Below are 144,179 nucleotides of genomic sequence, written 5' to 3'. Positions count from 1 at the left end.
GAAACGTTTCTGCTACCTTCATTCTTCCGTTTTGTGTGTGAGTGTGTGTCTGTGTGTGTCTGTGTGTCTGTGTGTGTGTGTGTGTGTGTGAGTGACCTTTTACACAATATTTCAGGCAGTAGGGTGAACGCCCTGTCTCTTTTTCCTGCTGTGTGAAGGGAAAGCTTGGCCTTCATCCTCGTGTGTTATGTCACCCCCTTGCACTGTGTCAATCAAACCTTCACAGTGTTTATAATCCTCCAAAACACACACACACACACACTAGATTACAATCAGTGCTACAACTCCAGCTCTAGTTCTTCTCTTTCAAAACATTCAAAATCAGACTGTAAACATACTGAAAGGCCTGAAGCTAGCCAAACATTCAAACAGTACCGTGGGTACCATGTGTCACCGAAAGTACACTTGAAAGCGTCTGTCAACAGCCATTTTTATTTCCCAGACACAGAGCTACTTAAGCACAGACGAAAGGAAATTGAGCCATTAGTACAAAAAAAAGCAAAAGTGACCCAGTTGTGTTGGTGTGTCCCTAGATTAAAGGAACCGTTCTTTAGTTTGTCCCTCTGAAGGAACTCTTTAATCTTACAGTACATGGTTTCTCTATTCCAAGCAGAACTCCTCTAGGAGTTAACAAATCCTTATTTGTCCAAAGAACACACAACAGAAGGATTAATCGAATGAAATTTATATATAGAATGACAATACATACTGTACTGTATGTACAAGGGGGCACGGTGGCTTCGCACCTCCAGGGTTGGGGGTTCAAATCCCGCCTCTACTCTGTGTGCGTGGCATGTTCTCCCCGTACTTTGGGGGTTTCCTCCATGTACTCCAGTTTCTTCCCAGTTCAAAGACATGTGCTGTAGGCTGATTGGCATCACTAAATTGTCTGTAGTGTGTAAGTGTGGGTGCGATTGTGCCCTGCAGTGGATTGGCACCGCATCCAGGTTGTCCCTCGGCTTGTGCCCCAAGTTTCCTGGGATAGGCTCCAAGCTCCCCCGTGCCCCCTGTGTAGTATAAACGGTACAGAAAATGGATGGACGTTTCCATTCAAATATTATCAACAGTATGCTACTGTATATACTAACATTATAGTAATGCATAATTGTTAACTGAATACCTTACAGGAGCTGTTCTATTTCAGCCCAATATTTCTTGTGGTAGATGGTTTTTAGAGTTGGGAGTCGAGAACCTAAGAAGAATCGATTCCTCGATTCTTGGCATTTGGGAATTGAGAGTCGACTCCAAAGCTTTGGATTCCACACAGTGAAGTTGTAGTTTGCCTGCACCTGCATGCACATGGATTCCACACAGTACTGTACTGTGGAGAAAAAAAAAACAAAAAAACAATAATAATAAATAAAAATCAAATACAAGTAATAAATAACTGATCCTGCTTTCAAGCAATTCCAAGTTTTGTTTTTTTTTTAACTTTATTGCACTACTTATTTTACTCAATGTCATCCCTATGCCTTGGTTTTTGGAATTGAGATTTGAGAAATTTGGATGTGGAACTGACTCTCGACTCCATCGATTTCCATCACTTGTTGGAATCAGAATCAGACTTGACTCAGCAGCCATAATGATGTTGAATGTAGCAACAGAACATCCCACACATTGAAAGAAGTTCTCAGATCTCAGACTCAGAATGAAAACTTTTTGCTTTCAAGTGTTTCCCCACATGTCTGGTGATTCAGTTAAGGTTTCCACCCTTGCAAATCCAGTTAACTGTAAGACAAACCTATTAAATGAAATCCAATCTGGTGTTCTTCAACCTGCAGTACCAAGCATGGTCCTTAATGCACATATGGAGAGCAATGGGAGTCAGACAAGCCTCCAGGTCTCTTGGGATCAAGCTCCTGGTGATATGGACAGTTACCTGGTCCAGCTACTGTCTTCTGATTCAGCTGTGCAGGAGCAAACCCTGTTCCCAAACACCACACGAGCTCAGTTTGACCAGCTGACACCTGGCAGCTCCTACCAGGCCTTGATCTACACCAGGAGTGGTGATCTCAGCAACCAGGTCAATGTGACTGCTACAACCGGTATGTAAAACTGAAACTGATAAGACAAGCTAAGTTCAGCTCTTCTATGAATAAGAACTTCCTGCCTTCATATTTTACCATTTTGACACAAATAAAAATTCTCAAACATCTAGCACATGACTGGACAAAGGTTTGTCATTTCTGTAAAGCTTCACCTGACTAGGTTTAATCAGTCTTGTGCTCAAACGCACCATTGTAGAACCATTTTGTTAACTTTGAAATACCATTGCATGAGATGTTATATTTTCAATGTATTTTTTTAAGTTCTAGATAAATAGTTCTAATTGAGAAAATATCGGTGGTGTCAAATAAAGATCTTTAATAGTGAAAAAGAAAATTTTAAGTACTCATGAAATCAAAATTTTTTGTGGCTTTTAGTAGGAATATGTTAGCCTTAAGGTTATCTATAAGCTAGCGTGCTCTAAAACAATGACAATGTATATTTAGAAGATATAAATTTACAGTCTCTCTCTACCACCAACACGGGTCAACAATTTTGATGACATCATTCTGCACTTCAGCTTCTCATCAGCTTTTCTGTCCAATCAAATACTCTCCAGAATCTGAAGTGTCCTGCCCCCAACATTATAAAAATCACCTTGCCGAAGCTGCTGTTGAGAGATTGGCTATTCCAAAAAGGGGAGGAACCACTCGATATGTCCTGCCCTGACTTCCTGTGTCAGTGGATATTAAGTCAACGCATTGACCAATGCTACTTGTTTTACTTTTTAGACTTTTTGAGATGCATTTTTCCCCCAATTTTTGTTGTTTTTATGTTTGTGTAAGATCATACATATTTGTTTATCTCTTTACTGTATACCATAAAGTTTTATCCTTACGCTTTCCATTAATTTTCACTCAAATTACTTTTAAATTTCCTGTCTACTGGCCATCTCTTCCATATCACATGAAAGCTGCCAGCTGAGAAGGTGTTATGCATCATAACGTGCTTCCATCAGCTTCCATAGCAGACTGCTACTCACTCAATGTCATAGAGTTTCTACACACTTGGAGGAGAGCACTAACTGTTCTCTGCTGTATATATAAAATAACAACATTCTGTTATTGCATAACTGTCAGTGTGTTTCCCAACATTCGGTCACTTCGCCCCGAATCATGTCTTAGAGGTGTGAAAGGGAAGTGACACATTAACAGGGGGAGAAAAGCATGCTTTGTACACGTCATGTCATCAGCTTTAATCACCTCACAAAAAAAACTGGAGGCCATTCACTTCCACTCATGTACCGAAGTGTTTTATGCATTGCTTAATGAGGGCAGTTTCACTCTGAAGCACTGGTTTGCATGTTTCACTGTGTGTCTCTCTCTGTGTTAATGGCAGCTCCAGGCAAAGTCTCTCAGCTGAAGATGGAGAAACCTGCTAAGTATGGTGAAGTGAAGATTAGCTGGCTGCCCCCTATAGGACACTGGGAACACTACAGCGTGATGCTCTTTAATGGCAGCGAGACGCTGTTTAACAAAACCCTACATAAAGCTGCGACAGACTTCAGGTTTTCTCCATTGAATCTTCAACCTGGCAGAGTTTATACAGCAGCAGTGAGTGTAGAGAGCAGGGGGCAGAGCAGTATTGTCTACTGCCGCACAGAAATAGGTACTTAATATTCTGTTATTATTAGTGCAATTATTTAATAAAGTAATGCAACCTAATCTACCACCATGAACATGATACAGCACCAAGAACTGTTTTATTCCATCACCTACTTCAAATAATTAATAGACAAGATTAGATTACTACTTTTCATATTTCACTGCAAATGTTGATGTATTTCTGATTTCTATTAATTAGCTTAAATTTTTTGAGTTGTTTATCTTATAATTCTGTTCTTATCCTATATTTTATTTTTTCCGTTTTTGCTACCATTTTAATCTTTCACAGTTTAAATATTGTGATGGAATGTATAATTTTTTTCTAATCTCTTTCATTCTGAAGCACATTAAGCTACCTTTAATAATAATAATAATAATAATAATAATAATAATAATAATAATAATAATAATAATAATAATAATAATAATAAGTCAATACAAAAAAGTGTACAGAAGTTTATTACTGGAAAATAACAAAATAACCCAGTGTTTTAGGAGCATACAAATTTGATTGAATTGGTTGAAAGTTTTATTTGTTGAGTTTTATTTATTGATTGAAAGGCATTTTATTCATATGTAAAATCATTTATTTCACATTTCTTGGCAAGGATCTCACAAACAGCTAGAAATTTAATCGGACTCTATTGTAAATGTGAAGAAAAATGATTTGATATCACACTAGACAAAGTGGAATGAATGAAAATTAAATTATTTTGTATTTTTCACACTTTTCAAAGTGTGACCTAGGTACAATCCTGTAATGAGTTACAATCTGGAAATGATAAAGATCTTCCTCCCTTCCCTCTCTCTCAGGCCCATCACCTGTGTCGCAGCTACATATCCGTCATGCAGACGAGACGTCCCTCAGTGCCTTATGGGACCACAGTTTTGGCTCAGGGACTCGTGACGGCTACACCGTGGAGCTTTACAATGCCACAGGTTCCACTGCCATTCAAATACGAAGGCTGAGCCGGGACATGAGAGAGTGCACGTTTAACGTGCTGGTGCCTGGCCATCTGTATAAAATTGTCGTCACGACCACCAGTGGAGCTCTCCACAGTTCTGCTACAGTGACAGGAAGGACATGTAAGTCTTTACATATAACAGACGCTCTAAGTCTAGATAAAAACATCTCACATTAATGCAAATAGATCAGGATCTAAGAATAGCATACAGCACAGAAGACAGTACAGGATTTAATAATAATAATAATAATAATAACAATAATAATAATAATAATAATAATAATAATAATAATAATAATAATAATATAATTGGGTCGAGTCGAGCCGTGCTTGTGGCTCGTGGAATGTTGTATTTGCAGCTAAGTGGACGATGGTGCATTTCTGCCTTTGTAGACGAGCATCAGTGTTTTAAAACTGATACACAGAGTCAGTGAAGGGAATGTAGTAACTGTGTGACATGGGAGAGCCATGAGCTCTCTATATCTCAGACAGGGAGTAACTGAAAGGAGTTATGGAGTAACTGAAATAGTTAAAAGTCCGTATCTTTCTATCCCCAGTGCCTCATGAAGTGACCACCCTGAGGCTAAACAATATGGGAACCACAGACTCTCTCAATGCCTCCTGGGACAGGCCTCATGGAGATCTGGACTCCTATCAAGTGCTGCTGCTACACAACAAAGAGACTGTGTATAACCTCACTGTCCCGGCTAACACCACCATTATCTACCTCCCGCATCTCAATGCTGGAGCATACTATAAGCTGCTGATTATCACAGTCAGTGGAGAACAACGATCCAAGCAGGCTGAGGCCACCTGCCACACAGGTACCTGGTTTAGATTTTTTTTTTAAATGTGTGTGTTTTGTTTGCAATTATGTATATAAAGAACAAGAAGCATCAATAATGTGTTACTATAAAGTCCACAAATAAGAATATATTGATACTTAACACTTCCTTAATGATGAATTAGTACATGCGCTAAATCTTGTTAAATAATGAATGATCCTGGTCTTGAGTCCAATTATGAACAAACTCGGACTTGTCACGCACTCGGGTAAATTTGTACTCGAACTTGACACAGACGTTGACATTTTGGACTCTGTAATTTTTCTGAGTACAGTCGAGTCCGTGTCATCTGTAACATGAAAAGAAAGATAAAAAAATAAATAACATCATAAACAAACACCCCACCTCTCCCGGAAGTTCCGGGAGTCTCCGTTATACTCATAGAGGCTCCCTGACAGCCACAAATTATATACAATATCCCAGCATTTTTTTTTTTAGTACGAGCGAGAGACCAGTAGGAGTAGAGAGCACGTGACGAGAGCGAGAGCGTATCCTGGTTGGTCTCTCTTTCTGCTAGCTAGGCGTATCAGTTTTCTCTGTGGGCGGGCTTTAAAGTCGATCTCTCTCTCTCTCTCTCTCTCTCTCTCTCTTCAGTTCATAGTTCAGTATCATGCAGCATCACAAATGAAAGAAAATACAAAACGCATTTCAACCCAGACTACACTAAATTGTACCCCTGCTTCACAGGGGTCAACACCAATAACAGTTTTGAGTGAGGTGATTTTTAATAGGTGTCATTTGTTCATTAGCATAGCTAATGTTATTTAAAGTCGCTGGTTAGCTGCTAGGAGCTAATCTATTGATGTCCTACATGAGGAGGCCAAACTCCCTGTAGACTTGCTTAAAGTTGTAATAGAATTAAAACACGACTAAATGAGTCAAATATAATATAATAGTATATATTAAGTACATATTTTAATGTCACATTTAGCCATTGACATTGAGACTGCCAACAAAATACTTAAAAATGTGTGTGTGTGTGTGTGTGTGTGTGTGTGTGTGTGTGTGTGTGTGTGTGTGTGTGCGTGTGTGTGCGTGTGCTTGTGTATGTATGTATGTACATACACACACGCACACACACACACACACACATATCACTGTATGTGTCAATAGTATATTAGATCTGTGCATTAGGTCTTAAAGTGACAGCAGTCTAATAAACCTGCTGCTCTCTATGTCATTAATGTTCATCAAACAACAAAAGACAAAGAGAAAATCACTCACTCATTTAACTGAATAACTTCAGTAAATTTTATAAGAATCATTGTATGTGTCACACAGTGGTCTATTTTATTTTACATTTAATTTTACTTGAATACTACTGATAGACCTGAGAAAACGTATCGTTATCATGAAATAAGACTGTAGTCATATCGCCCGCCCCTAAACGTTTGTTGATTCCGGTCATGAATTTCACGTAAAATGTGAAATGTTCTTCTTAATATAGTAAATATCATAAACCCTGCTAATCGGGATTTACTTTTCTTTTTAGGAATTAAAATGAAAACAAAAAAGGTTACAAGATCAGAGCTGTGTTCAGAAATGAGTTTGTTATCATTCATAGAGAGATTAAAAGCAGTAATAAAGCATGAAGCTTGTTGTTATGACAGACTCAAACTCGGCCATTAAGGACTCAGATTTAACTCCAACTTGGCCCCTTTTAGACTTGGACTTGGACTCAATTGGTTAAAGACCCGGTCGTGACTCGAACTCGACAAAGGTGGACTCAGACCCAACAGTAATAGCAGCCCAAGAGTTACTTATGAATAACGACTTATAATACTAATAGCTAAGTATTAACATTTTGTTATAACTTCCATGACTTGCATAATTAATAAAGACTATTTACATTGTTAACATTATTTATTATTGCTATTTTTTAGTACTGATTAAGTTTAACCCATGCCGTTATTATGCATTAATTATATATTCATGTGTCAGTATGTAAGCATTAGTTAAGCATAGATTATTTGTAGGTCTTATAGTGAAGTGTTACCAAAACATCCAGCTAAATTTTTTCAGAATTGCTAGTTAGGGTGAAATGTATCCCAAAGTCACTGTAATCTGTATCATGATCAGCATAAACACCTTCTAACATCTAATATCTATCTTCAGTTTATCATATTTAAAACTAGTGAAGGTGAATACTGGGTTGTTTTTGTTATTATTATTAACTGGATGTGCCACTATCTGAATTCTTGAACAATTAGGCATTTTCAGGCATCATTTATAATATAAGGACTGATGTAAATAATTTTACAACATATACAACAGTAGTACATCAAATGCCTTATCATGTGAATGTAAGGAAGTCTGTTTTTTTTTTTTTTTCCTCTTTAGATTGAAGCCTCTGTTTTGTCTCTGTGCAAACTCTTTATGTAAGGCTGCCCTTATAAGAACTTAAACAAAATAATGGCTGGCCTGAACAAAATTAATCATGTGATAACATCTCTGTAAAACAATAGTGCTACAATACAAAGGGGAATCTGAGGAATTTCAGGAAGTTCTGCATAGAGGAAGAAGGCAAAGAGCTTATCAAAGTCTTACTGGCCAGATCCAACTGTTTTCCCATGGAACAGAGAGGCTATTTTAAGCTATAGACTTCCAGCGTTAATGAACTCAAGAAGGAGTGCTCGAACAATGGGGCACACCACTGAAACTTTCAGACAACTTTCCACTCAATGCAGCAGATTAAGCTAAATTCAGTCTAGGGATGGAGCAGTAGTTTACAGTCTGTTAGAGTATTTGTTTACGTATTTAAAGGATACAATGAAATTCTAAAAATGTGCATCTTCTGAATATATATATATATATATATATATATATATATATATATATATATATATATGTGTGTGTGTGTGTGTGTGTGTGTGTGTGTGTGTGTGTGTGTGTGTGTGTGTGTGTGCAATGAAATTATTAAATAAATTACTAGAAAAGTTTTAAAAAATTATAAAATATTTAAAAAAAAAAAAAAAAAAAAAAACCTTCTCTGATTTTCAGAGTCAGGTGAGACAAACTAACTGGGAAATATATTCAATGCTGTACTTGTCTATTCAGACATTTACTGTATCAAAAGATTATGGCATGACAATAGATCCGCATGTCTGTTTTTAAGTGCCAGCAGCTGTGGCTGAAGTGACAGTCACGAACGAAGGACGTCCAGATTTCCTCAATGTCTCATGGAGAGCTGCACCAGGAGAAGTGGACAGTTATGAGGTCAACCTGAAAGATCATGAGCGGATTGTGTACACGCTCACCGTAACCAAACTGAGCTCTGAATTCAGCAGTCTTGTGCCTGGACGACTGTATACCATCTCCATTAGCACCTGCAGTGGGGTTTACAAAAACACCACTGTGGTCAAAGGAAGAACACGTGAGTTTACTTGGACACACTTTCAGCCATGCACTCATAAAATTTATGTATGTTTTTTTTTTTTTTTTTTTTTTTTTTTTTTTTAACAAGGGAAAAAAGGGAAAGAGGGAAAGAGGGAAAGATAAATATATTTGACACAATGCAAAAACAATATCTTAGCAAGTGAAAAAATATCTTAAAAACAAATCTTCTTCTTCGTATTATTATTATTATTTTAGTAAGCCTATTTCTAAACATTTTTTCCTAATTTTAAGCTTTAATCTTTAGACAGATGTCTTTGCTTGTTTACAGAAATAATCATTTAAAATAAGCAAAACTATCTGTAGAACTATAAAACTATATGCTTGTTGACATTTCTAGAATTTGGCTTGATAATCTTAGATTTGTATTTGCTAACAAGTTAAATTGTATTTGCTGTGACAAGTTAAATAAAGGTTTTAAATAAAGATGCATACACTTTAGGCCAAAAATCTGCCATAATTTTGTCTGTAACTGATAACAAATGATCCAAATAAAACAAATAAAAAATATTTTTGCCATATTTTCACTGATAAAGATCCACTGATTGAAATAAGCAATAATAATAATTAAAAAATCAGATAATTTATTGGTGCTTTAAACTTGTAATCAATATCCTTTATAATTTGAATCCATTTTAATCAATCTCCTCCTCCCATCCAGAACCGTCTGCAGTGCAGAACCCCAATGCGATCCACTTAGCCCAAGAAAATGTCCTGAAGGTGTACTGGAACCACGCAGCTGGAGATTATGACCATTACAACATAACAATCATGCACAACAACACAATCCTTCAGAACCAGAAAGTGGAGAAGAGCCGGAACGAGTGTGTGTTTAGTGATCTGGTACCTGGTCGACTCTACATGCTCACTTTGAGCACCTGGAGTGGAGAATACGAGTCCAAGACTTCCACTGAAGGACGTACATGTGAGTGGCACATCTATCCATCTGTTCATCTATCCATCCATTCTTCCATTCATCAATTCATTCAGACAGCCATATATCCATCCATACATCCATCTGACCATCCATCCATTCATCCATGCAGCCTTCCATCCATCCATTCATCCATACAGCCTTCCATCCATCCATTCAGCCATCTATCCACCCATCTATTCATCTGTCCATCCATCCATCCATCCATCCATTCTTCCATCCATCCATCCATCCATCCATCTGACCATCCATCTATTCATCCATACAGCCTTCCATCCATCCATTCAGCCATCTATCCACCAATCTATTCATCTGTACATCCATCTATCCATCCATTCTTCCATCCATCAATCCATTCAGACATCCATATATCCATCCATCCATTCATCTGGTCAGCCATCCACTCATCCATCCATCCATTCTTCCATCCATTCAACAATCCATCCATCAATACTTCCATCCATCAATCCATTCAGCCATCCATCTATTCATCTGGCTGTCCATTCTTCCATCCATCCATCTTTCCATCTTTCCAGGCCATTTATCCATCAATGTGTCCATTCATCCATCCATCTGGCCAGTCATCCATCCATCCAGCCATCAATCTGTCCATCCATCAATCTATCCATACATCCATCCATTAATCCATCCATTTGTTCATCTCTCCATCCATCAATCCATTTATCCAGCATTCCTTCTATCCATTCAACCGCTGTCCATCTGTCCATCCGTCTATCTATTGAGTTGTCCGTCTGTGCATCTAGCATATTCATTCATCTATTCATCAATCCCTCCATCTAAACAGCCACCTATCCATCCGTCCTGCTGTCTGTCCATCGCTTGTTAATGTAAACTGCATAACAATGCCCCCTTGTGGTAAGCATGTAATGTTTCTGCTAGGACATGTATTTATGTGTCTCTATTAGGTGCCTCATAAATAAGAAGCAGAGAAAACTTTTTTTTAAAGACATTAATTAAAATTTATGGCACATTATAAAGAACTGGGTTGAGCTGTTGAGCTGCATCTCTTAGCCAGGAACAAAAGTGTACAAAATGATTAATTTTAAAGGAACTGTGGGGAATCTGGGGGGTTTCCATGTTTTATTTACAATGCCATTCCTGAGCATAACTCATAATTATGAATGAAGAGTCAGTGTCTGAATATCGTTATATGCATTCATCGAGTAAAAAAAAAATGCTAGAGGTAAGTTTAATAGTCATCATGCCTGGAAAGTTTGTTTTTAACATTGCTCTTATCTTGCCATTGAGCTTTGTAGTCTTATATACTCTAGCCCATATGTTGTATGTTGTTTCATCCCACTGCACTCACCGCACACACACACACACACACACACACACACACATATATATATATATATATATATATATATATATATATATATATATGTGTGTGTGTGTGTGTGTGTGTGTGTGTGTGTATGTGTGTGTGTGTGTGTGTATATATATATATATATATATATATATATATATATATATATATATATATATATATATATATATATATAGAGAGAGAGAGAGAGAGAGAGAGAGAGAGAGATACTGTATTTAGGTAAATAAAACCTGACTAAAACTGTATGCTATGCAGTTCCCGCAGCAGTACGCTCGTTGGCTCTGGCCGAGAAAGGAACCAATCATTTGTGTGTGAGCTGGAAGTCTGCACCAGGGGATGTGGATCACTACGAGCTCCAAATCCTCTTCAACGACACAATAGTTTTCCCAGCCATGAGACTTAACAACACAGCACGAGAGCACTGCTTCTCTCCGCTCAGCGCCGGCTTTCTCTACAAGATAGTGGTCTCCACCTTCAGCGGGTTGTACCAACAGGCCCAGCGCATAGAGGGCCGCACCGGTAAGAGACATGTCAGTGTACAGTATGATATAGAGAGACCTTGGAGTTGTAAATTATTGCTGTAAATTAAACTGTATATTTTAAATTAATATAAAATTATTGCTGAAGTTGTAAATTATTATTTCCCAGATGAACCAACATTTGTTGACAGCTATCACTTTTATTCTGCATCAAAACATGTTGTGCGAGATTTCAGAATCAGAAGCTCTCCATTGACGAAATTCAGTGCAAGAATATTTCAAATATGTGCAAAATCATATACATCATATCAGATGTATTAATATGTATACAGTGGTGTCCAAAAGTCTGAGAGCACTAGTGAAAATGCTTCTATTTTGCCTTTTTATCTAATTTATTACAACAAATTTCTTAAAACAAATTATATTATATTAATGATGTCCGGAAAATACAATCTTTGAAATATTCACATGAATTTCCGAGTTTCTTAGTATTTGGTTCCTCCCCTTTTTTGTCTTAATGACAGCATGCACTCGAGCTGGCCTGGACTCCACACATTTATATAAAACCTAATGATCCATTTTTAGATCGAATCCATTGGAGTGCCATCTGATCACATGCTTCAATACTAGAGATTATACATGATGAAAATCTGAGTTTGTGTACAAAGCATTTGCTTACATTTAAATATGGACCTAGAAATAGTGCAGACTCTTGAATAGTACATTTTCATTATATTAAACATTTACTTTCTTTGTTTTAAATATTTCAAAATTCTAAAACCTTCTGTTTAATTACAATAAAAAAAAACATCACATGGGATATTAATTAATAACTATACGAATCATATCATTATTAAACTTTTTTCTAGACATTTTGCTCATTTTCAGCATTTATGTCTAGAAAGAAGCAAAATTATCTGCCGGACTTTGTCATGAACAGTGTGGTTGCATTTTAGGCAAAACTTTATGTATATTCTTTTCTCCAACCTCCCCTACAGCACCCACTCAGGTGAAGAACCTCCAGCTCCTCCCTGGGACACTCAGTGGCAGTCTCAGGGCTTCCTGGAGCGCTGGTGCAGGAGATGTGGACTTCTACACGGTCTACCTGCTCCAGAACGTAAATGTCGAGCTCACCCGACGTGTCCCTAAGCAGGACAACAGGACAGACTTTGAAGAGCTCATCCCCGGGCAGTTGTACACTGTTAGAGTAGAGACAGTGAGTGGAGCATTGACTAATGACAGCAGCGTCAGCGGACGTACAGGTGAGATGTAATAAATCCTGGGACTATAAGGGACAGTGTGTGGAATGGGGTTATGCTTGCTTGAGGTGGATAAAAAGATGATAGCGTGGTGAAAGTAGATTTATAATAATAAATACAAAAAAAGTCTAATACTGTTCCTCAGGGTACAGTGCACACATGTAGATGTATCCTCAAAGTGGGTTTCTTAGTCCAATTCTGTACTTTAAATGCTATATTCTCTAGATCAGGGGATTCAATTCCAGTCCTCGAGGGCATGAATTCTTTACAGTTTGGTGCTTTTTCTTGTTAAACACATTAATTAATGTGTTCTACTTTCTGGCGCTTGCTCTAGTGTTGTTGTTTTTTTTGTTGTTGTTTTTTTGTTTTTTTTTCTGAGATCATTTATCATGTTTTGCTGGTACTTTTCTGATTATATGTGCCATGTCAAGTTTTGCAACATTTGTTTTATGTGAGAGGTTTTATGTCAGAGATTGACAGATCACATCATCGTTGTTTATCAAAAATTTCCACCTTGAGGAATAAATTGTATATTGAATTGTTATAATATTGTTGCACAGAAAAAGATACTCACACTATTACATACCTCGGGTCAGCAGCGACCCTATAATCTTTTTACAGTAAATTCATTAGAAAACAGATACTATTTTACAATTTTCTATTTTTCCTTGTTATATTGTTGATAACAGTATAGATTGACAAGGTAGAGGTCTAATTAAAAAAATAATAATAATGAGGGGAGGGTGTTGGATGATGTCCAGTGTCGCTTACAACCCAAGGTATGTGTTTAAGGGTTAAATCAGCTTAACGTTTGTGAAGTATACAATACAATACATGAAAAAAACAAACAAACAAAAAAAACTTTCTATTGATGAATTTTAACTATTTTGTTGATGCCACAGAGGACAAAACTGTCTGATCATGAATGTTATCGTCATTTGGAAAGTGATTATTCAGAGTTGATTATGGAGATTTGTTTTTAATGCTTAAGGAATAACAGACTGAATGGCTCTTTATGGAACTAGAATGTGTTTTGTTTTTTTTGTTTTTTTTTCCATAGCATTGCTCTGAATAACCCTTTTTAGCACCACATTTTTTATTGTTTAAATTGGATGTTGGATGTTAATGTGGGTAATGAAGTTTTGGCAAGGTTGAGTGCCATGTCTTTATCTCAACATATTTTCCACAGTAGGCAAATTTAAAATCACATCACCCAAGAAGTTACTAAAAGAAGATTGATCTAAACACCAGGTCTAAGTCTTTTTTTAATACAGTGCTGTAATAATAATAATGTAAAACAAAGGCTTAGGAAAATATATTTAAAAAAATCTAAATTAGATGTTAACACGCCTTTTTTACAGAGCCGATTGTTAATCCAGACGAGTGTTTATCTCTTGCACTTGTGTGTGGTTTTTCAGTTCCTTCGCCGGTGAAGAGCCTCCGGGCCGACAGTGAACACACCACACACAGTCTGTCTGTTAGCTGGGAAGCGCCGGTGGGTGTGTATGATGGCTACAGTGGTCGGCTGTTGGACGAGGACGAAGCCATGGTAGCCAATGTTTCAGTGCCTGCAGGCATCACACGTTACCGCTTTGAGGGTTTGGTCCCAGGAAGATTGTACACTGTGCATCTTAAGACCTTCAGCAACACTTCTCACAGCAAGGACATTGTAACAACAGGGAAAACACGTAAGATGCCTATAACACGGGTAGATATTTAACCTTCAGGTTGTGTTTACCACTTAGCAGTAGATGTCCCAGCTCTTTTCTTCTGACTTATGACAGTAGAGAATAGGCTTCTACATAAGCATGTTACTGTTACTAAACAGATACTTGTGTATTGTTCTTCAATAGGCCCAGCAGCTGTGAAAGGTCTCCATCAGCTTTTCAACAGCACCGCTGAGCTGGCGTTCGGCTGGAATGCATCAGAAGGCTGGGTGGAAAGTTACGACCTCCACCTGTACAACCAGGACAATATTCTCCAAGACCACAAGAAAGTGGGACCAAAAAACAGAAGCTGCATTTTCCCTCACCTGCTTCCTGGGACACTTTACAAACTAGTGGTGATAAGCAGGAGCAGAGGACTGAGCAGTGAGTCTTCTCTGTTTGCGCGCACAGGTGAGAGGCTTTAAGTCTACAGAGATGAATAAAATAATTCAGAAACAGTTCAAAGGGGGGGCACGGTGGCTTAGTATTTGGCATGTTTGCCTCGCTCCTCTGGGGCTGTGGGTTCGATTCCTGCTTCTGCCCCATTTGTGTGGAGTTTGCATGTCCTCCCTGTGCTTCAGGGTTTTCCTCTGGGTACTCTGGTTTCCTCCCCCACACCAAAGACATGCCATTGTAGGCTGATTAGCACTTCTAAATTGTCTGTAGTGTGTGAATGGGATTTTGTCCTGTGATGGGTTGGCACCCCGCCCTTGTGCCCTGAGTTCACTTGGATAGACTCCAGGCTCCCATGGACCCTGTGTAGGATATCTGGTACAGAAAATGGATGGAGAAACAGTTAAAGAGCTTTGGTTAATGTTCACATCATACATCATAATAAAGGAAACATTTTTGGTGCCTTCTGACCTCCTAGGATTTTATACAAAATGGTCTCTGTAGTTTACACAGAATGGTGAGAAGAAGAAGAAAAAAAACATATCCAGTTCTATGGAAAGAAATATCTTGTTTATCACAGCCTTCCTGACAGCTCGACCCAAACTGGTTTGAGCTGACAGAAAGGCTATGATAACTCAAATAATCACTCTTTATAACAGTGGAGAGCAGAAAAGCATCTCAGAATGCACGCCACATCATTGAACCTTGAACTGGATTTAAAAAAAAAAAAAAGACCGGCGATCTTTTTCCACTTTTTTTGCAACTATCCAGAGCCATTCTGTCCATTCTCCTCTGACCTTTCTCATCAATAAGGAGTTTGTGCTACCTGAGTTGATGTTGAAATCAATTCTGAAACTTACTCGAAACCGGTGTAAGGACTGGAGTGTAATTTAGGTCAATTTGATGAGCCTGTGTGACAGATTAGTCTGGCACTTCTCCTCTGCTATACTGTAGTCCTGGAGTCAGGACATTACACATTTTTAATTTCATAGCTCAGTAAACACTATCTAAATGCAAATGAACAGCACGACTAAACTATCACCCCTAAATTATTGACTATTTCCAGTATTTTCTTTCAACATCGTCTTTTGTGTAGTGTCTTTGATAATTATTTGAAAATGCATTTTGATTTACGATCACCCTACAGGAACAATTTCCGACTTTGCTTCGGATAGTGAAGTGAAAAACCAAAGCATGCAGGTTAACGACAGGTTAATTCGAGACAAGATTAATGCTATGTGGATGTGACTTCATATAAATCCTGTTCACAGCAATACCTTCTCTAGAAGCAGCATTTTATTTACTAGGTATTTTCATCCATCCATCCATCTTTTATATCACTTATCCTTCCTTCAGGGTCACGGGGAACCTGGGGTCTATCCCAGGAGCATGGGGCACAAGGTGGGGTACACCCTGGACAGGGTGCCAATCCATCGCAGGGCACAACTAGGTGTTTTATCTGGAATAGAATTAAGTGGTTTGGGTTTAACAGAACATCAGTCTCTTGGGTCAGGCAACAATGTTGATTTTCTTTCTCTGTTTCTCTGTGTAAATGCTACAGAGAGATATAGGTAATGGAAAAAGGACAAAAATACTCTCTCTCTCTCTCTCTCTCTCTCTCTCTCTCAGTGCCTGCCCCAGCTCGAGACTTGCAGATTGATCATAACGGCCACACCGACAGTGTGTTGCTGAGCTGGAGACATTCTCCTGGGAGTCTAGACGGATATATCGTTTCTCTGGAGGGCTCGGATCAGCCAGAACAGAGACTGGGACCCGAACACACTCGCACAATCTTCACAAACCTTCTGCCTGGTCGCTTATACACTGCTGTGATGCGCAGCTGGAGTGGAGAACTTACAAACACTGTCTCTGTAGTAGGGCGCACAGGTTTGTATAACCAACCCTAATTTAAACACAACATGCAATACACATATAGAACCTAGAATACCCATAGGCCTGATATCCGAAAGTTTACATCATGATGCATTTGTGTTCACTAACATATCATAACATCAGAGAAAGAAACTAGGATTTATTTTTTTCTGGATCTCAGGAAGTAAACATACACAGTTGCCCAGACCTGTTTTACTGTAACCGGTGTGCTCTAACTCAGTTTGTGTAACTGTGAATATTTAATGCTGTACAATTTAATTCACTTCCTCCCCCCCTTAAAAAAATAAATAAATTAAAAATCACTTAAACAAATGAGGCACTCTGGGAAGTAAGTGGTGTAAGTAATTTAAAGATATTATTCACACAAACTACACACTGCACATCTCTGAAGGTTTATGTTGATAAATTGCACACACGGAAATAACATTTAAAATTTTCATTTCACAGACACTTCAAAATGAGCTCAGTGTAATGAGCCTTGATTTAGCTCATAAAAATATAACTAGTAGTAGAAAGTCTGACAAACTTCTGATAAAATCCCTCTGATTAGATGCAAGAATAAACCACATGTTTAGCTGGCTAAGTGAAATTATTTTTTAGAATTTATTTATTTCATTTCAAAATAACATAGTAATCTGCTTATAGAATAAAAATGAGTGAACCCTCCACTCTTCTGGGAAAGCTTTCCACTAGATTTTGGAGCGTGACTGTGGGGATTTGTGATCATTCAGCTACAAGAACATTAGTGAGATCAGGTACTGAGGAGGTCTGGGGTGCAGTCGGTGTTCCAGTTCATCCCAAAGGGGTTCAGTGGGGTTGAGGTTAGGGCTCTGTTCAGGAAACTCGAGTTCTTCCACTCCAACCTTAACATGGAGCTCACTTTGTGCACAGGGGCATAGTTATGCTGGACCAGGTTTGGGCCTCTTAGTTCCAGTGAAGAGAAATTATAATACTATGGTGTACAAAGACATTCTATACAATTGTCTGCTTCCAACTTTGTTTGGGGAAGAACTACATACAGGTGTCTACAGCTGTGAATATTTGTTTAGTGCTTTCAGTTTTAAAAATTCTCTTTATCTTTTTTCAGTTCCTGAGCCACCCACATCACTGACCATTAAAGATGTTGGCCCCGTTGGCACGGTAGAGGTGATATGGCACGCTCCTGCTAATGGGGACTATGATGACTTTGAAGTAAAATGGCTGCCTCAAGATGTGCTGCAGATGTCCAAACCAAACGCAATGCGACGCATCATCTCTGGTCTGTACCCTGGCCGGCTGTATAACATCAGCCTGTCCACTGTGAGCGGGGGAACACCAGGGCCTGTTACCTACAGCTCAACTATTTACCACTCCATCCGCACAGGTGAGTGCACATTCAGCCACATACACACTGAACTGGGAGATAATTATACAGCTTTTATGATTTTTTTTTTCTTTTCCTGAGGCTGATTTCTTACACATAGTTGCAGCCACAAGAGGGCATGTTTAACTGGGAAAATGTAGAGTTGTGTGGAGTCAGTGTAGAGTTGGCAGTCACTGACAAATGGTGAAGACCTTTTAAATTTAGGTCAGTTTAAAAAAGATGTTTTGAGGAATCTTGTTTGTGGTTCATTCTAAAGCAGAAAAAGTCTAAAGTGGGTTCTTAGGCTTTACAGTGCACAAGTTTATGGTTTCCAACACAGCTGACCCAAATTATGTAGAACTTTATATTTATAAATCAGCATTTACAGCTTAGTGGGGCCAAAACAAGGATCAAAGAACAAACAATATCCCCACAAGGATACTGACTGCTCTGACCTTGTGGGGACATTTGGCTGGTCCCCACAAGACAAACTCCTTTTTTTAAGAGCCATAACATTTTGATTAGTGAGGTTAAGGTTAGGGTTAAATTTAGTGGTGCTACAGCATTACTTAGCTGCAGTATGCCAATGGAGGGTCCTCATGAAGATTGTAAGACAAACATGTGTGTGTGTGTGTGTGTGTGTGTGTGTGTGTGTGTGTGTGTGTGTGTGTGTGTGTGTGTGTGTGTGTGTGTGTGATTGAGTGAGATTTTTGTGATGTTCTTAATAAACTCTGTCCAGCTCTGGAGAATTGCAGTTGGAACACGATAAGTTCAAGCCCAAGAAACAGAATAAGTGATCAGGGTCCAGAAGTACTGTCCTAGTTTTCTGAAAGATGTTACGCATTTCATACTTGCTGAGAAGTTTTGTTTAAGGACCAGAAATCAGGCTGCCGTCTGTGGAGAGCAGCTGGTGCTGGATAGCACCTCGTTTGTGCGTTGGCCCAAAATGAAGGAGCATACTGTTGTCAGAATTGTTCATGTTTTATTCAGTGCAGCAGATCCTCAGTGGTTCAGCTTTGCAGAGAAAACAGCACACGCAGAGTCCATTTTTAGATTGTAGACTAATAGGTTGAATTAGAAACATAGCGTTGGTGACATGCTTCGCTGGTAAATTACCTGCTGAATGTATTGATTTAGAGTGATTTAGAGTATTAAAGTTATGAGCTTTGACGAGACACAGATTGTCTCTTGTCATATCTGGACATGCACATGTTTGATGTATAGACATTAGACTGCATTGTGAAAGCCATTTGTTCAAAAAGTTCCTTCCTTCTTTATTCACAGTGATGCATGATTTTTGAATTATTCATTACAGTGTTGTAAAAGGACAATTACTGTCATTTGCTGATGAAGAGTCATGGAGAGTCTTTTGGTTCTGCTCTTGTTGTTTGGCGCCGCACTCAAAGCATATCGCTCCTGCTGACTGAACTGATTTGACTGATGAGTTGATAGCAGGCAGCTATTATGGGACTCTGGTCTTCAGTCTCTTGAGAGACTGAAGCATGTATTCACAAGAGACCGCTGTGCTTCCACTAGTCTGAGCCATTATCAATCGCCTGCCTCCCCTGGGCCATGAAACGGACCATTGATCCAAAGTCCTCCCCGAATCAATGTTTTTATTCAGGCAATTTTGCTTCAGAGTTTCAAATGGACTCAACTCGACAGTTTTCACCCATTTGTCTTTTTCTTTTTTTATTCTTCCTGGTTTTGGTCCGTGCCTACTCATTCCCTGTTCTTTTTCTTCTTTTTTCTGTAATGTTCTTCTTTGGAAAGGAGCACAAAGAACTCTTGAGGTTAATGAAGTGTTTTAAGTAGATGATTGAGCAACGTTGGCTCACTCTGTGTGAGAACAAATGCCACTCCTTAATTATTCCCTTCTTTACACTCCTTACCTCAGCAAGGTGCTGAGGATAGATGGGTAAGAGCAGGTCATATTAATCAAGAGCTTGGAGAGAGTCCATGTCTGTTCTTGAAGCAAAATGCTTGCACGCTGAGCTTGCTAATTCGCCATTGGTTATTATGTGGCCCACATGTAATATGAAAAATCCTGAATTTGCTGGAACAAATTGACAGAGTAAAATAATTGGCTAATTACTTTTATCATCTTTTAATTTGGCACATGCTTTGGATTTTTCAGTGTTTCACTGTTTCATGTTTGAGAGGACATCAGATGAGAACAAACTTTAACTTCAATTTAAAGGTGAAGTAGGTAAGATTAACGACTGATGGTTGAGTAGATGGGTTCGATGGATGCAGGTGCAGAATTTCAAACATTTACTAAAGAAACAAACTAAATGCAAAAGACACTGTGACATAGAGGCAAAACACTGTGGCAAAGATTAAACATAAACCACGGAGACAAAAGCAATGAAAGACAAACGCAAGACAAGGAACACAGTGCAAACTGTGGCTATATGCAAATAAGTGCTCGTTAACAAGAACGTGATTCAGGTGGAGGTGGTCATGTGACTGATGTAGTGAGGTGCAGTTGCTGCTGGGAACTGAAGTCCAGATACATGACACACTTCACCATTCCCACCCACCTTCACGAAGCCCCACCCCCTATTTATCTACAGGGACTCATAGAGTCTAGTCTATGTAAAATGACAAAAATGTGGCTATAAAAAAAGTTATAAAAATCCCTATATCAGCCTCCATTGTGTACAACGTCCAGCATGAAGTCTGTGTTCATTTCAGACCTGCCTTGTTGTGAACATCAATAATGACAAACAATAATACACTGATATATATATATATATATATATATATATATATATATATATATATATATATATATATATATATATATATTTATATATATATATATATACATATATGTATATATATATACATATATGTATATATATATAATATATATATATATATATATATTTTTTACCTTCAAAGGTGCCTTTATTTTATTTTTATTTTTTTCAAAATAAGGTCTCTAACGGTGTAATAGGTGGGTTAAAGATTTTTTTTTTCTCCTTGAGCCCATCCCCACCACCAATTCCACACCCATATTTGCAAGCTCCTCCCTCAGCATGTACATCGGCCCATGGAAAAGAGCATCTATAAAATGATTGACAAAAGGAGCATCCAAACACAAAAAAATAATCCAGACTAGTTTTCCAAACAGGTTTTCTCACCCACTTGATACATGCGTACTGAGGGCATGAATTAAATCATTGTTTTTTTATCATGTTGTACATATGTTCCATGTTATTTATACAAATAAGAAGATGAAATTGACTATTTCACCTTTAACTGAATGTATTTGAGATGTGAAGTAAAAAGGTTAAACAGTTTCCTCAATCTGCTGCAAAGTATCACAATCACAAATCATAAACACTCTGGCTAAATACACTCATTAAATATTTTTTTAACACTGAATAATAAATTAAGTGTTGGACAACTCATAACTAACCCCCTCCTCCACCCCTTCAGCTCCAGGACCAGTCCAGACCTTCCACTGTCATCCCATGAGCTCTAAGTCTCTCTCGTGCTCCTGGAAGCCTCCAGCATCTGATTACAGCGCTTACTTTGTGGAATGCAGGAGGCAAGGCTCCAAAGTGCCTGTGTACAATTACACACTGAGTGCTAATACCCAGTTTCAGCACTTCGAAAACTTAGAGCCTTTCAGGAACTACACAATCTCGGTTACAGTGATCTCTGGAAACAAGAAAGGTGCAGCCGTCCAGAACAGCACCTTCACCATGATCGACCGTAAGTTACATCTCTCTCATTGTTTACGAAATCACTAAAGACAAGACTTATCACAAGATTTATCAAGCCTTAATCCTGTGATGATACAGCACTCCAAGGATGCTTGGGTAAAAAGCATCTGATCTCTTAAAACTACCTTGATTATCTGTATAAGAGATTCATGCTGAATGATGACCTTCCTCTGAGAAGCTGGGAGGTGCTGGATTGTGTGGTTATGGAGTTACAGTGTCAACACTTATTTTTTAGCTACCTATTAAAGAAAGAGTGAGAGAAATATGTTTCTGACAAATTCTGGACTTCCCTCTAATCTGCTTGATTAAACCAAAAACATTTTTGGAATTGTTCTTTTTTTTTTTTTTTTTTTTTTTTAAAATACCTGACACAATGCAAACAAAATCATCAGTTGCTTCAACAACACGTGGTACACCATACTTCTGTAGTACAGTGATATATAGATGAAAAATAAGAGCGAGATCCCGCACTAGTGAGCATTAAGTATAGATTTTTGCATTGTCATTCTTAATAGTAAATGCATGTTAGGCCTACTAGCATATTTTTTTTATTATTATTTTGCCTCCGCCCCCCACCCCCCTAGTGTTCCTCAACCTTTTTTTTTTGCATTTAACAACGTACCAGTACAACAACAACAATAAAAACACATTACATTTAAATTATTCTGTTAGAAAAGTGGTTTAAAATGCAACAAAAATACAATGGGGTCCAAAAGTCTGAGACCAAATTATTTAAATTTGGAAATAAACGGAAGGTTTTAGAATTTTGATATATTTCAAACAATTATGAACCCCTCCAACACTGTTGTTCCTCCGGGTACTCCAGTTTTCTCCCCGAGTCCAAAGACATGCTTTGTAGGCTGATTGGCATATCTAATTGTCCATAGTGTGTGCATGGTTCTGTGAGTGTGTGTGATTGTGCCCTGCGATGGGCTGGCACCCAGTCCAAGGTGTCCCCCACCTTGTAACCCGAGTTCTCCTAGATAAGTTCCAGGCTCCCTGCGACCCTGTGTAGGATAAGCTCTAAAGAAAATGGATGGATGGATGTACGGATGAATTCTGCACTATTTCTAGGTCCCTAAGGTTTTGCACAAACTTGTGGAGTCCATGTCAGCTCGAGTGCACACTGTCATTAAAGCAAAAAAGGGGATGAACTAAATACCAAGAAACTCTGAAATTCATGTAAATATTTCAAAGATTCTACTTTTTAGTCAAGTTGTTAATAATATAATTTGTAATGGAAATTGTATTCAATTAGAATAGAAAATGAGCAAATTGATCAAAAATCATCTTGAAATGAGAAAAATGTCTAGAAATAGGTTTACTAAATTTATATTTGATTTATCTTGTAATAGGAAATACTGGATACATTTGAATGTATGAATGAATTGTTATACGGTTTAAATGAAGATGAATCCAAGTTTCCTAATACGTGCCCCACCCCCCACCCCCAAGTTATTCATAAAAGGTTTGGATGCTCAGGGAAAGGATTCTAGTTACATTTTTGTAACATCAACTATAAGACATATGATCTCTCTCTATAGCACAACAGTTTAGTGGACTTAAAAAAAAGTACTTTTTGTCTACATTCTCTGTTTTATTCACCATTATAATGCCCATTAACAGAACATTTAATCTGCTTGAGTACAGCATGTAATTATCTGTAATTAATTCAGTCCTCAGTTGCAGACAACAGTTTCTAGACTCATGGTGTTGAAAGATGTTACCTTTAAAAAGTTCCTCTAAAGTTTAGCATTCTAAATCTGTCAACATGATTTATATGAAGACTTCAGAGTAAATAAAATAAATAAATAAATAAATAAAGTAAGAAGCTGGGAGATGCTGGACTGTGTGTTTGCGGAGTTAACAGTTTAGAGCTTTTAAGCCAAATAATAAAGGCAGGGAACAGGAGAAATGTAACTGACGCAGATTCTAGACTTCCTTCCAACTGGGGTGATTAAAAACAAAAAGCATGTTTTTGTTCTTTTCCTAAAATAGCTAACAAGTAATCAAATGCAAAAATAATCAGTTTCCTCACCGACATGTGGGACAAAGCACTGTTATTGTACAGTGAAATAAAATAAAATAATAATAATAATAATAATAATAATAATAATAATAATAATAATAATAATAATAATAAAAAGGTTGACTAGGAAAAGACCTTTGAGATGTATTCTTAATCTCATTCTTAATTCATAATACTAACCCTGCAATCCACTGTACTCAGAACTAAAAATAAAATAATAACAATAAATAAATAAATAAAATACCCAACAGTAGAACAGTCATTTAACTCAGAATTCCAAGAGTCAGGATCCTGGGTAACTCAGGGAAGCTTTCTTAGGTAATATTTCTCTTTAATAAACAATGTTTCAACACCGTGAGTCTTCTAAGTAGATACTGTTGTGTGCGACAACAATAAAATAAGTATAAGATCATTAAACCTATTTAAATCTATTTTTAGTCATTCTAATCATTTCTATACAGAAACAAAAGGCTGAATAATCTTATGTTTGATGTATAGTAATCTATATTTACTTTAATATTATTTAATCATTTATTATAAAGAAAAATAAGATCAATTTGCTCATATAGAAGACATTTTCACCTGTTAAGATATCATTTTATTGGCATTTTTACTGGCATATTGTTGCTGGATGAGTAGAAAGATCGGGTAGGCTCATGGCTAGGTTTGGTTTAATTATTGTTTGTTACCTATCCAATTTTAAATGTACAGTACATATTAGTCCTATTTTGAAATAGTACTAAAGATATTTCACTTCTCATCCAACTAGCGAACGGCACTGAAAAAAAAATATTAAATCTATTTCAATACATTTTTACTGATTTCAAGCTTTGAAATTTCTAATTCTACTGGCAGACAATTTTGCTTCTTTCTAGAAATTATAGACTGCCAATAGAAGAAGACTATTTCAAGCTTTAAATCAGTACAAAATGTGTAGAAATAGGTTTAATAATCTTGTAATGTGTTTATTCTAATCTTATAATAGTAAATACTAACTCAGTCGTAACATAGTTTCACTAAGTAAGATGTAATTTTTTGCAGAAGAAATTAGTACAGTACACACACACACACACACACACACACACACACACACACACACACACACACACACAAACACACACACACACGCACACACACACACACACACATATACACAAAGATCTGGATGACATAACTGGATTACCAGTCCAATTAAGATCGTTTAATGAGTAAAGAAAGGTGGAAAGCTGACGTTAAGGACCAGTGCAGAAGGACAGTATAGTCTACATCAGCTCACCTGAGCTGCTGGAGCAGACGTCTCCTGTGAGCAGCTCCACAAGCAGACTTGAATAAAGATTCACTCAAATAGCTCAGGCCACCCGGGAGAAGGAGTGAGCGAGTGAAGTGCAGAGAAGTGAGGGAGCGGACAATGACAGAAGGAGGGGAAGATGACTGCTGGTAGTCAGGGTGTTTAAGCTCATCTGCTTGGAGAGGAATGGCAGGGGAGAAGCGTGAGGTCACAGCTAACAGAATTAGACCAGTTCAGATGGAGCCGCATTAGACCACAAATCCTCCAGATGGCTACGACAGATCCGCGCAAGTGGAGCAGATTTATGGCTGTGGCATTGTGTTTTCTTTCTTCCTTTAAACAAGAATTAAGTAACCAGATGCATATATTTCATATTTAAATGTCCATAACACTATCATAAAAAAACAGATATATTCTCCATTTCATTTCTAATCTAACACAGATTGTGCTAAAAACGACCGATGTGTTGAGCTCCACATGCTGACGTTTCTGTACAAGTGTTTAAAGTTAAAAGTGAGGAGATGGGTTATCACCTGTCTGAAATAAAACAATATAAAATAAAATAGAAAAATTATCTGCCAATAGAACAAGGCTCATTTACAGAGATGCTGAGTGGATCTTTGCAATCAATCAATTAATCAACAAACAAATAGCTAAATGAATAATAACCAATTAAACAAACAAACAAATAAATAAAATATATATACAAAAATGTCTCTGAAAAAGATTTTTTTCTGAAAGAAAATGGCGGTTTAATGTTTTTGTTGTTGTTGTTGTTGTTATTTGTAATAATCCTAAAGCTAAGAAGAGAGTAGAATTGATGAAGGCTATTAAATGAAAAAGATGTTCAGCATTACAGTGGAAATGTCCTGGATGTCTTCTAATCTTTACAGAGTTTTTCCCTGATCTGTCCCCTCTCTACTTCAACAAGTCTCATGAAGGTAAACAAAGAGGTTGCTCACTGACATAGGTCACTTCATGAAGGTGTTTATGTTTGCAGGGCCGCCGGTGCCTCACCCCACAGTACGCATCAGTGAGAGAGCAGCCCACATAACCAAGTCCACCATTTTCTTCAAGTTCAACTGTAGCTGGTTCAGCGACACCAACGGGGCCATTCGTTACTTTGCCATTGTTGTAGCCGAGGCTGACGGTACGTCTACTCTGAAAACCCATACATGAGCTACTCTAATGAACATGAAAAAGCGTTTGTGTTTTAACTCGCATGAATGTTACAACAATGAACTTTGTGAAATACAAGTGTTACAGATTACACAACTGTGTTATTGTATTTCCTATCACACCCATCATCGAACAGATGTGTGTGTCAGTCAACATATTGATGAGATCTTTTTTTGGCTTTTTTTAAAATACATTTTACCATAATAGTGGTACAGTATTTTAAAAAAACATCTTGGATCAGTGGGTTACTACTAATGGTTGTATATATGAGTGGACATCGTAACAGGGATTTAAAAGTGAAGCCAAAATGCCTCTGAGGTCCTCTAGTGGCTGGCTGCAGTACAATTTTTAACTCCGCCCATTCCCATGTTAGTGAACAGAAGAACGAGGCAAACATATATTTTAAGTTATATCTCCACAAATAATTTTCAGGAATAGTGTTCCTTACAATAAATGCATTTTACAGAAGTGATATTTTTATATATGATAAATAAAAGCTCACGGTTGATGATATTGACAGTTAAGTCTAATGAACGCACACATACTCTCCATCACACACCTGAAGCTCTGTAACAAAGCCATGTCCTGTTATGCTGTAAGTTATTTGGCGTTTTTCAGTTACGTTGTTCATTTTGATGTAAGCTGCAGCTCAAACCATCATGAGTGAACAAAGTGATGACATGCACCAAGCCAGCTAACACTAGCTCAATTTCATGATTTATTGAGACCTTAGCGAACACTGAGAGTAGATGGGTAAGGTTAGCCAGTCTCTCTTTTTCAAACACACTGCACTGACAGGATGAGGAGAAAAGAGCTCAAATAATAGTTTGAGTTGAGTGTAAATGTTGACTGTTCTTTACCAGTATATTATCAGATGGTACATTACATTAGCTATTTATACTTACATTGCTTGGATTTGCATGATGGATTTGTCAGTGTCGGCTAGCAAATGGTAGCTCGGTCAGTTATGAATTAAAGTTTTGAATTCTTTTCCTGACAATGGTGAAATCAATTCATTTGTGGAAATTATACGACTACAGTTTTGAATTTTACATATTAATGAATAATTCTGTTCTTACCACTTTGAGTTAGTGTTTGATGTACCATCTTAAGTTGCACTTCTGGTAATAACTCTCAATGTGCATGATCCTGGGAATAAACAGGGGCGTGTCCATGACTAATATGGGCAGGTGGAAAGCCGACGCACTGTCTGACCATCTGTATCTGCTGGCAGACTTTGGCTTTAACTTTGACCCACTGCACAGATTCTGTTTAGATGCAGACTCAACAGCAATTTAACCAAAAAAAGGCTTCAAGACCACACAATTGGAGTAAATGTTGCCACTCGTATATACAGTCATTGGTTATTCAGTCTGTACAGGATTTCACTAAGTTCTTTTTTTTGATTGTTGTGGCCAAAAATGCTTGATTCCACTCTGGCTTTTTTGCGATGCAACTTGCTGAGTTTTTTTAAAATGTAAAAGTAATTGAATTCGTGAAATTGCAATTGCACATAATTGTGTTCGTAGTGATGTTTGTTGGTAAATGAGACCTTTTTGCTGTACTCATGTTTGACGCATGTGAGTCGAAGATGACTTTGACTGAATGCGTGTTATGAGGATGTTCCATGACATGTCTTGGCCCAAATCTGTGGAAAATCTGTGGTAATTTAGATAAATTGCAAGCTAATCAGAATATCGCAGAGTTTGCTTGATTTTGCGTTAATTTCTGAGATCGCAAAATTGCAAAATCCTGAAGGGACTGGTTACTACTAAGAGAAGATGGAATTTAGGATATAAAAATGTGCAAACCACATACAGTATTGTCTATAAACTCAAACACATGGTAATTCACAGGTGCGGAGCCTGTGTTGCCAGAACACAGGCATCCTCTGCCCTCTTACCTGGACTACAAGCACAACAGCTCAGTATTGGCTTACCAGACCAACTACTTTCAGAGTCTGTGTGGAGATGAGACGGATTTGGCCAACCGGGTGTTTGAGATCAACCTCGGGGCCGAGATGGACCGTCTGGGAGGAGCTTGTGAGCAAGACATGGAGCACAAACAGCAGGGGAGCTATTTCTGTGATGGACCCTTAAAATCCAGAACAGCCTATAGGTAATGTGAATTTCAGTTAATGCAGGAAGAATTAGTCATAGTAAGTGCCTTAAACATCAGCGCCATTATTCAAAGTAAATACTTTAATAAAATATTGAACAACAAGGAGGAGGTTTTGACATCCATCACAACTTTATTTCCGGAATAACTGAATGTACACTTTTTAACCCATTTGGTAAAACTGAAATGATGTTCTTACTGTCTTTAAAAAAAAAATAAAAAAAAAGTTTATTTCTGCAGTATTTAGACTATCATTACTTGATTAGACCAAGAAAGTTTAGTCAGAAATGCTCGAGACCATGCTGCATCAGTCAGCATCACCATGTTAGATAGGAAGAGCAACACTTAATGGAAATCCTCACTAAAAATCTGGGTAATAGTGTAGAGTGGTTTTAAGTTTTTTAAATTGTAAATATTTCTCAAAACAGCCACCGTACAGTATACGAGCATATACACCATACAGGAATGAGTTAAAAGTGTTAAAATGAGCGGCATGGTTTGTTCCAGGCTCAGTGTTCGAGCCTTCACTCAGCTCTTTGATGATGACAAGAGGGAGATGTCTCATCCTTTGTTCAGTGACACATACCTCTCACTCCCGATCTGGACACAAGCAGGTGAGGCACGAATACACGCCACTGCTTCCTGTACTCATGTCATTGCTGCAGAACTATAAGGAATGCTTTTGGTCTTCCAATCAGAGCCGCTGGGAGGACTCGTCGAGGGCATCAGCGCTGGCCTGTTTCTCATTGGGATGATGATCGTTGTAACTGCCTTACTGATCTACAGGCAGAGGATCCGCAAAGTGTGAGTGTGTGCACTCAAACACCCCCCCCCCCCCCCCCCCCCCCCCCAAACACACACACACATCCATTTCTTGCTTAAAGGCAGTCCATTAGTGGTGGTTAATGAGGGGACTAATGTTAAAGGGGAACAGGAAAGCTGGGCATCTGGAACACACAGCTAATTAAATGAAGAAGTGATGAAGAACGAGAGATCCATCTCCTGCTCCCTAATTTAATTTGCCTAATAGGTTGCTCTAACATGATAATTATTCAGCAAGTACCCACTGGACAGGTTTTCAGCTGTGCTGACATACAGTCAAGTTCAAAAGTTTGCATCGCCTTGATTTCTGAGTATAAAAAATCAATACATATATTTACTACAATTTTACAGATGCAAGATTCTACAGAACGTTATGGTTTTCCAGTACAGCATTACGGCAATTCAGTCAGCAGTTATGTTTAATAGCAAGCTCAACCTTTTGGCTTCACGTTGGTGTGCTCTAGTTTATTCATTTTTATGGATGTGAATTGTGTCTAACGCTGCACTGAAAGCCTGTTTACTGAGTAAAGTTTTATTTAAGGTCGTGAATTTGGAATTTCAAAACATGAAACTTGGCAACCCTCTCCATAAACTTCCAACAAGGTGTTCTCCATCCATCCATCTATCCATCCATCCATTTTCCATACCGCTTATCCTACACAGAGTCGTGGGGAACCTGGAGCCTATCCCAGGGGACTCGGGGTACAAGGCAGGGGACACGCTGGACAAGGTGCCAACTCATTGTCGGGCAAAATCACACACACACATTCACACATTACGTACAATATGGAAATGCCAGTCAGCCTTCAACGCATGTCTTTGGGCTTGGGGAGGAAACCAGAGTATCCGGAGGAAACCCTTGAAGCACGGGGAGAACATGCAAACTCTGTGCTCATCCTGGCAGGATTCGAACCCTTAACACTTTGTAAAACAAAACTAAACAACAACAACGACAAAAACAAATACTCGGTCTGTTTTTCATCTCCATATTCATTTAGAAAGCATCGTACACCTGTACATCATTATAAATATATTTACAGTATATACTGTATATTGATACAGTATCTTAACTTTTTTGTTACTTTTGCAATAAACATTGCTTCATTAGTGAAAGGATTTTGCTGTATTTTTTTTTACATTTCTGTGTGTGTGTGTGTGTGTGTGTGTGTGTGTGTGTGTGTGTGTGTGTGTGTGTGTGTGTGTGTGTGTGTGTGTAGAGCGGTGCAGGAAAGCCCTCTGGTGAGGATGAATATGTGGAAGGAGGTGCCCACCTCAGGGATGTACACAGGGGTCAGGAGGTATGAGGGTTTTTTTGTTTGTTTGTTTTGTTTTCTTTCACTTTTTTTATGAAACTAATGCCTTATAGATGTTAATAAGTAGCTCTATACAGTCATTATCATTTTAATATTTTCTCATAAATACAGCAACGTCTTGTTATAAATGAAGAGGATACAGTTATATGCTGAATCATGCGTCAGTAATTCAGAAGTCTTAGGGAGCAAATCTAATGTCTTTATTACTGGCAGCCTCTGAAGTTAACTTGATATATTGACCTCTGAGGCAAGGTAAAAAAAAAAAAAAAAAAAAAAAAAAAAAAACTCTTCAGCTTTCTGGCCAGCATTTAATTTGATCAGGGAATGGATGATTTGACAGTTACGACTGACCTGGGGTTCTAAATACTGTGTTCTTTAAGAAAATACTTCCCCTCAGCATGAGGAGAAATATTGATATGTGAGTGGGGCCAAAAGTGCACTTCTGAAGTGGTGACTGTGCAAAGAGTGTGGTATCACAGTGAACATCACCCTGTTTGAATGCTGTATTTCCACACCTAACTTTATTGTTTCAAATGCATCAATAGATACAAGGCACTCTGGAAAAACAAAACAAAAAAACAAAAAAAACACTGTAAATGTGAATGTGTTTATGTACATGGTTCAGTTAACCAATCAACATGTAAGGTGTCTGCTTTCTAATAGTCAAAATGTTCGCCACAAGTTTATCCACACATTTATGTAAAAAATAAATAAATAATAAATGGCTGACATTATCTATATGCCATGATGGATCAATGAAATCATGGTGTTCAAGCCATTTCAGCTTATTATTGTGAAAAATCGTAGATTGATCTGATTCCTTGTACACTTTAGGCTCAGGGGGAAAAAAGAGTGCAAGTGAGACAGAAAGAGTATGAGAGAGATTGAGAGAGAGAGAGAGAGAGAGAGAGAGAGAGAGAGAGAGAGAGAGAGGGAGATGCATCACCTGTCCAAGTCAAACTCAGGCTATGTTTACACACAGGTCATCCCTGTCAGTGCGAGCGCTTACTGCTGGGCCTGATATAAATAAATTATTGAAAGTGCTTACACTGGGGTTTGAGTCGATGTCTGATGAACACAGACAGCTTGTGAGATTAATTTGGGCAGTAGAGTGAAAGAAGCTGGAATAAGCGAGCAATTTAATCACACTTTCTTCTCCTCCTTTATTGCAGCAACCGCCGCCTATCCAGGTAAGCATTTTCCTCCTCATTAATATGCAAGAACATCTGAAAATGTAGATGATTTTTTTTTTTAAAACAGATCGTGTCTGCGTGTGTTTTATTAGCCCCATCAAAGCAGCTCACTTTGAAGCTCATCTCAGTAAACTTCAAGCAGACTCCAATTACCTCCTCTCGGAGGAGTTCGAGGTAAGACAGACTTGAATTGGTTTTAGTGTCTACTGACACTGACAATAGCTGCACCTTTGAGCACAAAAACATTATGGTCTGTTTACTCGTAGCTTTGCACAGATGCCACTTTGTCTCTCGTTCTTTCCAACAGGATCTCAAGGATGTGGGACGGAATCAGGCTTTGGATGCTGCGCGTTTACCCGAGAACCGATGCAAGAACCGATACAACAATATACTGCCATGTAAGTCGCCACCGTAAACAGAACCATACAGTGTCTTATCAAAATTAGGGTGTGAACATGTTAGGGTGTTATGTACAGGTATGTCCATATGTCCACAACTGATACTCACCTTCCTAGACTGACTAAGAGTCACATTTTCCTTTGTAGATGACGCGACCCGTGTGAAGCTCTCATGCTTAGAGGACGACCTATGCTCTGACTACATCAATGCCAGCTTCATCCCCGTGAGTCAGCTCACCTTTACAAAACACCACTATAGCTGTTGATAGGTTTTCAGGTATCAAGGCTTTCTATTCACACTTTGTGCTCACTACATAGGGTGTAACATAACGGTGTTCTAGTGCACTATATGCCCAAGGGAATGCTTTTTGAGATTCACAGAAAAAGAGTGATTCCAATAAATGCCTGTTGGACAGTGTTAACGACTTATGTGTAATATCAGGGCTTGTCATTGTTATAAATAAAGTATGCCATGACTCACGTGCATTCCTTGCAAACTTTGCACCAGGAATAATCAGTAACCAAAACAAAACTTCTGTCCAATTGAGTTCAATTTAATTTAACGGTGGACATTTTCACAGATCAGCTTTACATGAATCTGGATATGGATTTAGATTTAGATCCCTAATGAGCAAGCCAGAGGTGATGATGGCACGGAAAAACTTCCTGAGACAGCAAAAGGAAGAAACCTCGACAGGAGCCAGGGTTGAAAGGAAACCCATCCCCTTCTGGGTGACACCGGATAGTGCGATTATACTGTAAATCATTACTCTTCCACAACTCTATACTATAAAGATGAACAGTACTAAGTGTGTGGGTTGAAAGAATCCTCAATAAGAGGAGTTTTTAAGCTTTGATATATTATCCAAATTAAGTTAAGCACTGAATAATGACTGAGACTTGAACGTAGACTGTTTTCAGTAAAAGTGCAATCTTTAGGCTATTCAATTCGATCTGTCCGCAGCAGTCTTAAGAGTAGGGTTTTATACGCAAACAGCACTCTCAAGGAAAAACCGATTGTATTATTAGTCTGTGTGGTAGGTTACTTATGTTGCGTTATGGTACGACTTGTAATTCCTCAGCTACAACCGGTAAACACCACCAAAAGCTCCCCCTTCAACTTGAAATTTCAACAAATCTTATCGACTACCAGTTCCTTCCCCGTTTACAGAGTGACATCAAATCAACATGGCTGCTCACACTGTGAACAGTGTGAAGTTCCCCTTCTCTATTCTAACTAATGTAAATGAGTTTATAGGAATACTCCCTACTGAAAAAAAAAATAAACTATAGAAACGCTCACAGAATTTGTAATGTTTTTAATGGTTAGCTGATGGTTTGTAATGGTATTTGTAATGGAAACCATTCTTCTGTGATGGTTTCTATTATGTTTTTTTTTTTTTTTTTTTGCCCAGCAGGGTTAGCTTTAGATCAGTTAATATAGACAAAGTGCTAGGTTAAATGTATAACATTGACCATATCATGGTTTTGAGAAGGTAATCATCAACATTAGCGTTATCACGAACGTTAGCGGGCTAGCTTGTTGCTAAGCAACTCGATATTGTCTGCTGTTGTTTCTGTGCTGCAATTTCAGTCCATAATGTTGCTTGAATGTTTGATGTCCACTATAATAGAACAGAACCTATAGACACTCAGGCCTGTAACTGTAAAAGTGTGGTTAAAGGAGCTTTTTACGAGCTTTATACGCTCTGACAGAACAAACAAAAGACACATTTACATGCACCGAGTTGAGAAACTATGTGATTACAAATTGCATGGCACACTCATGGCATTAAAAGAACACAACAGCATGATTAATAAGGTTAAAATCTGTATGCAAACCTGGCTGGTTGTCATGGATATCCCACATTATTTAAATATGTCATTCCATTGTATATAGTACTGAACTTGTCCATATTACAGACATCTGACCCACATGTGAACAACAGAACATGCATTACACTTAATGTAGCCTATTCTAGACCCAGTTTATTCTCTGATAACTTGTATATTATTATTATTACTATTTATTTATTGAACATCAGTAATGATGTGAAACCGATCTTTTGGTCTGTTTACCAGGGCAATAATTTCAGGCGAGAGTACATCGCCACGCAGGGGCCACTCCCAGGCACCAAGGATGATTTCTGGCGCATGGTGTGGGAGCAAAATGTGCACAACGTCGTCATGGTGACGCAGTGCGTTGAGAAGGGCAGGGTGAGTAGCAGAGAGAAAGGCATCACTGGTGCCATAGAAACATATCAACACACACACACACACACACACACACACACACACACACACACACACACACACACACAAAATAAATAGAAAAAAATCCCACAGGAAAGCAGAGTGGGGGAGACAGCCAGGGGATATTAGTGACTGATCATTATCATGAGCAGTTAGGGAAAATAGAGCTGGTGATTATGGAGTCAGATGGATTATTTGGAAAGATACAGAACAGATGCATGTTTCTGACGTGTGTGTGTGTGTGTGTGTGTGTGTGTGTGTGTGTGTGTGTGTGTGTGTGTGTGTGTGTGATTCAGGTGAAGTGTGATCAGTACTGGCCTTTGGACAGGGAGCCGTTGTACTACGGTGACCTCGTGGTCCACATGCTCTCCGAGTCCGTCCTAGCAGAATGGACAATCCGCGAGTTCAAGATATTCTGCGTGAGTGCAAGACTGACTGGCACTGGATTGTCTATGCATATACGATTTACACACATTTTATTTCCCTCACAATATTTACAAATGACCATGGATAGATTTATAAAATGCAGAACAACATGAACCAAGCCATTGATGTTTGAATATTCAGTTATGCATCTTAAAACCTATTATTCAGTAAATACAATATTTATATGAGAATATTTATAATTCAGAATATGCAGTTATGTTACTATCCCTTGGCCACTTTAACAGAAACACCTGGACACCTGCTCATTTATACAATTATCCAGTCAGCCAGTCATGTGACAGCAGCGCAAGGCTGTGCAGTCTGAGATGCTTTTCTGCTCACCACTGATGTAAAGAGTCGTTATTTGGGTTACCTGTCAGCTCAAAACAGTTTGGCCATTCTCCGCTGACCTCTCTCATGAGCAAGGCATTCCCACCCACACGCAGTCCCGTACAGGATTTCGCACAGGTTTAAAAAAATTAATTAATTTAAAAAATATGATTATTGTCGCAAAAAAATGCTTGATTTTGCATTTGATGTTTGTTGGTAAATTAAACCTTTTAGCTGTACTCATATTCGACACACATGAATTGAAGAGAGCTTTGGCTGAATGTGTGTTATGATTATGTCACATGACGTGTCTTCGCCCAAATCTGTGGAACATCTGCAACGCTTCCTTGATTTCGTGTTCAATTCTGCGATCGCAAAATCCTGGAGTGACTCCACAGAACTTCTGCTCACCGGATGATTTTTGGGTTTTTTTTGCATCGTTCTGTGTAAAATCGACAGACTTTTAGTAAAGTAAAGTTCTCTTAATAAAGTTTCTGAAACACTCAAACCAGCCACCACCATCTGACTCCAACAACCATGTCACGGTCAAAGTCACAGAGATAACAACTGTACCTTAGCTGTAAGGTTTTCTGTATGTTTTAGGAACTGTTACCATGGTACCTCGTATGTTCAGGTATCTGTCAGGTTTTCTGTGTGTTTGAAAAATGTTTCTGAACAATGTCTCTGCAACATTTTAAGAGCATTAACTCAAACGTTTGCATAATGTACGTTTTTGTGTAAGCAATGCTTTAAGAACAAGTAAACCATGATTACATCACATATACTGTAGGAAGATTGTAACCTTTGTACAACCTGTAGAATGCATTACTGAATGCTCTGATAACATTAGCTGGATAGGTCACCAGTTATTTCTCTAGAATTGCTACTGTAATAAATTCAATTAGATCTTTTTTTTTAGGTTATCATTAATCCTACTGAGTGTGTGTGTGTGTGTGTGTGTTTGTGTGTGTGTGTGTGGATAGATAACCTTAATGTGTCATTTGATTAAGAAGTTCTGGCCTGTCCACATCAGTGCATGATTCTTTGTGTTATTTTTAGGAAGGCCAGTTGAGTTATCCGAGAATTGTACGTCACTTCCATTACACGGTGTGGCCGGATCACGGCGTGCCTGAGACCACCCAGTCGCTCGTTCAGTTCGTGAGAACTGTGAGAGATTACATCGACAGGGCGTCAGGCTCGGGCCCTACAGTGGTCCACTGCAGGTACAGGGAAACCTCACTAATTCATTTCATACACACCTTATTACTACTAAATATCTGTGTGACGGACCTCATATGGTAATTTTCATTTTGACATGTTCCGTGTTTTTCTGAACTGAAATAGCTTTCTCTTAGTAAAGTTATGCAAGGAATAACACATGAAAATATTTTTTATACAAAAATAAGCCACTTTGGATGGTTTATGTATAAACACACGGTCTGGAGTGTGTTATTCCGCTTATACCTCAGCGATTTGCCAGCAATTACAGTGTTTAATTTATTAAGAAATGACACATCACACATTTTAACGCTTACAGTTAAGATTCAATGTTGTAGACAGTCCGAGAGACAAGTGAGTTCTTTATAGCTGTGAAAAACAGTTGTTGTCGTACCCCCGCATCTTAAAAAAATGCAGATTATCACTTTTACCTCTGTCCTGAAGACTGTGCAAAGCACCATGGCTGTTGCAAAGAGCTGACACCTTAGACTCCTTCCATAAATATTAAATAAACGTCTCCTAAAAATGAATAAATTCACCAACATCAATGTTTTTCTTTATCAAACAACGCTTTTTTTTTTTTTGTAACGAAATCCATTTATTTTCAATCTTAGATGATGTGGAGCGCCTGTTGTAGATATCCTTGTGTACGACCCGTTACTATAGAAACAATTGTGATTTAGAACGAGTCCACTTGTTAAAAGAGAGAGAGAGAGAGAGAGAGAGAGAAATCGAGGGAGAGACAATAATAGAGAATATTACATTTAAAGATCCATTGAAAGATGATTGCTTACCACTACATTTGTAACCTAAACTAATAACGGAAAAACAACATTACTGCCCAATTGTAAAGACGTTTATAATGAGAAATGAGTTCTCATTTTAATTATCAGCATCATCCACATTAGTCTCTCACATTTAAATGACTTATCTCTGTCCACTTTTATTGAATTTCCTCTTATTAATGTGCTTTCTTATAGGTCGTTTAAACATTTTAAATCTTCGTTACAGTGTGTATCACTGTTTTGGTGATGATGATGTGAGAGTAGTGTGTGTGTGTGTGTGTGTGTGTGTGTGTGTGTGTGTGTGGAAATCACACTTAGCTAGAAGATTTCTAGCTTTGGCAGAAGATAAGGTTAGACAGTATAGTAACACGACCAAAAATATTTCCATGTCGTTTTTATTTAAATACTGTATAATGACACTTTTTCCCCTAACATTTTATTGAAGTAGAGATGTCCGTGCAGATTAATGGCAGAAAAACTCGACCTGATTTTGCTTAGTCACTCTGAATTACAGTCAATGAACATACACGTGCACTTCCAAAAAGGGTCAACTATAACAATTATATTAATATCTAATAAGCTGTTGTATTAAGAAACTCAAGTAGTGCAATAGTGTATGCGCTATGTGCGTACGTATGTGTAAGAGGCAGAAGAAAATGAGTGAGAGACAGATAGAGAGAGAGAGAGAGAGAGAGAGAGAGAGAGAGAGAGAGAGAGAGAGAGAGAGAGAGAGTGGAATTCGCATTGAAACACCTCCACACTTTCATATCCAGAGGTCATGACACAGGGGGGAGTGTGCTTCTGTGTCTTCCTCTGCAATGGGAGCTAATGTTATTGGATTTTGATCTTGGTGCGATTTACTTCATTACATTCTTCCCCTTTTATTAGTTTTCCTCTCTGCCCACGTTGCACGCAGCTCCTCCTTCTGTGCTACGCTAATGAAAATTGACACATGGCCACGGACGACAGATTAACCTGCTACACAGCACAAATCACTTTTGCATTTGAAAACCGTTGGTATTATTGGTGTATATGTTGATTATTATATTTATATGATTAATATAATTATATGTTGATTAGCCATCAGTCAGTCACTGAGTACCAGATGACCGCAAATCATGTTCAGTACCTATGAAGTGAAAGAGGGACCAACGCATTGGTCTCAATTAGTGAAGATAGATACCAAGATGGATTCTTTGACAAAGCTACTGTAGTCATATGCATATTTTACACTTATTCCCAACTTTAAACTGTCAGAAGTGGGAAAAGGTAATCTATCAAATTTTGCACATTGACCGTTAGGGGTTACGGCAAGCTCTTCAATCACGCTGCTCTAATTGCATTAGTTCCCTCAGTTACGCGAGGCCTGGTGCCGTATCTGCAGAAGATGATGGATCGTTGATGGCAGCGGGATTCGGATGGCTCGGTATATAAATCAATTTCTTAGCAATTGAGCATTATTTGAATTAGATTAAAATGGGAGTGAAATAAGGACCGGGATGAAGGAATAAAGTTCGGGAGCTAGAGTGTGAAATAACTCTAATAAATGGGTTAAGCTTTCGTTCTATGACGCTCTACGTCCCAACGATGCCACAAACATCCGTGGCTAAGTGGGAAGGATGGTGTATTCTTTCTCTCCCTATCAATCATGGTGACACTAGCCAATCGTGGTAGAGCACCATGAGAAAAAAAAAATATTTCAATGTCATTGTTATTTAAATATGCTGAGACTTTTTCCTTAAAGTTGGTGTCTGTGAGCTCATGTATGCAGAAGAGGGCGGATAGCCCTTTTCTCTGAGTGTGTTACGCTGCCCTGTGATGCAGCATGAGCAGCAGTTTGAAAGGATGTGTTTGTCTGACGTCATGTGTCTTGGAGGAAACATCACCTTCCTCGACAGATAGTTGTTGTATGATGTGGACAGCTGGCTAGTGGGTGGGAATTGGCAGGTGACCAAATTAGGAAGAAAATCCACAAAAATAATCAAAGTCACGTTGTTGGCCTTGTGCGTTTAATTAATCCAAAAAAGCAGCTTGTTCCGAACTTTTTTGGGGGGACAGGAAAGGGAAACCCTTTGTTGTAGGGTTCAGCATAGAACTTTTAAGTGGACAAACCAAAGAAACCTTTAACTGTGTGACTTGAAACCCTATGCTGCATTCGACTAAAGGTTGCAACTCATAATTTCTGACCACCAATTAGGAAAAACCAAAGATAACGCCCCATTAACTCTCATTAACTAAACAAGTTATACTGTATATACAAGTATTTGCTTTAGATCAGTCAACACACAGACATATTCTCTTGTTAAATCTATAACACTGACTATACAGTTATTCTTCATAACTACATATCTTTTCTGTTTGTTTGACTGTATTTACTGAATAATATGATTTGTGCTTATAGATAATGAAAACTCACTGTTCCTGTTCCTCCTCAGTGCTGGTGTGGGCCGTACAGGCACTTTCATCGTGCTCGATCGTGCTTTACAGCAGCTGGACAACCGCAGCACAGTCGATATTTACGGCTGTGTGTTCGACCTGCGGCTGCACCGCTCGCACATGGTTCAAACCGAGGTGAGTCTCCTGAGAGCTTTAGCCATCACTTAAACCAATGACCTGGCAGCACATGCCCCCCAAACCAGCAATGTAAAATCAGTGCTCATAAAAATGTCTTGTCCCTGCAGAGCCAGTATGTGTACCTCCATCAGTGTGTGCGTGATGTTCTGAGAGCCAGGAAGCTTCACTGTGAACAGGAGAACCCACTTTACCCCATTTATGAAAACTTTAACCCTGGCTACTATAGAGGTGAGTTACTTTGTGCTGAGTTTTGTCTCTTTCAGATCTCAAATTTGACTAAACCCAGAGTAGTTTGAACAGTTAGACCATTGGAGCAGATTTATATTTATATAATCAAACTCTCAGTTTAAGTCTATTATACAGTTTATTTTAGACAAACAAATTTACACCAAACAAGAAGTCAGCCATTTTGGATTTTGTGCATTTTTAAATACTCATCCTATGAGATTCATCAGATTAAAACCAAATTTAGTCAGCATTATGTCACAATGTCCTGGATGATAAATTGCAAAGGGATTTCTCATATCTTAAATAGTGTTCCCATGGAGAGGCAAGTGATTAACATATTGGGTTGAAACGATTCGTACCAAATTTGGTCAGCATGATTTCAAAATATCCGTGATGCAAGATTTTGAGGGAACTTTTGATATCTTAAATGACCTTGCGATGGCAGGGTGGCAAATTCCTTTGTGATGCCGTTCAAACGGGAAGTGTGGCATAATTTCACTGTAGATCATGCAGTGAAATGTTTTCAGCAATCAGATTGTTGTCTACATCCAACAGATACTTAACACCTTCAACCAATTCTATTGTACGCCATGTCATGTGGCTCAAAGGTGACATGTACAGTATGTTCAGTGACATTATATAAGAACATCTACATGCACTTGTTCATAAAACTGGCATTGCTGCACCCTTGGTGCTTGGGCCCATCACTCGCTATTATTATTATTATTATTATTATTATTATTATTATTATTATTATTATTATTATTATTATTAATTACACCACTAGCGTCAAAGATGGTCATCATTATTTGAGTAGAAAGCAATATATATTAGGATAATAGGATCTACATTCAAATAAATACTCAAAGGAGGTCTTACAGCTATTTCTTTGTATATTTTTGCACATCAGAAAACTTCAGCACCGAAACTTGATTAAGGGAAGAGATTACATGATCGAAACGAGTGTCAGAAATGAATGATGTGATGTAGTGTGATTTATTTATTTTTTAAAATGTCTGTCCTGCACTTTTATCTTATATTGCATTTATTGATTAATCTGCTCAGAGAAGTCATGTATATCGTAATAATCATGTTACATTCATTTCCTCAGATTTTGTGTACACTGGACATTGAGGACTGCGGACCTCTTGACAAATCACAGGAGAAGGAATTGCTTCTCGACATTACGTCTAACTTTAATAACTGGTGCACTTCACTGCAAAAAAATGATAGCAAGTGAAAATATCTTTAATATAGGCACATGCTTTTAGATGTGTTCACTCATTTTAAGCTTTGAATTTTCTTATTCGATTGGCAGACATTTCTGATACAGTACTTTCTAGAAATAAATGCTTAAATTAGAAAAAAAAATCTGCAAATATCTTGATGCTTGAAATTGGGAAAATACGTTTAGAAACAAGTTTAATAATCTTACATTTGTTTTTTTTGTCATCTTAATAACAAATACTAGATACATTTGACTGTATTCAAGATATTTTACTAAGATGCCATTTTTTGCAGTGCACAGGGATATAGCATTTATTTTTATACAACCTCTTCAAGACATATTTAAAATGTTAACATTGGCTGTTTATGGATATTTATGTATTTTATCAATTTTATCCTTTTGTTAATATAAGCACTGAGTCTTCCTATAATTATTTTTCATATTATTATCTATTATTTTTACAGTCAAATTGTTTTATTGGAAATTGAATTTGCCTTAATGCTTTAATGTGAAGCAGACTGAACTGAATTTCACAGTTGATCTGATTGGTGATTGGGAATCAGTAAATGACCAAATTGGGAGAAAATGGGGTGAAAATGTTTAAAACGCAAAATAGTAATCTTTCTCAATAAGGCTACACATGTATAGCCTTAGCCCTGCCCCTAACAACCACATATGAACAGCACTGGTGAGAAAAGCACTGCTTGCTGTCACACTGCCTCCAAAAAGGTTAAAGGTCTGTGTGAGTGAGATTATGACAGCTGAATCCAGAAAGCCATCAAATCTGCTGTGGATTTACAGGGAAAGACCCTGAAGCCGTGCGGGTTTCAGAACACGTAGCTCCATCCAGCTTTTCTGTGTGTATTCTCTCACACACCTTTGCATATTGCTATATTTTCTTCCAATCCGTGGAATTATAACTAGAACGGATGTTATAAATGCTATAAAATGGCTTCCTCCCATTTCTCTCACCAACGTTGCATTTATCATGGCACATTTTATCAGACAAAAACACGTATGAGAACTTACTTTGAGCACAGTTTCATGCATATTCATTATATTTTGGTATAAACACTATTTAGTTAGCAAGGAAATTGTGTTCACTCGTGACCTCTAAAAGAGCTGGCTTGAGTTTATGTTGATTCGAGTGCTTTTATTTTTCTGACTCATCAGAGGCACCAATACAGAAAACGCAATGAGTTCAAATAGACAAGAAGTTTCTGCCCCAATCTAACATATCCCGTCAAACATCAGCCTAATCTAACCTGACCCTGATTTTCTGACATTGATTTAGATCTGTATGGTAAAGTCTAAGCTCAAGATGAAAGCACTTAGATTAAGTGATTGATTAGATTTGAATAAGTCTAAATAAGCACTTTTTTCCCTGTGGACCTCAAAACTGTGACATGAAATAATGTGTTCAAAATCACTGCATTGCCAAAGAACCATTATCTTAGCAAGTAAAAATATCTTAAATATAGTCCAATCTATCTAGTTTTTAGTATGATAAGATTAGAACAAATCAAACATAAGATCATTGAACATATTTCTAGATATTTGTTGCTGATTTCAAGCTCGATATGAGTAATAATGACTTGAAATAGGTTTAATGAGCTTATACTTGATTTATTATATGTTTATTTATGTTATGATTCAAAATATTACAGCATATTCAAAATATTCAAGACATTTCTGTGTATTTACTGTTCACTGGCTACTTTACTATTAACATAAAGTTCAAACTCCATTTTAAATGCTGTTGGGTTGCAACTACCTCACAGAGCAGACAGGTATTTTGTCATTTTAAAAACAAATGAGATTAAATAACTAATAATTATTGCTAATTAAATGGTATTTGAGTGGTATTTTTTTTGTTAAAAACCCAAACAAACATGCATCACACCGCTAAGTTGTTATTTTCCAATAACAGCACATCCTGATATGTTTTATTTCTGTATTTCAATTTGCTAGCAATTATTAAAACATTGTATTCATCCAAAAAAACAAAAAAACAAAAAAAAAAAACATATTTTATATCCGTTTAAAGTTACCTTTAATGTTGTGGACCATCCATGGAGCAAGTTCTCTTTTTAAAAAATTCAGATTGGATTATGATATGAAAGTTTTTACTTTTCCCATAGTTACAGGGATAAAACTAAAGGTTTGAGTGTTGAAGAAGCAAGCAGTGTGAATCATGCTGTTTATAAACGTGGTCCATCTGAAATGTCAGTTTCTGTCATAGAGGAGGAGATTTATTGCTGTTTTTAGAAATCCTTTCAATGTAGCCTCTTTAACAAACCATGTATAAGCTGTGTATGTTGAACTACCTTCTTTAGTGTATGCAATAATACTGAGGATATATTATATTATTTTTATTACTCAGATTTTGATGATCTGGGAAAAAGTATTTGCCCCATGTTGATTTCTTCTGTTTTTGTGTATATCTCATAATAAAAAATATTAAGTTTCAAACGAAATACATCATAAAACCAGCAACCTGAGTAAACACACAATACAGTTTTTTTGTTTGTTTTTTTTAAGCAAAAAAAGTTGTCCAACCATTGTGAAAAACTAATTGCGCCGTTAAGCACAAAATCTGGTTGTGCCACCTTTAGCAGCAATAAATGAAACCAAACGCTTCTGATAACTGGAGATCAGTCTTTCACTTTCTTCTAGGACTAGGATTTGCTCCTATGCTTTGAATCATTGTGGCTTAGTGGTTAGCACGTTCGCCTCCCACCTCCAGGGTCGGGGGTTCAATTCCCACCATGGCCCTGTGTGTGCGGAGTTTGCATGTTCACCCCGTGCTGCGGGGGTTTCCTCCGGGTACTCCGGTTTCCTCTCCCAGTCCAAAGACATGCATGGTAGGCTGATTGCGTGTCTAAAGTGTCAGTAGTGTGTGAATTGTATCTGATTGTGCCCTGCGATGGATTGGCACCCTGTCCAGGGTGTATCCCGCCTTGTGCCCGATGCTCCCTGGGATAGGCTCCAGGTTCCCCGTGACCCTGAGAATAAGTGGATAAGCGGTATAGAAGATGGATAGATGGATGGATGTTCAGGCCCTGAAGCAGCGAAGGATCTCCACACCATCACACTTCCACCACCATGCTTGACTATGATGTTCTTTTTGTTTTTGTGTTTGGTTTACGCCAGATGTAACAGGACCCCTGACTTCCAAACAGTTCCACTTTTGACTCATCAATCCATATCCATAACATTCTCCCAAAAGGTATGAGGATCATCTAGGTGTGATCTGTAAAAAATCAGACGAGCCTTAATGTTCTGGGTTAGCAGAGGTTTTCACCTCACCAATCTTCCATGGATGCCATTTTTGCCCAGAAGGTTCACTATAGTGCTGAGTTTTTCCATTTGGAGATAATGGCTCTCACTGTGGTTCTTTGGAGTCCCAGAGCCTTTGAAATATCTTTGTAACCCTTCCAAGGTTGATGTAATCCAATCACTTTCTTTCTTATAATTTCTCAAATTTCTTTCAACTTTGGCATAGTGTGTTAATGGGTAAGACCTTTTAACCACCTTCATGATGTTGAAAAAGTTCTATGTAAGTGTTGATCTGATTGAACAGGGTTTGCAGTAATCAGGCCTGGGTGTGTCTAGTCCAGCTGATCAATTATCAATGCAGATTCATAGATTTCGGAAATTAATAACTATGAAGGCAAATACATTTTCACACAGGCCCAGTTGGTATTGAATAACTGCTTTGCTTCAATAAATAGTATTATCATTTAAAAACAGTATTTTGTGTTTATGCAAGTTGCCTTTGTTTTAGCTTAGATTTTGTTTTAATTTATGAAGCTATTTAGTATGAGATGCACACAAAAACAGAAGAAAAACTTTTTCACAGCACTGTAGACGTGTTCAAGGTTGTTTGTTTTTTTCTGTTTCAGTATTTTAATATATATTTTAATATACCCATTATTTCTATATAATTTACACTTATAAATTGCAATTCAGAAAAGATTTTGTGTAGATATATTTTACACTTCCATTTACCAAATCACACACTATGTCTGTATAACATGATTGTAACTTTCATATATGGGAAAATTATATAGGATTAGTGACTACGTACAGTAGCTTTGTATGCGATAAAAGTGAAGAAAAAAACAAAAACAAACAGAGACTTCATTTGGCCTAGAATTGGGGTTGTAGTGAATTGGAGTATAAACACTGCACAGACAATATGAATATTTGTTGTGCCCTGTTTTTTAATGTGGCGTTTATAACGAATAAACCAGATGCCTTTGTGTTTAAGAGAGTATGAGTGTATACATTTCTAGTACACACTTTCAATAATAATAATAATAATAATAATAATAATAATAATAATAATAATAATAAACGGAATCTAACATGCTTATCTCTGCATCATGTTCGTTCATTCTGAAACCTGAAGACATGAACTCATTCACTTGGTCAGAGGAAGAACTTTTGGTAGATTTTTTGGTAGAAGATGACTGATCATATTTCACTCATAAACTTTCATCAGAAGAGAACAAGGAGAAAAGAAATGCAGAATTAAACATGAATTTTCAGTCTGACCTCATTTCCAGTATGTTTGCAGGCCACCTGTCACTGGTGTTATGAATCTTCTTGTAATCAGTGCTTTCTTGCACTTCCTCATGAAAGTCATCCATTTCAAAGGCACATTTTAATGAAACGCTCCTCTTCAATGTTATTTTTAAGTCTTTATTTAAAGTGTCTACATTGACTCTGTGTGAACCTTACAAATCCCTCGGTGCTCAGCCTGATTTGGTTTGTGTTTAATCCCCGTTTGTCACAGTAAAGTATTTATCGTCTGGTTTACTAAAGAATTTCATGAGCATTTTTTTGTCACATCCCATCTTTTGAAATAATTAAGGGAGACACACAATATGTGTTTCTGTTTAATCTCTAATCTAAATTGTGTTTTTAAATCGGACGATGCACCAGCAAAACAAATTAATTTTTTACGTTATGATTTCAAATGACTGGATGGCTTTTATTAAATGTAAAACTTGCAAATGTTACTATTTTTCTTAAGTGCATTAACATTGTAAAGCATCTTGACAGATAAATCTGCATCCTGGCTAAACTATTTGTAATGATGCACAAGTTCATATAAACAGTTTCATTTATACAGTTTCAAAATTATTGTGAAAGATATTTCTATACAGGTATACAACTGTGTTCACAGGAAGTGATGTGTACATTGTGTTCATTAGATTTTTGTTTCCAAATGTAAACAAACAAACAAAAATTTAAACAAGATATTCTGAAGTCAGACTGGAAGAGGCTTTCTTCCAGGATTGTTGTGTATTTTGCTCCATCCACGTTGCCCTCGACCTAGATCAGTTTCTCAGTCCCTGCTAAGCAAAAGCATCCACACAGCATGATGCTACCACCACCATGTTTTTCTGTGGAGATCAATGGTGACTGGTGGTTTTTAAATAGGGGAAGTTATTTCTGTTCCATCTGTTATTCTGGCCTCCTATTTAACTCTCAGTCTCTCCTCATAAGTAAGAGCATTAAAACCTTTTTTAAAATCAGGTCGACAAAATTCGTAGGGTTTGTCATCTAAGATACTAACTAGCTAGCTTTTCACTGATTTCACTGAAGAGGTTAGTTATAGCTAGATATCTAAACCTATAAATAAACAAACAAAAAAACATACAAATAATCAAACATAACATTATGCCTACATTTTATTTACAATGTTTATTAATTACTAAAATAACAAGCTATACTAGTTGTGTAAAACTACAATGGATTAGGCTACTGACCAGGCTGATTACTATAAAACAATATACATATTCTCTCATATTTCTCCTGTGTTTGTTTTCCATTATTTCAGATGATTTTGGCACTAAATTTAATGAACAATCTTGAATGACCTGGATGTGCATCAACAATTACTGCAAAGCTAGTAGAAGTCAGAAGGGTAGATTTAAGATTGTCATTAGTGCTTTATGACCTGCTAATACAGAGCAATACACACGTTTTACAAATAGCAAGAGTGACAGTAAACAAGGATGACAGGGCAGCTGAGAAAAGCTGCAATTTATGACTATTTTAATCACCCATATTTTATTTCTGCTTATGTTGATTAAATTTTTATCATATGTTTTGAATGAAAACAGAACATTATTCTAGAATATGCACATTTTAACTACAGAATAGCCTGTACATTAACCTTGTACTTCCAGGTTGACTCTGTTCATGGTAAAATGTACTGTACTTGATTAATACTTGATTTCTACAATATGTATGGTGAAATAAGAAGAACCAACTAAGCATGAGTCAATTTATATTTTTAAATTTTTTGAAAGAAAAAAACTCAGTTCCTATTTCAGTGTGTCAAAAAAGTGCTTTGTTTTCCCATTTTCATTTTGAAGTTAAAAATTAATGAGCACAACTTTGACAAGTTGTAAATCATAATTTCCTACTTCAAACTGGGGGGTGGGGGGGTGGGGGGTGGGGGGACTCCTACACGTGAACTTGGGATGGTCTACTCAACCCTGAGTCCAGCAAGTGAATGGCTGCTCATATTGTCAACAATAAACAAAGTACCAACTCTTAGCTTTAAATGTGATCTATTTCGACCTCACTCAGACCGTCACCATGGTCTTATCCTGAATGACGACATTCTTCCACCTATCTTCAAAACCTAATATCAACAAGGTCAGGTGACTGACCTTAGGGGTTGGCTGTTATATAACATACGGATGAACCAACCACTTCCTCTTGCCTTTCTCACCTCATCTGAGACAGAAGCAGTAGAGCGCGTTTGAGCTTAATTACAGGAGAGATTGCAGTTCCAATCGGTCACATTTTCCTGCAGGTGCTTCACGACCCTGAGGATTGCAGTGGATTTCTCCTCATATATACCTTGGCGCGTCATTGGAACGCATATCGGTGAGTGTTTCTTAAGTTCTATAGTTTGTTTACAGGCAGTTTGTGAGGCGGCTGTTCGCAGCAGATGACAGTTTTTTCCATTTTATTTACTGTGTGCGCACGTAGAATGGTGGCTATATATAGGCTATACGATTTTAAAGGAGTTCTGTTCGCGGACTTATTTTGAAAGTTGATTACTGAATGGTGATTTGTCACAATCTATATGTTAATGGTATTGTTGTTACTTGTGTTTTTCAACTAATGCCAAATAGTTTATTTTGACGTTTAATTGTTTAATATACTGTGATTCATTACAGTTAATCTCTGGTTTCTTTTTCCTTATCATAGATTGTTGTTTATACTGAGTGACTTTAACTCTGGCTTGTTGTCATGAGCCACTCAAAATGTCGGTTTTGCCAAACTGGCATACACCCATAGGATGGGCACCAGGAATGCCCCTTCTGTTAGGATATGCAGCATTTATTGGACAATATTGAAAACCCCTGTGCAGCTGTGATGGGGCTATCTTTGCAGGAAATAGTGCAGAGAGTCAGACATCGATCTGGTAGTAGCAAAGAAGTGATTCCTAATTCCTAATGATTCTGCCAGGCCCCCACGTCCTGACATGCCTCAGAATAAACAAGGGAGGGCCACTGTAGTCCAAGAGAACAAGGAAGAACACTCAGTTACAAATTTTGGCTGCATTACGTGACTTAGCTTATAAGCTTGAAACACGCAGATCTGCAGTAAGCACATCTGCGGTCCCTGCTGCACCCTCCGCTGGAGATGAGTTAAGCTCATATCAGAGAGAGAACGTGATTCTATGGATGTTGTGTCACTGCATGCAAACAATTCCCCTTATTGTAGTAAGGGGAATGCTGAAGAAGACCAGATGAATGAAAACAGGTCTGACACTTCAGAAGGGAGCCCACATTCTGACATTCTTTCTTGCATTTTAAGTGTGGCAAGGATCTGGGACCATGATGATAAGGAAGAAGCTCCAGCTCCAGCCCCCACACAAGGTGTATGGGTGAGCATTTCCCATATGCAGCCTCCTGCATCTATTCCTGTGGCTGAGGATTATTCCCAGATGTTAAAGAAAGCCTGGATATGGCCATAGAGCTGCTCAATTCTTTCAACCATCACACTTTCCTCGTACGCACCTTGGAGATATGACATACGTTGAACTAGGGGTTACCAGTCCCATGATAGAGGCACCAGACAATTTTACTAAGCTCCCCAAACTGACCAGTCTCGCAATCCAGTCAGGGGAGGATCCATGCATAACAGTCTTGGAATCGCTGGAGCATGCTCCCAACTATGCTAGGACAGTTGATACAAGGTAACATCAGATCCTTTGGTTCTCAATACCATCAAGACAAGATACTGGATACAGTTCCAGCGGTGCCCTCCTACTTTTTCACGGGTTGGTATGACCATAGTCAGAGACCCAGTCCAGGCACAAATTCTGGCCAATGAAATCACAGTCTTATTACAGAAAAAGTGATTGTACAAATAAGCACCAGCAAACAGCTCACCGGGTTCTATTTGAAATATTTCCTAGTTCCAAAGAAACATGGAATTTGGCCCATTCTGGACATACAACAACTGAACAGATTCATAAAAGTATTGCCCTTCAAAATTCTGACTACAGCACAAATTCTGGAACCCATAGAACTGGGAGAATGGTTCACTTCCATAGACATAAAGGATGCATATTTTCACATAACCATCTGTCAGGATCATCACCCATTTCTTTGCTTTGCCTTTGAAGATTGGGTTTATCAGTTTAGGGTCCGTCCATTTGGCCTGTCTTTGTAAAAATAAATAGTTCTAAGGCACCCTCCACGAGGAGTTACTACTCTAGCAAGTGGCAAATATTCTCAACATGGTGTCAAGACCAACAACTAGACTCACTCATTTGCAACACCAGTTTTGTACTTCGGTTTCTTCAATCAATGTTGGATTCGGGGAAATCGGTTAATACCATAAAGGTCTACATTGCAGTCATCTCCCACTTTCACATCTTAGTGAACAGTGTAAGTATTGGCAAACATTCTTTGGTGTCTCAATTCCTTTAGGGTGCACACCATTTACTCCCAGCGAGCGTTATGAGATCACCCACTTGGGACCTTACTATTGTCTTAAACTCACTGACCAAAGCATCTTTTGAACCTTTGGAACAAGCCGAACTCTAGTTCTTGACATGGAAGCCAGTCTTCCTCCTGGCAATATGTTCAGCCAAGAGAGTTAGTAAATTGCACACCGTATCAGACAGTGAAGACTGCTTGAGATAGAAGGTGGAAAATACAGGGTTGTTTCTGTGGCCAAACCCATCATTCCTACCCATGGTCCTTAAGCCTAGTACAATAAATCAGGTAATTGAGCTTGATGCTTTCCATCCAGACCACCTTTGTTTGGGTACAGGGTTGGATTATTGTTCTCTATGTCCTATTAGGGCACTACACACATACATTGAGCGCACTCATCTGTTGCGGCAGTCACACACGCAACTATTCGTATACTTTGACAAGAAGTGTGCAGGCAAGTCTGTGTCTAAGCAAGGATTGTCTCATTGGATAGAAGATACAAATTCACAAGCCTATTTCAAACAAGAATCTACCTATCCCTGGTGATCTGGTCACTCACTCTACCAGGAGCATGGCTACTTCCTGGGTGGCACTCAAGGGGGTAGCACTCTCAGACATCTGTGCTACAGCCTCTTGGAGCACACAATGTATGTTTACAAGATTTAATAGGATTAATGCGACAAATCCAAATTCTTTGGGTTCAGCTGTTTTATCTGTAGCTAAATTGCCAGGGAAGGGAAAAGATACTAGTCCCTTGTGATCCTGGTGGTATAAGTCATCCAGGATAATAATGTGGTGACTGTCTGAGTGAGGTTGAAATAGATCATAAGTTATGTCCATAACTATGGATCTATGAGACCGAACGATCACCGTCACCATCCCTTGTCACTTGGGACGAGCTGGGGCGTTCCAGGCAAGAGGAAGTGGTTGGTTCATGTTATATAATAGGAAACCCCTAAGGTCAGTCACCTGACATTGTTGATATTAGGTCTTGAAGATAGGCGGACGAATGGCATCATTCACGATAAGACCGTGGTGACGGTCATCATTCGGTCTCATAGACATAAATTACATTATTCTGTAGATAGATGGATAATTTATTTGTCCTCAAAGAGGAAATTAGTTTTCACTGTGGGTGCATAGAAAGCATAAACACAACAACACCATACATATTAACCATCAAAACAATGACAGACATAGAGGAGAGAAGGGGGAAAAAACACATCAGGGTCATACAACGAATGCCAAAGCACAAGATGGCATAACAATGGCTGATTACCTACAGTGGGTGGAATACATATTGAACGTGTCAACATTTTTTTTCAGTAAATATATTTCCGATGAGGCTATTCACATGAAATTTTCACCAGTATTAACTCAAGAAATCCGGAAATATAAAGAATTCACAACATTAAAGTCCACAAATAAAGTATTGAGCATGCTAAGAAAAACGAGTTCTCCAAGGCAAGGTAAGGCAAGGAACCATCTGAAATCCGTAAGTAATTATACCCCCTATCTGTGCGAATTAATATCAGCTGGGTTAATAAATTGATGGTCTACAAAAAGGCTTTTCCTTACCAAGGTTCCTGGCCTTGCTTTAAATTTCAGATTTATACTCAACCAAAATCAAAGCCTACCATATTTTCCCATTAAAAATCCAGTTACAGATTGAGCCACTTGGAATACTTTCAGAGTAATGTTATTTATGGCTTTTACAGCAGATGTGCAACCGGCTGCCTTAAATAATTCATGCACAATGTGAGAAAAGAATTCTAAGTATATTTAAGCCTTTCCCTCTTTCATAAACATGGCTACCATGGAAACCCCCATCCAAAACATGTGTAATTAGCATCATCTGCACTGATAAATGTATAAGAGATGAAATTAGAAGCCTTGACAGGCACGTACACACATTCACACATATACCGTATCATTAAGATTTACTCAAATCTTTTTGACAGAAATGAAACAACTGCAAACAATATAATTCCATATTTTATTTTTCAGTGATGGTAAAATATTTAAATCAGGCACTACTCATTGAGATATAATATCCATTCTGTGGAATTTCTCTAAACCGTACTGTTTGATATGTTTATTCTGATTATGGCCTATTGGTCTGACATGTCAATAATATCAATACCAATATCATTAATGTGATTTTTGCACTCTTAGGAACTTTCCACATCTAAACAATATGAGTTCATTCATTGATATTAGTCATGATATGAACAACAGACATGGAAGTTACAGTATTTGCGGAGAGGGATGGACAGGGCAAATCCGAATGACAAATGTTGACAAAGCAGACCAATTTTTGTAAAAGTCAGAAACTGGTGATATACAAGCCATGGCGCTCATGGTGCTGACTTGTATTTATCTGATGTATTTCAAAACGTACATTCATCAGTGCTTCTTATTAAGGTGCTGCATTTTATCAGTTGAGCAGTTACCTAACTAGGTAAATGTATTTAAACATACAAACCCTAAAGGTAGCAATCGACAAACATTTGGCTTGGGCATTATAACAATTACACAGTTGTAGAAAAACTCAACAAGAAAAAAAAACACAACATCAGACTTTGCACAAACATGAAACAATCTGAAATCAGCTTGACTGAAATGCTGGAACTTGGTTGGAAAATTGTGGATCACTTTCCCTGGCCCGAAACCACAAATTTTAGGAATAGTGATCATCAAAAATCTTTGATTAGGGTCTCTATTCAACTATCATTTGCCACACCATTAAATGTACTAGTCCAAATTAACATTGACCTGTTTTTTTTTTTTTTTCTCGTTTTTTTTTTTTTTTTTTTTCTGAAAATGTTTTCGATTCCAATTCAAAAGCTGGCATTGGATCAGTTTTGATTAATTTCATTCATCCACAGCAAAACTATAAGCAATAGTTAAAAATACTGACAGATACTAATATTAACAAATTGCTGCCGAGCGGCAAAATGGTAATGGAAAGATAAAAGGTCAAAATCATTTTGCAGCATCTTTAAATACACCATTTCACCAATTTCATAAAACTCTTCTCTCAGCAATTACAGCATAACAGGAAAGAGCATGTACATATTCACTGAAATGATATTGTATACAGTGCACTGCAAACCTTTCTTAGGGTTACAACCTGGAATTGTAATGGACTTCACTAGAATTTCTATGATTTAATTTACACAATATACCAAACTGAAGGTGCATTTTTTAAAATTGTGACACAAATTAATTAAAACATTAATTAAATACAAATGCAGATGTGTCGGTTGCATAAGTATTCCTCCTGCAATTACAGCTGCAATTCTTCTGGGATATGTCTCTATCACCTTTGCACATCCGGATACTGATATTTTTGCTCATTCTTCTTGGAAAAATTGCTCTGGCTCTGACAGATTGGATGGAGACCATTGGTGAAAAGCAATTTTCAAGTCTTTCCCCAGATTCTTAATCAGACTGAGGTCCGAGTCTTGGTTTTGAACCACTTTGTCAGTATACTTTCTTCTAGGATTATCCTGTATTTATTTTCTCAATCAACCTTGCCCTCAACCCTGACCAGTTTCATAGTCTTGACTGATGAAAAACATCCACACATGATGCTACCACCATCATGCTTCAGTGAGGTTCTCAGATGACAAGCATTCTTGGGTTTCCAAACATAGTGCTTCATACCAAGGCCAACAAGATCAATTTTGTTTTCATTACACCAGAAAACACTTTTCTGTATGCTCGCTAAGTCTTCAGCCAGGGATTTCATATGGCTTTTTTTCAATAATAGATTTTTTTCTCACCACTCACCACCCAGATTTGTGAAGTGTCCAATGCATTGTTGTTCTTTGGACTGTTTCTCCTATCTGATCTGTGGATCTCTCCAGCGTTAGCTCAAAGCACTAACACTTGGGATTCATCCCATAAATATAAAGTAAACATCTCCTTACAGAGAAGTTCACCATAGCAAATAATATACATTTTGTTAAATAACAGCACTTTTAAATAATCAGTTTATTCTTAGACTTGAATTACATGAATGTCTGCACTTTAGTAACGATAACAGATTACAACAAGAGCATTAATAGGAACCTTTGATATGCCTTGTATCTGGCATATACATATTGTCAAAACTGCTGTTATATAAAAAATAATTATGCTGCTTGTTTAGATATCTTCCCTAACAAACTGGGTTTTGATGGTTTATATCTGTAGATTATTTTGCTAATTATATGAATTTTCCCCCTCACTTTAATATTATTGGTTATTTTGTGTAGATTCATGACATAATCCCAATTAAGTCCATTTCAATTCCAGGTTATAACATTACAAAATGTTAAACTTATGCAAGTTATTGTACAGTACAACGTTTGACACAAAATAAAGACATATGTACAGTAACTGTTCGACAGATAATGACATGTGTGGGTTACAGCTGCAGTAACCTGAGGCTGATAAGTCTACACTGAGGTACAAATAAAAATAGCTCATTTTATTACTGGGAATGAATTGTATCTCTTTTACTTGAATATGAACAAAACCATGTATCAGGTTTAGCATATTGTCATAGTTTTCAGGCTGCTATATTCTACTGTAAATCTTTGCTTGGCCCAGTATTAAGTAAAGAGAAAAAAGAAAGAAGGTATGCTGTTAAAAGAAAATAATCAATGATGTGGTACCAAGAATTGTCCATGAACAGCACATCCTGAAGTGTTTAATTCTTCTTATACCACAGCGATTTGTCAGTGCTTACAATTTATTACATTTACTAAAGAATGACACGCAATAAAATACCTTTTATCCGTTTATAGTTACATTTCAAGGTGTGGAGCAAATTCGTCCACGGAACAAATTAGCTTCTGTTATCACGTACATTATAACTGATAGAAACTGTTTTGTCCATCATCACATCAACCACGCTTGAAGTTACTAAGACAAAAATGCAGCTTGGAATAACTTTAAGCTCAAAGCACTGACACTGGAGACTCCTTCCATAAGCAATAAATAAACGTCTCGTTACAGAAAACTTCGCTGTAGAAGTAATTATACATTTCTTTGATAAATAACAAAAAATCGGTTAGATTTAAAGTATGTGAGTGTTTACATCTTCTTAGAGGTATAGTACGTCGTCACTAAAGAAAGTTTTTGACGGAGCGCATTAATATAAAGCTGTGATTTGCCATACAGCTGGCACTACTGTGAAAGCTGCTGTTCTAGCAAATTAATCAATCAACGCTGTGTTACTGTATAAATAGAGTCTAAACTGTTTAAAGTTCGGTAAGATCCATTTTTGTGTTCAAACTATTGAACAAACAAACAAACAAACAAACAAACAAACAAACAAACAAACAAACAAACAAACAAAAAACCTTTATAAAAATATGGATATATTGAAGGGGCTTTAATAGAATAAAATTCTGCTCATACATATATATATATAGAGAGAGAGAGAGATTTTTTTTTTACATTTCAGAAGTGAGGTAATATTAAATCACTTGATGTTGTTCAATTTTATATAAATATCACTCAAACACCAATCCAGCCAACAACCAACACAGGAAAAACAATATTTGCTAAATATATAATTCTTCTAGCTAGGACAGTTATTTGTAATTTACCTGCATATACTGTCCATCCTGGTTGTCTGGCATAACTGGACAGACCACATGATCATTTTAGTTAGTTTTTAAGCATTGATTAAGGAAGGTGAGTGAGACGTTGATACTGAAATTGTTCATATTGGTATTCATATCTCAGAATTGGTGTCTTACTTTGGTTACTGTAGTTGTGCACAATTTTGACCTTGAACTTAAGTCCAAGTTTCTTGTGACTATCCACTGCATAAATATCTCACACCCCTGTCTCACTATTTGTTGTAAACATAATATAATATTTTACCCTGGGCAATGTAAATGCACACAAAGACTATGAAATGGCATTTGAGGGGTAATATTAAATATGTAAACACGAAATTCTGAAATAAATATCCGTATGAATCATCCACACTGCATACAATTACATCAAGTGAAGATATTTATGCTCCGCATTTAACATATTTCAATTTATTTAGCATTTCCTATTATAAGGTTACAATGAACTAAATATAACATGACATTTGGACTAATTTCAAGCTTAAAATAGTTTTTTTTGTTGTTGTTGCTTATTTTAAGCATTTATCTCTACAAGAAAAATGAATTATCTACTAATAGAACAATTGAATTTAATTAAAACTTGAAATTAGTAAAAAAAAAAAAAAAAGAAGAAGAAGAAGAAGAAGAAGCTACAAATAGGCATATAATCTTATATTTGATTTATTGTAAACTTTATAATATGAAATACTAGATATAATTGACTATACAGTGTTCAAAATATTTTCACTTGATAAGATGCTGCAACTGTTTTTTTTGTTTTGTTTTTTTTTGTCCTCTCCAAATCTTACTGCCTATTCGATGGTGTTACTAGTTTCGATGCACAACACAATCATATAGCCTTATGAAAATGTGGCCATGACTTAATTATCTTGTTCCCACTACTTAATTATCCTTGTTCTTGTCATCTTTTTTTATTAAGTATGGATCTCACTAGCAGCACTTCGTATACTCCAATGTTCATACTGTTAAGCACATTTCGAGCTGAAAGAAATTCATTATACAGTACATTGTGGTATTTAGTGTGGATGTAGCATGTATTGGTTGGACACTGGAATTTACAATGCACTACGAATAAAAATATTGTAAACTAGCCAGGGAATGCAATTTGTCTATGAAGAACTTGGACAATGCTACAAAATAGCTGCACCACCAAACAGTGCACTATGTGGTGAAAAGTTGAAAATTTGTGTGATAATTTGTCTGCTTCACCATTATTGTTTATTATTTGCTGTACATTACCATGATCAAACTGGATCAAATCTGGATATGGAGAACTTTCCCTGCATATATATTAGCATATCTTTTGTACTGCAGTTAACGGCGTAAGCCACCAACTCCGAGTACGGCCCTAAATGTTTCAAATGACTGATGTGTATAACGTACTGATATAAATTAGTCACTGATGTTCAAGACACTGATGTTTAAGTGACATAAGTCATAATAAGAAATCTGAGTTACAATAACTCAAGCCAGAATTCAATAAACAATCAACAATATAGCATCACATGCTAAGGGTGTCATAAGGTAAAGCAGTGTGTATTACACTTGCGTGAGTTATTAACAATAATCTATGAGACATGAAAAAGTTTAAATAAAGGAATGTTAATGGCATATTTGCCAATGCACGAGACACGGAAGAGGTAGAAAAAGGTGCCCAAATACATAGCTACTCAATAGACAATGTTTAATTTCTTGCTACATTAGCAAATGCTACTTAAAGCATCAGACCTTGCTACTGATAGCTTAGCCTGTTCTGTAGGATCTAAAATAGGCACAGATCACACAGCTTAATATGGTATGGAGAGACAAGCACTGAAGTGGAATGAAAACAGATCATCATTACAACAAAGTTGCTTTGGGTAGCCTACTGTTTGTCTATATGGCTTTAATAGACATAACCACAAATACACCTTAAGAACAGCATTTTTATTTTGTCGGACCAGCCCTACACACCTTTGACAAACAAAAAACAACAAGCATCGCATGGGTACTTCTACTCCTATGAAAATGATATTGAGATTGTCCTCAGCTAGGCCTAAGTAATCTGGACTTACTAAAGCAGTGACACCAGAACGGCCCACACTTCCTGGGCTTTTAGCCTCACATGGAACATATCGCATCGTTTCAGCTATAGATGCTCCACAGCTTTGCAAGCAGGCACACCTCAGAAACCAAATGAATGTCTGTCAGTCCACAGTGGTTCTTAGGAGAACTTCCGCTTTTGAATGGCCTCGGCTCGCACGGCCAAACTGCGAGCACAGACTGTAAGGAGTACGATGAGTGTCCCGACCAGCAGACTCAGCATCGGCCACAGCACGCAGTGCAAAAACACGCTGGCATCATGGGAACGTTGCCAAAGCACATCATCTGGCCTGCAGGGAAAGACAGAGAGGGCAGCTCCTTAGTTAATGGGCCACAACAAGCAAACAGAGCTAGCAGAGCTAACAGAGTTCTGTTTTTTTTTACTTAGAACATGGAATTGTTTATTGGATCTAACTTTTATTCAGTACAGTGTGAATGTCTTTGGAATATGTCAACAAATTCAATAAAGAGAACATGCTTAAAATAATAGTTAAATGAAATGTTTTTTATAAAATACAACAGTATTTGTGTTAAGTAACTACTCTTTTCCTGTAAAAATCAGCAATCTAATGTACACTGTTGTACATTTTTTTTAAGGAACTTGACTGGTAGGTTTTTCCAAGAATATTCAAGAACTCGTCAAAGTTTGGTTCTGTAACTTTTCTCAGACAGCCTTGATAACTTTTATCTGAAAAGTGGTCTGGGTTTTTATTTATTTATTTATTTATTTATTTATTTTTATTTATTTTACTTTCTTTAACGACATACAAACATTCTCTGAATGTTCAAAACCTAAAATGTGTGCTTTTCAAAATTTAGGGGTGCCTCAGATTTCACAGTGCTGTACATAAAAGATAACAGGAAGCAGCTACAAGAACATTTGAGGCAAAGCTCAGTATCTCACTAGGTTTCAAAGATGCTAATCTGTTCTGATCTGCCTCTTTGAATAGGGCTGATTACTCTTGTACAGAACATGAATAAATCTATATACTACGCATGAAAGAAGGAGTTTGCTTCAGTGTAAACAATACGACCTGATGAAGGATCGTTCAGCTACAACATGTAGGTCGTGGTTTGAATAAAGGTGTTTTATGCATTTACTCCACAACAGTGCCATGGAGCAGTTTAGGCATATTTACTTTCTTAATTGCTGAAGCCAATCAGAAACTTAAGATAGATTTTTGTCTGTGACTGACATCAGACTAGAAAGAATCACCACTGACAAAGTGTAGGATCTGATTGCAACACAAGATGGGGAATAATAACAAAAAAATTACCTGGATCGGCATGGGTACGGGGAAAGTTGCACGTTTGCATCGCTTAAATACATAAATTAAAGAGTGCGTAAAGAAAGTTGATTTAAGCTTTGTATAAGTGTGTCCTTCATGGTTGCTGTACTTCTGTTGACTTCAATCATTGAAAGCCATTATGCAGAAAGAGATTTAAAAATAAAGGATACTGAAATTAGTTAACATTACATACAGTCATGTGAAAAAATAAGTACACACCATGGAAATTGTTGGCTTTTTAGACATATTTGGACAAGCAAACATTTGATCAGTGAAACAGTGCCTATTAATAGGCACCTTGAAACAGTGCCTATTAATAAAGTTGATATACTTGAACAAAATCACAAGGAAACATAGCTTTTTTTAATCATTTATTCAACAGAAATATCAATAGATGTGATATTCTTTCATGCAATATTCTTTCAGTTCAAGATTGTTTGAGGGTTTTCTTGCATGTACTGCCTGTTTAAAATCCCCCCCCAAACATTTCGATGGGATTCAAATCCGGGCTTTGACTAGGACATTCCATAACTCTACATTTCTTCTTTTTGAGCAATTCCATGGTGGATTTGCTAGTGTGCTTAGGATAATTATCCCATTGAAAGGTCCACTTTCAGTTCAGCTTCAACTTTTGGACATATGGCCTCACATTATCTCCAAGCACTCTTTGATATGATGCAGAATTCAGGGTTAAATCAATGAATGCAAGCTGTACAGTCACTGAGGCAGTGAAGCAACCCCAAACCATAACATTTCCACCACCATGCTTCACAGTTGGTATGAGGTGCTTCTCCTGAAAAGATGTCTGCTGTTACTATGGCCAAAAATCTTTGGTTCGTCTTTTTTTTTGCATCAGACAGTCTTCTCTTGGGCCGAAATAGCAGTGACAGCCAGTCCTGGACAAATTGGCAATCATTTGAAATCTGCACCACTTGCAGACGATTTTCCTTACAGTGGAATGACGTATTTCATAGTGTTGGGTCCGAGTCCACCTTTGTCAAGTTTGTGTCAGGACTAAGTCCTTAACCAATCCGAGTCCAAAAGGGGCCGAGTTGGACTTAAATCCGAGTCCTTAATGGCCGAGTCCGAGCTGAGTCCGGCCGAGTCCAGAAAGTAATTAAACTGAAAAAAGATTTGAAATTGCAATTGTAAACTTAACACTGAGCTGTTAAATTAATATTTTAACCTTCACAAACCATTGGCAACATAAATGTTACAAAAAATACCTCTATTACATCTTGCCATTCTATCATGCCATCAGCACCTCAACTAGTTTCCTATCGAAAAATAAGGATATAGAGAAAGGATATAGAGGTATATGTAGAACTTTTATTATATAACAAGTGTATGAAAATACAAATCAACCTGTTTTATTATTCTTATTATTTTATTATCACACTATATTGTGTCTTCCAGTTCGATCTGACATTTCAATTATTTAATGCCTCTCCCCCACAGTTATATAGACAGAGAGAGAGAGAGAGAGAGAGAGAGAGAGAGAGAGAGAGAGAGAGAGAGTACAGAGTAGACTTACATATAGCAGTATGTCCTAACAACAAGCTTCATGCTTTATTACTGCTTTTAATCTCTCTATGAATGATAACAAACTCATTTCTGAACACAGCTCTGTTCTTGTAACTTTTTTTCATTTTAATTATTAAAATAAATTAAAAATAAATCCCTATCAGCAAGGTTTATGATATTTACATTAAGAAATACATTTCACATTTTACATGAAATTCAAGACCAACAAGAGCCACCAAATGCTAATTTTTAGGGGCGGGCGATATGACTACAATCTTATTTCAATATAATTCTATGTTTTCTTAGGTAGGTCTATCAGTAGTATTCAAGTAAGAAATACTATGGAATATGACATATACAGTAATTCTTATTAAATTTACTGAAGTTATTCAGTCAAATGAGTGTGTGTGTGATTTTCTCTTTGTCTTTTGTTGTTTGATGAACATTAATGACAGCTGGTTTATTAGACTGCTGTCACTTTAAGACCTAATGCGCAGATCTAATATATTGACACACCTCCAATTTTTTTCCCAACTGTTTACATACACTTAAGACATAACCGACTGTGTTTGCATGAATACTCGGCCAGATCTGCATTTTGACATGATGTGTGTGTATTTATTTGACCGTCCAAGACAATTTAATAAACCACTAAAGAGAACTCAATTCTCAGGTACTCTGAGGCGGCGTTCTGTGCACAAATTTCAAGTGTATGCAGGCAGGGAGACGTTCATTACATTCTTATCATCTAAATTTTATGTTCTTATAAATTTTTTTTCATTTATAAATTTACCTGAGAGCGTTACAAGTCTGAGTTCGAGTCCGCAATTGAGTACCCCAACTCTAGTATTTCAAATAACTTGGAGATTATTTAGCAAATCCCTGGCCAGACTCATGGCAACCACAACCTTTTTTCTAAAGGCCTTATAGAACTCTTTAGATCTTGGCATGATGACACACACCTCAATAGCAAAGGGAACACCAGACACTAGATATGAGAGGGGTATAAATAAGACCGGTTCCACCTGCACTCCCTAAACAGATTCTTATCACTGGCACCCAATCTTGAACTGATTCTAATTTTATGGATTTGAAGGTGTGATAAATGTAGGGGTGTGCTTACTTTTTCCATGTGACTGATTTTTTTTGTTATTGTTGTTAATTTAAACTGTGAAAATTACTACAAAATGTCAATTTTATGTCATTTGTTAGAGTGTATCAAATTGATTAATAGGCACCGTTTCAAAGAGGATCAAATGTTTGCAGTATTAATGCCATGTTACTGTGATACAGCAAAAAAATAAATAAATAAAAATAAATAAATAAATAAATAAAGCTAGCCTTTTAACATTTGATGCTCAGTATTGTACATGAGCATGAAAATGTACAGAGTGGGCTACTGACAGGAAATGAGATGTGACTGAATACCAAACTTCAGCCACTGAAATATGAAAATTATAGATGTCAAATCTGAACACAGATGTATTTCATTTTTGTTTTTGTTATGAGGCTATAACTGTAATTGTATTAAATGCAGGCGGACATGCCTTAGTAAGAATATTACAAAGAAAGTAGGACACAGCTACTATTCTGAAGAAAGTTTTGTAGCAGGACTGAAAAATGAGAGAAGATGAATTTATCTAGGACATCACTTGAATACACTGGCAATACAGTTTGGAAACAAAGCTAGCACAGATTTGTGTTCTTGGCTTCTTATCACACAAACACTGATCAAATAAAATAAATGAAAAGCTCAACCACTGAGATGTTTTATAATTAGTCATTAAGGTAGATTAATCTTTTCACCTGAGGATATTGATAACATAAAGCAGTGAGAAACTGGGAATCCACAGGTCAAAGAATCGAAACAGGAATGACTGGATAATATGAGAGGAGTGACTGTAAAATGCAAATGCTATTTCAGCAAAGGTCTTAAGATATTACCGAAGCAACTGAGAGATTGGTTTGGGAATGTGGAACAGGGTCGTTTGTTCTCAACAAACTGCAATCCATGGTTTCCCAAGCTGCTTTGCCCAGGAGGTCTGTGGTGTTGATAAGTAGCATTTATGATGCTGGTGCGCAGCCCATTCTGCACAGGAAAGCCCAGTGGGTAGAGAGGAGCCATAAAGGTGCCAGACACAGTAATAAAACACACCTGATGCCTCAGTAGAGGACAAGTCTGTAGCAGTCCTTCTACTAAAATGCACTGAATTTTTTATAGTTCAATTTATATTCCAGACAACATAGATACCCAACCAATTAAATGAATAACCATTCTATGACCACTGGCACAAGGGGTAAAGAGGTGAGAGTTGTGCAAGTGCATATATATATATATATATATATATATATATATATATATATATATATATATATATATATATATATATATATATATATATATATACACACACACACACACACACATTGAAGTCATTTAGGTTCGAGCACAAAAGATGAACTGACTGATCAGAATTTCATTTACTGATATTTCCATCTAGATGTGTTAAATAACTTAGAACATGGCACAGACCCTATTTTTAGGTGAATAAATTTAAATAAATAACACTTAATATTTGGTTGCATATCCCTTGCTTGCAATAACTGCATTAAGCCAGTAACTCGCTGAAATCACCAATTTGTTGGTTTCTTCTTTTGTGATGCTTTTCCAGGCTTTTACCACATCTTTCAGTTGTTCTCTGTTTTGGGGGGTTTCTCCATTCAGTCTCCTCTTCAGGAGGTGAAATGCTGCTCAATTGGGTTAAGGTCTGGTTATTGACTTGTCCAGTCTAAAACCTTCCACTTTTTTCCCCTGATGAAGTCCTTTGTTCTGTTGGCAGTGTGCTTTGGATCATTGTCATTTACTTCTGAATTCATTCTGCTGCTTCTATCATGAGTTACACCATCAATAAAGATTAATGAGCCTGTTCCAGAAGTAGCCATACAAGCCCAAGCCATTACACTACCGCCACCTTGTTTCACAGATGAGCTTGTATGTTTTGGATCATGAGCAGATCCTTTCTTTCTCTACACTTTGGCCTTTCCATCACTTTGGTAGAGGTTCATCTTGGTTCCAGCACTTTTGCGGCTCCTCTCTGTATTTCTTTGTGAACTCCAATATGGCCTTCTTACTTCTCATGAGTGGTTTGCATCTTGTGGTATGGCCTCTATATTTCTGCACTTGAAGTATTCTTCGAATAGTATAATATTATGATACCTTCACCCCTGCCCTCTGGAGGTTGTTGTTGCTGTCTCTAACTGTTGTTTTTGGGGTTTTCTTAACAGCTCTTGCAATGTTTCTGTCATCGTCTGTTGTTTTCATTGGCTGACCTGTTCCATATGTGATTGTGAGTAGAACAGTGGTTTCTTTCTTTTTCAGGACGTTCCAAATTGATGTACTGGTTATGCCCAATGCTTGTGCAAAGCCTCTGATAGATTTTCCATCTTTTCTCAGCTTCAAATGGCTTGCTTTTTCCCCCATAGACAACTCTCATGTTGGTTGATCTTTTTTAACAACAAATACAGTCATCACAGGCAAAACCTACTGTAGGGCTCAAACTAAGAGCAGACATTCAGAGCTATCAATTCTATAATCCAACAGGTCTTCATGTTGGTTTATCTTTTTTAACAACAAATACCGTTGTCATAGGCAAAACCTACTGTAGGGCTCAAACTAAGAGCAGACATTCAGAGCTATCAATTCTATAAACAATCAATTTAACAGGGCACACCTGGACAGCAAGAAATCCCTGTCAGTGACATGTTCCAATATTTTTGATCACTTGAAAGTGGAAATTCTGAACTATCATCTCATATTCACATTTTGACTTCAAACCCAAATGTCTTTAATGTATAGTGAAAACAACAGAATTGGCCTTGCTGTTCTAATACTTTCAGAGGGGACTGTATACAGTAGAACCTCATACTTTTGTTTCCAGACCCACAGGGGAGGGAGGGAGTGAGGGAGTATTCCTGTTTGCTCGTTTCCTTGCCAGGCAGCAACAGAAAACTGATCACCTCATGATTGTGACTCCATGTGGATAGCCTCTAAAAGGTCCCTGCTATATCATGCTCATACAATTCATTGTCGACCACAACCAAACACAGAGGTCAACCCCCATGAAGGCACCCACCAACTAGCTACACTGACTGAAGTGCAGTCCCTACTACAGAAATAGACAATAGAGGGTATATGGGCCAGAGCACCTGATCCAAAAAAGGATGTAAAATCCACTCCATTCTTGATTTAAGAAGCCTAAATGTCTCCTTAATACAAATGCTGTTTCTTCCTCTATGCATAACAGATGTAATGCCAGCAGTGAACTAGAAAGATGTATAACCATATTGTAAACATATGATAGATGTTTTTCCACATTTCAGTTGCTGTGGAATACAGAGGATTTCTTCACTTTGACATTGACACTAAATCAATACTATATTCAATCATGAAGAGAGTCACTGGAATCCTTTGTAGACTGCTCAAAGGCATGAGACTCAACTCATGTGCTACTGTAAGCCTTAACAGAAGACAGCTCCATCTCAAAAATTAACAATATGAACTCATATGCAGACTTGCAATGTCTGGCTGAGATGTTATTATTTGCAGCTCCAGTAGTGAAACTATGCATGTTGTCCTACAGACTGTTTCCATGCTGGCTCAATCTTCAGTATCACCAAGGGGGAGGGAAACAAACATTAACATCTGCTTTTTTTATGACCTCGAAATGTATGGTTAGTGCTGCATCAATTTCAGGAATTGGGTACAGACAGACAACATCCATTGGTGTTTTACATCAACCACCAAGGGGGGCATAAGACTGTTGTTGAAGCTGGGCAGGCATGTTCTGGAACAGGACAGATGGATACCTTCTGTTTTAAGAGCTGCCAACCTCCTGGGCTGATGCAGTGGATGAATAAGAGTAGTCCTGCACCCAGAGATTGGCCAATTTACAAGAAAGTAGTTCAGCTAATGTGGAACAACTACACAGAAGAGTAGAAGTTGATACTAGCCAATCATGGACATCTGTGAGCTCATGTATGCAGAAGTGGAAGTTGATCTGTTTGTGAATAGATAGACAATTCATTGTCAAATGTGCAGATATGGTCAGGGCAGAGAAACCCTAACCCTAACCCTATTTGTGCATTGTTAAGTTTAGTCAAGACTATCAGAGATAGTAAAAAAATAAAAAATAAAAAGGTAAAGTTAAAAAAAAGGCAAAAAGGTCAAAAACATTTAACCAGATATCAAGTGACTAAGCAGACCAAAAGGCAAAAAGCAAAGGTAATATGTGTAATTGGTCAAAGTGAATATAATACACAATAAAGATGAGGTGGATTACAATATTTTAATAATGCAAAGCACAGACACAAACACGACTCGAATGGCAGTAATCAAGGTTCATATACTGAGGATTGTGATAAGTAATAGGTGTGAATAATCAGAATGCTAGTGAGCTTTAGTGGATGTAGTCGGAATGTAGGTGTGAAAATGGAATGAGATTTGAAATTTTTTTGTGGAGATCAGGGTGTTTGCAAACTTACTTGTTCCTCGTCATCTAAGTGTCAGCAGCAGGAATTTTGATAGTTCCAGTCCATAACAGTCTCAATGTTTAAATCTAAGCTTAAAACGTATTTGTTTACTCAAGCCTACCCTGACTAGATTCTGTTCTACTTTCTCCCTCTCTCCTTTCGCCGAGCCCCACACGAATTTATGGAGATACTAGAGATCCAGATCCTTTCTGCCTCTGGATGGAGCTCAAATCTTCTTTAATTCCAGACTGCTGGGACTACAGCTGCTCTTAACGCCATACAGACTTCATATAAATCAATAATGAACTTTTTCAAAATATCTGTTGTTACCCAGATGAGGATGGGTTCCCTTCTGAGTCGGGTTCCTCTCAAGGTTTCTTCCTCTTAAAACATCTTAGGGAGTTTTTCCTTGCCACCGTCGCCACTCAGTGGCTTGCTCAGTTGGGATAAATTCACACCTTTAATATCTGTATACCGTGTTGATATTTCTGTAAAGCTGCTTTGAGACAATGTCTATTGTAAAAAGCGCTATACAAATAAAATTGAATTGAATTGAATTGAATAACAGGGTTCTGATAAGTTACTGAAGTGAGGTGGAAAAATTAATTATCCCTGGGAAGGTAGCAAGACCACTCCTGCTATTGGTCATGGCTGACAATCCTTAAGAATTTTTCTAGTTCTTGATTTACTTTTCACATTGCCCATTTGACTTTGAATGGTAACCAGAGGTGAGGCGTACATTGACTCCTAAATTCTCCATCAAGGTCTCTCAAACTTGCATGATTAATTGTAGTCATATGCCAGAAATAATGTCCTCTGAGATGCTAAAACCTGGAAAACGTGATAGATCAGGTACTTAGCACAAGGATAGAGAGATGACTCTGGCTGCGTTGTAAAAGCTGTCTAGGGCACAGGTAGAGATTTCCTGCAAAGAGTGCCTTAGGTGTTTTAGCTTGTTGAACAGAAAGATACAAAATGGTGGACCTCAGTAGGTATAGCGCTCCACCAGTATCTGTGCCTCAAAAGTTGGTAGTCCTTGGTTTGTCCAGGGTGACCTGACACATGAGTGGGATGAAGGAACGATGTGGTGGTACATACTTGTAAACAGGGCAGATTTGAGAGGCATCAATCTTCCATTTAGTGTATTGTGAAGCAGGCCAAGGGCATGGCGGATTCCGGTTGTGAGAAGTCCACAATACTCTCTGTAATATATGGGTAAAAAATGTCATCTTTCTTTGTGTTCTTACTATAATGATAGCATAGTGAGTGTGACAGTTCCTGATCTCCCTAGTATTTGATTGAGAGTTTGATTTAATAGAGTTGGGATTTTTGGAGTGGTAGAAATGGTTGGTTCTTCAAGAAGGCAGAAGTTGCAGAAATTTCCAGTGTTTCCAGAATTGATCAGGGCTAAAACAAAATGTTTTCAGCAGCAAAGGCCAACAAACAACAAAAATGTATCAGAAATTACACTCACCACATTACAGCACCACATAAGAGCTTATACTCACCACATTAGAGTACACACTTTCCAGTGTCACTTGCTTTTGGGGTTCTGGAGCAGTCCAGGCAGTCTCAGAGGAAGTATTCAGAATTTTCACATTATAGACAAAGACTATGCCTGCGTGCAATCTGCTGTTTCTCTTTCTGGGAGAGATGTAGCCCTTTCACTTACTTTTGTTCAGAATTAGTAATAGGTGAGGGTGAGTGACTCTCCCTGGATGCTTTAGTTAGGTTTGACTGTCTGATGATGTTCCAGAATCAGGTTGTACAGACAAATGGGTAGCTCTATGAGGAAGTTTATATTGGTAGACTCATCCAGCAAGTCAATTCAGTGATTATGTCTGAGAGAAGTCCCATTCTACATGCAACTTAAACTGTTGCCTCATTCCAACCCTTGCTAGCAGTAAGAGTATAGAATCCTAGTGTGTATGCGGTAGCTATGTGCACCTCCACCTGTTTTAGGAAATTGCCTTTCGAGCCCTACTATAGAAGTGGTTTGGTTTGATGAGTGAGGTCCTCTATAGTGGCTCTGAGAGTAGAGAGTCGCTGAGTAGTCTCCCCTGAACCACCACAGCCTCAGCGAGTACTTCAGAACCTGCTGTCTCCATGTGGTGGTCTTATGTCAAGCAAGAGTAGCAGAGACAAATGCAGGTAAAAAAAAATAATAATAATCGCAGAAGCTTATTGGTAAAACAGCCTGAAGAAAACAGCACAAAAATGGTAAGAAAGGCAAAGGCAAAGTCCAGTTAAAAGGGTTAAATCCATGTAATGCTAGTTCCTTACAGTATGTAGGACTAGCAAGAGCATGAAAGAGGTAGGACTTGAATTTGAATGTCTGTCCTTGGAAGGCAAACTGTAAAAAAATATGCAGCATTAAAATGCAAAAGGGTTTTAGGATTTTAGGTTTCAGTTCAGCCTTCTCAAGTGTATAATCTGACAAAAACACCATCCTTCATCTGAAAGAGGAAGTATGTTGAGTGGAAACCTTTGTTCGATTACACCTATGTCTAACAGGGAACTCTTGGGTCTGAGTGGCAAACTTGATGGGGCCTAATATTGATGAGGCCCTGAACCCCAGTTTGTGGAGCTGACAGTGGATATTAAGTTTTTACCCTGAGACAGTGTCTTCAGGATTCACTGATCCAATGTAGTCAATGCCAAATGAGCATCCTGTTTGAAGCCCCCATCTCTCAGGACTCTTCAATGATGTGGGGTACCATTAAAGGGGGGCTCAGGTGCTTGGTAGTGGCCTAAGACAGACTGTGTTGGTGCAGAATGCACTTTCCATTTGGCTATGCTGGTTACTAGTTTCAACCCCAAAGAGCAGCCCCAGCACATAAGGCAGATTTGATTTAAATGTGTCCAGCAATGCAGATTATGCCAACCATACTTGCATGCATAAACCAGATTGGCAGAGAGCAGTCTCATGTTAAATGATTTGTGCTCGATGCCATGCAAAAGAGCATGTTCTCGTCTATGGGCTGCACGTCAGCATGCAGTCCATTCAAGACACTGCCGGATGCAAGCTAAAGGCCAATACAGATTTGTTTCTGAATGACACTAAAATTGGCATGGAATATTACAGTTCAACCATGAATAACTCTTAGCATGGGAAAATCTCCCAGATGCGGCCATAGACGTAGCATCATCTGAGATGCACAAGCTGGGAAAAAAATATCACATTTTGGGCTTTATACCTGGAGGACAGTAGAGGTATGACATGGTTACAAACTCTGGATTTTGGGAGTTATGTTCTTTGTGGTGAATTCTAACTACCATGCCAAGGGCAGGAGCTCAAATAAAAAGTGCTCTTTCCCCTGGTTTGCTCTAAATGGCATATTGCTGAGAGATTTCTTTCATACATGTAGGAGTATGTCAAGTGGATGGATTTTTCAATGATTTCAAAATAAAAAAGGCAGTGCTTGAGAGAACGTAAAAGTGCAACAAAAATTCTAATTTGACTGAGAATGGTATTAGTATTGGTATTCTAACAGCATTGATATTTTTTGACTATTATGTAAAGAAATGTGTTATTTGTGGCATGAAGGTGCCAGCGGGGGTGTGGTCAAGTGCCATCTGCGGAGGTTGGGAGGAGTCTGAGAGAACAAGCAGGTAATGAGGGATTGTTTACACCACTGCACTGTTAATGGCAGCCTGCATATTTTCCATGTCTTTTCTCAGTAGGCTGCCCTTGACCAGAGAGAGGTCCCATAAACCTGAAATGCTGAAAGAGAAAGATCTTTTTTTTTTTTTTTTTTTTTTTTTTTTAAATGAGTGGCACTGAAACTAAGCTGTTAAGCCTTTCATTTAACTGAATAAAAATAAAGGAAAAGACCTCTCAACACCCAACACGTCTCCTTTTTTCATACCAGCCAGAGTGCTACATAATTTAAATAATGCTATTTTGGACTTGGATTTTATAATGGATTTGGATGGAGTTTAAACTTCACTTGTGAAAAATGGATTAGTGCATGTTTTAAGGTGTGTCTCACAGCTGGTGTGGAATTAAAAACTAGTTAAAACACAAGTTCACTAAAAGCTGATACAGAAAAGTTTTTAGTGTGAATTGGCCTATAGTAGCCACAAATGAGTTCGTTCTTATTTGTTACAGATAAAATTATTAAGTCTGTTGTATTTAGTAATCATTTGGGTGAAGTGGATTTACACAGTGTAAGTACTGAACATCCACAAAACTGGGTTATCAGCAGTGGTACAGGTTTGTTAACACTGCACGTGAAGTGTCTGTTGATGGTAATGCACATGCATTTTTGGGCCGAAATACAAAAAAGTTTGGACATGAAAATAGCAACTGAGTACAAACAAAAGAAAAAAATAGACTTGTACCCAACCGTAAAAGCAACACATCAGCATTAACCAGCCAATTACACTGCACAGTCTGATGGCATCCTGCATATATTCTCAGTCACCTGAAGAACAATTAGTCTTCTGTTTTTCCTTACAAATCAGATAAATGCATGAGCATCAGTTATTCCATGTGGACGTTCAACCACAATTTCCAACCCTATTTACTCATATCTTTCCTATAGATCTGAATGCAGAAAACTGTCATCAGAATTCACATTCATACTTGGTAATGCTATTGCTATTCATACTTGGTTTCTATGTATGACATAATGAGTATTCCATTTACGGCAGTAATGAATGATCAAGATAAGGAACAAGTGTTCAAGAGCCAATGCTGCATGACCTGATCAATTGTTAGAAGTGCGTGAGACATTTATTAAATGCTACTTCATACAAAGACAAACGATGAAAACCAAGCACTCACACATTCACAAAACCGATATCTTGATAAATACATCTCTTACTGTTAAGAACAGTTATTTGCATATTGCAGATATTTGCAATATTACTGACAGTGGTGGTGCAAACTTAGTGTAGAACAGTTGATATACAGTAAACTTACAGTAAAAATTTTCCATCAGAGCTCTAGAGTTTAGGTCTTAGACTCAGTAAGCCTGACAACAATTACCCACTGTACTTCTAATCTACTACTACCTAATCTTCTATACAGCTTTTTTTAAAAATACAATTTATTACACAGAGCTGTCTTACTGTAACTTTGCACTTTGTGTAGCGTCAGAGAATGAGAAGTGTGTGAAGAGAATGTGGTACCTCCTCTGAGGATTGAAGAAGCATGTGAAGGACTGGTTACTACCCTCTTCACTCCAGTAGTGTTGTAACCTTAGGATCTCTTCTCGCATCTTCTGGTTATCTCGCTCACATTTGGGGACATAAGAACACTAGAGAGAGAAACCAAGATGATAGAGAATGTATCTTTATCATCTTTTGAGGCTTTAAAAGTACATGTTGGCCTGTTCAGTGAGGAAAATAGCATTAACAACACTATTTGGCTGGATATCTCACACTTGTTTGCTTTTAAAGGTAGATGCAGACACTGACATATTACGGTTTTTATTTATTACGGTTTTATGGCAAACACTCACGATCCATAGACATATGATGGACAAAGTATTTATTTTTAACTTGCAGTGAAGAAATGACAAAAGCAAGCTTCCCTCTCAAAACCACAACCCTATACACCTCTTCTAAAGGCATTATTCAAGTTTGATAATTAAAGACATCATATATATATATATATATATATATATATATATATATATATATATATATATATATATATATATATATATATATATAATCCAGTTGATTTAAGCAATTTAAGCCAAGAGTGTCTAGAAATCAGAAACCCAACTTTTCATATTCTGTGGTGTCAGAGTGTGTAGAGTGTATGCTAGGCCTATTTACAAAAGATGAACATATGCACATATCATTATTTAAATAATTTCTTCCCTTATTCTACTTAACCCAAGGTAAATGTATATGAAAATAGTGAAAAAAGAAATACCATATTGGAATATCAGTCTATGATACCGCTCTGGTTTTTAAAGATCAAGGCCCTTGGGCTGAAAAAAAAAAAAATACAGAATTCTGATTGAATTTGCTTCACCAGGGCAACCAGGTTACCATGGAAATGTGAGGATAGGGGCAGTGTGTAAGTGAATGCCTAACGTAATGGGTGCAGGGTTCACCAAGACCTGCTTAGCTCTCAAATAGACATCTATGCATGTAAAACAAGACCGCAAGTTTTCAGTAATTATCTATTCAGGTATCAGTCATTTCATATATGTCCCCATAATATTGCCATAATGTAAATGTACTATATCCATTTGTCTATCAAGGTTAGTGGACAGAAGAGTGTTCGCACATCTCTTCACTGTGTATTATTGTGAGTATGTGCTCATCGATGTGTTCATTGATTGACCATCCAAAATGTCTGCACAACAGCACAGATTTTCAAGCTCTCGACAAAATTATCTATATACAGAGAGATTATGCACATACAAATATATTGAATTAATTTAATTGCATTAGTTCCACTTTGGGAATGCTGCCTTGTGATGTATTTCCCTTCCAGGCACAATATGGCCATTCAAATCATCTGCCCTAAGTTTGAGGTGAGAACATACTGTATAGACTAGCATGAAAAAATTAATGATATGACCGGAAAGCAGGTCTGTGTGCTGAAAGCATATAATTTAAACCAAAACCATATCACAAACACTGGGCATAACAAGATCAACAGTTTGGGATGAGGTGCAAAAAAAGAAAGAAATAAAGAAAAAGAACAAAAGAAAAACACTAGTGCTAACTTACATCTGGGTTACGCATGTAACCCTGTTCACTGAGAAGGGAACGAGACATTGCGGTAGCTGAACGCTGTCGGAAGCGCCCTCGCTCATGAAAGGACTCTGAAACTTGTGTAACACCATGCCTATTTATAGGCCTGCCGTGATCAGGTGACATGGCAATTAAGCGCGTCACATGATATATAAACGACACCTGTGAACCGCGCCGTTAGCCTTATTATCTGAAGTGAAGATGCAATTCCCAGGCATGCCACAGTATGACAAAGCTACGCAACATCTTGTTCTCTTCTCAGGGAACAGGGTTACATGCGCAACCCAGACATTCCCTTTCAAAGGGATCTCAACGTTGCGTTAGCTGAACGATGTGGGAACAAGAATACCCGCTCCGTCATACTGAGGGCACGGCCTGTTCAAAAAGATCCGAGCCCGAAGGTCACTGCAAGACACCAGTATATCCAGGCTGTAAAATCGAATGAATGTGTGTGGCGTAGACCACCCCGCCACAGCACACACATCCTGTAAGGATACCCCTTTGGACAAAGTCTTCGAGGAGGCGATCCCCTAGGGGAATGAGCCCTTATGCCTAGAGGCGTAGCAAGACCACACGCCTCATAAGTGATAGAGATTTTTTCCACTATCCAATTAGAGATGTGCTGCTTCAACACAGCATCACCTCTACTGTCTCCGCCAAAGCCAACCAGCAGCTGCTCAGACTTACGCCGCTGGCCGGAGCGGTGGACGTAAATAGAGAGAGCCCTTACTGGACATAGTCGGTGCAATTTCTCTTGTTCCAGGATGCGGAACGGAGGAGGGCAGAAAACCTGCAACACTACTGGCTGGGCAGCAGATGAAGGCCCTTTAGAAATATAATCCGGCCTAGGAGACAAGAGACAGGCCTTGTCTAATCCAGGGGTAAAGTCAAGGCAGGAAGGGGCAACAGAGAGAGCTTGTAGATCTCCTACTCACTTGAGAGCTGTCAGGGCCAGCATAAGAGCTACCTTTAGTGTCAGAAGCTTCTCAGAGGCTGACTCTAAGGGCTCAAATGTGGCACCTGACAGACCTTCCAGGACCACAGAAAGGACCCAGGAAGGTATGGGTGGTCTGCAGATGTGCCTCAGCTGCCTGACACCACACATAAACGTGAAGTTACTGCCTCACAGAGGCTCCATCAATAGGGGTGTGGCTGACCAAAATCGTGGCCACATAGACCCTGATTGTCCATGTGGTAGCCACATAGACCCTACTGGGAAACATCCTCGTACAAACTCCAGGACTGTAGCTATTGCACAGTTCACTGGGTCTAGCTGACATTCCTCACACCACAAGACAAAAAGTCACCACTTGAGCACATACAATTTACTCGTGGATCGTGCTCTAGCATTCTTCATGGTCTCTACAACCTCAGTTGCAAGACCACAATTTATGAGCTGGTGCCCCTCAGGGGCCAGACCCACAGTTTCCATAGTTCCAGACGAGGGTGATAAATCAGTCATCTGACCTGAGACAGTAGATCCCTCCAGATGGGAATCTCCCAAGGAGTGCCATCCAGCAGGGATATTATCTCTGAGAAGGATATTTGAGTTGGCCAATAAGGTGCTACTAGCAACAGACAATCTTGGTGAACACTCACTAGAACTTGTGGGAGCAGAGCGATCACGGGAAAAACATACAGATGTGACTTCGACCATGTGTGCACCATGGTGTCCAGCCCTAATGGTGTGGGAGGAATGATGGCGAACCACAGTGGGCAGTGTGTTGTCTCCTCAGAGGTGAACACATCCACTTCCGCTAGGCTAAACCTCCACCATATGGACTCTACCACTTGTGGATGGAGCCTCCAATCCTTGGGCCTCAGCCCCTGCCTCAACAGGATGTCTGCCCCCACATTCCACTTTACAAGAATGTACATTGCACTCACTGACAAAAACTTTCCCTCTACAAATAGAAGAATTAGTTGCGCCTGCCTGCACAGGGGGCGCGAACATAATCCTCCCTGGGGGTTGATATATGAGAAAACTGCTGTGTTGTCTGTCACAACTAACACATGGTGACCTATCAATTAAGGAAGAAAGAATTTCAGTGCTAGAAATACGGCCCACATTTCTTCTTTAAATGCCACTCCAGAGAGTGTGAGCTGGACAGCCATCTAAGGACGCACCCCAGCCCATGAGGGAGGTGTCTGTCATTACCGTCTTGTGATAAGGAGATTCCCCTAGAGTGTGACCCAAGGCTAGAAACTGGGGACACCTCCAAATTCTCAGAGCACGTAGGCATCGCCACGTGACAATGATTGCTCTTAGAGATTTTGTCCTTGGATGGGCTCATCCGAGGTTCAACCTGAGCCCCAAGCTCTTCATGTGGGCGAGAACATGTCGATGTTGAAAAGCCAGTTCCCTGGATCGTATTAGAATTAACCAGCCGTCCACGTAGTTTAGTACATGGATGCAAGTATGGCATGCATGACCTCTGTGAATGTGCGAGGGGATAAAGCTAGCCCAAAGGGAAGAACCCAATATTGGTACGTGTTTCCTCCAAACGCAGTTCCTCAGGAACTTCCTTTGACTGGCAATATTTCTATGTGGAAATATGCGTCTTTTAGATATATCATCACAAACCAGTCCTCAAACTGAATCTGTGGAACGATAAGTATGACCATCAGCATCTTGAACATATATGTCCGAAGAGTATGGTTCAGATGACGCAGATATAAAATTGGCCGCATAGTCCAATTTTTCTGCGGACCATGAAATAATGGCTGTTAAAAGAGGGATCTTACTTCCTGTGCTAACTTCGGGCTCTGCTCTGTGCTGACTACTGTGATGAGCACACCTCTGAACTGAGGGGGGGATTGAGCTCTGAATTGGACGCAGTCAAAATTTTCTATGGTAGACAGAAACCATGGAGACACATTTGGCAGTAGTCACCACGCTGCCAGATGGTCTTTTAGTGATGTTAACTTTTCCACAATCTATTGGAGTGAAAGCATCAGATTCTCATTGCCCTGTGACAGCTCACTGACCAGAGAACACTGAAAACTTGGGACAGCATTGGCTAGGGGACGCCCTACAGTAGTCCTGGGCTAACAGCCCTAACAACTGTCCCCTGATACGTCAATCTGCAGCCCCTCAAGAGTGCTCCTTCCTGGTCTGCTCCGCTTTTATGATCATTCTTAGATCAGGCCTATTAGTAGGCTGCAACTCTGGCCACCCGGTTCCCCTGGCTCTCTTTGGGTGGAGGCAGGCAACCACAATCACCTTCTGTGCCTCCCTCGCATTAACGGTGGGCTCCACTCATGGATGCCAGGGTGAACTAGACACGATGTGGAATGAATTCTGCCATATATCAAGCTCACTCCGCAGGTCTGCTTGGTAGGCGTGCTACACTGCCATTGTATGCAGATACCCACAAGCAAGACCCATTATCGCATAGGCCTTGCCAACAATGCCAAGGTTGCCTTACATGGCTTGGATGGCAAAGCCGGCCTCCCTAAATTACCTGCTGTCAATGGAAAGAGGTAGCTCGCAAGTGCCTCCTCCACCTTCGGCATAGCTTAATAGCTGTGCCATTCAATCCCCACGATGGCCGAATAATCCAACATTGTGGGGTTATAAATATGGCTTATGTATGGTTTTCCTCAGAAGTGATATTTTGTTATGCACTTGTGGAAAGAAGGGGAGTTTTCTGCAGAGTGAGGGAGATTTATTTTCACTGGGGAGAAAAAAGTTCATCCAGCCTTAGTAATCACTTGAAGCAGCTCTTTATATGCTTGAGAGCTGCTCTCTGTTTTTAGCACACTCTTCTGGCTCCTCTGAGTCAGAAAGGATTTTTTTTTTCTTTTTTTTGGCTTTCCATAGCGGAAGGAGAAGTCACGACATGAGTTCCAAAATCCGGCATAGAGCCAGACCCGGAAGACAGCGTAAGAGATTGAGCAGCACTCGTCTCCGGCTCCTCTTCCAGAGCCATACGAGATACCCCGGACCTGAGCCGGCCGGCTGCCTTGGCAGTGGCCGGCCCAGATCCGAGAGGCTCTGAAACCCAACTCCCTTCGGAAACAAAGAGAGCGAGTCATAAGCGGAGCTGCCTAATTGTAAGGCATTCACAATGCACACAGTCAGACCTCTCAAGGGCTGCCCTGGTGTGCTCCACCTCTAGAGACTTCACACAGAAAGTGTGTCTTTCTGTCCTGGTGATGAAAGCGGAGCAAGGTGTAAACACACTTAATGAATTTTCTATCACTCATACTTTTCTCTCTCTTTTTTTTAAAGGGACAGAAAAGTAAAGAGATTTTTTTTTAAAAGATAGAGAGGAAATGAAGAGTCTTTTTGCGAGCGTTACACAAATGACCGACATGCAGTCTCGCTGAAGATAATAAGGCTGATGGCACGGTTCACAGGTGCCGTTTTTATATCATGCGACACGCTTAGTTGCCACGTCACCTGATCACGACAGGCCTATAAATAGGCATGATGTTACACAAGCATCAGATGCCGGTCACGCGCAAGGGCATGTCCCACAGCGTGGAGCTCACACAATGTTGTGTTCCCTTTGAAAGGGAACAACAAGCACAGTTCTTGTTTGCATCTTCTATTTTCACGACATATTTTCCTACATGGGGTATAGTTTACCACTGAGGAAAGAGTATATAGGTCTTTAATCAGTCCCTCCAGGATTTTGCGATTGCAGAAATGAATGCAAAATCAAGCAAACTGTTTGCAGGAGCTTGCAATTTTTCAATATTACCACAGATTTTCTACCAAAATGTGCCATATGATGTCATCACAACATGCATTGAGCCAAAGCCCTCTTTAAATATGAATACAGCTAAAAAAAAAAGGTTCATTTACCAACATACATCACTCTGAAAGAAAAAAAAACAATTTTGTGCAATTCAAGTAATTTTATACAAAAAAGCACAAAATACTCAGGAAGTTTGTAAAGACACAGCACAATCAAGCATTTTTGGCTGCAAAAAAACTCCTGTATAGACTGTGTAGTGTTTTGCCATTTAGAATTGCACTATAAGTTGGAGGAAAACATGACACACAAATGTGAAACTTTTTCAAGTACTTTCAGTCATAGAATTATTGGCTAAAAAACACTTCCCAGATATAATTGAGTACTTTTCTGCCTGTAGTATTTAATGCCATAATTTCTCTTGGCTCAACATAAACCTGATACAACTGCTTCTGATGACCCTGTGCACAACAGTGTCATGGAAGTAGTCAAGCCAAATCTGACACCACACTGAAAACATTCAGCATAGTGACTCCACCCATAACCAATTTTTTGTGAAACATACCTCAAACAAGTTGATGATTCCATATTTTTTTTCTCAACACTGAGTGATTCCATAACTTATTCCTCTACTTGATCTGGAAAAAAAATAAAATGCCATTAATTGAAACAATTTAATTTAACTTGTTTGAGGTATGTTTCCTGAAGCCAAAATGTTCAGCTATTAAACAAAAATAGTTTTGTGTCATATCTGTGATTTGTTTATATGCTACGAGGTAAAAAATCTAGGTGAACGTCATTTAAGTGTGTTGATTCCATAATTTTTGCCAGGGGTTGCAAGTACTACACACTTGTAGAGGAATGATCAGAAAAAGAGCTGTTCATTTTTTTTCACCTATATTTTCACCAGTTTTTGTAAGTACTAACCACTGCATACCGAGAACACCCCACAAGAGTCGAGCCATTACAATCTGGCCTTTGTCAAGGTCACTCAGATTCTTATGTTTGGCCATTTTTCTTGCTTCCAACATATCAACTATGATAACTGATTAATAAGATACACAATAAGCATTGACAACGAGCAAAAATATTAGTTACTTTTTCAATGATTATTGAAATGTCTTTAAAGACATTAAGAGGAATAAAGCACTGAAGATGAATGAATGACAGTAAAGGATACTGCAACTGCTCATATATTTTTTTGTTAAGTAAAGTCTCTGTGAGAAGAATTTCTAAAATGCTCTCTATTACCATGGCTGTTTTAGTATTGTTTATTATAATACAAAAGCTTGGCTTCTATGGAAACTGAGCAGATACTTATTTGTTACATTCCATACACACTAGCTTTCATGTTTCACTGATGGCAGTAAATTACAGGTAAAATATGAATGTTTTTGTTTCAAAGAATTTCTTTCTGCACCGCTCCAATGCTTATATCAGCTGAAAATGAAATAATTGCCCTGTTTTGCTTGTGCATTTTAAAAGATCACAAACAAATGGATACATGTTTCATTATTTTTACAATCTAAAATAATTTAGGAGGAGAGATCTACTTCCTGGGCTAACATCAGGCTCTGCCTTTGCTGCCTAATGTGGTCGAGCTATGAACTCGACCTGGTACCCTTTTTCTATGGAGGACAGGACCAATGGAGACGCATTTGGCAGTAGTTTCCATACTGCCAGATGGTCCTTTAGTGACATTAACTTTCCACATTTTGTTGGGAAAGCGTCAGATTTTCATTGCCGTGTGACAGCTTGCTGACCAGAGAAACTGAAAACTTGGGACGACATTGGCTAGGGGAACAATGCAGTAATACTGGGGGCTATCTGCCCTAACAACCTCTCGTCCCCTGATATCTCCCTCTGTGGCCCCTCAAGACTGCTTCTTTTTGCCTTTTCAACACTAATTATCATTTTAAATCAGGCCTACTTGCAGGCTGTGACTGTGGCCACCCGGTCCCCGGGCTTTCTGTGGGGGGAGGCGGGCCATCACACTCATCTTCTGTGCCTCCCTCACAGTTCAGCAGGTGTGCCTGGTAGGCCTGCCACAATGCCATTGTATGCTGAGACCCACAAGGAAGACCCGCTGCCACATAGCCACTAGCCAAGGTGGTCTTACATGGCCTGGATGGCAAAGCCAGACCCCCTCATATATATAAGTATGTTTATATGAGCTCACTCAGCATGCTCCACTCCCATGAAAATAATGCACTGGCTCCCCATCTGGCTCCTTGTAGTCAGAGAGTGCGGGTTGACATGAGCTGCACTCTCCTATTTTTTTAAACCCAGAGGCGAAGGTGCCAGATCCAGAGGAAAGAGTAAGATAGAGCAGCACTCATCTCCAATTACCCCTACAGATCCAAACAGGCTGCCTTGACAGCAGCTGGCGCAGAGTCCTGAGGTTCCAAAACTCATCTTGCTTCAGCTGAGAAGCAAGAGCGCCAGAGCTAAACCACGCTGTAGTGCGCTTCACTCTCATATACTTCACACAGAAAGTGTCCCGCCCTCTCCCGTAAGAGAAAGGAGTAACACTTCCTGAACTGTCCCTGGTTCATACTATTCTTTTCTTTTTTTACAGGGACAGATTTTTTTCTTTTTTAAATAGAGAGGAATTGAAGAGGTTTTAGGCACGTTCACACAAGCAGTCCAATATGCGGTCTAATAAGGTCTAATAAGATAATAAGGCTGATGGCACAGTTCACAGGTGCCGCTTTATAGTCATGTGACGTGCATAATTGCCATGTCACCTGACCACATCAGGCCTATAAATAGCTATGATTTCACACAGACGTCCGATTCCGACCAAGCGCGAGGGTGCTTTCCACCCTTGAGTTGAGAGAACCTCTAACACAGAAACCAAAGGAGTCACTACTATTAATATCTTCAACATCCATCCATCCATCCATCTTCTACCACTTACTCCTTTTCAGGGTCACGGGGAACCTGGAGCCTATCCCAGGGAGCATCGGGCACAAGGCGGGGTTCACCCTGGACAGGGTGCCAATCCACCACAGGGCACAAATATCTTGAACATGCAAAATATATTTGTCATGGATATCAGATGGTAAAATATGATGGTTAATGAATAGAAATAGTACAAAACCACTAGTGGGAAATATTTTTCAGTTAAACCCCAATTTACCATCTTTAACATCCCAACTGCTAATTGACTGAGGATCCATTGTGATAACTTCTGAAGGGGTGGAGGGGGTCTGGCGAGAGACAGACAGACAGAGAGAGAGAGAGAGATAGAGATAGAGAGAGAGTTTAATAAACAGGCTTGCCCTTTACTAATGCAACCTCAATCAACAGAAGGAGAAAATTCCAGCGTAATCAGAGGTTTAGCTGCACAAAACTGTAACCTGATACATTCATTCATATTGTACAAGCTTGCAGTAAAAAGGTGCTTAATTTATACAGCCTTTAATTTGCAAAAGTCTTTCTGTCTCGTCAGTAGTCATATAAATCAGCTTAATCACACACTGTCCCACTCCACACAGTTCTACTGAGAAGAGAGGCAGGAGACAATTCTTTCTATCTTCCACCGTGTCATTTGCTGTTTCATATTGTTATGAATGACGATGTATCAGTTAATATTCTATCAACAGAGACTGTACATGAAATGATCAAATTCTACAAATGGCAAGAAAAATGCAAAACATTCATCTTATTGATAACTCTCACAAGATATTTTTTAGTCATTGTAGATGACTGCACAGTGCATTTCAAAATATCCACGATTGAAAGCAATCCAACTCGCGATGTTCCACAAACTAGTGCTAGGTAAAAATTTTAGAGAAAACGTAACAGGCTATTTTAACCTAATTAAATTTGCTGGCTTATTACACACTCTCCCAACTCATCAATGGGATTATTTTCACACAATACTTAGTTCTTTTTTCCACTCTACTGAGTTGTTTACATTAAATGGCATTAGAACTACACTATATGGCCAAAAGGTTTGTGGAGACCTGTTAATCACACCCATATGTGGTTCTTCCTCAAGATGTTGCCACAAAGTTAGAACCACACAAATGGTACAGTACATATGTATGTATGATATGGCATTACAATTTCCCTTCACTGCAACTAAGGGTTTCTGATAAAAATATCACTTTGTGCCAAGGCCAAAAAGTTAGACCAAAAACCCATTTCCCAGATGATCATTGGGATCCCAACACATTTTGGCAAACTCGATTGGCCTCGGTACTTTTCCATAAAGCCCAGCTTTATAGAGTGTCTGGGCAAAGTTAGCCTCTTGGTTGCTTCTTTAATCAGTCACTGACTTTTGGTGGACAATCTCCTCTGGACAGTCATCATTGCACCAAATTTGTTTAATTATTAAGTAATGGATTTAATGGTGCTCCTTAGTATGTTCAACGATTGGGGGAAAAAAAAGTAAATAAGTTGATGGTTACACCACAACTAATTTAGCGGTTTCACAGCAATGGGGGTGAATACTTATGCAATCACAACTTTTTCCTTTATTTATAAATAATTTTGCAAAGTATATTGATCCCACCATTTCAATATTATGTGCTATTTTGTGCTATGGAGTCCATTTCATTTCGACGGTGTAACAATACAAAATGTGGAAAAAATTTCAATAAAGTATAATTATGATACACACAAATAATATGGTGCTAAAGTACCACTTCACTTTTAATAAAATCAAAAGAACTGATGATTCTGGAGCAATGATGCCTGTTTTAAAGGCAGTATGTGTAGTTTATCAAAACATATAATTTAGATCACAAGACAAAAAATGTAGGCTCCATACTCCCTGTTTAGGATAAGCGGTACAGAAAATGGATGGATGGACAAAAGCCTATGTTTATGTTACTGCATAAAAAAAGCACTGAAAGCATCACCATATAAATAACTACACACACTTTAAAAATAAGTTTCTGTTGCTCTTCTGCCAAACAAGTCCCTGTATATGTTGTTACAATAGAACGTATTAGTAAAAGTGTATTAACTAAACATGCAGCTTGCCTTGCAGCCAGGCCATACTCTTTCCAGGCCATACTCAACACCTTCTGCCCAATCAGATTTGAGAAGTCAACAACGTTGTGGAATAATGACATATAATTAATGCTCCATATGTAAATATCACCAACTACAGATCTGTTTCCTTCTTTCCATTCCTATCCAAAATGTGTTGTTCTCACAGTTTTCTTCATATCTCAAACTAAATGACATTATGGCTGCCAGCCAGCATAAATACAAGGCCATGCATTCTGCTGAAACTGCCCTCCTTGCAGTTAGTAAGGCTCTACAGAATGCCAGAGAAAACTCCATGCCCTCTGCATTCATCCTTCTCAATTTGTCAGCAGCTTTTAATATAATGAATCACCAGATTCTCTTCTTTTGCAGACTTTGGCAGCCCTGATCTGGCTTCCACGTAGTTACAAGATGTCCTGTTCCATCACCTGACAGCCTTAATACTGGAGTTTCTCCCGGGCTCAGTTCTCGGTCCATTTTGTTCAATCAGATACCATGGCTTTTCCTATATCACTACTACACTATATGGCCAAAAGTATGTGGACACCTGACCATCACGCCCTTATGTGCTTCTTCTCCAAACTGCTGCCACAAAGTTAGAAGCACACAGTTGAATATGATGTCTTTATATGCTGTACCATTACAATTTCCCTTCTCTGGAACTAAAGGGCTCAAACCTATTCCAGCATGACAATGCGTCCTGTGCACAAGGAGAGCTCCATGAAGACATTGTTTGCCATGACTGGAATAGAACAACTCGAGTGTCCTGCAACAAAGTCTTCTCACCGAATATCAGTGCGTTACCTCACTAATGGGCTTGTGGCTGTATGAGCAATCTAGTGGAAAGGGATGTTCAAGGACAGATTGGGTATGATGATCAGGTGTGTACAATCTTTTGACATATAGTGTATTTTGGATTCCCTTTCAAAGGGAACTCCACATTATATGAGCTTCATGCTGTGGGAAGTGCCCTCGCGCGTGACCGGCACCTGAAGCTTGTGAAACATCATGCCTATTTATAGGCCTGCCATGATCATGTGATGTGGCAATTAAGCGCGTCACGTCACTTGTGAACCGCACTATCAGCCTTATTATCTTCAGCAAGACTGCATGTTGGTCACTTGTGTGACGCTTGCAAAAAAACGCTTCATTTTCTCTCTATCTTTTCAAAAAAAAAAAGAAAGAAAAATCTCTTACTTTTTTTTTCCTTTAAAAAAAAAGAGGGAAAAAAATAATGAGCGAGAGAGAATTTAGGGGGCCGGCTTTGGCGTTGGTGGGCAAAGCCTATGCGGCAGCGGGTCTTGCTTGTGGGTCGCTGCATGGCAGTGTTGCAGGCCTACCAAGCAGACCTGCTGAGTGAGCTCGACACTGGGGAGGGAATTGGGACCTAGGCAGTGGCAGAGCTGTTTCCGTCTCTCCGAGTGACCAAGCAAATGGCCCATCATATTGGCCGTTCAATGGGTAGCTTGGTTGCGGTGGAGAGGCACCTATGACTCAACCTCTCAGGCATAAGACAAAGATAAGGTCTCCTTGCTGAATGCCCCCGTTGAACTTTCCGGCCAGTTCAGGGGCACGGTTAATGCCATCGCTGACAGGTTTCGTGAAGCAAAACAGCAAACGGCAGCATTGAGCCAGTTCCTTCCCCATCATGTCAAGTACTCATGGATGCCCGGACCAGTGCTAGTGTGAGGGAGGCACAGAAGGCAAGCGTGGCAGCCCGCCTCCTCATGCAGAGAGCCAGGGGGGTAGGGCAGCCACCGTCACAGCCTGCTAATAGGCCTAATCTGAGAATGATCATAAAAGCCAAGCAGACAAAGAAGGAGCAGTTCTGATGGGCCACGGAGGGACATATCAGGGGAAGTGAGGTTGTTAGATCAATTAGCCCCTAGTACTGCTGTAGGGCCTCCCCTAGCCAAGGCCGTCCTAAGTTTTCAGTATTCTCTGGTCAGTGAGCTGTCACAGGGCCACGCAAATCTGATGTGTTCCCTCCAACAGAATGTGGAACAGTTAACATCAATAAAAGACCATCTGGCAGCATGGAAATAACTGCCAAATGTGTCTCCACTGGTTCTGTCTACCATAGAAAAGATTTCAGTGGAGGCCCAGTTCAGAGCTTGACCCCCCCCGGTTCAGAGGTGTGCTCACCACAGTAGTCAGCACAGATCAGAGCCCGACGTTAGCAGAGGAATTAAGATCCCTCTTGGACAAAGGGGCCATAAAACATGTACCCCCATTCCTTGAGGGAGGGAGGTTTTTACAGCCATTATTTTCTGGTCCACGAAAAATATGGGAGTATGCGGCCAGTTTAAGATCTGCTTCATCTGAACTGTACTCTTCGGATATACAGTTTCAAGATGTTGATGCTCAAACTTATCATTACACAGATTCAGTTCGAGGACTGGTTTGTGATGATAGATCTAAAAGATGCATGGATGCTGCTCTAGCTCCATGGCATCTGTGTACTAAACAACATGGATGACTGGTTAATTCTAGCACGATCCTGGGAACTGGTGCTTCAACATTGAGATGCTGCTCTCGCTCACATAAGGAACTTGGGGCTCAAGTTAAACCTCAATAAAAATATGCTTTCTCCAGTGCAGAGTACGACTTTTCTAGGGGTTATATGGGATTCTACTACGTGTTTCTATCCCCAACACGCATAGGGTCAATCATATCCACATTGAGCAAGATAAAGCTGGCTCTGGGCATCCCCTCCAGTCTCTATGAGAGGCTGTTTGGCCTTATGGCAGCAGCAGCCAATGTCATACTGTTGGGCATATTGCACATGAGATTGTTAAGTGGTGGCAGAAAGTCAGGGATTTCATCTGAGGACAAAACCACTGATAGAATGTCACACGCCGATGCCTATATGCACTGAGAACATAGAGGTATCTCAGTTTTTAGCCTCGGGTCACACTCTAGGTGCATCTCCTTATCACAAGATGGTAATGACAGATGCCTCCGTCATGGGCTGGGGTGCGGTGTTAAATGTCTTTGCGGTCTTTGGAGCGGCCCTCATCTGGATTGGCATATAAATCCCCTAGAGTTGCGGGCCGTATTTATAGGACTGAAGTTCTTTCTTCCTCAACTGAGAGGTCAGCATGTGTTAGTTGTGACAGCCAACACAGCGGTGGTCTCATATATCAAGCACCAGGGAGGGTTACGTTCATGCCCCTTGTTCAGGCAGACTCAACTAAGTCTTCTCTGGGCAGGGAGAAAGTTCTTGTCAGTAGGTGCAATGTACATTCTGGGCACCCGGAGTGTGGTGGCAGACATCCTGTCGAGGCAGTAGCTGAGGCCCGCGGGTTGGAGGCTCCATCCTCAAGTGGTGCAGTCCATATGATGGAGGTTCAGACAAGTGGAAGTGGAGGCAACATGCCCGCTGTGGTTCGCCCTCACTCCTCCCACACCATTAGGGCTGGACACCATGGTGCACATGTGGCCGAGGTCACATCTGTATGCTTTTTCCCCGATTGATCTGCTTTGACAAGTTCTAACGAGAGTACGCCAAGACCGTTTACGTTTGCTGCTAGTAGCACCTCATTGGCCAGCTCAAATATGGTTCTCAAAGATAATATCCCTGCTAGATGGCACTCCTTGGGAGATTTTCATCCACAGTGATCTACTGTCTCAAGCCAGAGGGCTGATTTATCATCCTCGGCCGGAATTATGGAAACTGTGGTTCTCGCCCCTGAGGGGCACCTGAGGGGCATAGAATCTGGTCTTGCAACTGAGGTTGTAGAGACCATGTTGAATGCTAGAGCACCATCCATGAGGAAAATTCAACTCAAGTGGCAACTTTTTGTCTTGTGGTGTCAGGAATGTCAGCTAGACACAGCGAACTGCGCAATAGCTACAGTCCTGGAGTTCTTACAAGGACGTTCCTCAGCAGGGTTGGCTCCTTCTACAATCAGGGTCTATGTGGCCACCATTTTGGCCAGCCATGCTCCTATTGATGGAGCCTTTGTGGGTCAACATCCTCTAACTTCGAGCTTTATGCGTGGTGTCAGGTGGCTGAGGCCCATCTGCAGACCACGCATACCGTCCTGAGACCTTTCTGTGGTCTTGGAAGTTCTGTCGGGTGCCCCAATTGAGCCCTTAGAGTCAGCCTCTGAGAAGCTTCTGACTCTAAAGGTAGCTCTTCTGCTGCCCCTGACATGTCTCAAGAGAGTAGGAGATCTACAAGCTCTCTCTGTTGCCCCTCCCTGCCTTGACTTTACCCCTGGATTAGTCAAGGCCTTCCTGTATCCTAGGCTGGATTATATTGCTAAAGTGCCGACATCTACTGCCTCGGGTTTGGATCTTTTTGAACAGGCCGTATCCTCAGTAAGACGGAGTGGGTATTCTGGTTCCCACAGCATGGACCTCACGCAACGTTGAGTTCACTTTGAAAGGGAACGTATGGGTTACGCATGTAACCCTGTTCGCTGAGAAGGGAATGAGACGTTGCGTAGCTTTGTCATACTGGGGCATGTCTGTGAATTGCATCTTCACTTCAGATAATAAGGCTGACGGCGCAGATCACAGGTGCCGTTTATATATCATGCGACGTGCTTTATTGCGTTTAATCATCACCTGATCACGGCACACCTATAAATAGGCATGATGTTATACCAGCTTCAGATGCCGGTCACATGTGAGGGCTCTTCCCAAAGCGTGGAGCTCACACAATGTCTTGCTCTCTTCTCAGCGAACAGGGTTACAGCCCAGACATTTGTGCACTTTTGTTAAAATTGTCATTGTAAGTTTTTCTGGACATATTTGTATTATTGTTTCTACCTTGTTACTACCAATACCATCACTTGTACAAACCAGCATTAGTCACAAATTTTTCATTTGCATACTGCATAGTTGCATGGTGCATAGTATGCATAGTTGCCGATTCTATATGGTGCTTTATATTGCTATGCCTTCAACTGTTTGCTCATCTCTGCTCTGGGTATGCTCATCTGCCAAATGACCAAATGTAATCATATCACATCAAGCAGCATATCAGGCTCACAGTGCTGTGCTGTTTTTTTTTTTCCTGACTATGATCTGCAATGAATCTTCATAAAGTTGTAATTGGTGCATTATGGCAATGTGTGAAATGAGCCGATTCACCAGTTGATGATATGTCTCAGATAAGGAGCTGTGAAGTATCCCATCTGCTAAATGGTAAATGTGGCTATCAATCACTGCAATAGGCAGACAAACTGAGGGCAGACGTGAATAAATATGTCATAACTATTGGGAATCCTACTGATTGCCTCTCATTGGCCAAACACACACTTTATCAAGTGGGCCTAGTGTTTTTATGCTACATGTATCTCAATAATAAATTTTTTCCCCACAAAATATTTTCTAGGTTCAATTTTCATCTCAACACCTTTTTTTAAAAATTGTTACTAACACTATTCTGTCCACACACTGCCATTCTGAATTATTTCATGCCAGAGGTTTCGCTCAACCTTCAAAAAAAAAAATCAAGAAAACCTGTTTGGGCTTTCCAAATTTACCTGGTGTTCAGCATGTCTCTGCACAGTGCCTGAACTGTTCATTAAGTCAGCACATTTCTCAGTGCTCCAATTCACTGGAGGTTCTTCATGTTATGAGAGCCAAGAGTCAGACACCTATTTCAAATCCTAAAGTACTTGCTTAGAGTATGGAACTCTACATATTCACACTCACCAGCATAGGCAATCCACCTAATAGCATGTCTTAGGGAGGTGGGAGAAAAGTGGCATACCTGGAAGAAACCCAAAATCATTTGCTATTTGACATGATATTTATGAAACTTTCTGGTCTGGTTTAAACCCTTCTTAAACACAGAGTCTTGAATTACTACTTTCTGTCAATTCTGGTAACTGTGCTCTCCCACTTTGTTAGACCTTAGCGTTGCTAAGGCGCTTTTATATAGCGCTTTTAACAGTGGACATTGTCACAACCAGTTTTGTAGAAATAAATACATTCAGGATATAACTTTTAAATGTATGAATTTATCCCTAATGAGCAAGCCAGAGGCCATAAATGCGTTTTTACAGCCCTGGTATTTATTTATCTGCTGAGTAGCTTTCAAACTACAAATTTTCAATATGATTGAAATCAAGCAATTAGGTGGAATATGACTCGACAAAATGTTTCACATTTCAAGACAATAAAAGTTATTACTAGCAGACTCCATGTTCTCCTTCTCTCTGTTTCTCTCCCATTCTGTTTATGGAGCAGGCCAGATGGTAATGTGTAGAGAGGGTACACTTTGAGTCCTATGCTCTTTGTGTACCACTCAATAAAAACTAGTGAGACAACAAAGAGACAGTGAGACAGAGACACTGCCAGTAAAGCCAACAAAGAGAAGAAAAGTAAAACAGGAAGGCGAAACAACATACTCGCCATGGCTATGATCGAAAGCCAGTCTAGGTGCTTTCCTCTGTTCATATTTTCACTTGCACCTCAGTGTGAGTGTGTGGTCCCAGGGTGATACAACATAAGCAAGACCTGATAACAAATCTGTATCACAGATGCTGTCCTAACCAAGCAATCAAGGAGGAACTGAAAAAAGGTGAGAATGATCATAACAATAGGAAGATAGAAGGACACCAGTGAGAGTCACTGGAGCCACTGGAGTGGACACAAGACATGAATCAATACAAAATGCACATGGATGGTGATCAAAACAAAACAAAACACAGAACTTTATTTAGCACATTGAGAGGTAAAATTCATGATAGTACCAAATACCATATAATAAAATGTCAACAAGTACTTGTTTTAGTGGCAATCAGCATATGCTAAAAATAATTGTTAAAAATCATGAGAAGGCTATGATCATTTTTATGGCTGTAAGTATCATAGAGTATCATGCTCTTATGAGGTCTGATAATAGATTATACTATCTATTATCAGGTTTACAACCATTACTGCCACTTTATTCTTCAATTCCTTTCAAGTCGCAGCCATGGACGGTGTTAAATGTTTTTGTGATTGGAGTATTTATGCTTTACTGCTCCCTGTGTACTCACCCCACAGTTTCCCATTACCCCGTTCTTGCATGCTTCTTATTACTATTGTACTTTATTTATGCTCTGTGAGCACTGTGTATGCCATATGTGCATCTTTGAACCTTGGGTCCAGGGAAAATGTTATTTCATCTCATTGTGTGCACATTGTATGTGGCTGTGATGACAATAAAGATCTACTTGACTTCACTATACTTAAGATGTTACCTTAATAGAATGAACAATCACTTTGTACACACACGCACTCATTCCCACTTAGGGTCAATTAAATGTAGGCGCTTCTCCTTCCAGCGTGTTGGGAGGAAAACAGAGAAAAGAGAAAACCCACAGGAAGAGCATGCTCAGAAACTCCTCATAGACTGCAAAGCAGAAAAGTTACCCACTGAACCACTGTGACACGCTTGAGATTAATATTGTCTGGAAACCCATGTTTTTTTTTTTAGCTAGTGTTAGCTGGCTAATCTAAGTGATCCTGTGGCGGTCTGCCAGTGCATCACTCATCTGATTGCAAATGCCATCATGAAAAAGTAATGAATCTATACCCAAAACCATCACTAAGAACATATTATGAAAAACATAAGCCAGTAAATTATGACGTATATCCAATGTGAAAGTCCAAGTCAAGATTGTTGTGATAAATGCGTTTTTATTAAGACATGATGAACGTTTTCATAAATGAAACAGCTATCTGTACTTAATAGTTTTACAATTAATTAAAAGCACAAACAATCCTAAGCATTCATCATTCTTAGAAAGATTAGAAAGGTTAGAAAGACATTTTTTTTTTATAATTAATGTGCATATTAATTATAGTTACATTAATGAGCTGATGTTGATTAATCGTACTTTACCATTTCATCTACGCGCCGAAACTAGTGGAACGGCAAGGCCAATTCAATTGCTTTTGCTGTAGATTGAAGACATTTGAGTTTGAGATCAAAAGATGAATATGAGAAGAGAGTTTAGAATTTCAGTTTTATTTCCTGTTATTTATATGTATCAGACCACCCAATATGAAGGCGAGCAAAAATACTTTGTTTTGTCTTTCAGCATTCTGTTACAACTTTGGAGGTATGTTTAGCATCATTGTCCTGCTGGAAGACCCAGCTGTGACGAATTTTTAACTTTCTATCTGATGTTTTGAGGTGTTGCTTCAGTATTTCGAGATAATCCTCCTTCCACGTGATGCATGATCTACTCTGAAATGCACCAGTCCCTTTTCCAGCACCCAAACCCCCTCCCCCCAACAACATAATGCTGACACCTCCATGCTTCACAGTTGAGATGGTGTTCTTTGGATTAAAAGCCTCACTCATTTCCTTCCATACATAGGACTGACTATTAAGGACAAAAGAATTACATTCGTGTTTCATCTGACCAGAGAACAGTCCAGGCTGGTGATCACCTGCATAGATCTGTCTGGCTTTTTTATGTCGTTCTTGCGCACGCACACACGCACGCACACACACACACACACACACACACACACACACACACACACACACACACACACGTTTATGTTCAGCAGTGTTTCATTTGGACTGATTTTCAGTCCAAATGCTGGCTCAGTGATTACCCCATTCATGTTGGTACTTAATCCCAGTCAGAAACTCCTGCACACTGAGCAAGGCCAGGCTTCTGACTCCAACATCAACCGCTTTTATACCACCAGTTACGAAAAATTAATCACATTTTGTCAAGACATTTTTATCAAATAAGATTATATTATTTTTAATTTGTTTTATATTATTAATATAAATCGGAACAGCATCGGCCCAATACTGAGCCTAGATTATTGTCTGTGTGTTTCTGTGCATGTTCTTCCCATTTACCCATTTACTCTGGGTTCTCTGGTTTCCTCCCAAAAACATAAAAGTACTAGGCAATTTGGCTAAACTATTTGGATGATTTAAATGTCTATTGGAAAACATGGTGTCTGCAGCTTTAAAACCGACAAAAATGAATTGACTTCGCAAAAATGTCTATTTTAGCCTGTTTTTGTCACAATTCAAAGTACAGACGGAAGCAAGCGCAGATTCTTAAACATTTAATAACAAACAAACCTACGAAACACTCTACAACTAGGAAGCAAAACACTGTGGCAAAGACAAAATACGGCAGCATAGATAAAGGTATAGTGAGACGATAACGTGAGACAAAGAGTGCACTGCAACCTGTGACTATATACAAGGATGCTAATTACCAGGAACGTGAATCAGGTGCAGGTGGTCATGTGACAATGAAGCAGTGGCTATTGGGAACTGTAGTTCAGAGTTCCTTTACTGATTTCATGACAGTTTTGTTGACTTTGGAGCAGAGCAACAAAATATAGTATCTTTCTCTGCTTTCATCTTAGCTTCCCTTGTCCGTGCTGCCAAACAGATAAATCCGTGAATGTATTAGCTTGCAAAACATCACTATACAAGAATACAATATCAATATTCAATATCACAGCTGCTATTCAAAATAGAGCACCTGCACACATAGTTTATATAATTTTTGACATTTTATAATAGTTTTGTAACAGTTAATAACCTGTGAGGTTTAGTTACAGTTTTGCAATCATTCTTGACTAAACGCCAATGCTATTGACTAGCAGTTACAGCCCACTTGTAACTAGCTTTGGGTATTTTGTTTGCTATAACGGCGTAATGGGTACACAACATGAGTTACGTATGTCTGGCCATGCCTCCTTCTTTCCCCCCTCAGAGGCCTACCACCCTCCAAATCCACAGGCAATACTATTGTCAATCGGTGATAGTTAGGGGGCATGATAGGACAATTGCATATTGAACACGATCTCAGTGGATACAGTGTGTACTGGACCTCCACTGTACCTGACCCTGGACCTGACTATACTCAGAGAAATGCAGAGAGCTGTAGAGCTTGTGTAACATTAAAGGCCTAGAAATGGAGATGCCCCTCTCCCACTGAGCTAGCTTAGACGTTCTGAGGAGTGTGTGCATAGTGTAGTTGTGTTTGCTGGCAGGTTTAGAGAGGGATCCTCACAAAGCACGACTCATCCTATGTAAAAATAGAACATGACTGGCCTGAGCAGCATGCTACTTCAACACTCAATTAAAGCATGCCAGTTCTGTGTGACCTCGTAACCATAGAGATGAGAGGAGTGCCACAAAAAACACACACAGAGAGGTGTGTGTGTATGTGTGTTTTCGCTGGGGTGGATGTGATGCCTTGTGAATGAAGATGGTGCAACCGTAAAAAATAGAGACATTCAGAAAGGTGTGACAGAAGCCAAAGAGATCATCTGTCAAATAGCTCAGGTCATACAGACATTTAATCTTTTGTGCAGACATTTGCACTAAAAATAAAGAATACTGTTCACTTATTTAAGCAGTAATGATCAGAGAATAAATGTTTGAGTCTTTGTTTTGAACTGCATTATTGCTTGTGTGATACTGAGTTTTCACTTATCGCAATTTTCCATTTTAAAATATGACAATACATGATTTCATCATCCACAACTGCCTAAAACTAGACAGGAAAATGAGTATTTCCATCATTTAAGGGTCAAAGAGAGTAGGGGAGACGCAATAATTGTTAGGGAATTGAGACAAAGGCGGCTGCAAGTGCAGATACAATTTTGTACAAATCAAAACAAAAAGCAAAACATGACTATAGAACTAGTGGCAAAAACACAAAGTCTATGAAACAAACATAAAACAATGACCATAAAAAAAAACATGACCATAACACGGCAACAGGAAACAATGGCAAAGTAAGACAAACGAAAGACAATGTGTGCAGTGCAAAACTTGACTTATATACAAGTGATCATTAACCCCAAACGTGAATCAGGTACAGATAGTCATGTTCTGTAATCAGGTGAGATGTAACAGAACCCCCCCCCCCCCCCCCCCCCCCCCTTAACACGCGGCTTCCGAAGCGCGTAATAAGTTTAGGTGGGGGTCCTGAATACCTAGACCAGATGTCCTAAGCATTTCCAAGTTCAATCGAGTGTCATCACTCACGGGTCCAGAAAGAGGACGCTTGACGTGTTCTCTGGGGTACAGATGCGGGGCGGTGTCTTCCATATCACAGAGAGATGACACGATATCCACGGCCTGACTTGGGCGTGGAGCAATGGCTACCATGCAGCCAGTGGGGGAATGAAGCTCAAGGCGGAGCCTGAGAGGGGAGCAACATTAACCATGGAGCTTGAGGGGGTAGCGATGCTCTCCACGAGGTCAGAAGGGGGAGCGATGTTCACCGCGAGGCCAGAGGGAGGAACGATGCTCTCCATGAAGCATGAGGGGGCAGCGATGTCTTCCATGGAGCAAGAAGGGGGAGCGACATGCGGCGTGAAGCAGAAAAATGGAGTGACGTCTTCAGCGGAACATAGAGGCTGAACGACGTCCTCAGCGCAGCAGGAAGGAGGAGCGACGTCCGAAGAGTGGCCTGGCATAGTGACATCCAAGGTGGAGCAGGGAGTCAAAGCAGAGCTCTCGGCCGAACCAGGAGACAGGGCAACATCCTCAGCTGAACATGGAAGCTGAGTGGCATCCTCAGTCGAGCAGGGAGGCTGAGCAACATTCTCCATTGACTTGACCAGCTGAGCGAGAGCCGCAGTCTGGGCGGGAGGTTGGCTTTCAGCAATCCTTCTGTGGCCCTGATCCAAGATTCCCTCCTTTCTGTTTCCAGCCTCAAGGACTCCAAGATTTTCTCTTCGGTGGAGAAAAAATCTTCTACATCCATTTTGAGGGTCTTTCATTCCGTTAGGGAATGGAGATGAAGGTGGATGCAAGTGCAGATACAGTTTAATACAAATCAAAACAAAACACAAAACATGAACTATAGAACTAAAAACACAAAGGCTAAGAAACAAACATAAAACAATGACCATAACGCAGCAACAGGAAACAATGGCAAAATAAGACAAAGGAAAGACAATGTGTGCAGTGAAAAACGTGACTTGTATACAAGTAGGGATGTCACGATACCAAAAATCTAGTAGTCGGTACCGATACCACCAGAAGTACATGCTACTCGATACCAAAGTCAATACCATGATGTGGTTTAAAAAACAAAGAATTTTTTTTTTTTTTAAATAAAATTAAACACTCCTGGAGGACATCCTCCACTGGCTGATACTGGCAAAAAGAGAGAGAGAGAGAGAGAGAGAGGGATATTTTAATTATCAAACACTGTCTGCAATGACTAATAACAAGTGCTAAGGTGCACTCCTAAACACACACGGGCGCGCACCCACACACGCACACACACTTACACACACACACACACACACACCTTATACTCCGAATGCAAGCATTAGTTTAAATTCGCTGATATGGTAGCAGGCCAAAAAGATTTATTAAAACCATTTACAGTTCAATAATTATTAGTGACATTATTGTACATTTAGCTGACAGGACACGGGCAGAATGGCGATGCTTGGTGGCCCATTTGGAGGTTGTTTATACATTGCAGTGCGTTAGCGTCATTAACAAATAACTGGCTATCGCAAACATTGTAGTTACATGTTGCATAACATTAGCTGGTTTCACGGCCACAATGTCAGCTGTCTCAACAAACAAATTCCAGGTGTTTCCTCGTTTTGTTTGAAATGAACGATAGCATCGGCTGCACACCAGCAACCGATGCTATCTTTCTTTTCTTTTCCTCTCAACGAGTCGGGGCGGAGCGAAACTTGTTAAGCTAAGCTAATCTTCTGTAGTTTTTCCCGTGTGCTTGTAGGTGTTGTTCTTCTTCTTCAGCACTTGTGGACCGACTAAAACACTTGCGCGTATTTGCTGCCCCCTTCGGAAGTATTGCAACCCCGGTACATTCACTACCAACCGTACTTACGCTACTGCAGAAAAACAAGTACTTTCACGATTTGTCAGTAATGTTGGTACCGACTTGGTACCAAAGTATCGGTTCTCGTGACATCCCTATATACAAGCTCCCTATATACAAGATCATTAACCCCAAACATGATTCAGGTGCAGATAGTCATGTGGTGTGATCAGGTGTGGTGCAGTGGCTGATGGAAATCATAGTCTCTTCTCCTTTTCCAATATTAACATTAACAATAATATTACTAGACGTGCAGTCAAGAACTGTGCCAATTGTGAAAACTCAGCTGGATGGCTGATTTTTAAGCAATTTTGCAGGAATGCATAGTAAACAGTTTTTAAAAAAAAAAAAAAAAAAAAAAAAACATCAGATTTTGATATAATCTTTTTTGAAATCAGTTGTTTAACATCCAAATATGTGACATTTTCACTGTTGATGGTGGGTGGGGGGGGGTCTGGTAAAGGGACAGCATATGTAATCGTATTTCTAATTCTCATCAGCATTAACATTATTTGTAAAGTGTTAGATTTGACACTTTGTTCTCGACCGATTTAATCTTTTATGGTCATAATGGTCAAAATGTTCCTCCTTTCCTCCTTTTTTTTGGGGGGGGGGCAAAACAACCATTTTTCACCATTTTCGGGCAAAATACTTCAGTGACCTCGCCTGCTAATACATATAGTGAAGTGATTTTAAATATATACTTGTCCAATGTAAGCTTACTTGAACAATGATAGATTTTATTTCACATTAATGAACTCAAAACATTCTCAATTTACCATGACAGAAAGCGAGAGAGCCCATGTAACTCGAGAGAATGTGAGATAAGGGAAAGGGGCGGGGCTTCCAGGATGTACCAGTTAGTATGGGAGAGTTCAAAACACCTGATCATTCCAGATTAATATGTCAATTGGCTCCTGTGCAATTTGCTAAAAACAAGACAGCTCAGTAACATCTTGTGAGTAAACATCACAAGATATCATGGCAGTGTAATATCGTGTAGGGATGATAACATTGTTAAATCACACAATCTACACTACATCTAATCTACACTAATCTACACATATTTATTTGGCCGATGCTTTGATATAACGCAACCTACAACTGAGCAAATGTTGTTGTTTTTTTATTTTTTATTTAACTGTTACTTAACCAGAGTAGTCACATTAAGATGAAATGTATATTTTAAGCAATCCCTGGCCATAAATGCAGGACAATAGTTACCATATAACAATGCTGGGACATGGCACAAGACAAATAACACTTAAAATGAGATGACCGTTAGGATCTTGTTAAAGCAGCTTTTGAAATCACAGCCTTCCAATCACAAGCAAAGAACTGTAAGTACTGATCTACCTGCCCACGTATTAATAGAGCTGGGCCGTCATTACTGCACTGTACCTTAATAATGTCATGTCAGTCACATCCCACAGGTGGTTTAATCAAGTCATTAGCCTCTGCTGCTTACAGAGTCCTGAGCACTCATTACCTCACATTCTGAAAGGTCAGTGCTCCTGTGATGGGTTCATACATACACTTGCACGCACACGCAGAGAAGAACATATATTTCTATCACCCTCATAATCAATCATTCACCAGTGAAAAAGGGCTGATAATATTCACTGCCTGCTTTGACGCTGTCTCTCACCATGTTCTTCATTACTATCATCATCCTCACTATCCTTAAGTGTGCCACAAATCATCTGCATCAACCAATATTTTACATAACAACCTCAGATGGAAGAAATGCCTTGAGTCCTTGAGTTCGGTTAGCTCCCCCCCCCCCCCCCCCCCCCCACCCCACTGACTCATGACAGGTGTGTATAAAAAGCAAAACCTGTGTTCCTTGTAGAAACAATCCTTTCTTTAAAATTAGAAGCTGTTTTGTGTGCTCTTGTTTTTTAATCACTCTATCACACACAAAACACTAAAAAAACAGAATCCTGAACCATGGGAGGAGAGAACTTAAAGCTACAGTTTGCCTGCATTCCAACTTTCTCTAAGTGAGAATTAACTAAGAGTATATACAATACATGAAACCATTATAATGTGAAACATGCATCTCACTGGTGTACAGTTCCACAAAAGCGAATACATTGTGATACACAATAGTTTCACCTGTAGGATGAGAATGGCATACAGGTGCTGTGCAGGTCTGTAATTACTCCCTGTAGCTCATCTTTTGCTATACACACTCTGTCAGCCCCCCTCTACCTCATGCATCAGTGGAAAGCGACCACCACTGTGCAGATATTATTTGGTTGGTGGATCATCAGCACAGCAGTGACATTTAAATAGCTGAGGCAAAGTAATGCATTAGTGCGCAGAAAAGGGACATTAGATGGACTTTAACATCAGTCTTAGGATATCTGGAGTTTGCCGAGGACCTGGTACTACTCGCTAGCAGACATTAAGGCATGCAGAGTAAATCCTAAAAACTTGCAAATACATCCCAGAAGATTGAACTTGACATTAAAACCAAGACAACGAGTGTGAATAGAAAAGTAGACATCATCAACGGTAAGGACGTTGAAGATGTAGAAGAATTTACATACCTCGGCAGTAAGATGACCAAAGATGGAGACTCTGAAGGAGACATTGGCTGCGTTCGAAATCACATACTGTGACAGTACCTACTACATTCAACTCAGTAACTACTGCTCGGACCTTGACACAGTATGTACTGATCAGTATAAGTACGTAGCATGAATACAATCCGGAGGTACTACATCAGCCATGTTGGCACTGTCATGTGATCTACAACTTCAAAAGAGCTGACACGCTGCCATCCACCATTTGTGATTCTGACAACACTTCCGCGTTAGTCCCGTTTTCTTATGCGATAATGCAGTATCCTCTGCTTCCATACTGCAGAATCTTGGGAAAAGCAGTAGGTCATTTCACTGATTCCATACTGCAGAATCTTGGGAAAAGCAGTAGGTTGTCCTGGTATTTCTCGCTTACTATTTTATGAATACTGGAAATTCAGTCATGCTATTCTTTTGGTGTACTGCTTTTCACCTACGGTATAGTAAGGTAGTAAGGATATTCGGACACAGCCATTAACATCAGCCAAACCTTCGGTATGTTATGAACCATCTGGAAATCCAAGAACATTAGCCTCCACCTTTAAAGGCAACTTCAAAAGAGTAACATTTCGAGTGTCCTGCCTCTATGGCACTGAATGTTGGAAATTGACAGCAACAAAGTTGGAGACATTCTAAAACAAGTGTCTCAGAAGACTCTTGGAGATATTTTGGCCAAACAAGATAAGCAGAAAAAGACTGGAACAACATCTTTACACAGATCATTAGGAGGAAAAGGTGGAGATAGCTGAGACATAATAATAATCATAATCATTATTAATAATAATCAGGCTGCCATCTGATGTACCACCAAACACAACTCTTTGATAGTCTCCATACGGCAGGAGAAAGCATGGCCTCCCGAGAGAAACGTGGAGATGAGAGAGTGCAACTTGACATGGTGAACCTGACCAGGAAAGCTGCAGACCAAGGGTAGTGGGGGTCTCTTGTGGATGCCTTACATGCTTCTAAGCATGAAGAGTATTGACTCTAACTAAAGTGTGTGCTGCTGGTAGAAGTGGATCAGATGCAACAGCACTACTGGGAGAAGTAGATAATGATGATTGAGACCTTGAATTACCCACCCACTCACCTCAGTGGGAAAGATGTAAACTACTGTAAAAATCCAATTATAGCTTGTGAATAACCATCACAATATGTTTCTTGTGAAAATATGTTTCAATGAACTAAAAATAGTTCCTACAATAGAAAAGATTTCATGCATTATTTTTTTTGTGGTCTCCATGCCTGGGAGTCCAAGAAAAGATAATTGGTCATGCTCTCTGGTGGGAGGAATGATGTTACTCTTTCCCTTGTTGATTGGTGTGGCACTAAGCAATCGTGGGCGACTGTGAGCTTATGTATGCAAATGAGCTTAGAATAATGATCCTTCATAAACTCACATGTAGGCCTACTGTGTAACTACACACTTATTATTTATTCATCTTCATTCATCTTCTCATCCTAATCAGAGTCGCAGTGGATCCGGTGCATATCCCAGGAACGTTGAGCATGAGAAGGGAATACACCCTGGTTAGTCCGTTGTCCATCACAGGGCACAATTCACACACTTCCACACAATCTATCACACAATTTAACAGCCACCGGAGTGAGTATGGGAAACATACAGTCATGGGAGAACAAGCACAGACAGTAACCCGAGCACAGGATTAAGCTGTGAACTGTGAGGCAGGAACGCTACCTGCTGTGCCACCATGCCGTCCTCACTTATTATGAAGTAGCTAATTCTGTATTTTCATCAGAGTAAAATCAATTTGGACTCTAATGGCCATATTAATGGACTCTACACCATTGACTCGGTAAGTGTAAGAGAGGCTTTATTTAATAAGAACTTCATTTATTAACACATTTATCATTTCTTTTCTGAAGCTGCATTTCCTCTTTGGAAAACTCTGTATGGTTAACCATTTCCACCATTTTACAGCAGCTTTTAAACCACAGTTTGTGCCTTGCCTCACACAGACAGAATGTAGTAGTTGTACCCAGGCACACTTTGCTTAATGAGATGAAGCTTTTAACCTAAAACAAACATTACTGTCAGACATATTGCAAGTTCATTTGGTGGCCAGTTTTGTGCTGTTCCTCCCCAAGCATGTTCAGCCGGTCCTTATAGGATCTCTTCAGTACACTAACCTTAGTAAAGTTACTCCTATAAATAGTACTAGTACTAGTGCCATTATAAAAGATGATTGTGTTTGATTGGTTCATGTCGCCAAACTGGTTAAAACTAAATACAAGTACAGACATACAGCATGTCTTTCACACAGTACAGGCAGGTGCTGTTACTTAAAAGTGTAAGTAATTTTCAGGGATTTGGAAATGAATCTGGTTACAAGCCGTACCATGATGCTGGGGGTCAGGGAGGCCGTACTATGATGCTGGGGGTCAGGGAGGCCGTACCATGATGCTGGGGGTCAGTGAGGCTATATATGCAGAAAGATGAGGGATCAGAGGAGAGAAAAACCCACTCACATGGAAATGACATCCTGAGACAAAGTGATGAAAGGGCCCAAGCACCACAACTGGCTCATATAACCAGTCTCCGAAAGCCAGCCAAACAGTTAATAATGATAATGAGTATTTATTGGTCACATATACATTGCAACACAGTGAAATTATTTTCTTTGCATACCGCAGCATGTCAGGAAGTTGGGGTCAGAGCACAGGGTCAGCACCTGGAGCAAAGACGGTTAAGGGTCTTGCTCAAGGGCCCAACAGTGGCAGCTTGGCAGTGCTGGGGCTTGAACCTCCAACCTTCCGTTCAGTAATCCAGAGCCTTAACCGCCAAGCACTGCCACCACTGCTCTAAAGATGCAACCCTTTTTATATGCCTAAGATTATGATGCGATGACATGAAAAATGGGTCTGAAAAAGTCACGCCTACTGTAAACCAAAAGGTCTGACTTGAAATATTATAGGCTTTACTGAGTTACTCTTTATCTACCAACTACATTTTTACTTCAACCTCCATAATTCTGAAGAAAAATCGTTCTACTTTTAATCCTACTTTAATATGGATGGGCAGCTTTCCAAAAACTCACGAGAGGTCTTGTGGCTGAATTCTGGCAAAAAGCCAAAACATTACACAAAATCTTTGTTTTTCTCCCTATAACATTACTTTAGCAAACATAGTCGGTAAAAAAAAAGTAAACATAGTCAGTCTGCCTTTTGCTTCCTCACACAGTGAAATTCATGGTTAGATGAAAGTGTTGGATAGTTACATGTCATAAAGAACTGGACATAAGCCTAATCAGTTCACTAAACTAAAAAGAATTGCTTCTTATAAAACTGCCTTTGTTCCTTTTGCATTACTATGTAAAGCAGTAGGTTACTGAAACAAAGAAAAAACCCCACTTTGTTTTCAAGCTATTTTCAATCAAGAAGACAGAAGGTGGGACGGATTTCTAGTTCACTAGTCTTGGCATGAAGAATCCTGGTTCATTATTCAGAAATGAATAAACTACACACAATTTAGAAGAAAAGTTTTAGACAGTTTAGAAGTTTTAAGCTTAAACTATTATGAGAGTGAGATCATTATGAGAAAAGGGAGGTTAAGTTTAACCTAGTTTAAAAAAAAAAAAAAAAACTGTCTTGAATTAATATAGCAATTTATGGAAAAACTATATACCACCATACCACCAAAGCATACTAGCATCATATAACACAATTATTTTTAAAAAACAATTTTTTTTTTTCCTTTTTCAAAAAGCATATTTTCACAGTCTATGGTGCAGCATCTATACAAATACTAAGGAGTTCCCTGCAATGTTGCCATGGGAACCAGGTGAGGCTTAGTGAAGCTAAAACAAAAGTGTTACAGCGTTACCATGGCACTAACATGTGCATGTGGCATGACGAGAGAAGAGGGAAGAGGCAGTGTGAAAGTTCAAGCAATATTAAAATTGTGCACGTAGTATATTTCCTTGACACGATCAAGCCACACTTAAAAAAAAAAAAAAAACTAATCTCACCTCAGCAAAAACTGAACTTGCTTCACATTCTCACATAACAATCACTATTATTATTTTTTTAAATAAAATCTCCCTTTCACTAGAGCCAGTTAGTGAGATGAGATTCGCTAAGATGTACAGTATTAACTTCGGTTCATCAGCATGTATTCCCAGGATTATCCACTCGTACATGTGAGGAATGGCTTTAAAAATCCCATCTGATCCTTTAATCCATGCTCAAAGACAGTGACCTAAATGAATTTTTAAAATGTGACTCAAACTCTGACTCTGATTTAACCTTCAGAGTTTAAATAGTTACTGTATTTAGACGTCTGCAGAAACGAAATATGATTCATCTGATGCTTGAGCATTCAACGCTAAGAATATTTAATGAATAAGGATAATAATTGGGATCATTCCAAGTAAAGTAATAACAGTTTATACAGTATAGGTGTACTGATAAACACACTTTTTAAATAATCATAAACTTACAGTTACATAATTCGCATTATCTAGTGCACTTGTACTACTTGTGTCTAATTAAATGAGCTGCACTTTAGGGTGTTTCGCCTAAAAAGTGCCATTACAGTTTGAATTTTTCATTTCATAAAGTTTACTTATTATTCAGTGTTTCCTCATGACATTACAGCCTGATGTGATACCCTAAAACACCAATTAAATGTGGTCAAGACAAGTCCTGCATTAATAGTGTTCAATTACTTAGGAGAAATTCCCCTTGGCTCCAGTAAATTACATTTAATCAATAATTTGATTAATGTTTTCAGCTGGATGTAAGTGCTGGCTCCACGGCTCCATCTACATTCACTTAAGTGTCCCTAGGACACGGCCAGAACTCTAACAGGACTGTGTGATTTCCATTCGATCATGCGTAGAGGACAGTCCGCAGTTACATAAAGCACATCATCACATCATTGTATTACTTATAGATAATGCAATAAACGGCAGTATAACTGTTCGTGATAAAGATTAGATTAGGTTATAACGCAGTTCTACACTGAAGAAAAGTACCTCAGGCTATAGCAAGACAAGTCAGTTAAAATTCTAAGTATGGAATCAATTCATGCTGAATTACACTACATGGCCAAAAGTATATGGACACCTGACCATCACATCCATATGTAGTTCTTCCCCAAACTGTTACCACAAAGTCTGAAGCACACAATTACATATGACGTCTTTGTATGCTGTAACATTACAATTTCCCTTCACTAACTGCACTGCACACCAGACCTCCTCACCCAACATCAGTGACTGAACTCACTAATACTCTTGTAGCTGAATGATCACAAATCCCCAAAGCCATGCTCCAAAATCTACTAGAAAACCTTCCCAGAAGAGTGGAGGTTAATATATCAGCAAAGTGGGACTAAATCTTGAAAATTATGTTCAACGAGCACATATGAGTGTGATGGTCAGCTGTCCACAAACTACTGGTCATCTCCTACAGGGTTGGATGAACATGCCAACACCTGTAGTGCTTATTTAAAGCTTTCATTTAATGTATTGTCTGTGCAGTGAGTAGTGTTGCAGTCTCAGAGGTCACCAGTTCGATCCTGACATATGTGTGGAGTTTCACATGTTCTCCTGTTCGTGTGGGTTACCTCCAAGTTCCTTTTACATCCCAAATACATGCTGGTAGTTGGATTAGCTATGCTTAATGTTGCTCTTAGGTGTGAATGCGTGTGTGTATGTGTGTCTGTGTGCTGTGATGGACTGGAGCCTGTCACACCCACCACAACTCTGACCAGGATAACGTAGTTAATGAAGATATCTGAATGAATTTAGGTGTCCAAAAAGTCAGGAACCAATGGGAATATGTTGAGCAAAATCTGCAAAAACATTTATACAGTGGCGAAGAAAACGCATAGAATGTAAGGTAAGCGTGAACAAAGAGCATATGCTGTAAATAATTAATACAATATTATATGTAGTTTTACCCTCATTGGGTCCTAAATTTTTGGACACCCTGTATAGAGCACAGGTCCTCAACCCAGTTTTAGTGTTTCCATCACTTCTACTCACCTACGGCTGATTAGTTAGTTTAGTTAGATAGATTAGTAGAAAGAAAAACAGTCAAATCTGTATACTACTGTGAAATACTTTTTTAGATCCATGGATCAGATCACAGGTTCTCAACCCTGGTCCTGGAGAACCCCACGTTCTGCATATTTTAGCGTTTATCCTGTTCTAGCACACCCACTTAACATCAACTTAGAACGGAGTGTTAATTAGCTCGTTTTTTGTTTGTTTGTTTGTTTGTTTGTTTCGAGCAGGGAAAACACTCAAATGTGTAGGACCAGGTTTAGAAATCTGTACACGACTATTAAATTCTTTTCTTTTCTTTTTTTTAAAGATTTCAGATGGATCAGATCACAGGCTTCTGATCCTGGTCCTGGAGAACCTTTCGGAACCTTTTGTTGCTCTTACAGACCCACTTCAACTCAGAAAGGGGTGTTAATTAACAGTCAGTCCAGTGATTAGTTGAATCAGGTGTGCTTGGAGCAGTACAGATGTGCAGGACAGGACAGGACAAGACAGGGGGTTCTCCAGGACCTGGTTGAGAACCTGTGGATCAGGTGGATGCTAGAATTCAATCCATGCTGGGATCATGACAATCTGCCAGTCTGAACTTTTAGATGTGTCAGCATTACCTTGGGGTTGAGCAGCAGCTGCTGTTCGTCGTAGTGGAGCAGCGCGGCGGCGCCGGATGCCGAGTTGTTGACGAAAATCTGCAGGCAGGGGTACAGCGACGTGCCGCGACAGTCCGCGCCGCACGTGAACACGCACTCGAAGCGCTCGTCCAGGCGGCGCACGCTCAGCACCGTGCAGTTGGCCGGGCGGCTGCGCAGACTCTGCAGCGCCGGGTTCAGCCAGCACAAGCACAGGATGAAGAGCGACAGCACGCCGCAAGCGATCAGGAAGAGGCCGAGCCGAATGCTGCGGTCCTCCGCCTCCGAGTACTCATACGAGACCCGGATCTTAGCCATCCCTCGGCTCGGATGGTGAAAAGGTCCATAAACAGCGGTGTGGTTCGGCAACTTCCCGACGTGCTGCTCTAACTCTCAACTGAGCGCTCGCTTCCACCACACATCCTGCTGTGTGTGTGTGTGTGTGTGTGTGGACGCAACTTGGTAAAGCCGACCGTTTGCTCCTCCCTTTTACGCGTGCAGTTATCGATTCATGACATCTGGATTTGGATTCTGGCAGATTTGGGTGATGGATCTGAGATTTGCGCAAGCAAATGCGGGAATTTCATGCTTCATTTGATCCCCTCCTGTGGCTAATGGAGTCGTCTCTTTGGATAGGGATATTCAAAAATCAAAAATATCTAGGGAGCTCCACATCCTTGAAAAAAGCACGTATAGAGCTATGATGTCTGCTTAGAGAAGCACCTGTAGAGCTCTGAGTCCTCAGAGATGAACATGTAGAGCCTCATCTCTGCAGAGAAGCTCCTGTAGAGCTCGGTCCCCGCAGAGAAACTCCTGTAGACCTCGGTCCCCGCAGAGAAGCTCCTATAGAGTTCTGTCTCCATAGAGAAGCTCCTGTAGAGCTCTGAGTCCTCAGAGATGAACATGTAGAGCCTCATCTCTGCAGAGAAGCTCCTATAGAGTTCTGTCTCCATAGAGAAGCTCCTGTAGAGCTCGGTCCCTATAGAGAAGCTCCTGTAGAGCTCGGTCCCTATTGAGAAGCTCCTGTAGAGCTCCGTCCCCATAGAGAAGCTCCTGTAGAGCTCTGTCCCCATAGAGAAGCTCCTGTAGAGCTCTGTCTCCATAGAGAAGCTCCTGTAGAGCTCTGTCTCCATAGAGAAGCTCCTGTAGAGCTCGGTCCCCATTGAGAAGCTCCTGTAGAGCTCAGTCCCCATTGAGAAGCTCCTGTAGAGCTCTGTCCCCATAGAGAAGCTCCTGTAGAGCTCGGTCTCCATAGAGAAGCTCCTGTAGAGCTTGGTCTCCATAGAGAAGCTCCTGTAGAGTTCTGTCTCCTCAAACAAGCATCCATAGAGCCCTATCTCCTCAGAGAAGCATCAGTACAGCTCATAACTTCATAGAAGCACCTGTAGAGCTCAATTTCCTTCGATTATAATGCGTAAAGTTCTGTCTCATCAGAGAACTCCCCGTAGAGCACCGTCTCCTCAGAGTATCACTTGTAGCACTCTGGCTCATAGGCCAATATCTCCTCAGAGAAAATGCTGGAGAGCTCTAACATTAATTCATTAGAGAAACACTTGAAAAGCTCAGGTGCTCAAGCTTTTATGATGTGTTGTCGTGACTAACTTTAAGCTAACAGAGAGTATCCTCACTCGCTCACTCACTCACTTCTAGTTACAGGTTTATCTTAGTCTGGGTTGTGGTGGGTCCAGATCCTCCCTCGGGAACTGGATGTGAGGCAGGAATATACACTGGGTGGGAAACCAGTCAATCGCAGGGCACCACACACAAACACTCTCTCTCTCTCTCTCTCTCTCTCTCTCTCTCTCTCTCTCTCTCTCGCTCTCTCTCTCTCTCACTCAGGGGCAATTTATCTTAGTCAATCCACCTACTGGCATGATTATGGGAGGTGGATGGAAATCATAGAACTGTGGAGCTGTGAGATGTGGAGCTATGGAGCTGTGAGATGAAGATGCTACCCACTCCGAGAGAATTTATCTATATTTATAATTTATCTATATCTATAATTTATAAATTGATAAATAATACATTACCTTCAAGCCTCGACATGAAACCTGTAGCCTACAGCAAATCATAAATCTGTACATGTAATGCTCTATGTTCTGTCACAAACCACAATAGTGCTTTAAGTGTACATAATTGTGTTTAAGAACTCATGTGTTTGTTATGAGGACATTTATGCTCAGACCAGTTTTATGCATCAATCAGCCAGAACATTAAACCCACTAACAGGTGACGTGAATAACATTGATTATCTCGTTACAATGGCAAGCGTCAAGGGTTGGGATTTATTAGGCAGCAAGTGAACAGTCAGTTCTCAAAGTTGATGTGTTGGAAGAAGGAAAAATGGGCAAACGTAAGGATCTGAGTGACTTTGACAAGGGTCAGATTGTGGTGGCTGGGTCACTGGGTCAGAGCATCTCCAAAATGGCAGGTCTAGGGAGAGTGGGCTAGGATTTTAAAAAATATAAAATCTGCATCTAGAGACGCAAGGGTGCGTCTTATATAATTTAAGATTTTACATCGGTTCTATTGGACCCCCTCTAAATTGTATAGGCTCGGTCTTAAAGACACACCCACCTGCTGGTGATGCCATACAGAAGATGGAGACACCACCCATGTTTTTTGGGGGTGTCGTAAGATCCAAGAGTTTTGGTGGAAGGTGCAGAGCTTTGTATGTGAGGTGTTGACCACTCAGATCTCGTTCTGCCCTAGACTCTGTATTGTAGGATTGGAGTTGGGAATTCCTTCAGGAAGAAATGGAGCAGTTATTTGGCGTTTTGGGGGGACTCTCGAGGAGGGGCAGTGGAGAGTATAATTTAGAGTTTAGTCTATGATTATACTTGATTATTTTATTTTATTTTATTTATTTATTTATTTTAATTGTGTGTGTTTTTCTTTATTTATTTTTGGATATGTGAGTTTATATTCTATTGACCACAGGGAGGTTGGTCGGGGGAGGGGTTATAGTGAGTATTTATGTTAAAATAGTTTGATTCATTATATATGTTGTTTGTCTATTTGTGTTAACTTTGTATATCAATAAAAGTGTTAATTACAAAATGTCAGGTCTTGTGGGGTATTCCCGGTATGCAGTGTTTAGTACCCACCAAAAGTGGTCCAAGGAAGGACAACCGGTGAACCGGTGACAGGGTCATGGGTGCCCAAGGCTCACTGATGCATGTGGGGAGTAAAGGCTAGCCTATCTGGTCCAATCCCACAGAAGAGCTGAGTGCCCATGCTGACCCCTGTCCACTGCTGAAAGCTCCTACAATGGGCACATGAGCATTAGAACTGGACCATGGAGCAATGGAAGAAGGTGGCCCGGTCTGATGAATCATGTTTTCTTTTACATCATGTGGACGGCTGGGTGCGTGTGCGTCACTTACGTGGGGAAGAGATGGTACAGGATGATCGGAAGAAGGCAAGCTGGCGGAGGCAGGGTGTGATGCTCTGGACAATATTCTGCTGGGAAACCTTGGGTCCTGGCATTCAGGTGGATGTTACCTTGACACATACCACCTATCTAAACATTGTTGCAGACCAAGTACACCCCTTCATGGCAACAGTAATGGCAGTGGCCTCTTTCAGCAGGATAATGCATCGTGCCACACTGCAAAAATTATTCAGGAATGGTTTGAGGAACATGACAAAGGGCTCAAGGTGTTGACTTGGTATCCAAATTCCCCAGATCTCAATCCGATCGAGCATCTGTGGGATGTGCTGCACAAACAAGTCCAATCCATGGAGGCCCCACCTCACAACTTACAAGACTTAAAGGATCTGCATCTAACTTTTTGGTGCCAGATACCACAGCACACCTTCAGAGGTCTTGTGGAGTCCATGCCTTGACGGGTCAGCGCTGTTTTAGTGGCACAAGGGGGACCTACACAATATTAGGCAGGTGGTTTCAATGTTATGGCTGATTGGTGTATGTTTCATATATGCACACTCAATTCACCTCTAAATAATTTAAGTTTGGCTGTGAGTTAAAGAGAACCAGGGGAAATACAAAAATGTGTAGAGTATCACGAGATTAAGACTGAGAAACAGCCTACTGCTTTAAGTTAAACAAGATAAAAGGTGATCAGTAAGTGGTAAAGGTGATGATCTTTAGGGAATATCTTCTTATGTTGGTTTACTTTTGTTGTTGCAAACACTTGCTCCTGGCACTTGACACATATTGCTTGGCAATCTTGCATTGGCTCCTCATGAGACAAAGCCCACACAAACCACACTGCAATATCCCATCCTACAACTTGTCTGACCTTTTTCTATAATAAACCGCCTGCACGTTCATGGATTTGTCTGTGATTTCACGTACAACATTTAAATACATTAAACTGCGTTGCTTTCCAAATTAACCTCAATAACCTAACTTGGTCTAAATCTGAAAACGTCATCCCTGCTGATTAAGACGTCTTCGTCTTTTACACCAGAACTCCAGATCGCATAAAGAGGAATGAGGTAATCACTCTGAACAACCTCTCCTCATGATGGAGGCTGCTAGCTTGGCATCCCCCTAGAAAGCTCTAGCCCTCTTGTTAAAATGAAAATAACCTTGTAAGAAAGAAAAAAGAAACAGCATGATTGAAGGACCATGTTCAGAAAGAAGAGCGAAAAACTTTAATCAGATTTTTTTCTTTTTTCTTTTTCACCTTAAGAGCATTGCTTGCACTGTCAGCTACACTTGGATTCCAATGTCATCCAAATTGGAACGATAGGGTTAGATGTGTTTGTGACAGCACACATAGTGTAATAACATCACAGTGAATATAAAAATCCCATTCATCAACTCAGTACATTAAACAAATGGATTTGCTTGGCTGCAGCAGTATCAACTTCAATTTCACTGATGGCTTGGATTCAGTGCAAGAAGTTTTACTGCTACAAATCATCCTGTTTCCTGCATTAAAATCCCCAGACTTGAGGGAGCAATTATGTAAGGCTGATAATTACAACCTTATGCGTTAACACATTTTTTACTTAATTAATAATTTTAGACTGATGTTAGTTAGGCGATATGGTTGATGCTTATTCTTGTCCTTATTCTGCTTTTGTCTGTACTTCCCCTACTCATCAAAGTGTGCCTCTAAATGGACAGAACTGCACAGAAGGAGATCCGATTAGCTGTGCTGAATTCATCTAACTAATCCAAATAATTAATTTTGCTTTACTCTGGGGTTTTTTCCCCCAAGTTGAGCTTGCAATTTCCATTTGCCTTTAAAGCCATGTGGCAAATAATGAAGCGTTGCTTCTTAAGATTGTGTAAACAGAAACTGCAAATTTACTATCAGATTAATTATTCAGGCCTGTTATGGCCATTATGACACCACTGTTTGGTTTCTTATTTATGAGGCCTTTCAACAAATAACAAGAACATGGAAGCCTGCATTGAGTTCACTGAGTAGACTGAGTAATTACTATTACGATTTCCTTTCTAATGCTTCACGTCATGCCAACAACCTGAAAGCAACTTAACTTCATTAATGCCTAGTGTTTAACTTCAGTTATGGACAGTGCTAAGACGTTCGGCAAGCTGAAATTGCTTCTAGTTGATTCTGGGAGGTACGTTTACAGCACAGGCCTCAAGACATTTAAGCATTCTTTGGGACTCCTTTGCACACCCTGCCTTAAAGAAGGACTGACAATGATCTACACAGCCTGATTTAAGGCAGATAATTCAGATATTCAGAGTTGTTTTTAATTGGAGGCTAGGGTAAAAGCAGGTAGCGGTAATGAGCAAGTGGGCTCATGGTTATGAGTTGAAATTCCAGGACTGTTAAAGCTTGTGGGGCATTGAGCAAGGCCTTAAGCCTGAACTAGTCAGTTTTCTGCCATTTTTTATAACCACATTTCCAAAAAAAAAAGTTTTAAATGTAAATAGATATCCCTAGCACAACTATTGCTGAATAGATTCTTTATAATGAAAAAACCTAGTGGTTTTTATTATTCCTAGTGGAATTAAAATTCTGGTAAGAAAAGAATATTCTTTCGAATTAAAGAAAAATCCAATCGGTTTTATTATCTGAATAAAACTCATCACAGCACCTCTATTTCAACCTGGCTTAATCTTTTGAAGCAACAATGTTCAAAATGAACAGTCGAAAAATAGGAAAAGCACAAGCTTTGGTACCTGTGACATTCACAAAAAGGTAAAAGCCTGAAGCTCTCATCATGTCACTGATGTGTAGTTAAACAAAGATCAGTCTGCTATGAATTTTGCCTTAAAAACAGTCACATAGGACAGATTACTCTTATCATAACCCAGACAGCTCCTGAGCAGGGGGTTAAGTGTATCGATATTTATTCTGGACTTACTTTATGACCACATTATCTTTCTTTTTATGGTTTGCCTTGGCCTTCTATGAAAGCAATCATTTGTAAATCACTACTTGACACTCAGGGTAGTGGACATTTTTTGCTGCAATTTGTAGACTGTATTTATTTATTTATTTTCTAGAAGTGACACAAAATATTTTTTTAGAATTTGTGTGCTTGACCCAGTTTCTATAATATACTGGACATATATATATATATATATATATATATACACATTTACATATATATGACTCATACTTTGCAAGTATGAGTATTGGCAAGCAGGTCAAGTGGCTTTGTATATCTTTTTCCCATAAATATACAGTGGTGCTTGAAAGTTTGTGAACCCATTCAGACTTTTCTAGATTTCTGTATAAATATGACCTAAAACATCATCAGATGTTCACACAAGTCCTAAAATTAGATACAGAGAAGCCAATTAAGCAAATGAGACAAAATATTATACGTGGTCCTTTATTTATTGAGGAAAATGGTCACAATATTACATATCTGTGAGTGGCAAAAGTATGCAAACCTTTACTTTCAGTATCTGATGTGACCCCCTTGTGCAGAAATAACTGCAACTAAATGTTTCTGGTAAGTGTTGATGAGTCCTGCACATCTCAGGACTCTGATGGGGGACCAGATACAAACCAGAAATTTCCACAGAAAATTTAAAATTGAAATTACAGGAGAAATAACTCCACAGCTTTGTTTATGACACTGTTCATCTGTAAAACACACAACTGAACACTGCACTTCCATATTTGGATAAAATCTATTCACACATACCAACTGTACACCTGCACCAACATGATAGATCACGGTCCTTTAAATCTGGCCCTCAAGGTCCACTGTCCGGCAGAGGTTAGCTCCAACCCTAATCAAACACATCTGAACAAGCTAACAAAGGTCTTCAGGATTACTGGAAAATTACAGGCAGGTAAATTCTGCAGATTTGAAGAACCCTGTGAAAGATCATGCTTCACTGTTTCCAATATCAAACACACTAACATTTTAGACCTCTTCGACATGAATAAGCTATTGTGTCAATCATACATACACAATCATACATAATCACTGTAAAATACTGTTCATTTTTATTGTTTGTTATGTTTCTATTAAATCTGTTCATTTCTAAAATTCATGAATAAAGTAGGCTTTTCCCCAAATTTCTACTAGCCCCAGCCCTAGCTCTGTAACCAGTGGAATCTCAAACAGAATGCTGTAAATGTATTATTATTATTTTTTAATTGCACTTTCTTGCCTCCATTAAAAAAAAGCTAAGTTTCAAAGCTGAACTGCTCTGCATGTACACTATATTTACCTAGGTATCCCTTAAAAAAATCAGACTGAAGAAGTGGAACTGTGAGCAATGTTGAGCATTATGTTAGGACTTAAGTTCTAAGTCTAAGGAACGAAAATGTGCAAAATGATTATATATGCACACATACCCTGTAACATGCCCTAGAGATCAGTTTTTGTTCCAGGGAGCTAGGCCCATCCTGATCAGAGATATTGACGTTTATGTAAACAGCTGTGTAACCAAAGTTTGTTGTGTGCCATGACACAAAGATAGCTGTCATGGTTAAACCAAGTTTAAAAACAAACAAACAAACCCACAAACAGTGTTTGCAATGCCAGTACATAGAGGTATTCACTCAATTAAAATTAAAAACGGTCAAGCAACCATTTTTTACAATGATTGGACCAGTTGAGATGGACTGACCCCTCTCTAAAGACTGCCTTTTGCTATTGATCAGTCCAGAAGTGTGGGAGAACTAAATGTTCTGGTGTGTTGGTGGCCAGATGACTCCATAGTGACCATGTGGTGAAACCTTGGGTTTCTGCCCATAGTCATTTGCATTTTACCAACATATCTGTGGGCATTCAGGAGCTGTATAAATTACTATTTGTTGATATAATTTGTGAATGAAAATGTCTTCCAGTCTATAGTACCTGAAGTTATACTAAAACCTGTTGCTGTATAATATTTCCTAGTGTTAAGACTCCCCCTAGTGGACAATGGTAAGACAGTGCTGCACACAGTTTGACTTGCTATAAAATTGCATTTACTTATTAATTGATTAATTCATGAACCTATTCATCATTCATTCATTAGTTCATCTTCAGTAGCCACTTTAGCATTGTAAGAGTGGCGGTGGATCCGGAGCCAATCCCAGGAACTCTGGGCACGAGGCAAGAATACACCCTGAATGGGAAGCCAGTCCATTGCTGGGCTACATTAAATGATGCCTTTCACAAAAATAAGGACACACAAGGAAGTGCTACAGAATATCATACACATCACAGAACACTTGAGGCCAATAACTTTGAGAGCAGACGGATGGCAGATGTTGAGTAACACATTTTGAACAGATTAACTTTTTAACCTTCAACTCATCGCTGACTGTTAATATTGCCTTAATACGAGAACTGTAACAAAATCATGGTTCAAGCTCTCGTTGGGATGTTAACGGATGGTTGCAGTTGCTGTAAATGCTTTGTAGAAGACAGAAAGTGTAGTGAAGTCGGTTATGAAGCCATATCACCAACAGTTTTTTTTTTTTTTAATGCACATCCACAAGGTATTTAGAGATTACTTTAAATTAAATTTTTTGTGTACATATCAGGCAACAACTCGAAATTCCAAAAAAACTACGGGAACAAATAACATTTCAGGGTGCCAGTCCATTACTGAGCTATGGTTACTGTGCTCTAAAATCCACCACAACAAGACTTAAATGACTAAAAATTTATAAATTAATAGTTGAGGATTAACAATTAAAAATTAATAAATGAAGGATGAGTAGAATAAAATACAATATGAATTCCATAAATCATCTGAAACAGGGGTTCCCAAACTTTTCCAGGGCAAGGCCCTCCAAATGGCATTAACATTTAATCGAGGCCCCCCTTTTGCAAGATGTCTTTAAAACACATTAAAAATACAGACTTTTGAATATATCCCCCTTTTTAAAATTTATTAATAATTACATCTTACATCTTTACATTACATTACATTACATTAGGAATTGATTGTGTGTGTGTGTGTGTGGTTCTCTGAGAGTGAGAATTTATTTTGTTATCAGCAACCCTGTTTCCCTGAAGAATCACACGTGAGCCATGTCTGTAACCATAATTATATTTTTTTATTGGGTTTCCTTTTTGTTGAAAACAGCTGGTGAAGTGCCGCAGTCTTCCTGTAATTATTTCTCCTCACCTCAGTCAAGGTTATGGATATCCTTGGTTCACTCAAAGTCTGACCCTTTAATTTAGTCTTATTATTAGGATGCCAGTGTATGGTCCCCCAGCCCAGCAGTTCCAGCAATGTCCATTCCCCCCCACCTATATATTGCATCCATGCTGACCTCTTAAAAATGAGGTACAGCAGGGCAGCGATTTTTTTTTTTTTTTACTTCTGATATGAACATACATATGCTTCTCAACATGATTGCCAAAAAAAAGAAAAAAAATACACTCTTATTACAAAATTTTAACAAAGACCAGACAGTGTTTTTATTATTCATTCGTTCAGGAAGGGTGATGCTTGACCAATCTGAAACCTTGAATCAGCTACAGTGTTGCAGCTTTGCAAGCATTTTCTCTTGGAAGTATTTCCGCATATAATAACGGGGCAGGGAAGTGAAAGGCAGTTGCTATACTGAATTGTTCAATACAAACAATAGAAATTAAAATTATTTTAAGACAGTAGCCTCTAAAAAGGTCTTAACAATAAAATATGCACATAAACTGACCTTTTTTTTTACCGAATAGAGCTACCATAAACAATGCAATCTCTTCTAGGCATTACACCATAATGTTTTTGGTTCAGTTTGATTGTTTTTGTGCAATTCTATCTGTCATTCTGTTTCAATGTGAACTTGACAGGACAGGAATTAAAAACAACAAAAGGGACAAAGAGAAAAAATATATATTTTGTGCAGCATGCTATTGTGGAGGTAGGAACCCAAGTCTGAACAGCAGAGCTCCTGAGTCTGTTTTTCCAAATTGCAGTACGATAAAATTTTAAATAAAATGGATGCCAGAGCCACAGCTAGCACCTGTATTTTCAGTGAGTGTTGTGCCAAGTCAAGCCATACCTACCCCTCCTCCCCCCCACCCTCCATGAGCAGACAGTCTCTCAGAAGGCCTGCTGGGCCGGGTTGTAGTTGACAGTGGACGGGACGTGTGGCCGCTCTTCAAGTTTGTCATACTCTAGGTGAAATTCCTGTTTTTTTAAAAAACAATCAAATTAGCTTAAAAAAAAAAAAAAAAAAAAATTAATTGCATACTTATTACATAAGGAAATGTCTGGTATATGCATCTGCAATAGTGACACATAGTGCATGTGAGCATGCAAAAATAAGTAAGTAAATAAATAAACCAATCTACATTATTACCTTGGCTACTTTTCTCCAGTTAAGGCAGTCAAAGAAGTAGTACGTCCCTCTTTCGTAGGTGTTGGTCTTCATCGCAGGTTCCATTCCTGGTGCTCGAGTGATCCACACCCTCTCCTCTTTATGATACCTCCAGTCCCGATTGAAACTGTGGACATGTTGAATTCAGATACTTAAAAAAAATAAAAAAAATAAAAAATTCTTGATGTGCCATGATTTCACATTTAACTTCTCAAAAAAAAAAAAAAAAATGTGTGAAATGAGACAATAAATGTTCCCAGCTGCAACGTGTGAAATAAAGTAGCGGCATTTTCCAGTATATAACAGTATACTTAGTGCAGGTAACTAGTGACTCATTTTTCTGTACTGAACACAGAATATATGGGAAGCTAGCAGGCCTCTATACATTGAGGAATTTTTCCTCAGCAATTAAGATACAGAAAACCAAATTAACCCTAACATCCTGTTCCAATTTGATAATGGCGCAGCAAAGCTAAGCTTGCCACTCAATCTTTTCCATTAAAGATTATACCAGTTCATTTGACCTATGAGTACTAGACAGTAATGGCCTGGCTTTGCCAACAGATTCACACTGACCCTATTCTCCTGCCATTCAGTGTCTAACTTATCAGTCTCTTCAAAACCCCTCCTGTGTTCATCTAACACAATGAAGCAGCTTGCAGATCAAAAGGAGCCTTTCAGGTTTCACTTTACATACCTGGGTCAGCTGTAAATGATATGGTCATCACAAAAGGCTGAACTGAGATCTAGCACACTTATGTGCACACTTAAAGCCTCTCCTCTGCAAAATGAGATGGCCTGCTTTCTTCAGCCAGTCCTCATTTCCGTAGCCGACTCAAACGAGTGAGCTCACTTTAATCAGACATGCTGGAAACGCTAACTCAAACTTCCTTTCTAATTTAATTTACAGTATGGTGGGAAAAAAACCCAACAACCTTAACACTGTACATTTATATGTCAAAATTGCTTCTTGACTAAACACAGTGCTAGCACTATGTGTTCAAAGACCACATTAATCCCATTTTTGCATTTTTCTAATTTAAGATTTTACAAAATAATCCCAAATAGTAATTAAAACTAACCAACATTAACTATGAAAGCTCTTGACCAGAAATCACAGTTAATAAAAGATGGTAGAACAATTATTTATGACTGAGCCTACTGATAAAGAACTTGGTGTTCATTGACAAGCTGGCATGACTGACTACATCTGGTATATTTCTGTTTTAACATAGACTGCATTATGAGAATACATTATATACTTTAAAATTATTTGGTGCTTTAAAACACGCCACCTTCATTGTGCACAGGGGCATTATTTTTTATATTTGACATTTATTTAAATATATTTTGAGACTGTCAATTAAAAAAAAAAAAAGTTCTCACAAAAATATTTTTTTTTTGTCAGAGGTAAAGTATTATTTTTTGGAAGGTGCCAATAATTCTGAAAATATTTAGATATAGACACTTATGAGCACATGCCTAGTAGATCACTGTTGCTTCACTCTTGACTTGTTTGTTAACGTTTTATTAACTGCAAAATCAAAAATATTAAGTTAAATGCACTTTTTTGTTTGATCAACTTTGGGGCAAAACATTTCAAAAGCAACAAAAGTGCATAGAAAAATAGTCAGCAAACAAGTAAAGATGGACTCAAGATGCAACATAATACAGAATGGCTTTTCCTTTAGATTTGTTTGTGGGAGTCTTGCAGATAGCCTTTAACACATGGATATGTCATTGTTGTTCCATGCAGTTTTAACAGTGTAAAAACTTGTCCCATTTCTTTTGCCACAGAGTGTAAATAACCATGGATCTGTGAATGGAGAACTGCCAACTGAACTAGTATATTCCCATATGCTTGTTTCCTTGCTGAGTACTAATAGCCAGATCATGACCTTGTGATAAAAGTTCCTGCTGTATCAAAGCTCCTCCAATGGTCACTCATGTCAACCTAAGTGATCCAGGAGGCCTAGCGGTCATCCATTTGGTCGCAGAACCATGGTAAAATACATAACCTTACATTATGATGTAAGGTACACTTCTTTATGATCTACATCACCAAACTGTTTTTCTTTAGAACTACTTGAGGCTGCATATCTAATGAATCAAATGAGGATTTGCAACATTCCAAAAAAAAAAAGCTGGTGGTCAATTCAATGTAATTTTTGAGAGTCCTCACTGGACACAAGGCTGGGCAAATCCTCATGGCTGAGCAGATACACTGATAGGTTTATTAATAGATCACTGCCACAATATCTATGGCAAGAATATTAGGTTTGGCCACAGTATAATATGTCTGAACTCCACTCCTCAATACAGATACTGTGCTAACCAGTGCATGTATTTCAACAACTTGTCTAGCTGAAGTGATGGCCAGCAATAAAGCTGTTTTGAATGGCAGACCTTTATGTGTACCTTCCAGTGGTTAATATAGTAAGTAGCACCAAGTTAAGATCCACTGCAGGACTGTTATTTAGCGTGGCGGTCAGAGATATTGACTTTGTGATACCAGTGGCAAACCATCGATCAATCCTGGGTAACCATGTACACTTTTAGGATACACCCAAAAGAGATGCTTCTAACTTAATACCATAGTGAGGTACTTTGAACTTGCTTGCATAAAACTGTTGTGTCTGACCCCTTACAAATATGTCAGTATGTTGGGGTCAAAAGCCAGACCAATAATTTCTGGTGTACCATCATTACCTGTCCAACCAGGACTGCAGGTCTGGGTATTGGGCACAGAAGGCCATCAGTGACAATAATAACAGGAAGTATCATGGTCCATTTTGGAAACAATGTGGCTAACAAATTAGTTACAAATGTTAGATCCATCCAACCATCTTCAACCTTTTCATGAGCCAAACTACCTCCTTGTTAGTTTGCCCATGTCTGGTCACATGGCTGTTGTGATTAATGTGTTTGGCCCACGTCCACAACTTGCTTCCCAACCTAAATATCACTTGTTTCTTGTGCACCCTTGATGGTTGATGTAAAACCGTGGTGGTGTCTCAGTGTGCACTCACACTACTACTGATGCTTTCTTTGTGATATGTCTGACACTAAGCATTCAGCCAACATGTGCAAAATTTCCAGTTTGTAGAATAGGAGTTTCAAATGATAACATCCCAGCAAGATGCATTAAGTCTGTATATTTGTGGCCGCTTGCATCTATAATTGAGATGGCTTTGTCAAGAAGGCTTTTCCTTCAAGGAAGGCTCACATGGCAGAAGTCAAGCTTTAGGCCACTAAACAATCTGCAAAGGACTCAGGTGACTTTTTCTGTGATTTATTTTAGTATATAAGATCAGGATATTTGGTGGCCTCATTATCTGCTACTGGGACTGTCAATATAACAGATGATGAACAGATGAACAATCATCTAGATAAAGGTGTATGCAGAGACCCTCGCACCGCAGGAGTTCTAAGGTGACTTGAACACACTTTGTGAACACCCTGGGTGCCAAAGGTAGCCCAAGGGGAAGCATGAGATAAGTTTGTAAAACTAAAAAAAAGAGATTTTACATTTATTCCGTATTGTTGATGACGTAGTGCGTTCAGCTCACTTGTCAGTGGAAAGGTGAGCTGGTTCTGAGCGGGTGCTCCAGCCCCAGTGGAACAAGGTCGTCAGATGACGTAAAACCAGAGAGGTCACCTGTATTCCACAGTCAATGTAAACTAACATGTTTGTTTACTGCATACACATCTGATATGCATAGCAAATGGAAAGGCAACTGGATTAAGAAGACCTTTACACTTCTTAGATCGAAAATGGGATGGATTCGATGTCCTATATTTTCTATCAGAAAATATATTAAAAAGAACTTGGCCAGGCCCCTGGTCCATGTATTATCTTTATGCAGCTAGTTCAATGAGTCTCATGAAAAAAGCGATGACCAACATGGGCACCTAAAAGGTAGGCTGCTGTCTCAAAATTCAATTCATGTTTTGGCCAGAAGGAAGTGAATATCTAGTGCCCCCTGGCCCTGCACCAAAGAACTGTCCAGGTACCAGCTCTGCCAATGGTAGCAATAGTGAGGCCATATATTGAGGAATACTTTACTGAGGAATCACTTTGCCACAAAATGGGTTAGGCATTTATGCAGCTGTCTCTTGTAGAAGGTCCACCTGCAATTTCATTAAGGTAGCCTTAATATCAGCCTGTAGCACTTATGATCAGAGAGTAATGCGGAAGCTCTGATTATCAATGGCACAGGTTCTTATGGCAGACTATCTGCACTCCCCACCAGGGTGGGCTCCTTAATCAAGATTAGAGAATGAGCAGCAGCTAGTTCATCACGGTTTGTGTATACAAGACAGTTGTACTAAGCTCCTTAAGAGTTCCGCACTTCATTGGTGCGAACAGCTATTGCGTTTGCCTCATGCCCGTTGTCACAATCTCTTCATTCCGACATTGTAAAGGCGCTGACTAATCCCATTCCATGGGAATGAACAGTACAGCATTCTGAACATTTATGTTCCTGCCACAACAATGCAGCAACCGATCTTACCCTTTTTCAGTGTCATAGGAAAGATGATGAATAGTCAGCAGTATTTGCCTAGCCTGACACTTCTTCAACTCCTCAACAAAATGAGAATGGGAAAGAGGACTAGCATGGGTTTGCATAGTGATGACATTGCTACTGTAATCGACAAGGAAGCAAGCACATGAGAATACTCCAATAGTTCTGAAAAAAAAAACACCCTGGTGTACCAGAACATAAGGAAGTAAAATTACATTGCATCACGAAAAGGTACCGCATCTTTCAGATATATACTCATTAAAAAAAAGAAGGATTTAGCATACATACAGCTCTATTGCTGCTAAGAGCTGCAACAGGTCTCCCCCATTCATGTAGTAAAGGTAGAAGAGCAGGTCCTCTCCATATCGTGAGAGTTTTATTGCAGCAAGCTGTGGAGGGGGGAGGGAAAAATTCTATTACCTTAACTTCTTCCAAAACACCACAAAATTGCCTCTGCTTCAGTCACACACATCCACAACAAGCGTGTTCCCCAACACAATCACGCTAATAGAAAGGCAGAACTCAACTTCCGTCTATGGGCCCCAGTAATGGCTCTACATCTATCGCCCGGTTTGAATAATGCTTGTTTGGTGTTGCTAGTGCACACAAACAGGGTACATGGTGGGGGGAAGGGATAAAAACAACAGCATTAGCTGGTCAGCAGATCAATTCATACAGATTACCTCATAAAAAGACAACCTCAGTTCTAATGGAGAAACTATTATGTGGTACATGTTTGCTCGGGCATCAGATCAATAATTAGTAGAAAAAGTGGGACGCTGAACTAATTATGTGGAAAAAAGTGTGGCCAACCTACCTTGTCTCTTATGTGAATGTTGGTTAAATATTCTGACGGAACGTGAAAGTCTGAAAAAGAGAGAGGGGACTTGACTGTTACTGAGGTACCTAGAGATTTATAAGGCGAATTAAAAACAGAATGTGGCCATACAGTATGGTCAAGGTTAGGGATGCACTAAAAAATTCACACTAAAAATGTATTTTTACTGAGATCTTTCCCACTACAAGTTTTTCATTAAATGTTTTCATTAATTTGTCAAATCATAAAAAGCTAAATACATAACTACTATCTATGCAAATTTACAAAAAGCTAATTATTCATAATAAAAAATCTGAGTTTCCTGAATTTTGCCAAGAATTTCACGTCAACACACAAGGTCAGACACTCACCGATATCTTGAGGCCGACAAGGTGTGGAGGCCCAAGGAGAGGCAAACTTGGGATAAAGGTTTCTGCAAAAATCACAAAATATCCTATATATAAAGTTTATGTTTTCTGTCAAGAACAGCATATGAGATAATCCAGAGCCGAAAGACTTCAGCTCTGTATTAACGAACGATTTATTTGACTGTTAACTTTTGCATTATACTATGAACTGTACTTTCATGTGCAACATCTACTAATGAAAACAAACCACATTTAGTCAGACTGCTGCAAATACAATACCTTTCATAAACTCACAAAAAATCTGTAGCTACAAGTCAGATTGATATATACAATATTCTACCTTCATTATTATACGACGAATGGGTGGCAAATTAAAGGAAAACTAGTGGTGCTCTGGGGGCATTTTGCTGGCATTGTTTGGGTACACTTAGATCATAATACGGGGCACAGGTGAGATGGAAAATACAAAACAATATATACAGTGCTGCTTGAAAGTTTGTTAACCCTTTAGAGTTTTCTATATTTCTGCATAAATATGTACTAAAACATCATCAGATTTTCACAAAGTCCTAAAAGTAGAGAAAGATGACAATTAAACAAATGAGACAAAAATATTATACTTGGTCATTTAATTATTCAGGAAAATTATCCAATATTACATATCTGCGAGAGGCAAAAGTATGTGAACCTCTAGGATTAGCAGTTAATTTGAAGGTGAATTTAGACACAGGTGTTTTCAATCAATGAGATGATAATCAGGTGTGAGAGAGCGCACTGTTCTATTTCAAGAACAGGGATCTATGAGTCTGACCTTCACGACACATGTTTGTGGAAGTGTATTATGGCACGAACAAAGGAGATTTCTGAGGACTTCAGAGAAGGAGTTGTTGGTGCTCATCAAGCTGGAAAAAGTCTCTCTAAAGTGTTTGGACTCCACCAATCTACAGTCAGACAGATTGTGTACAAATGGCAAATTCAAGACCACTGTTACTCTCCCCAGAAGTGATCAACTAATAAAGGTCACTCCAAGAGCAAGACGTGTAATAGTCCAAGAGGTCACGAAGGAACCCAGGGTAACTTCTAAGCAACTAAAGGCCTCTCGCTCATTGGCTAATGATAATGTTCATGAGTCCACCAGCAGGAGAACACTGAACAACAATACCTAAGCACACAAGCCATTCTACCAAAAATGGTTAAAGAAGAATAAAGTTAATGTTTTGGAATGGCCTTAACCGAAAAGAAATGTTGTGGAAGGACATAAATCAAGCAGTTCATGTGAGGAAACCCACCAACATCCCAGAGTTGAAGCTGTTCTGTACTGGAATGAGCTAAAATTCCTCCAGGCCAATGTGCAGGACCGATCAACAGTTACCAAAGACTTTTAGTTGAAGATATTGCTGCACAAGGGGGTCACACCAGATACTGAAAGCAAATGTACTTCTCCTCAATAAATAAATAAATGACCAAGTATATTATTTTTGTCACATTTGGTCAACTGGGTTCTCTTTGTCTTCTCTTTGTCTACTTTAGTGTGAAAATTTGATGATGCTTTAGGTCATAGTTACGCAGACATATAGAAAATTCTAAAGGGTTCACAAAATTTCAAGCACCACTGTATATATAAATGACTGTTTCACATCTGCCAACCTTTACACATTTTGCATATGAGCGCTGCGGTTTAACAACAGAAAGTAAAAATTTGCCAAAGGAGTAGTCTTCATGTTCCCCTAATAAATAAAAAAAAGCCAATTGACTGGAATGACTGAAAGTTGTGCAGGTGCTTTGAGCTCTCAAAATCAATACAAAGTTCTTCTGACAGTCTCTTCCAGGATGACAATGTTACCATTTTTTGTATCTGAGACTATAAAGTATTGTTTTGGGCAATGAGCACTGGCACCCAGTGCTTGTGATTTAATTGTTGAAGAGTGGCATAAGGAGATGAATTGGGCTTACTCTGGTGAGTTAAGGTTGAGGCCGAGCGTCGTCAGGTCGCTGCCCAGCGCTAAGTGCACCATACCCAGGTCTGTCTCTGCTGCCCGAATAAACGTTAACAGACCAATCATCCCAAACTGATCCGTCACCATCCCAGATGGAATGTTCGTCACTCGGCCTGGAGAAAGAACGGGGGGGCAGGGAAGAAAGACACCCCATAATAAACACACAATTGCTTGCACAATTTGTTGTATTCAGTTAGATAACTGAGACTCTCACCATCAGGTAGCACCTGAATTCCTTTCTTTTGATGATTGTTGTTCTGTGGTGTCAAGATTTTGTCCCCAGGAAACTTGGGACCATCTGTGTTACACGCGTTTTTACCAGACAAGTTTAAGTTCTGTGATGGAGAGAAGGAAGCAGAGCTAAGGACAACAGAACTGTAAACCTCGCAAAAGCATACTGGAGCTATCAGGTTTGATACCAAAACACTCAAGTTTCTAACACACTAAGTGTTTTAGAAAGACACTATTCATGAGCAGTATTCCATAAAAAAAAAACATTTTAAAGTTTAAAACTGATGTTCAGATAAGTGATGCTATGAATATACAACAAGCCCAATTAAAATGTTGAGGTTCAGTGAATTTAAAGTTTTGATAATACAGTTAGGCGACTAATCAAGGGAAAAATGAACATAAAGTGTCTTAGTAAGGTGTTCGGCTTCAATATAGCTTGAGACAGAATTGAAGTCTCTCTGAATACCACTCTTCCAAAAGGTATTCTCTGAATTGGTGTTTTGATAATGGTGGTGGTGGAGAGCGCTATCTAAGGTTTCAATCCAAAATCTCCCATTGCTGTTTAATTGGGCTGAAATCTGGTGACTGTGAAGGCCAAAACATATGATTTGCTTAATTTTTATATTCAAACTATACAGTGATCCCTCATGACATTGTCATCCTAGAAGAGAAGAGACCGCTCCTATCAGGACAGAAATATTTCATTATAGACTAAAGGTGATTGGTCAGAATAACTTTTATTGATTTGCAGTCATGCTTCTCTCTAAGGGGACAAGTGGAGCCCAATCATGCTAGCAAAAGCCTCACAGAGCATAAAAGATCGACCAGTTTTCTGTTAATTTGTCACCTTTGTGTAGGCCAAAATGTTGTGCATTCTCTTACTAAGCGACTGGCACATATAGTGGTCAATGACCCCTTTTCATGGGCTCAAAATTCTCTTTAATCCCCAACTACCCTAGTGGTTCCTAGTGGGTAATAATATAAATTATAGACCTACTACTCGCACATCACATTTAGCTGTTATACTGTTGTGCTATCAACGGGGTAAAGATAGCTTCTTTATATTTCGACATTTAATGATGCTTTTATGAATCACTGTGTGTACGGGACCAAAACTGCACCCACCACATCTAACGAGAGCACTGACACGACACGGAGTCAAAAGTGATCGTCTCATCATGGCTGTTACATGCAAACTAGATCAGTACTTTTATTTAGTGCACACAAGGTTACTAAGTCCTGCTTCTTATAAATAACTGCTAACAAATGGTTGGGTTTGTTGTTTTAGTCGAGTTCATGTATTGCAATTCACACAATATTTCATGAGTTGAGCACAAAGCCAAATTTACACAAAAAGCAACTCGGCCTACGTACATGGTGGCATGGCGCATTCACTTCTGTGCTTTCTTTCAGTGGTTCGGTAAATATAACTTTCAAATATTGCTGCAAGCAGCAATTATCAAGGTTCAAACACTTTAAGAACTTCAAGAAGTGCATGTATACAAAAGATATTATGTATTATTTAACAAGCATGTAAGCACTTAAATTGGAGATGAAACAAGACATTTTCCCCATCAATTTCAGGTAATTTACCATGTAAATATAGTGTTTTTATTAACATTTATAACTGTTGTAATTTTACCTATAGGATTTTGCATGCTTCTTTAGAATCATAAGATGTATTTGCTAACATAAGTTCATGAAGTTCTGAGGTTTCGTTTAGGAATTATAGCCTTCTTCATGCCCATATTTTTAAATGATCCTGTTATAGCCATCCAAAGACTAAAGTTCAACATTTCTTTCATAATTATTGACATAGGGAGTAAATATACTTGTTGACGTTGAGTGAAAAATGTAGGACTAGTTTGCAAAAGTTTTTTTTTTAAAATAATCACAAATATGTAATGGTTTGGTAGACATCAGTAGTTCTTAAGGCGAGGTTTTAGGTATTAGGGGGTCTAATATAATATATGAATAACATGTGTATGTGTGAAACATTGCACACTATACAATCATTTATACACATGAAAAATGTGATAGCCCCTCCTGGTGTTTAAAATACAGCATCTTAAACCACAATTATACATGGCCGACACCCAAAATAGCTGACAGTAAACTTGGGTATCATTCAACTCGGCATACCCTACTGAATCTAAAGATACCATCTTCCATGAGTTTAAGACAAATTACACAGAAGTTATAAGACAAAAATAGCGATTTTTCACATTTCATGACCAGTAGATGGCACTGTTCTGAAACTGCTCATGTACCCTCAGGTCATGGCTTTTGTAAGACACTAAGTTTGATGTAAATATGCCAAGGTGTTAGAGACATATAACCTCATGTTAATTTAGCAGTTCTTGCCATCATATTCGTTGACAAGTTATACGCAAACAGTTTGGTCTATGAAAAATCTTCGAATAACTTTCGGTCTTCATTGTCTGAAGGTGATCTGAGCATAATTTGGTGAATTTCTGATGAATGGTCTAGGAGGAGTTTGCAAAAGTATGTTTTTAAAAAATTTCTAAATGATGGAAATTTTTTCATGAGGGAAATATATAATCATATATATGACAAACCCTTTGCAAGAAAGAGTAGTGTTACTACTGCAAACTCACTGGTAATCTGTACAGTCTATGACCTTTGAACTTTGTTATATCAGCTTGCTAACGATGATCTAGAGTTCCTAAATAGCTATTTCAGCTATTAAAACTCAACAGAGGAGGAATGGCAAGAGCAGGTCCCTGAGTATAGTCTGTGTGATAACTGAGCAGTTACTATTGCATACCGATTTGCTATCATCGATACTACATGTGGGATCCTTATAGTTGGGTCCAGGAAGTGCAGGAAAGTCCTCATTGTGGATGGAGAAGTCTTGGGACTGCTCGTGTGTCGGCTTTGTGACCATTCCAACTAGAAAGAAGTCATGGTTAGTAAAATCAAAGGCTGATGAGGGCTATAAGAGGAACTTCTGCTGAGGGTATTCTGAAGATTCCATAACAGAACCCTTTTTCTTTTTCTCCCTTACCATATGGAGCTCTCCCAGCCAGTGGGTTGAGCAGTGGGGTCGGATTTCCACTTCCTTCCCTTTGACTCCTATCAGCTAAGGCAGGAAAATCGGACAGGTCCAGCCCAGTCACGTTTTCATTTCCATCTACAAATGGATCGTTCCGTTAGCTTCCAAATCAGCATGTACTAAGAAACAATCAAACTTTTGTGTGTGTTCGGTGTAATGTAATGGTTGTTTACCCATTCCGTTAAAAATGCTACTTGAAAATGAATTGCTTAAACCAAACGCAGGATTTCGTCCCATTCCAAACCCGGACATACTGCACAGAGAGAAAAATTACATTAAATCAAGGCAACACCTGGAATTTATGGGAAAATTTCTCTTCAACTGATAATTTGTTTACTTCTTAATAAGCCGATTATGCAGAAATTCTGAAAAGTCAGTTGAACTCTCATTTATGAAAGAAGAGGCCATATACATGTGACAATCATCAATCGGTATCTCCAAAACTGGTAAGTTTATTCTATAAAAGACAAGCTGAAATACCTGTTCACAAATCCCTGCAGAAGGAGCTATCTGAAGAATTTTTTAGGGATAACTTTGACTCCTTGGTTATGAGGAACACTAGCAAAAATGCTCATGTCATGTTATTCTTATTATATGTTTATTAGCATATTGTCTAAAAACATGATTACCTAATTAATTGTTGCCAAATAGTAAATTGAAACTATTACTATACTATCTCATAATATTATTTTTTCAGTCCTCCTCTGTTCCTGGTGTGGATCTTTTCAGTACTTCTCATATAAAATGTCACATGTGCCTGTTTGACATTAAACACAATGATTCACAACAGAATATGTATTTAAAAGGAAATGTGCTTTGCCTCAATTTCTTTGTATTGCTATGTCAACAAATCAAGAAAAACCAAGCAACACAAAAAAAAAAAAAAAATTAAAAATTAAAATACATTTATTGTATAACTCTGCACTTGGATGAGGTTGTAGACTAAAGCCCAAAATGGTCTGAGTGAATAATGAGGAACGGGACGTGATTTTTACTGCATTGTGCCCCATCCTTTCAGAATAGTGTATTTGTTGCATGTTTGTTTGTTTTTTTGCATTTTGTAGCTGTTTCTTATTGGCCACATAAACCTATATGACTGTATGCAACTACTCTTCATTCATCTTGTGTGATTTGGCATGAAAATGTCCTTGCAATCAAGAATACAGGTAAACATTCACTGATGCTCAAGGCAACACGATACATTAAGAGACGGGGGTCTCTTAATGTGTCTTTAGTGTTGGCATATTTAAACCTTTGGCCTCAACTGTATACATATACAGTATACAATGTTTACATTTCCAGAGCATTATACCCAGGTACCTATCAGGTATGTGATGGCTCACCTGTTGATGGTGAGCGACTGCCTGGCCTGCTGCTGTTTGGGCATGCAGATGATGCTGGGTGAGATACGGTTCGGGCTGCCCAGGCCTGAGCTGCTCATGCTGTTACTCCGTCCACTCATCGATATGCTCTGCCCCACCTGCGAATGATTCATCATATTCCTCGTGTTCATCGGCAAAATCCCCCTGTGAAAGAGTGGAAACTGTTTGAAATGACATGTATCCGGTGTTTTCCTGTTAACTGAAAGCTGACTATGTTTTCAAAAAACTTGCTTGGTAACAGACTGTTTAGAAAGAATTTATACAATTTCCTTCTTAAGAGTTTCTTTGATTGGGGTGAATATGTGTGTGATGCATTGATTACACCAACTCTAACCGTAGTTGTGCACCCGACATTTTCTTACCTACTCGGTGAGGATGGAGTATGGAGGGACATTGTCAGGACACTGGTGGTGGGTGTGCCATGACTAGGTAATGGCATGCTTTGTGCTAAGTTGCGACTGAGTTGTGTGTTGTTGTTGCTCATCCCCCTCATCGGGAAGCCCAGTGCACCTGCAGAGCATCAAAGAGTGCAGTTTATGAGTCACACACATCCAAAGAGACAAGGAACAAAACCTCCAAAGTCCACATCAAAGGAATGCTATCTATAGCAACCAGAAGGTGTGACGTTTCAAACAAAAATCACACACATTCTGACACAATAACACATAAAAAAAAAATCTGCTGTGATTAGTCAAATATTTCCATCTGAATGCTCTGACCATATCCAGTTTTCCAATAACCAGAAAATGTTAAATTCATGGCAAAATAAATAAAAGCACAAGTGCTGGCATCATGTGAGTTTGATGTTCTTGCTTTTAAATGTGAAGCTCCAGCACTCTGCGTTCAATTTAAGGATGTTTACTAAATCTGTACAAAAATTATTCTGTGCGCTGATAAAAACAATATATAAGGTATAAGGTCGTACTTTGCGAGCCATATAAACTTGCACCCAGCTGAGACAGCTGACCCGATGATGGAGACGACAATGCCAGCATCTGAAAAAGAGGGAGGACGTGTGTTAGAAATCGCTCATGCAATATTACTTAATTATGGATGTGTGCCCTACTGACTGGTCACATGATGTATGCTTTTGAAATTGCTCTAAAAAATACTAATGTTTCCTTTGGTTCACTGACAAATGTCACAAATGTCAGTGAACCAAAAAAAAAAATGATGTCACATTGACTTGCAATACAAATTATATAAAACCTGAACCTGTTGTCTAGAAACTGTGGTTTAAAATTGAGGAAAGCTTCAAGCTCAGGGAACTGAAATCCATGATTGCTTTCTAATTTGGTTAATGCAGGTCTTCTGAACACAGTATACATCCATAAGGTGTAAGTATTCTTTTGCAAGTCCAATTTTTACATTTATTTAATTTCTTCCCTTCCAATGTAAAGTGGATAGTCCTGAGTTTGGATAGTCACAAAGGCTAAGGTCGCTTGTTCCGCCCACATAAATCAAAACAGCAAGTAAAAAAGTGTAGCCTCCTTTGATAAATTGGTGTTTTGGTACATGCACAATTAGTAACTCTAAACACTCCCAGTTTTACGTGCTTATACTAAATTTAGTTCTGTAACACGCTTGAAAAAAAGCAGCATAAATTCCATAAAAGCACCAATAACAGGTTATTTGCAGGAATCACTTCATTTAATATTTATTAAGACTGTTTTAATGCTACTAATTCTAAAATAAAACAATAATATAAAATAAAATATTAATATTAACTATAAAATAAAATAAAGATGAGACGAACAAATAAGGTCTGACCTTTCGACTAGGGGGAAAAACCTCAACTATTCCTACTCTAGAACTCGGGACTGTCTCCTCACCCCCGAGTTCAGCAAGTGATGTCAAGTCAACATGGCTGCTCACAGCATAAACAGTAAACGCAGCAGAACTTCTTACCTTTAAATGAGTTATTCCGTACTGTATAGCAAGTATTAACTTTAGATCAATCAACACGCTTGTTAAATCTACAGCACTGACTGTACAGTTCACTGTTTTGAGGAGGAAAATATATATTACTCGTCACAGTTAGCTGGCTAGCTTGTTGCTAACAAAAGACAAAAATGGAGGTGTCCGTAGTTTTTAAGTTAAAAAATTATGAAATTCCTAGGTCCTACTTCTGAGTTAGTCGAATCCAGCATTAAATAGAACTTTTTTAAAAAAATCTCCAGCTAGGTTAGTTGTTTAATATTCTTAAATTCCTTCAGGTAAATGTTACTTTAGACATTTTTTGGTGTTAGCATTATTCCTATGATTTTTACGTCTTACGTCTTTCTCAGATCGATGTGTGAAAATCGATGACTGGCCATAGTACACGCTGTCATCTGGGTAGTCATTATCAAGTCCCTCCATAAACTTCTTTCTCGTGGCACTAAACATGCTCTTTGTCACCTGCAAAGAGGAGAAAAAATGAAATTATTTCAGTCTATCTAATACCAACAAATCACTCACTTTTAATAGACTACTAAGCGACACTATACTCTACGACTATTCTGACACGCAGATGGGTAAAACTGCCCAACCTTCATAGTAACTTTATCTCAAAGAAACATACCGCAGTCTGAGAGGCCCACTTTAGGACCTTAATATCAAACCTTACACTTTGCTCTGGTTAACTCATTGAAATGTAAAGCTTATTGGTAAAGATACGATTACACACAATAAACGTTATACTATAGGGGACAATGTAGACTGAACTATTATACACTCTTAACTAAAATACTGGTTGTAAATACCTGGTTGTTTATTGACGTTTTGTGCTAGTTCGAAAAATTGTTGATTTATTATTTGGAAAAGATTATGTTCTGCACAACTTTTTTTTACTAATAATGAAGTGTTTTGGAGACAATATAATCATTTCAAAACTGCTCAACCTTTTTAATTTGATCTATGAACATGTAGCAAGTATTCAATACAACAAGAATATTATCTGCATTAGGTTTGGGCAATATAATGATATTATCATCCCTGCACGCTGCCACGATAACCAGTGACACTTATCACAGATCCTATTACATCACCAGACCTGCTAACTGTTACACATTTTGTGCAGGAGCGCTGTACGCTAGTTCTAGTTCGAAAATTCGCCCCCCTTTTCCTGTCTCATGTGCTTTCACTTTCTGTGACAGTAAATGGAGATGAGAAGCTCTCACTGTATGTTGAAGTTAGCTCACAAAACATTTTGGAAAAAAACAGTCCGCACTTCTCTTTCGGCTTTTGGCAAAAAAAATGGGGAAGTAACTTTTTTTACCCAAAAAGATTCAACAGTCCTTGAACAAAGTGTCAGCTCTAATGCCATACTGTACAAATAATGTTAATGCGACAAAAACTAGAAAACAATTTTTGTTTATTGACTGGCAATCTCCTGCTCAACATCATGAGCATCATCAACAAAGAAAATGAAAGCCATGTACACATTAGACAACCCAATTTCTCCACATCAAAACTGACAACATTTTATACTTTTTTATTATTACCTCTTAATATAAATTTCTTTATCTGTTTACTGCATATTAATATCTTAGAAATACACCATCCAGCTGAGTTTTCACGATTGCCACAGTTCCCAACTGCACCGCTGATAATATGTTTACCCCTCCCTTATTAATCTTCTTAAACCAGAAATGGTGGAAATGCTCATTTCCTGTCTTGCATAGTTCAGGATGATTAAATTGCTTACTGTGATGTATCAAAATGGAAGATTGCACTTAGGGAAAAATCAATATTGCACAAGCCTAATCTGCATAAATGGTCCTCATTATTTCTATTAATCAGGTAGATTCATGAAATAAATACATTGATGCGATTGGTCTTGGTGGGGTATGTCTTCAGAATGACACAAATGTCTGTCAGCTTCATACATGAAGCCCTTGCTGATTTATCAAATGAGACCTGAATGATTGAGGCCAAGAATGGAGTTTCCACAGATGAGCTACACTGGATGACCTGGAGAAGTGATGGTTAAGAAGCTGAAGATGCAGAACTTTATATACACAGTGTTATTCTCTGTGTTGCAATATCAGTACAATGGTGACAAAGATTCTTTTTTCCTTTTTCTGTGGAAAGCTATTTATGACCAATGAATGTTTCGCAGCTCATCCATTCTGAGCTCTTAGACACATAAAAACAAACATAGACCTTAGCCTGTGGAGTCTGGAATAGCATGATGTAACAGATTTATTCATTATTCAACAAAAAGGAGGAACTTGGAGACAACGTTCTAGCTTGTTCACTGCATATGTTGGCTGTACAAAAATCTGTGGCAGTTTTCTGTCTCATTTGTTTGTTTTTAAGTCTGCATGGCACAGTGACCTAGTTTACTTTCATCTGACTCAGTTGTATAGGACCTGCGCTAAAACTAAGGCACAGTGTTCACTGTTAGGAAGGTATAAAGATTACTATTCAGATTCAATTGTTCTTAATAATTAGGTCAGTCCCTTTGTCGTGTCTTTCATGTATAATTTATCTAATCTGAATCGCATATGATTACCTTTTAAACATTATCTAATAAATGTTCAAATATGCTCAAATATGGATCAAATTTGGTAGGGAATTGAGAAATCTTTTTGCTGAAAAAAGCAATTATTAATACAATCAGATAATAAAGTGTCCCAATACAAGGAAATAGCGATAAGGGCAAGACAAAGAACACCACGGTGCAAACAATGTTTACTTCCACCGCACGTTATTCTCAGGTATTGGGACACATCAGGAATGTTATTTCTCAAATATTATTATTAATACGTAGAGATGTAGAGGATACCACTTTTTCTTTTCTGATACCAACACCGAAATCCTTGAGTATCAGCTGATAGCAATACACATCTAATAATGTTTTCTTTAAAAACTACTAAGCTGTTCTTAACTACTACTAAGCTAGCAATTATTTTTTAACTGAAGCAGTTAAATCACTTATATTGTAAATCTAATAAAGCATAAAGTATAAGTATAATAAAATCACTCCTAACAAAAGAAAAAGCAGTATCATGATGTGTAAACACTTAATTTTTTTTTTAAAAGTAGGCCTAAATTTCTTTTCCTAATCCAATTCCAATCCTTACCATTTGTTACCTCTTTCTAGTCCTCTGTCCATATGCAACATTATTCACCTGTAGTCCATATATATATATATATATATATATATATATATATATATATATATATATATATATATATATACAGTATCTCACAAAAGTGAGTACGCCCCTCACATTTTTGTAAATATTTGATTATATCTTTTCATGTGACAACACTGAACAAATGACACTTTGCTACAATGTAAAGTAGTGAGTGTACAGCTTGTGTAAGAGTGTAAATTTGCTGTCCCCTCAAAATAACTCAACACACAGCAATTAATGTCTAAACCGCTGGCAACAAAAGTGAGTACTATATATATATCAAGGATTTTAATCATTATATTTCATGGTAAAGTATAGAGATAGAGAGTGGGGACATGCAACAAATGCTATTTTAGTGGTTTAGATAGTTTATATTAATGTTCGTAATTAGAAATTTTACATGTGCCGTTAGCTTAATGTGCAGCACACTTTGCTTAATAATAAAATGTGTTTTAAAGTTAATTTTCAGCCATTTTTATATATAATGTCCTGGGGACGGAAATGTCACACATTCTGTGGAATGGCTCAATTACATTTTTGAATAATTAATAATACTAGGCCTAATACCTTTTTTTTTTGTCCAAGCGTTATCCCTGGACACATGAACAAAGAGAGTACAGACTTGCTTTCTTTTTTTTTTCCTCTGCAGGTCGAAAGGTAATGTTGTGTGTATGGAAGATCTGTCAAGATTCTCATATTCTTCTGTCATTCAGACAAATTAAACCTGAGCCATTCCATTACAGTCATGTTTGTGAGGCCCCACTCCCTGGAACAGCTGAGATTTGATGTCATGTTCCTCAGCTCATGTCTATGGCCAACATGTAACAAAGCAGTACTTTACTTCACGGTAGAAAATGATCATACTGAGCTATAATACTGTCTGATATGTATTATATGTATTATTGGCTGGAGCTGCTTTTTAAGTGAAATGCCATGCTGCCTCTGAGTCATTGGTCTTAATTTACAGGTTTGTGTTGGCTCACTTTCCTTATTTTATATCCTTTCATTAATGGCAATAATAAAAAAGGACTGGTTTTCACTAAATGTTCTGGATAGTTCTCTTAATCTCTGGCCTAGAGAACCAGCACGAGGATGTGTTTTTGATAGAGACTCCAAAGCTCTTCTGTAAGTCGCTCTGGATAAGGGCGTCTGCTAAACGCTGTAAACATAATAAGAAATAAACTATTTAACCTCTACAGTATATTTCATGTATAAATGTGCACAAATCCATGCAGCGTATATGATTTGAAGTCGATCCAATCAAGGTTTACATTACTTAATCTCCTTACGCGTTAATTTTACACATACTCAGGAGACCGAATCAGATACGAACGTATTTTTCTACATTTTACAGGATCTTCGTGAATAAGAGATTTCTTGTGTAAACACTTGCATGAACAATTTACGAATAAATCAGTTTGTATCCAGCTCTGATAAACGAGGCCCACTGTTTTTACTTCTTTTACCTTAAACTGAACGATGCATTATTTGTAATACATGGTATCTTGTCTTCCTCTGGTTCTTGGTACAATTTACATGAACATGAACTAGTACAGGTTTCAGTCAGTGTTGACTCAACACTCAGGATATCAGTGGTTCTCAAACTGGAGTCCCAAAGTTATATTGATTATGGGGTTCTTATAGTTATGATCCTGTTTGACTGGTCACTTGAATCGAATCTGTTTAATCCAGACCTTGATAACAATTCATCCTGCGTATAATATCAATTTGGACTTGGCATTTTGCTGTAAAATTCAGGAATAAAATGCTCTTCAGCTCCAATAAATTCCCAGAATAAAATTGTACACATTTGAATAATGAGCGTTCGAATGGTTCATTAAAAAATAAACCTGTAATTAAGGGGTCTGTGGAGTTTCTTTGTAAAGATTAAAAGCTCCTTGTCTGTGAAAAGTTAGAGATATTAGTCTTGACAGGAGACAAGATGAACCCTTCAGTGTTTGACAAGTGTCTGTTGTCACATTGTAAAACGTTCAAGCCAAGATTGAGAAGACATGAATTCCCTTGAGGACATTAATATTTGAGTTTTCCCCTTTTTTTGTTCAGGGTAGTAACATTATCACCCCCCATTTACAGAAATATCCTCACAGCTCCAGACAAGCTGTCAACATAAAAAATATATAAAACTAGCTAATATTTGATATACGGCAGTCATGTTCAGCTGGAGAATTAAATATTGTGTATACGGCTTTTTATTATATTTTATTGCACTTTTATTATTCTGTAATATAACTGTTATAAACAGTGAATGCCCCGGCAAGTTTACAGTGAATGTAAACAAACTAGCATAGTGAACTAGCTAGCTAGAAGAGCTAAATTCATAACAATCGGTATTATAGTCAAAGAGGACCACAATTAAGCTGTGGAATGAGTGAAAGTTGGCTGGTTAAAATGGACAAACGCTCATGAAAACATGATTATCCGTGCTTAGTTATGAGGAATCTCATTTAGCTCCGAGACTAGCTAGCCTGGAAGCTAAGCGGGAGCAGTGCAGTGAGGAGTCCGGCTGCACTGCTCTCCACTCCGGCCTCGGCTCTGAGCACAGCCCGGGCGGACATGGACACTGATGCGGTCTGGGTTTTGGCCAAAAGCAACTGCACTAGTTTGGGGGGAAAAAATAGTGGGAAGGCAAGCTGGTCATCTCTCTCTCTCTCTCTCTCTCTCTGCTTCCAACTCTGTCTCATTTCCACACTGCACGCGCTCGCGCGCGCACACATACACACGTATACACGCGCACACAACCTGAACAAGATTAAAGCCATTAAACCTTCGCGCGCCTTTAACTGCTAACATCAGCAAAAATGTACCGAAACAACACTGCAGCTCCATGCACACTGTCTCCGGGGCGAATTTACACTCACCGCATTGATCTCTCTTTCCACACTTAGGGATCCAAGATGGCTGTGTGTGTGTGTGTGTGTGTGTGTGAGTGTGAGCGTGTGTGTGCGCGCGCGTGTACATTGCTGTGTGTGTGCGTGCGAGTGTGTGTGTACATTGCTGTATGTGTGTGTACATTGCTGTGTGTGTGTGTGTACATAGCTGTGTGTGTGTGTACATTGCTGTGTGTGTGTGTGTGTGTGTGTGTGTGTGTACATTGCTGTGCGAGTGGTTGGCCTTACCTTCGACCCCTCAAAACACTTTCCGAGTCGCAGTAATATATCAAAACAAGTTTTTCCTTATTGATAGGGTCTAAGGCAAAAGGTTGCATTTTTAAATTAGGTGCATACTGATTGACACACATTTCTAAAATGTCATATAAATGCTTTATGATGATGGTGGTGATGATGATGATGATGATGATGATGATGATGATGATGATGAGAAGCTATCACTTGATTTACAGTATAGGTTGCTATTTAGTGAGTAACCATCCCTGCTGGAGAAAAGAAAAACAATAGTAATCATCACAGAGAATATAATGGTTTCTAATACAAACAGCATTACAAACCATCAGCTTTAACCATTAAAACCATTGCCATTACTGGTCCTTCATGGCATCCACTAGAAATAACAGAAAGCAACAAATAACCAGTAGAGACCCACAGGGACCATTACACTTTCCATTAAAACCAATACAATTCCATGTATTCCCTTTTGTTTATTTCAGCAGCGCCTAATAGGCAGTTGAAATTTGAAAACATTTACATTCATCTGGTAAACAGTCGTGCAGCTCATTCTGAGCGATTTACTAAATATTTTTCAACATGCATGTTTCCCAAACAGTTAATATCATTATGTAGTTGCCAGGTTTCAGCAAAATTTCCAGCCCAACTACATCTCAAAAACCACACAAAAGACCTGAAACTAGCCCCCAAAAATCAGGCATTGGAAAACCAAGTCAATTTTTTTCCTCACCCTTTGCATAGGAAACAAGGTCACACAGACATTATCCACTCCTTAATGTCTCTTTTTGTTAATCTTTTAGTCTTTACAGCATATCTCACATGGTTCTGTACAGTGTAAACACACTGTCTGCACATTAGTTTTATATTCACTGTTATTCACACCTATCAGATTTATATCCCATTGTTTGCTATAAAACAAGATATGTGTTATTTTTTATTTATTTATTTATTTTTTTTAAACTAGTCCAATCTGGCATTAAAACTGTGATGCAGGCAGCCCTGTCATTAACTGTCCTCTCTGCTGCTCCTCCTACACTGAATATGTTAAGAGAGTGAGTATGGGGCAGCGTGATTCGTCCCCCAATGGGCCTCTATCAGTGCTTGTTGCAATTCCTATTTTGGCCACGAGGTGGAATACTACCTAGATGAAGCTAAATTCAACAAAAGCTTAACTCTATGAAGCTAAATTGACATATTGTATGTCTGTCAAACAGCAACATGTTTTTATATGATTGGTCACTCAAAAGAGGTCATTAGTATTTCAACTGAATTTAAATAAGTCTGAACTTCTGATTCTGAAGTGATTCTGGTGCCAATTTGTTAGTTAGTGCTGTATTTATTCCTGTCAGAATAAATACAGCAAAAAATTAGCGGCTGTCTCCCACTCTGCTGTCACATAACTAGCACAGTTGGCATTTAAAGCTGCAGTATCAAACTTTTTTTGGCTAAAAATAAACAAAAATCAATTATTCAGCGAGTACATAAAAAATCAGTGTTCAAAACCTTCCTTACCTTACCCTGATTCACAACAATAAGCTTAAAATAATGATTTATAATTTAAGTTGTCGGGTCTGATTTGTCGGAAACGGCAGTTTGACGTCATTTGTCTTTGTGTGGTTATGTCACATCCGTAAACAGAAAGAAGAAGAGCAAGCTACTATATTGCATGTGTTGGGGGCTGAGGATGGTGGAGTGTTTGTAGCTTGTCCTTAAAAGAGTTGATTACAATTTAAACTTGTCATCTATATGGCTACTTTTAATCTGGATAGTTTTAAACGGTAATCATCATTGATATCTGGGAATCAGCTGTTGTCAAATCTAAGAAGCCTCGAACTGCAGAGAGCCTGCAGTCAGAAAGGGAACTTGACAAAGCCCGTGCTGAAATTAAAATAAATATCAGCATGTCGTTTGAGAGGTGGCAAAAAGTCCAACATATGAAGGGACTGAACACTGACACGGAGATGGCTTTTTATCTGCGGAACAGGTAAGACATTTCAGTGGCTCAATAGGTAGCTAGCTAACATTACCGCACTTGTTCACTTGATTCAGCTAGGTATCGATATTTCTATGTTGTTGTTTTTTTGTTTGTTTTGCTATGGTCAGTGTAGTAAATTGCACTTATTTTCTGCTAGCTATGAGACAGAGCAATTCACCTCTACTCCAAGTAAACTGTATCCGCCACCACCTCCATTTTCAAGTACTGGTACTAATATACAACCCATAAGTGTACCTCAAACCATCAGATTCATCTGCGCAGAGGAGCAGTGCCGAAGCACAACCCACTTGAAAAAAATAACTCATCAAGTAACTTGCAATTTTATTTTTCGAACAGAGCGATGGAGAGGCAAAAGTTCCATAGTGCAGCTTTAATAGGAGAAAAAATTTCAACTTAGCTCCTAAAACAGAAGAGCAAGAGTTATTTTCTCACATTATATTCCATTCCAGAATGCAATACAGATATACGGTGCTGTTATTACAGCAGTTACGGTATAGCACTCAGCTTTACTAGGTAGCAATCTATGAGATTGACAGCAGTATCAGCATGAATGTTGAAGCTTTGGAAACGTATCTATTTGAGCTATGTAATAACTGTCCGAGTTATTCATTGTGGATTTTTACTTTAAGTGTTCTCCAGTTGTCCCTCCAATGGAAACCATTAAAAGCTGCCCATGATGTTCATATTCCTAACTGTACATTTTCTTTTCGTTTACAGGATACTGAAGAGTATTATTCTGCTAATTAATGCAGTTATCCAATCAGCCAAACAATAAAGACTAGGTGACATTTTCCCAGTCTTCACCTGGTCAGCTTGGGTGAGTCTGTGTCGACTGTGGATTCAGATTCCCGTTCTTTGCTGACAGGAGTGGACCCTGATGTAGTTTTCTGCTGTTGGAGCTCATCCAGCTTAATGATGTGTGTTCTAAGATAATTTTCTGCTCACCATGCTTGTAAAGAGTGGTAATTTGAGTTATAGTAGCTTTCCTGTCAGTCTGTTCAATCTCCTCTGGCCTCTGTCATCAACGAGGTGTTTCCGTGCATAGGACTGGCGCTCACTGGATGTTTTGTTGGACTTTTGTTTTTTTATTCTCTGTAAATTCTAGAAACTGTTGTGTTTGAAAATCCAAGAAGATCAACAGTTTCTCAAATACTCAGACCAACCAGGCACCAACACCCATGCCACAGTTGTTGACATTAATGGAGCTCTTAAAGTGCCCCCTATTATGCTATATTAAAAGTGCCTAATTTTGTTACATCCGACATACATCCGACCTTGGTTTACATCCAAAGTCAAAAAACACTTTCATTTTCTTATAATTTACATTGCAGCATAACCTCTTTTTTCAGTGTTACAAATGATTCCCCCAAGGATCCGTTTGCTCTAAACTCCTCCTTTCAGAGAGCCTACTCTGAGCTGATTGGTCAGATGTCCCAGTCTGTTGTGATTGGTCTACTGCTTACAGTGCGTGTCTGAAAGGAAACGCCCATTACCACATCTAAATTTCATCGGTGACCAACCCGAACCACCATCGCAAGCACGACGAGAACACGACATTTCTCAGTGGTAAGTTTGTATGTAGTTTGACGTACATTGAAGATGAGATGTTATTGCTTTTTGCAGCGTATAAAACAACGTCTTCTAGACATGCCGACAACAGGAACCTAACTCTTTCAGGACGCAACTACAAATATAGTGTTTGAGGGCGGGTCAAAGTACACATTGTTCACGAGCAGCCACTGAAGACCAGAGGTGGGGTGTTTTTTGTTATAAACCTACGTAGGTTTGTGCAGGAAGTGAGTCTGGGATTACTGACAACTCGTTTCAGGCTGTTCAGAATCGGTTCTTTCTTTTGGGAGACCATAACTGCATTTGTTGTGCATTTAGATTTTTGAAACTTTTTGAGAATTTTTTACATTCACAAACAGCTATATAACACACTGAATGAAAAGTAATATCTGAAAAGGCATAATTGGGGCACTTTAAGTTGTATCTGCATGATTTTATGCATTGCACTTCTGCCACATGATTGTCTGATTGATCATTTTAATTTCAGTTTTGGGTGTTTATTCTTTGAATCAACGTGTATATAAATAGACAGGAATGGTAAAGCAAACAATTTCAATGTTCCAAGAAAACAACCATATATTCAGGCACAACAAAACAACAGAAAGAACTCTAGTGAGACTGGTGTGATATGCACTTTGGTCAGTTAGAGGAACTGCTGTGTCTGCTGTGTGTAGAATACTTACAAGAACTGTGAAATAAGCCCAGAAATCAAATTGTCATTGAAATAAACAATATCTAGGGTGCAGTGACAAAATGTAATGACAAAAAATTTGGGTAACTTAAAGTATGAAAAAGGACTCTGGCAATTCCAGGAATACTAGGACATTACAAACATATAGTACAGCACTATCACTGTTGAGGCTTGAATGTTATGGGTCATGTGAGATGGCTACAGTACAATGGCTTTTTTCTGCATGTCCACTAAAATGCTCCAGGCTCACTGAGCTTATTAGAGGGGGGAAAAATGTGGTAGGGCTTTAATTAAGAAACCCAACACCACAAACTGGACCTGAAAATGGCAGCAAATCCACAAAATGTTTATGGAACAAACAATATAAGACCAAATACTAATTTTTGTTACTTTAAGTAATTTTCCCCCAAAATGTGAGCTCCCTTTTACAGAGTTATAAAAAGGGGAATTACTGCTATTCATCATACAGTCATAGTCCGTAACATACAGTGGGGAAAATAGGTATTGAATGCGTCAACATTTTTTTCAGTAAATATATTTCCAAAGAGGATTAATATGAAATTTTCACCAGACATCAGTATTAACTCAAGAAATCCACAAATATAAAGAATTCACAAGTCCATAAATAAAGTTATGTGTAATAAAGTGGAAGAGTTCACCACAGTTTGTGGATTTTGTTGCAATAATATGTCTACTAATCCAGATAATGAACTAATAAGACAGTTAATCATGTATCTTTAAGCAGGGAAATCACCAAACCCTGATGAGTCCAGACAGGATTTATGTTTACATCGTGTAGCATTTCTTTCACATGGTGCATTCGTTCGTTGTGGCAGTCACACTGGTGCTGAGAATCTCAAACAGACTCATTGATCGGAAGAGTACAGCCTATAAAAGAAGTTATTTTATAGGTTGCAGGAATTGTTGACAGATTAGTGCTACGTGTGGATGTGAATTGATCCTAGAAGATGAGTTGAGAAATTGGAAACTTTATGTTTTGAACCAAGCAGTGTTACTGTGATTTATGATGAAACTCCATGTTAGGGTGGCACTTGGCTGGTCCAGCACAAAAGCATACAGTTTGATGATCATGTTTTTGAATCATGATATGAAACAAAGATTGTCTTGGACCAAGATGGAATAATCAATTAAACGATAAGCTGTCCAGACCAAAAAAATAGTTTTTGCCCAATCAATACCAGTGATTTATTGTGCTGTATAATGTCAATAGGTTGCACATCTGGAATATGGTGATATAAAACTAGACTGGCTGTGATCTGGAAAATCAACCACCATGAACTACAGCTGAATTGAACACACTCAGTGGACTCATGGCACTGGTGGAATTCATATCCATTAGGATAGGAACTGTTTTTAAGGTGAGCAGAAGAAAAAGCAAGTGTCTGAAAAGAAATGACACATGTGGCTAATGTATTTTTTTGTAGACCTTATAAAAAGCATGGGAAAAAAACTAGAAGAACTAGGCATATGTGAAAATGACAGGTAATTTTATTAAACAGAGCACCAAAATCTGCACTTAATGTAAATTGTTGTTACATGTACATTCAATAAAATAGGTTTTAACACATCCAATAGGTTGTTTGTGAAGTAAGGAACCACATTTCCAATGAAATCCTGTTAGATGGCATGGTTGTGCAATGGGACTGTCACTAGTTCTATCCAGAGCTCGAGTTATTGTCTCTATGGAGTTACTCATGTTCTCTTCCTGTCCGTTTAATGGTGGTGATTTTATGATTATGAAAGTGATGGAAATTTAGTCAAATCTCAACCCAAGTGAAGACCAATGAGATATACTGAAGAGATGTGTCAGACAGCATTGTTTACCACCATCACCATCATCATCATCATCTTAAGGAAGAACAGTGTTCTTCTCCAGTGACTTCTAGGATCGATGCCAAGGTGCATTGAAGCTGTTCTGGCAGACTGCAGTGGCACAAAACCTCACTAAGTCACTTTATGTCCATTTTTCCTTTATTTTCTCACCCATCTGTGTATACAGTATAGGCTATACAATGCGTTTTACATTGTTTTAAAGTGCATTGCATTCATGGAGAAGAACTATCACAGCTTCCAATTCCCATCAACCTAATTGCATTCTTTCTTCTTTTTCTTCTTCTTCCTTAGCTGTTGGTTTACTGTTTCTATAGGCAAGCAGTAGATGTGCATAGGTATGTTCTTATAATAGCTTGTCACCCATGGTCTACAAAAAAATACACAGAGGCATACATTAATGTCATTAAAAAAAAAATTTTTACATGGATGTTTAAAAAATTATAATAAATAATCAAGTGTGTGAAATATGTTCAGAAGCCCATGTTTTTACACCTGAAAGAATCAACGGTTAACATTTATTTAAAAAAAAAAAATTAGACATCAAGAGAAATATTCTTTTACATGCATAATCATCTGAATCCAAATCCACGTGATAACTCACTGCCCTGAATCATTTTTCCTTTTTACCTCCTTACCTACCTTCTACCTTTTATTAAGCAATATTCAGAGTTGAGTTACATGCATGTACTGACAATGTCCACATATGTATTCAGAGCTCCGATTGAACTTTTAGACAATTCCTAAAGCACACGTAACACTTAAAGCAATCTAGTGTTGTGAGGCTGGTTCAAGGGCACATGGGGCATTATGCAGGAGAAAGGTAATGACATTATAGTTGACCTCCACCATTAGGCCAGTTGCTATTGCTAGGCTACTGGGGCAGAATTTACAGTTGTTGTCATGGTCCTGGCTGGACCCCTGTGTGTTTCCCTGCTTTTCTCTTCCCCGGTGTCCAGTGTTTTCTCTCCTTGTTGTTTCTGTTTGCATGTGTATGTGTGTTTCCCTGTTTGTGGTGCTCCACCTCCCGTGCTTCATTAGACTCACCTGCTTCTCTTCTATTCACCTCATCATCGGCGTATATAAAGCCCAGAGTTGTTTTCCCTTGTCGTATTTCCCTGTGCTCATTGCATTATTCTCCTTGTGTTCTACTGCTCACACTTCCCTCTGTTCACTTCCGGCTCACCCCCGCCCAGTCCCGCCTCGCCTTCCCTGTGGCTCTCCTGCTCTGCACTCAGCTCTCATTCCACCAACCCGAGTTTGAGCCCTGGCTTTGACGACACTCAAGTGCATCCCCATGGCGCATCAGCTGTGCACTCGACTCTCACACGGTGGTTCGAGTTCCAACCCGGACTACACATTATCACACTCCTTTTCCCACACACCCCAGCTTCCTTCAATAAATCCTGTTTACCTTCAGTCCTAATGTGTGTTCTGCATTTGCGTCCCCTCATTTCTGTGTTCACCATAACCGTTGTTTGAATGTTGCTACAAAGGTGTGATCAGGGATTTCTCTATTTATATAAAATACATAATATGATAGTGGTCATACTTCGCAGTACGCTGGTTGAGGATTAGGAAGCACAGACTTCTCCAGCGTTGCCGGTTTTCTTCTTGCCTTTTGTGCTCCAGTTCCCGCCGTCTCTCCTCCTGTACACGCAGCTTCTCCCTCAGGTCCTGCTCAATATGAATCAGCTGCTCACAAACATAACACACACATGGAAGGCCAAAATAATTTTCAGTGTATGCCAAAGCAGAGATTTTCTTATATGTGTTTATATTTTTTATATTTATTTAAGGGAGTGC

General features: G+C 38.8%; 3 protein-coding genes across 4 annotated transcripts in view; 1 reads left to right on the top strand and 2 right to left on the bottom strand.

The window, feature by feature from the left end:
* Nucleotides 1–43,976, top strand: part of ptprb (protein tyrosine phosphatase receptor type b) — a 50,594-nt gene extending 6,618 nt beyond the window's left edge. Inside the window, exons 4-31 of the mRNA XM_017494810.3 lie at nt 1,782–2,045; nt 3,385–3,654; nt 4,464–4,736; nt 5,173–5,439; nt 8,576–8,833; nt 9,515–9,778; nt 11,394–11,657; nt 12,616–12,879; nt 14,295–14,564; nt 14,730–14,993; nt 16,605–16,862; nt 17,956–18,231; nt 21,658–21,936; nt 26,265–26,414; nt 28,300–28,561; nt 29,069–29,175; nt 29,260–29,365; nt 30,601–30,681; nt 31,869–31,886; nt 31,982–32,063; nt 32,197–32,287; nt 32,435–32,511; nt 34,370–34,504; nt 34,837–34,959; nt 36,356–36,519; nt 39,735–39,870; nt 39,981–40,101; nt 41,213–43,976. Of these exons, the coding sequence (XP_017350299.1) occupies nt 1,782–2,045; nt 3,385–3,654; nt 4,464–4,736; nt 5,173–5,439; nt 8,576–8,833; nt 9,515–9,778; nt 11,394–11,657; nt 12,616–12,879; nt 14,295–14,564; nt 14,730–14,993; nt 16,605–16,862; nt 17,956–18,231; nt 21,658–21,936; nt 26,265–26,414; nt 28,300–28,561; nt 29,069–29,175; nt 29,260–29,365; nt 30,601–30,681; nt 31,869–31,886; nt 31,982–32,063; nt 32,197–32,287; nt 32,435–32,511; nt 34,370–34,504; nt 34,837–34,959; nt 36,356–36,519; nt 39,735–39,870; nt 39,981–40,101; nt 41,213–41,235 (5,147 nt within the window). The 3' untranslated portion in view covers nt 41,236–43,976. The remainder of the gene's footprint in view (nt 1–1,781; nt 2,046–3,384; nt 3,655–4,463; nt 4,737–5,172; nt 5,440–8,575; nt 8,834–9,514; nt 9,779–11,393; nt 11,658–12,615; nt 12,880–14,294; nt 14,565–14,729; nt 14,994–16,604; nt 16,863–17,955; nt 18,232–21,657; nt 21,937–26,264; nt 26,415–28,299; nt 28,562–29,068; nt 29,176–29,259; nt 29,366–30,600; nt 30,682–31,868; nt 31,887–31,981; nt 32,064–32,196; nt 32,288–32,434; nt 32,512–34,369; nt 34,505–34,836; nt 34,960–36,355; nt 36,520–39,734; nt 39,871–39,980; nt 40,102–41,212) is intronic.
* A 12,555-nt stretch (nt 43,977–56,531) lies between these two features.
* Nucleotides 56,532–105,348, bottom strand: LOC108280091 (calcium-activated potassium channel subunit beta-4). The gene is made up of 3 exons (XM_017494867.3): nt 104,844–105,348; nt 71,507–71,634; nt 56,532–58,318 (listed from the first exon to the last, which is right to left on the bottom strand). Exons 1-3 carry the CDS (start codon nt 105,177–105,179, stop codon nt 58,150–58,152), a joined length of 633 nt encoding a protein of 210 aa, XP_017350356.1. The 5' UTR covers nt 105,180–105,348; the 3' UTR covers nt 56,532–58,149.
* Nucleotides 105,349–114,310: 8,962 nt separating this feature from the next.
* Nucleotides 114,311–136,144, bottom strand: LOC108280079 (CCR4-NOT transcription complex subunit 2). 2 transcript variants are annotated; one of them, XM_017494847.2, is made up of 15 exons: nt 136,003–136,144; nt 130,275–130,397; nt 128,923–128,992; nt 128,360–128,507; nt 127,959–128,141; nt 126,789–126,868; nt 126,568–126,693; nt 126,328–126,452; nt 123,523–123,643; nt 123,265–123,421; nt 121,315–121,376; nt 120,944–120,993; nt 120,415–120,515; nt 115,583–115,727; nt 114,311–115,410 (listed from the first exon to the last, which is right to left on the bottom strand). In XM_017494847.2, the coding sequence occupies exons 2-15, from the start codon at nt 130,383–130,385 to the stop codon at nt 115,324–115,326; spliced, it is 1,566 nt and encodes a 521-aa protein (XP_017350336.1). In that variant the 5' UTR covers nt 130,386–130,397; nt 136,003–136,144; the 3' UTR covers nt 114,311–115,323. The 2 variants fall into 2 exon arrangements, 1 of the variants encoding a protein (XP_017350336.1); XR_008398376.1 differs by lacking the exon at nt 114,311–115,410 and having other exon boundaries at nt 115,680–115,727; nt 120,415–120,722.
* Between the last annotated feature and the right edge of the window lie 8,035 nt (nt 136,145–144,179).

This window comes from Ictalurus punctatus, chromosome 19 (genome assembly GCF_001660625.3).
Source record: "Ictalurus punctatus breed USDA103 chromosome 19, Coco_2.0, whole genome shotgun sequence".
NCBI classification, from domain to species: Eukaryota; Metazoa; Chordata; class Actinopteri; order Siluriformes; family Ictaluridae; genus Ictalurus; species Ictalurus punctatus.
Note: the sequence above shows the minus strand (reverse complement) of the source record. Positions and strands in the feature narration are given on the sequence as shown.

Bases quoted from the DNA above. Each gene is read 5' to 3' on its own strand.
- LOC108280091 (XM_017494867.3), bottom strand. From the start codon at position 105,179: ATGGCTAAGATCCGGGTCTCGTATGAGTACTCGGAGGCGGAGGACCGC. The intron at 71,635-104,843 runs GTAATGCTGACA...TTCTCTCTCTAG, and splicing joins AGCTGCTGCTCAACCCCAAG to TGTTCTTATGTCCCCAAATG. The intron at 58,319-71,506 runs GTACCACATTCT...CTTTCCCTGCAG, and splicing joins TTCTTCAATCCTCAGAGGAG to GCCAGATGATGTGCTTTGGC.
- LOC108280079 (XM_017494847.2), bottom strand. From the start codon at position 130,385: ATGTTTAGTGCCACGAGAAAGAAGTTTATGGAGGGACTTGATAATGAC. The intron at 126,869-127,958 runs GTGAGCCATCAC...CTCTCTGTGCAG, and splicing joins CAGTCGCTCACCATCAACAG to TATGTCCGGGTTTGGAATGG. The intron at 115,728-120,414 runs GTATGTATGCTA...ACATGTCCACAG, and splicing joins CTCTTAGCAGCAATAGAGCT to TTTCAATCGGGACTGGAGGT.